This window comes from Ovis canadensis, chromosome 2 (genome assembly GCF_042477335.2).
Source record: "Ovis canadensis isolate MfBH-ARS-UI-01 breed Bighorn chromosome 2, ARS-UI_OviCan_v2, whole genome shotgun sequence".
Taxonomy (NCBI): Eukaryota; Metazoa; Chordata; class Mammalia; order Artiodactyla; family Bovidae; genus Ovis; species Ovis canadensis.
In genome coordinates this window covers 33,712,498-33,836,133 of record NC_091246.1, presented here as the reverse complement: position 1 = coordinate 33,836,133, position 123,636 = coordinate 33,712,498, and the positions used below count along the sequence as shown (strand labels likewise).

The 123,636-nt window shown below is 42.2% G+C and overlaps 2 protein-coding genes across 4 annotated transcripts; one reads left to right on the top strand and one right to left on the bottom strand.

Annotated features, from left to right (window-relative positions):
- Positions 1-2,805: 2,805 nt before the first annotated feature.
- GOLM1 (golgi membrane protein 1) lies at positions 2,806-60,297 on the bottom strand. Of its 3 annotated transcripts, none has more exons than XM_069575800.1 (10): positions 60,043-60,297; positions 48,487-48,636; positions 46,294-46,473; positions 29,074-29,128; positions 25,715-25,817; positions 17,826-17,955; positions 12,640-12,799; positions 11,602-11,871; positions 9,914-10,027; positions 2,806-4,895 (listed from the first exon to the last, which is right to left on the bottom strand). In XM_069575800.1, the coding sequence occupies exons 2-10, from the start codon at positions 48,613-48,615 to the stop codon at positions 4,819-4,821; spliced, it is 1,218 nt and encodes a 405-aa protein (XP_069431901.1). In that variant the 5' UTR covers positions 48,616-48,636; positions 60,043-60,297; the 3' UTR covers positions 2,806-4,818. The 3 variants fall into 3 exon arrangements, with proteins under 3 accessions (XP_069431901.1, XP_069431900.1, XP_069431899.1); XM_069575799.1 differs by lacking the exon at positions 60,043-60,297 and adding an exon at positions 59,420-59,928; XM_069575798.1 differs by lacking the exon at positions 60,043-60,297 and adding an exon at positions 58,896-59,665.
- A 33,861-nt stretch (positions 60,298-94,158) lies between these two features.
- On the top strand, positions 94,159-95,011 carry LOC138931489 (anaphase-promoting complex subunit CDC26). The gene has a single exon (XM_070292283.1). It carries the CDS (start codon positions 94,492-94,494, stop codon positions 94,747-94,749), a length of 258 nt encoding a protein of 85 aa, XP_070148384.1. The 5' UTR covers positions 94,159-94,491; the 3' UTR covers positions 94,750-95,011.
- The last annotated feature ends 28,625 nt before the right edge of the window (positions 95,012-123,636 follow it).

Genomic DNA, 123,636 nt, shown 5'->3' with positions numbered 1-123,636 from the left:
GTTTAGGCCAAACCGTTTAAAAGTGCTTAGCATTTTCAGTTCAGTCGCTCAGTCATATCCAACTCTTTGTGATCCCATGAACCGCAGAACTGCAGCAGGCCAGGCTTCTCTGTCCATCACCATCTCCCGGAGTTTACCCAAACTCATGTCCATCAAGTCGGTGATGCCATCCAATCATCTCATCCTCTGTCGTCGCCTTCTCCTGCCCTCAATCCTTCCCAGCATCAGGGTCTTTTCAAATGAGTCAGCTTTTTGCATCAGGTGGCCAAAATATTAGAGTTTCAGCTTCAACATCAGTCCTTCCAGTGAACATCCAGGACTGATCTCCTTTAGGATGGACTGGTTGGATCTCCTTGCAGTCCAAGGGACTCTCAAGAGTCTTCTCCAACACCACAGTTCAAAAGCATCAATTCTTCGGCACTCAGCTTTCTTTATAGTCCAACTCTCACATCCATACATGACTAGTGGAAAAACCACAGCCCTGACTAGATGGACCTTTGCTGACAAAGTAATGTCTCTGCTTTTTAATATGCTATCTAGGTTGGTCATAGCTTTTCTCCCACAGAGCAAGCATCTTTTAATTTCATGGCTGCAGTCATCATCTGCAGTGATTTTGGAGCCCCCCAAAATAAAGTCTGTCACTGTTCCCACTGTTTCCCCATCTATTTGCCATGAAGTGATGGGACCAGATGCCATGATTTTAGTTTTCTGAATGTTGAGCTTTAAGCCAACTTTTTAGCATTTTCGGTTGTAGTTATTTTTTAATCTTCCCAGCTGTAGTATAAACTTGAGAAAAACGCCTTCATCTTTGTAGAACCTGCTCACTCAGTTAAAAATATAAAAGACGACCTGGAGGCAATCAATTGGAAAACTGAATGAAGGTTAAAATCAAGGCCTCCAGGGCAGTAGGAAGGCTCAATCTGAGACAATGGTGAGAACACAGGACACTAAGAATGCTAGTGGAGTTTTGAAGTAGGAACCTGGAGGTGGTAAGTTGGAGTCTGATAGCCTTGCCCCTAAATGGTTTGCATCAGCTGAAGAAATTGGTTGCATTCACTTAAAGTATAGAATTTTTTCTGTATTCCTCTGCTAACAATGCCTTCTGTTCTTTCCATTTAAAAAGAATGCATCAGCTTTTGGAGGACCACATAAAGTTATTATGCAACACTGAATTTCTAAACTACTGATAAGGTAAAGATGCAGTACCTGCAACCATCTGTGTAGAATTCAAACGTTTTAGGCCAAACCTTTAAGCCAAGCTTAAAGGAAGGTGTGGTGCTTTGTTTTGATCAGAGATTTGTCATCCATTGACTTCCAGAATAACTTTTAAATGAACCCATCTCAAAAAGCCAGAGCAAGGATGTTATAGCAGAATTGGCCTTCACAGGGAAAAAACTGGCAGCTGTAGACTGGTGGTTAAGGTCACAGAACTACTCTTTTAAATGATACTCAAGTGTGAAATAATAATGTGGCCCCTTTTTTGGTGTGAGTTAAGACATTCAGGTGAAGGTTTGAGTTCTGGATAAAGGCAGACATGTTACATTGTACTGGAAGTTCCACTGTCATTTTACTACAACTTTGAGAGAGCCAAATTAGTAAAAGCAAGCTCTAACGTCAGGAGCTGCTCCACAAAGGCTCTGGCTTACTTCTTGAGTTTTCATCCTCATTCTTACGTGTCTATTAACATTCATTCTAAAACTGCATATGTTCACCTAAATCTGTTTATGAAGGTTCTAAAAGGCAAAACTTCAGTTATATGAAAAGTTAGGTTACCTAGGGCTACATCTCTGATCACTCAGTCTTTATTTGAACTCTAGTCAAACTTACCAAGCACCCCTCACAATATTAGAATCTCTGTAGGGATATGAAGTGTAAGCCTGTGTCACTCAGCAGGATTTTTATTTTACTTTAGAACATTTAATTTTATTCTAAGGAGTAAGGATTTTTTTTTTTAAAAAAAAGCAGGTATTTGTCTCAAGGTCTTGGTTTATAAAAGTCATTAAGTTTATATATAGTTTACAGATGAGAATGTTTCAAGTCATGTCTCCTTCCCAGAGATGAGTTTCACAGGCACATCAACAAGCACAGTGCATCTCTTACCTACTTTTGAGTAATCCTTCACTGTGCACATTACCAGAACCTTACAAATCAGTTGTTAAGAACAGTGGCTTAGTTAGTACCCTTAAGAAAGTGTTGCCCTCTGAGCTGAAATAGAACACAAACATTTAAATACACAAGATAAGCCATTTCCCCAACTTTCTAATACTAATTTCAAAATCTAAGATGACAATGTGAAAAAATATTAGTATAACTCAGTTAATGGAAAGTTATTTTCAAACTCATTTCAAAGGCAAGTGTTAGAAGTGGGCTGAGTGTCCTATAAACTATCCTTAATCTACAATCATTAGTGAAGATTACCATTTCTATTAATGATTAATTATTGTTATTAATCATTAATAAAGATTACCTTATAATCTTTTAGGCTAAAATACATAATGAGAATAGACCAGTTCCCCCCTGGACCTTAAAAGACTCTGAAATTACAATTCTCTTCTATAATTACAACCACCAATTACCAAGTAAAACAATTATGCCAGTTATCAACCTAGTTATTTAATGACACCACAGTGACTTAAACAGGGAATGTTTTTTCAAATTCCATCACACAAAGGTATGCTAGGTGCAATGATTAGATGATTCATGAAATCTAATCCAAAGCTGCTATGGCAATCTTCATCTGCAGGAAAAAAGATCAAATTAATAATCACTCCTTGTCTACACACCATTTGAGAATATAGAGGAGGGTGTGAATCAAACAGTTTATTAAAAATTGGACTAGCTGCTGATTTTAGATGAACCCAAAAGACCACATTGTTGGATAATCTATTTGATGCTTATTACACAGGTTTTATTTTTTGAATAAATAGCTGTGGCATCTCTAGATTATTCCTTGGAATAGTTGATCCCAAGGGAAGCCAACAGCAATACAGCATGACTGCTTGAAGAAACACGTGAAGTACACACCTCCCGAACAAACAGCTTTCAGGTGCCTCTGTACAGGGAGATTAAATCATGATTATTTTTTATTTATATCAGCATCTCATTCCACAGAAAGGTTTAATTAATAAGGCAAACGACCATCCTTAATCCACAGTTTACAAGCTGATTCCAGTTTCAACAGCAGATGAAGGGAAAACTGAAAGCAGTTTTTAAACCTGAACAGAGTTTCATTTCTCAGCAACTCCAGGCACACTGATTAAACATGAGATGAACAAAGGCTAATATGCAAGACATCAACCCTAAGATTGACTAAGACTTAGACAGAGGGAGGCTGGACAAGGACCTAGATGAGTATCTTATAAAGCTACTTTCACACCCTTCAGTTGCCTTTTCTGGGTGGAAAGCTATAATCTTAATGATTAGGTAAGAAAATAGCACACAGCATTCAAGTTGGTGATCATAACCTGAATGGAGACCAGGCCCTGCCCTTCAGTGGCAGCAGGGGCACCAGGAGTCCGCAGCTGGCTGCGAGGCAGGCACTCTGGCTGGGCCTGGAGAAGCTTCAGAAGTCCTCCAGGACCCAGTCTCTTCTCTGTTAACCAGGGGGTTATGTCACATGACCTGAAGCCCCTGCATCTCAAGCCCTGTGACAGAATGCTGATTTAATAAGCATCACCACCCACTTAACCCTGTAGGGAGCCTTTCTAAAGGTCACTAATGTGAGTGTGAAGTCTGACAAAAGCCTGTTTATTCACAATGTTAAGAACCAACTCAAACCTGATGTCACTATTAAGCAAATTATGATTAGTCATTTTCAAATTAATTTTGGTTTTTAAATCAGTTTGTGATATGGTCCTTTACCGCAAGGTACATGTGTAAACTGAAAAAGACAACTACTGCATTTTTTTTTTACTTTCTAAACTTTCCACATCTGTATGCTGTGTATCTCCTTCATCATCAAATTTCTCTTCTCTTCTTCTAGCAGTGAAGTAGGCAGTGTCTGCAGCACATCCACCCACAGTGCGGTACTGCCCTCTCTGCCACACGTGCCCAAGGTCAGCCCTGCTTTGGCCCCTGTTGTGTCAAAAGTCTAATCTACACGTGGCTTTTCTTGGTAATGCTTTGCCCACACATACTAAGCAAGGCAAGTATAGATCACAGGTATTCAAATTACAAGTCATTTGAAAGCATTTGGTACATTAATGACAAGGGTTATTGTACAAGGAGCAGTCTTTTAAAAAATCCTCACACAAAACACCTCTGTGTTTAGACTTGGTTAACACCGTTGCTAGTGATGTTTATGTTAACAGTTAGTGCTCTAGGCCACTGATTGTCAGAACCAGAAGTGAGCACGGAAGAATAAACCAAAAATCAATCAGTGCCGACTGCAGGGCTGGCTTCTGTCTCAGCACAGCATGTGGCGAAGAGAATGACTCCAGAGAGACCTGAAGACAAGGAGCTCTGCGAGTATGGGAGTCCGCTTCACAGCAAACGTTACACTTCACAATATGAATCCTGTTGTTGCCGTACTTGAAGGAGAACCTGTGTTCTACTTCTGGTGTTGATCTTCTTATGAAATACCTATTAGCCAACAAATTTCAACAATTTTGACACCTCAATATAAACACTTCAAAAATACCTCTAAAACACTTGTCTCAAAGACAATCTCATTTTCCTACATTGTAAATACAAACTAAAACTCCACAATAATCATCTTTAGATATTTTACTTAGTACATTTCACAGGATTCAATCCCTCGTGACTATTGTAGTGATCTCTGTTCGATTCTGACACACAAGAATGTGATTCCAGTTTGATTCAGAGTGTGTGATTCCTCTTTTCACGCTGATCAAGTAAATTTGTTGCGTCTCCTTTCTGATTTTCAGCGTTAAGAACTAAAAAGGAAAGAAAGAAAAAACAAAATTTTCTAGTATTAAACATTTTGAGAAACCAGCCCAGGCAGGTCCCATTTGACTTAAGTGTCTAGAGAGAGGACTGTCTCCCAGGGTAACATTATAATGTGGAACTTCATTGCTCATCAAGGACAAGATAGCAAAAGAGTCCATATGTACAGCCAACAAGGTACCATGAACTGTGAAATAGTGAAATGGTGTTCTACAAAATGGATGGTATGAAATGTACTCACAGAATTTTTGACATGATCATGACCCTCAGGCGCTGCATCAATCTGTTACTGTACCTCCAACAGGAAGCACACTGCCTCCTAAAAGCCATTTGCAACTTAGGTTAGCTTTGGTGACTCCAAAGCTCTTCCTTTACAGAACTGATGTCGATATGTGGCTTCCACCCTCTTTATCCTATGACACCCAAAGGATGTAAAAAGACACATCACAAATATAACCTAAACCCAAGATCCTCATTTACAACTACTGTACATCTTAATGATTTTATTAAATAAATGACTGTCTTAAGTTCTCTAATAAAGTTGGAACTAATGCCTTTTTCTTCTAATTTCCCTGGAGAAAAGCAGGGTCTGAAACCATCTTGATGACATAATTTTAAAATGACATTTCTTCAACTTAAAATTCTTCCTTAAAAGAGCTGACAGAACCATTTCTCTACTTCGCTTACCTCCTCAATTTGTTTAAAAGCCTTAGCAGGTACAAGGTCAAATACTTAGACAAACACCTGGGTGTAAAGCATGAAAAATCCCAAGGCTTCATTGCACAGTCACACATCTAACTTGTATTTGCTTAATTTTCTGACTCCTAACATGTTCATCTTTTGCATTAAAAATAATTAGCTGAAGAGTCTATGAAAATAATTTAAAAATGAACTTAAGACTTTAAATTTTAGAAATCCCAAGCAATTTTGCCAATTGTAATAAGTGACATGCTGGATAAAATACGAAAGATTTTTTAAGGATGCACTGCTGAATCAAACTCAACTTTCTACCAAACAATTGGCCAAAACACTTAAAAAATTATCAGTGCTATAAGTGATAAAGACAGGGTTCCAGGTTAAAAGACACTAAAGAGATATGATGATAAATGTATGATCCTGGATTAGATCTTGAATCAGAAAGGGGTTATTAGTTGGACAATTCAAGAAATCTGAATAATGTCTATAGATAATAGCATTATGTGAATATTGAATGTCTTCATTTTGATAACTACTGTGGTTACATAAGATGTTAACACTTGGGGTACCTGGATGAAGGTTTGTGGAATTTCTTACTAGTTTTGTTTAAATTATTTCAAAATGAAAAGTGAAAAAAAAATTAATAAAACATTGAAATGCATTGCCTATGAACAACACTAACAGGAAGATCAAAAATGAAGTGGAAATATTAACAACTGAAGGTAATAAGCATCAATGCCAGCTTTTGTCCTGAGGACCTCTGCTGAAGCCTGAAGACCCCAAGCTCCCGTCACAGCTTCAAAAGGCCTTAAGCATGAGGGCTCCCCTCAAGGTGGGGAGTGAAGAAAAGGATGCCCATATAAACGTGAACCCTAAAGTTTCACATCCTTGACTTAAAGGCAACAGAAAATAAACCTGCGATGAAAAGTCTCGTGTGGACTAGAGCATTCTTAACCACATGAGATGATCGTGCATGTGTATAATTCAAACTCTCATTTTTCCATGTGATCCCAAAAAACCCTAAAGGTGACAACCTACTTTATTAAAGGAGTTTTGAATTTGCAGTACCCTCCTTGAGACTGGCAGAGGCAAACAACCTTCTCTCTGTAACTCAGTCCTCAAAGACTTCCCACAGATAAAGTTCCAAGGAAAGTAGTAGCTCACAGTTAAGAACCACAAAACACACAAGGAAACAAGGTACCGTGAGGACAATCTGCAGAAACAATGAAACACTACAAGTTTTCAGATAGTACAACTAGAAGACAAGGCATATGAAATAATGTTGACAGAGAAATAAAGGATGTTTGAAAACATGAGCAAGGAATAAGGACCCATAAAGAATGGCCAAGTAAAAAGTTTAGAAATTAAAAATAAAACAGAGCAAAGAAGGCATAAATGAAAGAAAATTTTTGAATTGGAAGATATTTCTGAGGAAATTATTCTCAACACAGATCAGAGAAGCAGAAATGCAAAATATGAAAAAGAGGATACAAGACACGAATAGATTGAAAAGATCTAATACACTTCTAATCTGAATTCAAGGAGGAGCCAAAAAGGAAAGAAGCATTACTCAAAGGATGTTGGCTTGAATTTTCCAGAGAAAGTAGACTGGCTAGATTAAAAAAAAAAAAAAAGCTGCTATACTTAGAACAATGTGGTACACTGGGAATCAAGAGAGAAACCAATAGAACAGAAATAGAAAATCTGAAAATCAGAACCAAGTACATATGAAAATCCAGTGTTTGATGATAGTAGCACCTCAAATCACTGACTATAAGATGGTGATTTGAGATGGTGATTTGAGATGGTGTTGGGCCAACTGCAAACACCTTTGGAAAAAGAAAACTGGACCCATATCTCATGCCCATACACTTGAAAACATTTAAAGTGAGTCAAATGAATTAAGAGATGTAAGTGTAAGTTATCAAAGTAGAAGATTCCGGAAAGATGGCAGAAACAGTGGCATAGTTTTTGAACCTCTCAGAGTCCTTACATAAGGCAACTACTAAATTTAAAAACTCAAAAACTAGAGACCATTTACAGACAAACTAGCTGAGCGGGAGTCCTGCAGACCCCAAAATACAAGCAGTCAAAAATAATCCATGGACAGCAAGCCATACACTCGCAGTGTCTGGAAAGAAAACAGAGGGAAGCAATGGAGCCTCTGATGGACCTGAGAACAACAGAAACCCTACCAACCAACAGGTTACAGCAGAAAGCACCTGGGCCAGTGGGAGAGCTGCAGCTGGAAGGGGCAGTCTCTGCTACTCCCACAGCAGGTGACCACGGTGTGCCTATGGAAGACGAAGGAGCTGGTGGAGGCCCATGAAACACACTGGCAGCGACTCCTCTTTGGGTGGTTCTCAGGTAAAGCCCCTCACAGAGAAAAGGCACTGTGTGGAGTGAAGCAGTGGCTAAGCAGGACAAGAGACAAAGGAACCAATGGTTCAGAAAGAAGTGGGGAAAACCTCATTGGCCAAAGAAGGTGGGATGATGTGAACTTCAAAAAAGATTATAAATGCAACTGAATGAAACCCATCAAAAAGGTTTAAAAGTTTATATTTTCAAATGGTCACCTTCAAAAAGTCAAAGGAAATAATTCCTTATTGTGAAAACTGGTAAAGAAAAAGAAGCATTTATCCTGCCTATGAACAATACCATGACTTGTCTGTTTACAAAATATTTCAACTAACAAATGAAATAGGAATGGCTGAATTAAAATACCACCTCCAGATATCAGCTGGTGATCTGCATGAAATAGGGAGGAAAGAAGAACACACTAAACCAAACCATGAACAGAACCATGAAATACACAATCAACACTCTCCAGACTGTGGTCAAACAGCAATGGCTGGCTGGATGAATGGATGGAAGGAAGGAAGGGAGACAAGACTTGTAAATTGAAACTTAAACACATATCAAATATAAGAAAATGGGCAAGACTAAACTATGGCATCCAGGGATGCCCACTTGGGTGATAAACCCATAAAGAAATTCAAGAAAATGCTGAATGGAAAGGTGAGGACAGGTATTTCAGTACAGGGAGGGAAAGTGCTAGGACAGGAAGGGCAACAAAGAAGGAACTTCCTGAAGCCAAGTTCTGTTTCTTGAATCAGGAAGGCAGGGTGCAGTTAAAAAATGTTTAACTTCTAACAACTCATTTGTTTTGTGTGCTTTCCTCAATCTGATTTACTTCATAAAACCAGAAGAAAAATCTGAAAGTATACTGAACAACAACAAAAAAAAAATGTGTGAATTCAACTCTAAATGAGAAAACTGTGACTCCATATCTATAGGCAAAAAAAGACATAAAAATGTTTAAACCTTTCACATGGCAAAAAACCATAATCAAAATCAAGATAAACTGCTAGGTAGTATTGGCAACCAACATCACAGATAAAGGCCAACCACCCCAGCATATAAAGAACTCTTAAAAACTGAGAAAGAAACACCAAGAGTATGATGGAAAAATGAACTTTAAGAAAGGAAACCTTGAGTCTACAGTGAAACTAAAACAAGGGAGAGAGAGTACGTGTGCTTGTGTGTGTGTGTAAATGTATACACATTGGGGGTGAGGGAGTCCTTAAAGAATGACAGCTTATCACTGTGTGGAATGACCATCCAGACCACGGTTTTCAATGGACAGCAAAGTCAACCATTGCACAGCATCCCCCTCTGTAAGACATGTTAGTTACACAGGGAAAGTGGACCTTTGCAGCAGAGAGACCTCATGGGTACCACCTTAACCAAGGATCAGCCTGCCATCCCGTGCCTCCTGGTGTGAAGCTAGAAGAACATAACTGCAGCTATTAAAAAAAAAAAAAAAAAGTTCAACCAGAATCCAATCACAAGGAGATGAATCCAGAATCTGAGCATCCCACAGGCCTAGACTCATCAAAAGTTCAAAATAACAGTAATACAAAGTAACTCAGAGTGCTACTATAAAAACTTGCCTGTGTACACATCACAGCATTTCGACTAGTGCTGTGAAATGATCATGCGGTGACCTACCATTTTGAAGGGAAATTCCTAAACTTCACTGAAGCATATCCGCACTGACCCCTGAGGGACTGATGCTCATGTTCATGTATGCAGACTTTCTGAAAGGTCCTCGTTATGGCCTCCTGAAACTGTCACCTCTCTCCACTGCCGCTACACTCCAAGACTTCGGGAGAAAACAATCTTCTAATTAGGGATTACTTACAACATTATTGTTGGGATTCAGTACACAGTCATACCAAAAGTGAAGGGCCACAAATCAGACACGAAAGGTGACCCCCTCCGCCCAACCACCACCACCACTGTTAATTACCATTTCTGCTTTTGTCATTCCCTGCAAGGGCTGCCTGCTTGTCTGCTTCAGATTCTGCCTCATTCTCATCCATGTTGTAGTCATCATCAGCTCCCAGTTTCTGCTGATTTCTCCCTGAAAAATGAGCACAGAGCCACAAAACATAGCTACATCATTTCTCTTTCAATGCCATGGGAACACCAGAGTCCGGGTGCTAGGGTCATCCCAACCCTGGTTTAACAATCAGCTCTTTCTGCTTCCTCTCAGGAAATGACAGGGACTCATGTGCTTGCTCCCAGTGCAAAGACCATGCAGGATTTCTCTACTTATGTATGCCCCACTCCAACTTTGAATCTATTTAAAATATGGCCCTAAATAAAGAGCTTCATTCCAGGCTGGAATCAGGGTAACTAGTTCACGAAACGAAATTCCAGTTTTTTAAAGAGATAATCAACTCAACGTTAAAGGAAGGCATCACTGTTTGGAAACAGGTTTCTGGTTAATGGAGGTATCTGCTTAAAATGATTCACTGCCCTGAGAGAAGGAAATGGAGTAGCTATTGTGAGTCAAAGGGTAAAATTTTTCCATCAAACATACAGAATTAGCTCATTTATCACTGCGTTCATCCCCAGAGAGAAGAGCCACCAGAAAAGATCAGGACAGGATGCAATCAAGAGACATACTCAGAGGGTTACTGTAAACATTTCATATCTGTATAAACAAGATCTTTTGTTTAAAAAGCATGTCTGGAAAAGTCAGCTCTAGTTCTATATCCCTGCACTAACTGCCTGAAGAGGAAACAAAGCCCAGGCCTGTGTGCCATGTGGCTTTATCCTAATAATCAGACCATTACAGCTGACCTTGAACAAGGTGTGACATATAGGCCCCCACAGTAGCTCAGGCCTTCTGGCAGCTGTTAAACCCTGTGACCAACTGCTGAGTGAGCTGAAACTTGAGTGCCACTCTGATCAGCCCCCCAGAGTGTCATTTTTTTCTTTTTCCCTCCCCAATTATTTAACAGAAAACTTGTAAGAACATACTCTTCAGAAAATCGGGGTAACTTCTGCCAGTAAGTACTATCCCCACCTTCTATCACTTTATCAGGCTCAGCACACAGGTGTCTTCTAAGCGCCCCTGGCTTAGCTAGGATTAAAATGTTTTCCATCTTTCAGGGACCAAGATACATCCCAGAATATTCTGCTCATCTCAGTTTCCCACACTTTTCTTTAAAAAAGAGAAGTCAACCAAACCAGAAAGGTGAGATTCCCACGTCACTTTTCTGCAACGCTCAAACAAGCATGACCCTCCATCTATCCGATCCTTCCATCTGTCCTTCCTTCCTCCTTCGGTTCACCAGGCACTGCCAGTGACATGGCAGGAGGAGATGGAATGACAAGGAAAATGTGTGGGCTCTGCCTGCCAGGAGACCTATGTGGACTCTATGCTCAGCTCCCATCCAAGGTCTTCCACCTGGAAAGCCCTCTAGGCTCCCTGTGAAAATGATTTCTACAAGTTCCAAGTGCTAGGAGTGCCTGGCCGTTCTGTCTTGCCTCCTGCCTGACAATGGAACCAAACAAACAGAACGAACTACCAAATGGTACTCTGCTGGTTGGTCATCTTCATGGGTGTCCGTTCTGCACCAGGAAGGACATGGGGGGGGCTAGTGCCTGATGCAGAGGAGTGGGCAGTCCAGGGAGCCTCTCACCCACCTTCCTCGTCGGCATCCTGCCTCTCCTCCTGTCCGTCACGGACGACAAGCTGGTCCCGTTCAGGGCCCTCCACCTCTTGATTCTCCTGGCTGGCCAGCAGGGCAGCTGGGACCTGTGGGATTTGGCCCAGCTCTCCAGGTTCTCCATTGCCTTTTCCACCCACTTGTCTGTCTCCTTCCACCGCCTGTTCTTGGCCTGGCTCCTTCGGCAGTGCCAGGCTGTCCCTCTGAAGCTCCTCCTCGCTGACGACTTGAATTTCCTTGGCTTCCTCTGTGCATAGGACACAGTTTGCTGTGACCTCACCATACAAAACAGAAATCCTCAGACCACTCAATTCCCAGAGCCTTCCCAAGGACTGTGGATGGACAGGGTAGCTGATCATGTATGCCGTGGCCTACCAGATGGCATCACTGACTTAATGGACTTGAGTTTGAGCAAACTCTAGGAGATGGTGAAAGACAGAGAAGCCTGTTGTGTAACAGTCCATGGGGTTGCAAAGAATTGGACAAAACTGAGCAACTTAACAGCAGCAGACTCCAAGCCACTCTGTGCCTGGAGTATATCTTCAGAACCACAAGAAAGAGGAAATAGTGTAGAAAACAAATCCAGACCACGTCATCTGGATTGAGTGCATCCTGCAAGTGGAGGAGGCTGTATTGCCAGGCTTATCTGATCACCCTACTTGGGACCCAGAACCTGGGAGCCAGTGACAGCCACCCAGGACTCAGCCACGTCCCCTTAACTAAGCAGTCCCACCACTGTCCTCAATAAAGGCACACCTAGACCTTCCTTTACCAAGCTGCCAAAGAACGAGGAAGTTTACAAGGGTGAGACGTCAGGAAGGCAGATAAAAGCCCTGTGGCCTTGAGTCCAGGTGCCCAGAGAGATAACTCACTGCCACCTGCAGCCTGACTACTGGGCTCCCCACAAGCAGTGAGCTCTGCATATTTGTATGGACTTGGGGGGCAGGAAGTTGCTGCTGTGTTTTTGTTGGCACAGGGCCCTGAAGACAGAATGTCACTGGCAAGCTTCACTTACCTTTCTCACCTTGTCTCTTCAAATCGAAAGCCACCTCGGAGCTAGGGGCTGGTGTCTGGGGCTCACTGTGGCTGGGCATGTTTCCTCTTGCTTCCGGCACCTCTGCCTGGGGTGGGCCTGCCTCCTGCGGCCTGGGCTGGGGCTCACTGGGGGCTCGGGGCTAAAACAGGAACACAGGTGGTCAGGGCAGCGGCTCTATGACCATGAACCTTCAACAACCCTGAGCAATGCAATGGACCACTGCAACCTTCTGATGAACAAGCACATGGAAACCCTGACTAATGCCATACCCTACCCTGGTAGTGCCCTATCACTTGGCATAAAGCAGAGATCTGAGCCTGGGCCCATATCTCCCAGAAAAAACACTTTCAATATTGGATTAACAGATAGGCAGAAGGTCAACAAGGAAAGAGAAGGCTTGAATATGACAAACCACCCAAGCAGACATCTATAGAGACCCAACCCAACAAGAGCAAAACACACACAAATGTGTATTCTTCTCAAGTGCATGTGGACTGCTCTCCAGGACAGACAGATGCTAGACCACAAAACGAACCTCAACAAACGTTAAATGACTGAACTCATACAATGTACGGTCACCAATCACAATGGAATGAAATTATAAATCAGCAACAGAATGAAGTTTTTTGAGAAATTCACAAATATTTGGAAACTAGACAACACACTCCTAAATAACCAGTGGGTCAAAGAAATCACAAGGAAAACTAGAAAATACCTTGAGAAAAATTAAAATGAAAACACAACACACCAAACTTCTAGAAGGCAACTAAAGCAGTGCTTAAAGGGAAATTTTCAGGCCTTTCTCAAGAAAAAAGACATCTCAAATCAGTAACCTAATCTCCCACCTTAAGACATTTGAAAAGAGAAGAAAAAACTAAACCTAAAGCAAGGAAGGATATAGTAAAGATTAGAACAGGAATTAATGACATATGTAAAAGAAAAACAACAAAGAAAATGAACAAAACCAAAAGTTAGTTCTTGAAAGACGAACAAATTTGACAAGCTTTAGCTAGATTAATTAAAAATAATTTCAAATTACTAACATCAAAATGAGGATAACACTACCAACCCTTACGCAAATTAAAAAATTGTATTATAAGGAAATACCAAGAACTGTTTGCCAACAAGTTTGATAACTTAGCTAAAACAGACAAGTTCCTAGGAAGACACATACTACCAAAACTCATTCAAGAAGTAGAAAATCTGAGCAGATTGTAACAAGAGACTGAAGTACTAATTTACAATTTTCCCCCTAAAAAAGCCCAGTTTCAAATGGCTCCCATGGTAAATTCTACCAAGCATTTAATACTAAGTCTTCCCAAACTCTTCCAAAAACAGAATAGAAAGGAATACTCCCCAACTCATTCTATGAGCCCAATAATGACCCTGATACCTAAGCCTGACAAGACATTACAAGAAAATAAAACTGTAGACCTAATATGAACAAAGACCCCCAAATCATCAACAAAATAATAGTAAATTAAATCATGTGACACACAAAAGGATTATACACCATGGCCAAGTAGGATTTTCCCCATCAATGCCAAGGTTTAACATCAAAAGTCAATTAATATAATACTATGTCAACAGTGTAAAGGATAAAAAACACAATCATCCTAGTAGATGCAGAAAAAATACTGGCAAAATTCAACAGCTTTTCTTCATAAAAGCACTCAAAAAATTATGAATGGAGGGGAGCTTCCTCAACTTGATAATGTGCATCTATGAAAAATACATAGGCATACCATGAATATATCACAGGTTCAGTGAGGCAAATATCACAATAAAGTGAGTCACACCAATTTCCTGGTATCCCAGCACATATGAAAGCTATGTTTACACTATTCTGTAGTCTATCAGGGATACAGCACCATGTTCAAAAACTGTACTACCTTAACTAAAAAATACTTTACTTTCTAAAAATACCAAAAATTATAAGAGTAACATCAAGAGCCCTGGTCATAGATTCCTATAACAAATATAATAATGATGAAAAAGTCTGAAATATTTTAAGAATTACCAAAAAGTGACAAAGAGACATGAAGTGAGCAAATGCTGTTGGAAAAAAATGAAGCCAATATATCTGCTCAACACATGGTTGCCACAATCCTTCAATATGTAAAAAACACAAACATCTGTGAAGCACAATAAAATGCGGTATGCTTACACAGCTAACACCAGACTTAAGAGTGAAAGAGTTAAAAGCTTTCCCCCTATGATCAAAAAGAAGACAAGGATGTCTATCCTCACCACTTACATTTAACATTATACTGGAGGTTCTAGCTAGGGCTGCTGCTGCTAAGTCATTTCAGTCATGTCCGACTCTGTGCAACCCCTAAGACGGCAGCCCACCAGGCTCCCCCGTCCCTGGGATTCTCCAGGCAAGAACACTGGAGTGGGTTGCCATTTCCTTCTCCAATGCATGAAAGTAAAAAGTGAAAGTGAAGTTGCTCAGTCGTGTCCAACTCTTAGCGATCCCATGGACTGAAGCCTACCAGGCTCCTCCATCCATGGGATTTTCCAGGCAAGAGTACTGGAGTGGGGTGCCATTGCCTTCTCCGCTAGCTAGGGCTATTAGGTGATAAAAAGAAACATCCAGATTGGAAAAGAAGATGCAAAACTACCTCTATTTTTAGATGACATAATCTTGTATTCAGAAAATCCTAAGGAATCACCAAAAAATGCTACTTGAACTAATAAACAAGTTCAGAAAGGCTGATAGATACAAGATCAATATAAAAAATGAATTATCCACTCACTAGCAATAAATAGTTGAAAATGACATTAAGAAAACAATTCCATTTATAACAGCATCAAAAATACTTAGAAATAAATTGAACAAAAGAAGTGCAAGAACTCTGAAAACTACAAAACATAATTGAAAAGATTTTTAAAGGACTTAAAGAAATGGAAAGAAGTCCCACATTCACACATCAGAAGACAGGATGTTAAAATGGCAACACTTCCCAAAGGGACTTACAGACTATAATCTCTGTCCAAATCCCACCTGGTTTGAAGACACTGACAAGCAGATCCAAAAATTCACATAAAAAGTTATCCAGTGCAGAACAGCCAAAAATCTTGAACAAAGTTGGAGCAGTCAAAGCTGCTGATTTCAAAGTTTATTACAAAAATACAGTAATCCAGACTGTGTAGTGTGGACATAAGGATAGAAAAAGAGATCAAAGAAACAGACGGAGAGTCCAAAAACAGACCCTCATCTTTACAGTAAACTGATTTTTCTGACAAGGATGCCAAGGCAACTCAGTGAGGAAAAGAATTGTTTTTTGGTGTGTTTTTTTTTTTCCAACAAATGGTGTTGAGACAACTGGATATCCACATGCAAAATAATAAAGTTGAACCACTACCTCACATCATATGCAAAATTAACTCAATATGAATCACAGGACTAAACAGAAGAACTAAATGCTAAGAACTTTACAAGTCTCAGGAGAAAAAGCAGGAATAACTCTTCATGATGCTAGGTTAGGCAAAGCAGTTTTAGATATGACACCCAGAGAACAAACAGCAAAAGAAACAGGTAAACTAGAAGTTACTAAAATTAGTAACTTCTCTACTTCACTGAACACCATCAAGAAAGCGAAATGATGACTCACAGAATGGGGAAAAATATTGGCAAATCATCACCTAATATCTCTATATGAATAGATAAAGAACTCTAACAACTCAATAATAAAAATAACTCAATTTCAAAATGGACAAAGGATACGATTTACAATTTCTCCAAAGAGAAATTACAAACAGCCAACAAAGCATAACGAAAAGATACTCAGTATCATCAACGATTGAGAAATGCAAGTCAAAGCCACAATGAGATAGCACTGCACACCTACTAAGATGGTTATAATGAAAAAGACAAATGTAACAACAAGAGCTGGCAAGGATGTGGAAAAACTGGTACCCTCCATGGGGTCGCTAAGAGTCGGACACGACTGAGAGGCTTCACTTTCACTTTTCACTTTCACGCACTGGAGAAGGCAATGGCAACCCACTCCAATGTTCTTGCCTGGAGAATCCCAGGGACGCGGGAGCTTGGTGAGCTGCTGTCTCTGGGGTCGCACAGAGTCGGACACGACTAAAGCGACTTAGCAGCAGCAGCAGCAGCATAAACTGTTGGTAGGAATGTAGAAGGGCATAATTACTTTCCGAAACAGTATGGCAGTTTCTCAATACACTGCGGAGAGTTACCACACGATCCAACAATTTCACTCGGGGTATATACCTAAAAGTAACGAAAGCCTATGTTCACACAAAAATGTGTGCATGGGCATTCACAGCAGCATTATTCACAGTAGCCAAAAAGTGGAAATAACCCAAATGCCCATCAACTGACAAATAAAGAAACAAAATACAGTACAGTCATACAATGGAATATTATTCAGCCATATAAAGTACTCATACATGCTACAACACGGATGAATCCTGAAGGCTATATGAAAGTAACTGATAAATGTTATTGTCCGCCATAAATAAATGTCATATATAAATGTCCAGATAAGGCAAATCTATAAGACAGAAAATAGATCACAGCTCATCTAAGCCTCCAGGAACAGGAAGTAAAAGGGGAGTGAACTAATGGGTATAGGATTTCTTTTGGGAGTTATGAAAAGGTTCTAAAATTGACTGTGATGATGACTCCATCACAGTGTGATGATGATGACTTCCCATTTGTGAATATACTAAAACCACTGAACTGTAAATATTACATAGGTGACTCTATGGTAGGTGAAATATATCTCAATAAAATGGCTACATTTAAAACAAAGATCCCCCAGAAGGCTTTGAGCAGCACTTCCATAGGCTGTGCTTACACAGGAGGCAGCCTGACAGCATGGCTCAGATCAGCTCTATCACTGACCAGGTGCGCTGACCTTGGGACAGTATTTGACCACCTCCATGGGCCTCAGCGCCCTCAAAACAGGAAAACAAAAATAACCCTCTCCCAGGGTGGCTGTGAGCTTTAAATGAAGCAATCTCCATACAGCCTGGAGCACAGCATACTCAGTCAGAGACCCTACGCCCTGGGACCAGGCTGTTGTGTCTCGGAACCAGAGCAAACTAGACAGCAGATAAAGGAACAGGATGCCTGAAGAGAAGGCAGGAAGACTTCTGGAAGATTCCTGGCAGAAAAAGCCCAGGATTACCTGCTGGCTTTGGTCCTTCTGTTCATTTAGATCACGCGAAGGTATGGCCTCATTTCCCTTCCTGGTGACTTCTTCTATTCTCTCTTCACACTGCTCCTTCACCTCTTTCATCTGACTGATGCACTGGTTCCTGTGAAGGCAGAAGAAAGCAAAAGAAAAGGACAGCTGTTCAGAGACACTATTTAAGTTTGGCCCTGCTGTGACGGTGAAATCCAGTTCCCAGACAGACACAGCTCATCTCTTTCTTGCTTCCTGCACTTCATCTGAAAAAGACACTGAGGCAGAGCAACAGTATGTTTCAGTTATTAAATGACATGAAAACTGGAGTCAACTGAAACTTCCAAACAATATGTCATATTGTTCTAAAATAAATGAACTTAACTGGTTAAAAAAAGTCTTTTTAATATACTCTGTGGCATAATAAAAAACATGTGATCTTTGTCCCCAACTATCAGCACAGAGCTCCTGCAACCCTTGGAATTTCCTGAGTAATAGTGTCTTCTGCTATACATGAGCCCCTGCACACCATACCTGAATTTATACTAAGGAGCTGACTTACTGAGAGGAGCCTACACAGCTTCAGGATGGGGGCTGATAGCCACGGGAGCCAACTGTATAACGAGAGGGTTGGAGCTTACAGCCCCATTTTCTAGGATGGAGGGAGAGACTGGAGATTGAGTTCAATCATATGGCCATTCAACCAGTCATGCCTATGTAATAAAACCTCAGATAAGCACCCTAGATGATAAGGCTTGGCAAGCTTCCCATTTGGTGAACATCTCTGTGAACCAGTAAGGAGGCAACCCGACTGTAACAGAAGCTCCTGCCTAACCCCTACTTCCACCCTAGGCCTTACCTCATGAGTCCCTACCACTCAGTGCTTGCTAAGTTGTATCCTTTATAATAAAACTGCAATTGTAAACACAGAGCTTTCCTGAGCTCTAGCGAGTTATTGATCCTGAGGGGGTTGTGGGAAGCCCTGAATCTGTAGCTAGCCAGGCAAAAAGTGCACGTGGCCTGGGGCCACAAGAACTACGGCCAGCATCCAAAGGAGGGGCAGTCTTGCGGGACTGAGCCCCGTAACATGGGGTTTGTGCTAACTCTTGATGGTGTCAAAACTGAATTGGATTTCCGTTTGGGGAAGACAGAATAGAAGTATTTTTCACTATTCCTCCACTAAGCACAGCTAGAACTCTGGACATTATATATTCAACAAACAGAAGACGACTCTGAAAGATGGAGTGATGAAGGCAGACTGGTTAGGGACCTCAGGATCTAGAACAACACAGTGGTGTACCTGGAGAGTACATGGAAAGTCTGCATTTCCACCCCACTCTGACACTAACAAGGTTCCCCTCCCTCTCCCCAGACAGTGGTGTCATGTTAGTAAAGAGCCAGGCTTTCACCACCAACTGCTTAGAGGTGTCAAAGATCATTCATCATATCAAGAACCAGGAAGATCTTAAATTGAATGAAGAGAGACAACCAACAGATACCAAACCAATATACCAGAGAAGTTGAAATGATCTGACAAAGATTTTAAAGCAGTCACTTCATTAGAAATGTTTCAATGAGTAATTAAAACATGCTTGGAACAAATGAAAAATTTAAGTTTCATCAAAGAAATAGAAAGTTTCAGCAAAGAAGAGAAGATATAAAGAAGAACCAAATGGAAACTTAATGCAATAATTAGAATTTTAAAACTCAGAGTAGGTAAAGAACCAATGAACTGGAAGATACAATAACAGACGTCACCTAATCTAAACACAGAGAGGAAACAGACTTAGGGAAGAAAAAGGACAAAGCTTCGTGGACCTACACGACAATTACAAAGGACCTAACATTCACGTCATCAGATCTGTGTAAAAGGTCTTCTCAGCAGGTCCACATAACTAGTCACTTTCACACTGGTCCTCAAGATACTACTCTTAACTTGCTACCCTCCATGACTAAATGATACTATCTGCCCTGCCCAGGTCACTCTGAGCTTGCCAGGTTCTTTCTCTCCTAAATTATCTCATCTTCCTTCTCAGCTCCTTATTGCTTAGGATTCAATTCTAAATAGCCTCTCCTAAGAAGTCTTTTTTGGAGGAGTAACAGATAAGCACTGATGAAAATGATCTAGGTTAAAAAAACAATATTTAAAGAGACAGGCACCTTCAAAGTTAGTAAGTTAGCTTCAGGTCTGGCTAGGTGAAACAAAAAGGCCAAAAGATAGCACTTTATATTTTCCTCACATAAAAGTAGATCAGGGTTAGTATGGCAGCTTGGAGTCATTACAAATTCAGGTTTCTATTTCAGTTTTAAAATCCTAGCAGTGGTTTCTATCCCCCATGATTACCTCATGACCCAGGACGGCTACAAGTAGTCCAGCCATCTTGTGTGAAGCCCAGGCAACAGGAAGGAAGGAGGAGAAAAGGCAAACAAAAGGGATGTGAACTGACCTATCCTCAGATTCAGAAGTTTCCCTGTAAGTCCCACCCCACAATCTCCTTTCCCCACTGGCCAGAATTTAATCACCTGGCCATACCCAACTGCAAGGAGGGACTAGAAATGTAGTATTTTTCTGGTATAAAGATAAATGGATGGATAAGTACTGACCAGTCTTTGCCACTGAGAGCTTCAGAATGTTTTGAGTTACAAAACATTGATAAAATAATTGAAGAGTGTCCCAGGTTAAGAACACAGCCAATTACATACTATTATGTTAATTTACATGGATTAGAGTTGAAGACAGCAGTACAAATTTATGTTTAATTTAAATATAGATAGACACATACAGAAGTATTTACCAATATATAACACAAGTTAGTATACATATACATATATCTCTCTGCTCCATCATCTGAGAGGCCCTAGTAGCAATGATAGCCCAGTTGCAAAAAGCACACCCAGTATCCAGATCTTGGTTTCTGAAACACCATTCTCCAATGAAGAGAAGAAGGACTCCCTGGAGAAATGGTTGACTGGATGACTCTAGGACTGGGGCAAGAAATATAGCAAAATGAGTCTGAAGCATCTTTTGGTGCCAGATTATAAAAAAGTAATTTAAAAGAGGGGTGGAAAGACAAACCCACAATATCACAAATATGTCAACTGGATAAAGGAACTAACTGAAAAAATTCCCAATGGCCAAAGCTGGAAAACTTTAAGAAAAATAAATAAATTAGTATTGGATTATAACCTAAAGTATAAAATAAACGTCCACTAATCCATACTGATATCAATCATTAGACAAACAAGAAGAGTCACAGCTCCTGTGCAGGAAAATTCCAGACAACTTCATGCAGACACTCCATCCTTAGGGAAGTGGAGCATAATTTCCCAATCTTTAAGCATAGTGAATTTCTTCCAAAGATTACAGCATAAAAGGAGAAAAAACAGAGTAAATTTACAATGGAAAAAACCTGATAAACATAATCTCAATCAGATGCTCAACAGTGGTAAGTCATACGGATGCACGTACCCCTGATGTGAAGCCGTGAGAATGGCATCTCACCTCTGTGGCCTTCCCCGCAAAAATGGGTTGCCCCTGTTTCACCATGAGAAAAACATGAGATACATCCCAACTGAAGGGCATTCTACAAAATACCTGGACAGCACTCCTCAAAACTATCAAGATCATAAAAAAATAAGTAAAGCCTGATGAAACATGATAAATACAGCATGATTACCACACTCTCTGCCTGGCATATAAGAAAAAACCTATAATGAGCCATGCCGTGATCTGTGTGCCTTATTATTAGTGAATCTCAGTTTTCATGTTGACATGTTAGACTCCTTTTGTATTGTGTAAATCCAGGAAGTAATTATATAAGCTTGGATTAAAACAACTATGCAACTTGTTAAGTTGTACAAGACTTGTGGACTTTGCTAATTTAATAATGCCACTTGTAAAGTTAGGTTACCCCTAATTAAACAAATAAATTCTCGAAAGTTAAAAAAAAGTAAAGCCTGAGAAACTATCACAGCCAAGAGAAGCCTAGGGAAATATAATGCATCCCTGGAACAGGAAGAGGGCAAAACTAGGGAAAAACTGAAGAAACACTGAGTAGAGATGGACTTCAAGATAAAAATAAGGCATATATATTGGGTAATCAATCCTGACAGGTACTTCATACTAACACAAAATATGAACAACAGGAACCTGGTGTGGGTTGTACAGGAACTTCCTGTACTGTCTCTACAATAAGACTGTAAATCTAAAGTTGTTCAAAAATTTTAAATTTATTTTTAAAAATTAAAAATTGGAGAACATCCGACTGGTGTCAGAAAGTTATTACTGGGACATATAATCTAATTCAGCCTGAACTCTCAATTAGATGTTTCAAGATATCACTTCAGCTTCCTGCCTAGAATTTATTTTATGAATATTTCAAAGTGTCAGAGCTATGAAGTAATTGAATTACCCACTTGTACAAATAAGAAAGCCAGAAATAACCAATGTAGGTGAGGGTGTGGAGAAAAGGGAACCCTTGTACCCTATTGGAGAAGGACATGGCAACCCACTCCAGTATTCTTGCCTGGAGAATCCCATGGACAAGGAGCCTGGTGGGCTACAGTCCACGGGGTCACAAAGAGTCAGATATGACTGAGTGACTAACACTAGTACCCTATTGGTGAGAATATAAATTGGTACAACCACTACGGAAAATAGTAGGGTGGTTTCTCAAAAAACTAAAAAGAGAACTACCATATGACCAATTTTACAGAAAAAAACAAAACCATTAATTCAAAAAGACACATGCATCCCAATGCTCACAGCAGCATTATTTACAATTGCTAAGATATGGAAGCAACCTGCCACTGCTGCTAAGTCGCTTCAGTCGTATCCGACTCTGTGCGACCCCAGAGATGGCAGCCCACCAGGCTCCCCCATCCCCGGGATTCTCCAGGCAAGAACACTGGAATGGGTTGCCATTTCCTTCTCTAATGCGTGAAAGTGAAAAGTGAAAGTGAAGTCGCTCAGTCGTGTCCGACTCCTAGCGACCCCACGGACTCCAGCCTACCAGGTTCCTCCATCCATGGGATTTGCCAGGCAAGAGTACTGGAGTGGGGTGCCATTGCCTTCTCCGATGGAAGCAACCTAAGAGTCCTAATAGATGAATAGATAAAAAGTGAGATACATATATGTGTGGGTGCACACACACAGGAATACTACTCAGTAATTTTTAAAAAATGAAATTTTATCATCTTCAGCATATGGATGGACCTGGAGGGCATTATGCTAACTGAAATAAGTCAGAGAAAGACAAATACTGTATGATACCACTTCTATGTTGAATCTAAAAAATACAACAGGCTACTGAATATAACAAAAAGAAGCAGACTCACAGATATAAACTAGTTACCAGTGGGGAGAGGCAAAGGCAGAGGGGAAATCTAGGAGAAACACAGTGGAGAGAGAGAGGTATAAACTATTGAGTATAGATAGGTATATATCGTACAACACAGGGAATCTAGCCATTATTTTGTAATAACTATAAGAGGAAACAGTACTGGGTTATAATCCAGTTCTACAATTATAAAAATTGTGTAACTTTTTAAATTTAAAATTATTCCCAGTATAAAAATACAGAAAATACCAAAGAGAGAGATAAGAATGTGAGGGTTCCAGGAGTAGTCTTGTTATACATTTGTTTGGAGCTTCAGACAGAGAAGCAAGGGAGAATGGGGTCAGAAAGCACTGTAAGACAGAATGGCTGGAAATTATTCAGAATTGATAAAAAAGAACAAAAGATCTCAACAGACTTGAAAAAATAAATATTTCCCCAAAAAAGAAACAGCAATTAAATAAATACATACACACACACATACATACAAATAAGGAAGCTAGGTGATCAGACCAACATTGACCAGGGTCACAGAGACAGAATGAGGTAAGGCTGAACCCAGAAACCAGACTGAGCAGGGCTCTCTCTATCCCCTGGCTGCCTCTCTAGAGCTGCAGGTATTTCAGAGCCAAGTGTAACTGTACTCAACCTCTAACTCTTGTAACAACCCTTTAGTTCAAAGGACTTAACTGGGTCTCAGAGTACCGCACATAGAAGGGCATCAGAACTGCAGAAAAAAAAGGGAAGACAGAGCATCTGACCTTGGACAGCAATATAGAGATCAAGGAAAGACCTGGTGAAACCTTCATGGAAATAAAATTCTCATGAATATGCAAGCCATAGGAGGTGGACACATGCACAGTAGCCTAAACAGAACAAATAAAAAGAAGTCTGTGCAAGGAAAGAACAAAATGTGTGCAATTCACTGTGATCAAACAACTTCCCAGAAGCTCAGGATGGGCAATGAGCAGGTGCACAGCCATTTCCAAACTGGTAAATCTACAAAAGGGAAATACTGTTTTCACCTGCTCTCAGCCCTTCCAAAATCAAGTACAAAGAGCCTTGCACAAGATCACGGCATCCGGTCCCATCACTTCATGGCAAACAGAAGGGGAAAACACAGAAGCAGTGTTGGGCTTCCAAAATCACTGAGGACGGTGGCTACAGCCATGAAATTAAAAAATGCTTGCTCCTCGGAAGGAAAGCTATGACAAACCTAGACAATGTATTAAAAAGATAAACATCACTTTGCCGACAAAGGTCTGTATAGTCAAAGCTATGGCCATGCATGGATGTAAGAGTCAGACCACTGAAGGAGGTTGAGCACCGAAGAACTGATGCTTTCAAATCGTGGTGCTGGAGAAGACTCTAGAGAGCTCCCTGGACTGCACAGAGAGCAAACCAGTCAGTCCTAAAGGAAAACAACCCTGAATATTCATTGGAAGTTCTGTTACTGAAGCTGAAGCTCTAATACTTTGGCCACGTAATGCGACGAGCTGACTCTAGAAAAGACCCTGATGCTAGGAAAGATTAAAGGCAAAAGGAGAAAGGAGCAGCAGAGGATGAGATGGTTGGATAGTATCACTAACTCAATGGACGTGAATTGGAGCAAACTCTGGGAGATAGCGGAGGACAGAGGAGCCTAGAATGCTACAGTCCATGAGGTCACAAAGAATCAGACACAACTTAGCGAACTGAACAATAACAACACATCAAAGAACAAAGAGGGCTGGGGTCATGGGCAGCTGGTTGCCTCTGAATCCCAAATTTCCTGTGTCTGGGATATATACTTTCTATGAAGGAAAAGGGAGAGAAAAATAATGAGACTACAACTTTATTCTCTACCCTCTAAATTGGGTTTTACTATCTTACTAAGGGGTTTAGCCGAACTTTTTAAATGTTTATTGTTTTGACCACAAAAGTACTCTGATATGCATAAGTATAGAGTTTTTGTATGCTACTAAAGTCATTAGCTTAAAACAGACTGTCCTAACTATATGCTGGCGATCTAATGTACAGCATGGTGACTACAGTTAATAATAATGCATTTTATACTTGCAATTTGCTAGATCTTAAGTGTTCTCACCATACACATAGAGGATTATGGATGATTTTGAGTATCATTTCACAATGTATAGGTATATCAAAATATCATGCTTTTATGTATTAAATACATGCAATGATTATTTGTCAATCCTAACTCAATAAAGTTAAAAAAAAAAAACCTCCATTCTCACTGCAAAAATTTGGAAAGTGACTTAAAAGCCTCAAGAAAACAAAATGTCCATAATGCCAATGCCGAGTGATAAATTACATGAATATTATACCAAACTCCTTAAAGTCAATGACTTTGACTTAGGTCACATCTGAGCACTTTTGGAACACATTTTTAAAGGCTTTCGATTACTGATTTAACTAGTACACCTGCACTTTACAGAGTTCTCAGTTATGTATTTTACAGTACATGGAGTTAGTCATTTCCTGCTAAGGAGAAGTGCCCTCTTGTACGATGGCTAACAGCCCCTGAGCGGCGCAACTTGATGCGGACAAACTTACAGGTCGTAGGAGAACTTCCTCTCCAGGTTGGTCTGGTTCTTCTGAAACTGGAGGACCTCCTGTTGCAGCCTGCCATAATTCTTCTGCAGGGCCTTTAACTGGTCTAAACCAAGAGGAGCACACGAAATGACTGGGGTCGCCGGCATGGCCATCCTGAGCACAGCAGACACACCAACACCCACCATGGGAACACAAGGGGCCGGGGCACCAAGAGAGCAAGGAGGGGAAAAAGGAAGCAATGAGGCCAGGGCCCCACCCCAGGAACCTCCCCACCCTGATCTGGGAAGCAGCCCAGAAGGTGTGTGATCCTATAGGAGCCAGGACCCTGATTCCTTCCCACACGTTTCTCCTAAATGTCCTTTTGACCTCCAACCCTTACAATGCATCAGGAGGTCCTACTGCCTGTTTCCCTCCTAGACATCATACACCCTGAACTGCTCACAATGCTGCTCTCAGCAGCTCCATATCCTTCAGTCTGGAAAATCGATTTTGACATCTGGTCAGCAGCCTCTCCTACGTAATCCCTCCACCCCCCATCCTCAGCCACAGGCTACCTGCCAGTATCCTTCTCATGTTATTTTGCTCACAGCCCAGTTATTCTCTGAGGCCCCCTGTGCACTCAGTCTCCCGACCCTCCTGTTTGGGAAACAACAGCTTTCTTTGAGGAAATCCATCAGCCCCATGGCTGCAGCCCTGGCTCGTAAAAGCTCTGCAGAAAAAGCAGCAGCTCACTGACCAACAACCAAGCTGGGGGCAGAAGGAAAAAGTGCCACAAAGGTGACACCAGAATGGGCTGAGGGCAGCGACGAGGGCCTGGGACACAGCCCTGGACAGACACCTGAGCTTCCCCAAGGTCTGTCACCACAGCTCTAGACCTGCAAGGCTCTTGGGGCAGTGCGGAGAGGGGAGACGCGTGTGCTGGCGGGAGTGGTTTAAAATTTTTAAAAAGTGAAAGACACCCTGAACTCCTGATACACACTGCAACATGGATCCACCTCAAAAGCGTTTATTTATACGACATGCGTGAAAAGACAAAACTACGGGGGAGTAGAGAATGTTTCACTGGGTGCCTGAGGCTGAACTGAGGGTGGTGGGGAGGAATTCCTGGAGTGGGACATGAGCTGCGTCTTGACTTTATGTCAAAATACACTGAAAGGTACACTACAAAGGGTGAACTTTATTGTGTATAAATTATACTTCAATAAACTTAACCTAAAAAAAAATTTTCGTAGCAAACCAAACCCAGGATGAGGGAATACTTACTCAGCAATAAAAAAGGAATGGACTATTTACTGCAGCCCCAACAGCATGGATGAATTTCAAGATAATTATGCTGAGTGAAAGGTTCACAAAAAAAGGTGTATGCCATCTGATATATACAAAATCATAAAAATTACAGACTAATCTAGAGGGACAGAAAGCAGATCAGACAGAGCCTCAGGAGGACTATCAAGGGGCACAAAGAAGCTTCTTGGGGTGATAGACATGTTCACTGTGTTGATACTGTGGCGGTTTCCTGAAGAGCCACTCATGTCAAAACTGGTGGGACTGCACTTTAAACATGTGCAGGGGACTTCCCTGGTGGTCCAGCGGTTAAGAATCCACCTTCCAATGCAGGGGACGCAGGTTCGATCTCTAGTCGAGGAACTAAGATACCACATGCCACGAGGCAACTAAGTCCATGTGCCATAACTGAAGAAACCTTGCAGGCTATAACAAAGACCCAGTGCAGCCAGAATAATTAAATATGTGTAGTTTATTTTGTGTAAATCACACCTGATTAAAGCTGTTTAAAATGCTAAGTGTAAGAAAGGCTGCAGGCTGTATGCCATACTTGAGGACAGACCTGAGGTCATCACCTCTGAGAAACCCTGGCAGTCAACTAACCCATTTAACTTAGTGTAACTCTGCGTTTCCCCTATTAATATTCTTAGAAGCTGGTTTGGAATTAGAATTCTAGACCAGCACTGCTGTAAAGGACTATAATATAAGCCACACAAATCATTTAAAATTCCCTAGAACCACATTTTTAAAAAGCAAATAAAACCAGGTGAAATTAATTTTAATAATATATTTCATTAAACCCAACAGATCCAAAATATGATCATGGCAACATAGAATTAATGTAAAAAGAATAAAACATTTTATACTCTTTTTTTAGTACTATGTCTTTGAAACCTATGTGTATTTTACAGTTATAGCACATCTCAATTCAGATGTTAAAGAGGAATTGGGACTTCTTGATCTGAATTTAGATTTCATAATATATACAGTTAAAATAATACTGGTATAAGTGAGTTGTCCCAAAGATACTTAAGCTTCCCAATAGCTGAGACAAGTATCAGTTTTAATTTTAAATTGCAGAAAAGTAAAAATTAAAACTCTAGTTCTTCTGTCCCATGAGCCACATCACAAATGTTTACTGCCCAAACGAGTCCCACATAGTGGGTCTCAGGGCTACTATTCTGAAGCCCAGTTCCAGATTGACCTTCCCATCTTAGAAGTGGAAACTGAGGCTGAAGGCAGAGTTTCCTAACTAGGGGCACAGGCGAGACCAGGGTCAGGTCAAGGATGACAGGACCCAGTGCTCCCTTCACCAGGTAGGAAGGTTGCAGTGGACCCTCTGGCCCCTCTGGCCATACCGCACAGAGGGGCTCATCCCATCTCCACCTTCTCCCCTGCTGTGGAAGGGCCCAAAGAAGAACAAACTGGCTGCCAGACTGAGTGAGAGCAGCAGAGATATGCAATTAAATTGGGCTGTATCACTTTTATATAAATTTCATGAAGAAAATCTGAATTCAGGATGACCCAATGAAAAGAGAGCATACGTATATCATATATACATAATATGTATTAATATAAAACAGATGACACATGTATCATATATATATTTCTTAATGTATCAAAAATAAGAATCTGAAATCTTCTCATAATAGCTTGCAATGTATTCAGTAACACTGTAAAAAGGTAAAGAGATACAGTTGGCAAAAAGAATAAAGAACAAAGATTACTCAATTGCTCCAACACTACCCATCATCAGGGCTTCCCTGGCGGCTCAGTCGGTGAAGAATGTGCCTGTGATGGAGGAGAGCTGGGTTCGATCCCTAGGTCAGCAAAATCCCCTAGAGAAGGGAATGGCTACCCACTCCAGTATTCTTGCCTGTAGAATCCCATGGACACAGGGGCCTGGCGGGCTACAGTCCACGGCGTTGCAAAGAGTTAGACATGATTAAGCAACTAACACTTTCACTTTCTACCCATCATCATATTTCAATAAGAGACCCCAGAATAGGATGGAGGAAAGGTGGGTTCTTCCTAACAAACCTGACATCTGGTGTAAAGTGGGGAGTGGAACTCACCTTGCAAGGTTCTGATGAGCCTCTCGCCTGTGGTGATGTTATTCACTAAAACGGCCTGCAAAGAAGATAAACACAAAATGAAACACTGACAACTGACAACTTAGAAGAGCCCTGACAAGACGTGACTGTGGGAGAAAGGCTGGGGGGTAGCCCCTGCCCCACCCCCCTAGTATGAACCTGGATGCCTGGGGAGGAGCAGTATCGGTGTCCCAGCACCAGCCTGCAGCCCAGGCAAGGGCGGGCGGCTCCTCTGGCTGTCTCCACTCCATGCCCGCAGAAACAGCAACCCCACAGTAACTGTGGTCTTCCTCTGGGGGAATCCAGGTCCAGTCCGTCTCAACCAGAAGTTAAAACTGGCTGGGGCAGGGTGTTTGGCAACCGCTCCACCTGCCTGATAGTCAAAGCTGTGGTTTTTCCAGTGGTCATGTATGGATGCGAGAGTTGGACCATAAAGGAGGCTAAGTGATGAGGAACTGACGCTTTTGAACTGTGGTGTTGGAGAAGACTCTTGACAGTCCCTGGACTGCAAGGACATGAAACCAGTCAATCCTAAGGGAAATCAACCCTGAATACTCATTGGAAGGACTGATGCCTGAAGCTTCAATACTTTGGCCACCTGATATGAAGAGCCAACTCACTGGAAAAGACTCTGATGCTGGGAAAGACTGAAGGCAAAAGGAGAAGAAGGCAGCAGAGGATGAGATAGCATCACTAACTCAAAGGACATGAACTGAGCCAACCCCAGGAGACAGTGAAGGACAGGCAGGCCCGTGCTACAGTCCATGAGACTGCAAAGAATTGGACACGACTGAGCAACTGAGCCACCACCACCACCCGTGAAGCCTCCTGATCCTTTCTAACTTCCAGCATTCCTCCTTCCATCCAGACTGCAAGCTCAGGGCACGGAGGGGGTCACCCCCAGCTAGCTACATAACGTTGGGAATGCCCACAACAGAGGACAAAGAAGCAACGGAGGCCTCAGGAAAACAATGAAAAACACAAAAAAGTAAGAAACGTGAGTGTGGGGCTCAGTGTAACCGGCAGTCTGTACATTGGCACAGAGTCACCACCAGGTGCCAGGTGGCCCCAGGGTGTGCCTCACCCGCAGCCCTGTGACCCTCACACAGCTGTGTGAGGAGGCAAAACACAATCCCACTGAGGGGGACAGGAAACTGAGGCACATGTGGCTTTAGAGACTCGATGTCACGTGGTCTTCTCAACAGCAAACAGGCAGAGCCCAAGTCCTAGCCTGGCAGGCCTGCCCCAGAGATGAAGCTCCTCCTCACTGCCTGCCTGCCAAACCGGGATCTGACCCCAGCAGGACTGCAATCCAGGGACAAACGGGGATCCGAACCCCAGCAGGACAGTGACCTAGTGACTGCACCCGGTGCTGTACCCTCAAGGAGAGGTGACATCAAACACCAGTCTGCATCACACAGGTGAGTGACGTTCTGTACACAGAGCTAAGTACTGGGCCACAGCATGCAAGTTTCTTACTGTGTCATAATCAACAAAGTTTGTCGACTGGCTGTTCTGCCCCATTCCTGGGTAAAGGAGGACAACGATGCCCTCCCAGCCCCGTTCTGTGCTTCCATTTCCTGTTGGATCTCTCTGTCCAGCCCTCAGTCTTTCTTTGTCCTGGACTGGGCTTTCTAGAGGAAGGTGTTTATGAATACAGGGATACACACCTAGAAACAAAATCTGGCCAAACGACTCTGGTGTTTATTTCAGGAGGTCTGGCACAACAGGAAACAAGTCACAGTGATACCATCTGTACAATTAATCTCTCAGGGAGGGGATATCACAACCATAGCCCATGACCTTCCATGTGGGCCAGCTCATAGCTCCTGCTACTCTCAGAGGCTTGCACATGTTCTATTAAAATGGCAAAAGATGGCCCCAAGACCCAGCAGTCCCACTTCAGGATATATACTCGGAAGAACACAAAGCAGGATCTTGAAAAGATATCTGCATCCATGTTCACAGCAACACCACTCACAAGTCACGAACTGAAGCAACGTAGGATCCCTCAGTGGATAAATGGATAACAGAAATGCAACATATACAAACAATGGAACAGTACACAGCCTTTAAAAAGAAAGACTGTCACATGCTACAACATGCACGAACCTTTGAGGACACGCTAAGCCCGTGACTAAGTACAGACACTGTGGAGAACAGCATGGAAATTTCTTTAGAAACTAGAAACAGAAATACCGTACCACCTAGCAATCCCATTCATGGGCATGTAGCTGGAGAAAACTATACTTCAAAAAGATACATGCACTCCATTACACACTGCAGCACTATCTACCTTACCAGGACATGGAAGCAACCTAAATGTCTATCAACAGAGGAATGGATAAAAAGGCTGTGATACATGTACACAATGTAATATCACTCAGCAAGAAAAGAGAACAAAGTAATGCCATTTGCAGCAATCTGGATGGACCTAGAGACTGATATTGAGTGAAGTAAATCAGACAAAGAAAGACAAATATCATACGATATGGCTTATACGTAGAATCTAAAAAAAGAGGTGCTGTTTTTCAGTGGCTGAGTCATGCCTGACTCCTTGTGACCCAATGGACAGCAGCACACCAGGACCCCCTTCTCCCAGTTCTTCACTATCACCCAGAGTTTGCTCAGATTCATGTCCATCACGTCAGTGACGCTATCCAACCATTTCATTCTCGGCCACCCCTTTTCCATTTGCCTTCAATCTTTCTGAGCATCAGGGTCTTTTCCAATGAGTCAGCTCTTCACATCAGGTGGCCAAAAGCATGGGGAGGGATAAACTGGGAGACTGGGACTGACATATACACACTACTATATATAAAACAGATAATAAGAACCTGCGCTACAGCCTAGGAACTCCACTCAATACTCTGTAATGGCTTATGTGGAAAAAAATCTTTAAAAAAGAGTGGATATATGTGTATGTATAACTGATTCACATTACTGTACACCTAAAACTAACACAATATCATAATTGTTAAAACAATTTTTTAAAGAAAAAAACAAAAATGTGGCACATACATACAATGGAATAGTAAACTACACAGCCTTTAAAAAGAATGTTACATGTCACAATTTAGGTGAACCTTGAGGACATCATGCTAAGCTAATCAAAAAAGGGCAAGCACTGTATGATTCTATCTATATGCACAGTGTCTAAAGCAGACAAAATCATCAAAACATAAAGCAGAAAGGTGGCTGCCAAGGGCAAGGGGTGGGGAAGGTTGGACAGACTAGTGTTTAATGGGCATAGACTCTTAGCACTGCAAGATGAAGAAGTTCCAAATATTTCCTGCACAACAATGTGAATATATTTAACACAGCTGAACTGCACCCTTAAATCTCTACCTTGCATAGGTAACAAACCACCTTCCCTCTGAATATCAGTGATGAAAGAGGACAGAGAAAGAAAAGGGGCACTTAAATGATTATATACTGATAATCTCAAAAGCCAACCTCCTGGGCAAATCATTTCTACAGCAATTACGGCAATCTGACTTGTCCCTTCTCCACTCATTACCCTTCAGTTCAGTTCAGTCGCTCAGTCGTGTCCGACTCTTTGCGACCCCATGAATTGCCACATACTAGGCCTCCCTGTCCATCACCAACTCCCAGAGTTCACCCAAAATTCATGTCCATCGAGTCAGTGATGCCATCCAGCCATCTCATCTTCTGTTGTCCCTTTCTTCTCCTGCCCTCAATCCCTCCCAGCATCAGCGTCTTTTCCAATGAGTCAACTCTTCGCATAAGGTAGCCAAACTATTGGAGTTTCAGCTTTAGCATCAGTCCTTCCAATGAATACCCAGGACTGATCTCCTTTAGGATGGACTGGTTGGATCTCCTTGCAGTCCAAGGGACTCTCAAGAGCCTTCTCCAACACCACAGTTCAAAAGCATCAATTCTTTGGCGCTCAGCTTTCTTCACACTCCAATTCTCACATCCATACATGACCACTGGAAAAACCATAGCCTTGACTAGACAGACCTTTGCTGGCAAAGTAATGTCTCTGCTTTTTAATATGTTATCTAGGTTAGTCATAACTTTCCTTCCAAGGAGTAGGCGTCTTTTAATTTCATGGCTGCAATCACCATCTGCAGTGATTTTGGAGCCCCCCAAAATAAAGTCTTACACTGTTTCCACTGTTTCCCATCTATTTCCCATGAAGTGATGGGACCAGATGCCATGATCTTCATTTTCTGAATGTTGAGCTTTAAGCCAACTTTGTCACTCTCCTCTTTCACTTTCATCAAGAGGCTTTTTAGTTCCTCTTCACTTTCTGTCATAAGGGTGGTGTCATCTGCATATCTGAGGTTATTGATATTTCTCCCGGCAATCTTGATTCCAGCTGTGCTTCTTCCAGCCCAGCATTTCTCATGATGTACTCTGCATAGAAGTTAAATAAGCAGGGTGACAATATACAGCCTTGACGTACTCCTTTTCCTATTTGGAACCAGTCTGTTGTTCCATGTCCAGTTCTAACTGTTGCTTCCTGACCTGCATAGAGGTTTCTCAAGAGGCAGGTCAGGTGGTCTGGTATGCCCATCTCTTTCAGAATTTTCCACAGTTTATTGTGATCCACACAATCAAAGGCTTTGGCATAGTCAATAAAGCAGAAATAGATGCTTTTCTGGAACTCGCTTGCTTTTTCCATGATCCAGCGGATGTTGGCAATTCGATCTCTGGTTCCTCTGCCTTTTCTAAAACCAGCTTGAACATCTGGAAGTTCATGGTTCACGTATTGCTGAAGTTCCATCCAAAAAAAAAAGTCCTTATTAGAGTTTGCAACTGCCTGAGGGTTTAGGAATTGCTGCAACTTGATATATCTCAAGATATTTCTGTCTCCTGTGTGACTTTATTCTTCCAAAGAAAATATATTTTAGTTATCTCCCCCAACCTACTTCCTGATGCATGGAAAAACAGTCTCCATTTAAGTCAATGAGAAAAGGATCATAAAGCTCCACTGAGAGCTTTATGTATGCAGTTTTATATTTACTGAAGATCTTGTTGAATAATTTTCAGGAAAACTATGAAAATGCTTTTAGTTTTATGAGGGGTTCAAAATAAAGGGAAAAAAATCACCAGCATTAAACAAAATTATGTTTAAATTAATTACATATTGCACCCTAAACAGCCCAGATGATTTTCGCATTTTGGTAAAGAGTGACTTTAGGGGAGCTGGACTTCCCGGTCTGTGTGACCTGTTTCTTGGGAATTCTTAGCAGCAGACAAGGAGGCAGTAAGTGCCACCAAAATTCAATTAGACACTAGCTCAGAAGGCCTTGGAATGAATCGCCCATAAATGAACGTATCATAGCCATTCTATTCCAGAAACAAGTATAACTGATCAACCTATTTCTCCATTAGATTCCTAAGAAAATAACCTCAACATTCCATAGTAAATTTTCAAAGCAATAAATCTACAACAGCTTACCATGTTCTGAAAACGTGAAACACACAGACAAGGATGGTGACAAGTTAAAGAATCAAACAGAAGGAAAATAACAAGCATTGACAAGGATGTGGAGAAACTGGAAACCTCCCAGCCAGTTGATGAGAGTGTAAAATGGTGAAGTCGCTGCAGAAAACAATTTGGCAGCTCCTCAAAAAGCTAAACAGGGGCTTCCCCAGTGGCTCAGCGGTAAAGAACCCACCTGCAATGCAGGAGACTTGGCAAGAGATGCGAGTATGATCTCTGGGTTGGAAAGATCCCCTGAAGAAGGGAATGGCTACCCGCTCCAGTATTCTTGCCTGGAGAATCCCATGGACAGAGGAGCCTGGTGGGCTTCAGTCCATGGGGTCACAAAGAGTCAGACACGACTGAGCACAGCACACAGCTGCAACTAGAGATAAGCCTGCACAACAATGAAGATACGGCACAGACAAAAATAAATAAATAAAATTAGGGGAGAAAAAAGCTAAATAGTTATTATACAACCCAGAAATTCTACTCCTAGGTATATGACCCATGGAGTCCGTCCATGGAATTCTCCAGGCAAGAATACTATAGTGGGTTGCCATTCCCTTCTCCAGCGGATCTTCCTGACTCGGGGATTGAACCTGGGTCTCCTGCATTGCAGGCAGATTCTTTACCACCATCTGAGCTACCAGGGAAGCCCAGGTATATACCCAAGAGAACTGAAAAGACATGTCTACACAAAAATTGTCCACAAATGTTCACAGCAGAATTGTTCTTAACAGCCAAAAAAGTGGCAACAACCCAAATGTCCAAGTGATGAATTAATAAATAAAAGTGGTCTATCCATATAACAGAATATTATTCACTCATAAAAAGAAATGAAGGAACTTCCCTAGTGGGCCAGTGGCTAAAGACGTGCACTCTCAATGCAGGGGGCCTGGGTTCACTGCCTGGTCAGGGCACTGGATCCCACACGCCGCAAGTAAAGATCCTGCAAGACACAACTAAGACCCGGCGCAGCCAAGTAAATAAACAAAGAGGTAGTTTTAAAAGAAAGAAAGAAGTACTGACACGCTATAAAATGTTATATGCCCAGAATAGGCACACCCATAGAGGAAAAGGTAAATGAGCGGTTACTGGGGAGCTGGAAAGAGGAGGGAGGAAGGGCTGGGGAGTAACAGTCCACAGGCCCACATTCCTGCTTGGAGTGATGAAAACGTTCTACAATTAGAGAGTTTGCACAACACTAGTATGCTTGCACAACACCGTGCGTATACGAAAAACCACTGACCTGTACACGTTAAAATGACTAAAAGGTGTATGCTTTATGTTATGTGAATCTATCCCATTTAAAAGAAATAGATGAAACTGAATATTAACATTTAATCTAAATATAGACAAAATGTCATTTCAAAATGTAATCAACATAACAGTATTAATGAGATATTTTACTTTTTTTCTTTTACTCTAACACATTTTTACACTTAAAGTGCATCTCACTTGGGTCTTCTCAGTTCTCAGCAGCCACCTGTCCATGGAGACAGCACAGTCCCTGAGCAGTAAGAGGGGAGGAGAGAGCAACAGCATCAGGTAAGTGCCAGTTGAAGTAAAGTCGCTCAGTCGTGTCCGACTCTTTGCGACCCCATGGACTATCAGGCTCCTCCGTCCATGGGATCTTCCAGGCAAGAGTGCTGGAGTGGATTGCCATTTCCTTCTCCAGGGGATCTTCCCGACCCAGGACTGGAACCTGGGTCTCCCACACTGCAGGCAGACACTTTACCGTCTGAGTTATTTATTTCCAGCATCTTGATAGGATTACACCCTCACGCCAGCACCATTCACTACCACAACAGACAGCTGCCGCCCAGACGCTTCAAGCTTATGGTGCTTGTGGGCCACACGCTGGTCCTCTGAACACGCATGTCCTCAGAGGAACCACGACACAAGCAGCGAGGTGGCATGTCCAGTCCGAAACCCTACAGCTGGCGTAAGCCACTGCTGTGATTTAAAGTATCATGTGCAGAGATGTGAACACTGGCTGAATATCTGATACTAAGAAATTACTGGGAGTTTTGGTTAGGGTAGTTACGAGAAAGAGATGAGCGCGCATTTTAGAGATACACATTGAAACAAGAATGATTCAAACAGCATGAGGTGCAGTCACTGAATCTTGATGTTGGACACTGACAACCCATTAGATCACTCTCTCTACTTTTTCATGTTTAAACTTTCTATGATTAGTCTACACACACACTAAGATTAATCACTAAGTTGTGTCCAGCTCTTTGGGACCCCGTGGACTGTTGCAGGTCAGGCTTCCCTGTTCTTCACTATTTCCCATATTTGCTCAAACTCATGTCTACTGAGTCAGTGATACTATCTAACCATCTCATCCTCTGCCGCCCCCTTCTCCTGCCTACAATCTTTCCTAGCATCAGGGTCTTTTCCAATGAGTCTGTTCTTCTCATCAGGTGGCCAAAGTACTGGAATTTCAGCTTCAGCATCAGCCCTTCTTGTGGCACTGCCAATAACTAAAACTGAAAAGCAAAGTTAACAACAAATCCTTTTTCAAACTTTTTAAGTACAAGGCTGGTTTTAGTGGAAAAGAAAGATGAGTTAGATGATGGTGAGATGAAATTAACTTTTTTTTTTTTTTTTGGCCACGCCTCACAGCTTGCAGGATCTCAGTTCTCTGACCAGGGACTGAACCCAGGCCATCACAGTGAAAGCTCCTAGTCCTAACTACTGGACCATCAGAGAATCCTGGAACTTTCATTTTCTGAGTGGAATCTAGAGAGGTTCAAGGCCTTTTAACGGTATAGATACTTCCTGTTTGTTACTTCTTACCTGTGGCCCTCTGTATCCAAGGGTGCCACACCTGCAGCTGGTTGAACCCTGGACGTGAGGGCTAGCTGCGTGCAGCCACTCGACACATCGAGCCTGAGCACTGAGGAGGCTGCATCCACAGGGCGTGTGGGCCCCAAACCCCCGTGGACCCCCCAGGGACAAATCAAATTTCACTCCCCCAACTGAGTTGTCTCATCATGATATATACAGCTCCGCCAACAATTCATCAGCTATCATAAGGGTTTCTGAGGCACTTAAAGGGATAAAAGAGAAGAACAAGAAAGAAATAAGTAGAGAGATTGAGAGCAACAGAAAGAAAATGGGGGAGGGTGGTAATTTTTTTGAAGAAAATAAAAAGATGTGCAAGGAGATGGAAGGTTCTGTGGATTCTGGTTTCAGGTATGCTACAAATCTGCTCTATCTGTGGCCGCCTCACGTAACTTCTCCTGGCCCCAGCTTCCACAGCTGGAACCTACCAGAAGGACCTGTGACACTTCATGGGGGCACACCATGCACACATGAAGGTGGGGCAACTCTTTACTTTACAGGGTCTCCACATGGCAGCATGTTCAGCAGCCCTGCTCCCCCCGCCCCTCCCCAAACTGGCAGCACCCTCACCCCTGCAGTGTGCTTTCCCCAACCAAAAAGAGCCCTGCCCCCTACATTTCCCAATGGCCCAGGGTAGAGGCCAGAGGGTTCACGAGTGAAGCCATTCTTCTCTGCAGAAAAAATCCTCCACAGCCAGGCCTATATGAAAAGGGAGTGACTCAGCCTACCCGGACCCCACCTCTCCACCACAAGCCTCTGCCGAAAACCACAGCCCAGAGAGGCTAAATGACAGCAGGCAGGAAGCAAGCACCAGCAGGAGGATGCACTTCCCCATGAGTGAGGCATGAAGAGAAGCTGCCCAGAGAAACTGCTGACTAACTAAGGGAGAAAGATACTCATCCTCAGCTCAGGCACATCCAGAGGAGGCAGGGCCACTGAAAAGCAGGCTGTCTTCCCGCCCAGGGACCACTGAAGGACCCCAGGTCTCAGCACACCCAATCCACCTGCGCAACGTGGGGTCTGCACACCGCTGCCCTGGCTCCCCCATCAGTGGGGAGAAGGCCAGGCAGGGCCCCCGAAAAAAGACATGAGGGAGACAGGGAGAGGTGTGCAGGGGCAGGTGGGCAGCAGAAGGCGGCTGAGTCCAGACCACAGGGAGGAGCTGAGAGACAGATGGGCACAAGCGTTGAAGTCAAGACCTACTCTTGGGAGTTTAAGAGACCCAGGACACTACACAGTAGGAGAACTTGGGTTATTCAAGGTCCTAAATGGTTTAAGGGCACATGAGTAAGAGATAAGTGAGTGTACATGTGTGCAAGTGGGAGAAGTGGTATAAGAACGTGAGTGTGCTGAGTGAAATAAGCCAGACACCAAGGCACAAACACTGTGAGATCCTGCTGAGTGGGCGCTGTGAGCAGTTGAGTCCACAGATACAGAAGGCAGGACCACAGACGCCACACCGGGCGGGGGGACACAGAGGCCCAGCTTCACACGGACAGAACTTCCAGTGGGAAGATGAGAAAGCTCTGGAGTGGGCTGGTGGTGACAGTCGCATAATAATGTGAATGTACTTGATGCCAATGAACTGCACACTGAAAAATCATTAAAATGATTGTTTTTATATTAAGTACATGGCAACCCACTCCAGTGTCTTTCCTGGGAAATCCCATGGACAGAGGAGCCTGGCAGGCTGCAGCTCACAGGGGTCCAAAGAGTTGGACAAGACTGAGCAATGAACACTTTCACTTTTTCTTTCAAAGCAGGACAAATGGCGAGACTTCTTGACATTTGTTGCCTCCTTTTCAAGAGACAGAATCTTCCATAGGAAGCAACTCATAAGAAACCATCGCTGCTATGATTGAAGGGAGAAGCCCTCTCCTCAGGTCCAAACACCACAAAGGAATAGGAGGCACACGGCCTGGGGCTCTCAACCACCCAACGAAAACCTCTACTATGCATCACTTACATCTGTACAAAGAAAACAGTATTTCACTGGGTGCTTGTGTGAGGATTACCTGTACCCAGACAAATGTGGTGGTTTAAAAACAACCCCTCAAGCTCCTGACATTGCCCCCCAGAATGAAGTCTAACTTCTACCCCTTCCGCCTGGTCTGGCCTTAGTGACTTGCTCCTAACGAATGTACAGGAAGTGACCCTGCACACTTCTGAGGCCTGGCCAGTGAAAGGTGTAGGGGGTTGATTAGCGTAACCCCGAAGTTATGTCCACCCAGAACATGGCAATGAACCTGTTAACAACCTCATTTAGAATCAGGGTCTGAACAGATGTAAGTTAATTGTAATAATGTCGGGGGGAGCAGGGGCAGTGGGTGGGGGGTGGGCCCCAAATCAGAATGACTAAAGAGAAGAGGTGAAGAGACATAGACACAGAGGGAAGAGGCAGAGACTGGAGTAGCGTGTCTGCAGGTCAAGAGATGCCAAAATCTGCCAGCAAACACAAGAAGCTACGAGTGCCAAGGCTCATAGAGCCTTCGAGGGAGCATGGCCCTGCTGACACCCTGATTTTGGACCTGGAGCCTCCAGGACAATGAAGGAATAAATTTTCATTTTAAGGCATCCAGTTCATGGTATTTGTCTTGGCAGCTCTGGGAAACTCCTGCAAAAGATTATAGCTTCCTCCCCTTCATTGTTGGGATCCTCACCCTGGGAGCCCAGCCTCCATGCTTCAAGGAAGTCCCCAGCCATGTGGAAAGTCATGTGTAGGTGCCGTGACCTCACAAGACCCCTCTGAAGTCTCAGTTCCCTGACCGCGACCCACAAGTTAAGGAATGTTCAGGCGACTCCACCCCAAGCCTTCAAAGCACCCCGGATGTGGAGTGTGGAGTAGAACAAGCTGTTCCCTCTAGGCCCTCCCAAAGTGCAGGTCGTGTACAAAATAAATGTCTGTCATGGTTTTAAACCACTGTGTCTGGGGGCAATTTGTTATCCAACAATAAGTACAGAACAACACATATACATATAATCATGTTCACCTGACTCAAAAACAGATCTTCAAAACATGGTCCCTTATGCCAATCAGATGTCAAGCATTCTACAAAGGTCCCTTCAGCAAGTATTTATGAAGAATCCTCTTTTCTAGAAGTACACCCCTGCCTTCCTTCCTAGGGGAAGGTCACCTCAACATCCCTAAGATAACAAGGCAGAGTAAGCCAAGAGTTCCTGCATCCCTTTAAACTGTGTGCAAAAACTAGGAGTGTTCAAACACATTCACCGTTTAAAGAGGCCACCTTATCTACAATTTTCATGGCACATTACATTAATAAATTTTGAACACAATCATAATTTATAAATGTTACAAATAGATGGGGAAACAGTGGAAATGGTGACAAACTTTATTTTGGGGGGCTTCAAAATCATTGCAGATGGTGACTGCAGCCAAGAAATAAAAAGATACTCCTTGGAAGAAAAGTTATGACCAACCTAGACAGCATGTTAAAAAGCAGAGACATTATTTTGCCAACAAAGGTCCATCTAGTCAAGGCTGTGGTTTTTCCAGTAGTCATATATGGATGTGAGAGCTGGACTATAAAGAAGGCTGAGTGCCAAAGAATCGATGCTTTTGAACTGTGGTGTTGGAGAAGACTCTTGAGATCCCCTAGGACTGTAAGGAAATCCAACCAGTCCATCCTAAAGGAAATCAGTTTTGAATATTCATTGGAAGGACTGATGTTGAAGCTGAAACTCCAATACTTGGCCACCTGATGTGAAGAACTGACTCATGTGAAGAGACCCTATGCTGATAAAGAATGAAGGCAGAAAGAGAAGGGATAACAGAGGATGAGATAGTTGGATGGCATCATCAACTCAATGGACATGAGTCTGAGTAGGCTCCAGGAGTTGGTGATGGACAGGGAGGCTTGGCATGCTGTAGTCCATGGGGTCGCAAAAAGTCGGACACAACTGAGCTACTGAACTGAACTGAACTGAAAGTGTAGTATTTTTTTAAAGGTTCTCAGTGGTTAATTGCCAAATGATGGAATTACAGGTGATTTTTATTTTTATATTTTCATAATTGTCTTTTTAAATATTTTTTATATTTTCATAATTTTTATATTTTCATAATTCCCAACCCAGGGATTGAACCCTGGTCTCCTGCACTGCAGGCAGGTTCTTCACTGCTAAGCCACCAGGGAAACCTAATTGTCTATAATAAAAATATTTTGATAATAAAAAAAAGACAACTTCTTTGAAAGTTACTGCAGGCTGACATATACAATCATTTCTTGTTTTAAAACAAAGCTGAATATTCCTACTAATAATATACAACTCAGGAAATGAGCTTCTACCCAGTTATATAAATACTCATGAACTTGGGTAATTGCATTTGTGCAATCAAACTGAATTAACCACACCTATTCACGCAACAGGAATGCAGAACGGAAAGAAAATGAAAACAACAATCCAATCTCAAAGGATCAGCTGAAGTCTCATTGGAAGTATTTACTATCAACCAATCAGAGTCGGTGGGATTTGGTTCAAATCATCAAGGCAGAGAACCTGACTGACCAGCCGCAGCCCTGGGAATGGGCACACTTCACTGACCCAGGCTTCTCCCTGCTTCCAATAGCCTATGGCTCATGAAAATGGAACAAGCCAGGAAAGCACAGAAGGAAAAAGTAACAGGACCACACCGGTGAGCAAGGTGGAAACATAATAAAAATGTAATAACACCATCCAGCAATTCAGCTTTTAAGTTTACCTCTAAAACTCTTTTGACTCACAATGACAAATTTGATACAGTGCAAACATTCACATATGTATTATCTTTAATATATACACTGACACAATGGTTTCACCAAAGAATATAAAACAATATAATAATACTCTAATATTTTAAAAATTTTTATGTGGGTCATAACCAGCTAATTATTACTCCCAGCTCATTAATGGGGCCCCAAACTGTAGTCAGAAACGTACTGCAAGCTTAGAGAAACTCACACGTGTCAAGGGAGCCCTGCAGAAGCAGCTAGTTCTCTGCAACAGCCAACACTAGAAACAACCAATGGGCCCAGTGCAGAGGGTAGGTAAGCTGTGGTACATTTATACAAAGAAATAGGGCACAGTGGTGATAATGGATGAACTAGATCTATATACCAGTAGCCCCTTCATGGATCACAGCCATGTCACACTGAAGGCACTTGCATAACTCAATGAAGCCATGAACCACGCCATGCAGGGCCACCAAGATGGACAGGCTACAGTGGAGAGTTCTGACAAAACGTGGTCCACTGGAGGAGGGAATGGCAAACCACTCCAGCGTTCCTGTTTCAAGAACTCCATGAATAGTATGAGAAGGCAAAAAGATAAGACACCGGAAGATGAGCCCCCCAGGTCAGAAGGTATCCAGTATGCTACTGGGGCAGAGTGGAGAGCAACTGCTGATAGCTCCAGAAAGAATGAAGTGGCTGGGCCAAAGTGGAAATGATATTCAGTTGTGGATGTGTCTGGGGGTGAAAGTCAAGACTGAAGCTGTAAAGAACAACACTGCATAGGAACCTGGAATGTTAGGTCCATGAAACAAGGTAAATTGGACATGGTCAAGCAAGAGACAGCAAGAGTGAACATTGACATCTTACGGATCAGTGAACTAAAATGGATGGGAACAGGCGAATGTAATTCAATTGACCATTATTATCTATGAGTGTGGGTAAGAATCCCTTAGAAGAAATGGAGTAGCCCTCATAATCAATAAAAGAGTCTGAAATGCAGTACTTGAGTACAATCTCAAAAATGACAGAATGATCTCAGTTCATTTCCAAAGCAAACCATTCAACATCACAGTAATCCAAATCTATGCCCCAACCATTAATGCAAAAGAAGCTGAAGCTGACTGCTTCCATGAAGACCTACAAGACCTCTTGGAACTAACACACACACACACAAAAAACATGTCCCTTTCATCACAGGAGATTGGAATGCAAAAATAGAAGAGATACCTGGAATAACAAGCAAGTTTGGCATGGAATACAAAATGAAGCAGGGCAAAGACTAACAGAGTTTTGCCAAGAGAACATACTGGTCATAGCAAACATGCTCTTTCAACAACAAAAGAGATGACACTACACGTGGATATCACCAAAATCAGATTGATTATATTCTTTGCAGCCAAAGATGGAGAAGCTCTATAAAGTAAGCAAAAACAAGACCTGGAGCTGACTGTGGCTCATATCATGAGCTCCTTATTGCAAAGTTCAGACTTAAATTGAACAAAGAAGGGAAAGCCACTAGACCTTTCAGGTATGACCTAAAGCAAATTCTTTATAATTATACAATGTAAATGACAAATTGATCCAAGGTATTAGATCTGGTAGACAGAGTGCTTGAGGAACTATGGATGGAAGTTTGTTAACACTGTACAGGAGGTCGTGACCAAAATCATCCCAAAGGAAAAGAAAAGCAAGAAGGCAAAGTGGTTGTCTAAGGAGGCTTTACAAATAGCTGAGGAAAGAAGACAAGTGAGAAGCAAGGGAGAAAGGCAAAGATATACCCAACTGAATACAGAGTTTCAGAGAACAGCAAGGAGAGATAAGAAGGCCTTCTTAAATGAACAATGAATAGAGGAAATCAACAGAATGGAAAGACCAGAGATTTCTTAAAAAAAAAAACAGCGATATCAAGGAAACATGTCATACAAGGATGTGCACAATAAAAGGCAGAAACAGTAAGGATCTAACAAAAGCAGAAGAGAGTAAGAAGTGGCAAGAATACACAGAAGAACTATACAAAAAAAAGTCTTAAGGACCCAGATAACCACAATGGTGAGGTCACTCACCTACAGCTAGACATACTAGAGTGTGGACCTTAGGAAGCATTGCTATCAATAAAGCTAGTAGAGGTCACAGAATTCCAACTGAGTTTTTAAAATCCTAAAAGATGCCATTGTATGAAAGTGCTGCACTCAATATGCCAGCAAATTTGGAAGACTCAGCAGTGGCCACAGGACTGGAAAAGGTCAGTTTTCGTTCCAATCCCAAAGAAGGGCAATGCTAAAGAATGTTCAAAAAGAAAAAAAAAAAAAAAAAATATATATATATATAAAGGCCAGAGGCTCAGAGTAAAAGGTAATTCTTCCTAAGGAAAAAAAAGTCAGATTTTCAGGTAGTAACAGATACACACAGGGGTGGAGAGGCAGGCAGAGAGACACACAAAACATTCTTTTTCCTCCCTCCCTGTAGAAGGGAAACCTTGCTCTGGCTGGTTTGGTCAGAACTGACAAACCACTAAAGCAGCACGGTCCTTCCCACCTCACCTGGTGCAGTCCAGACCTGATGGGGCAAAATGTTGGTCTCTGCCGGGTCCCCTTTCCCAGTACAACACTCGCCAGGGCCCATCAACACGTCTCCTTCCTACCCCAGCAGAGGCCTGGCTATCAGAGACCACTCCACACACCCTGAAAAATCCCATGTGGAGCTTCTGCCAACTTCATCCCTTAAGAATAAACCCTATTTCCTCCCAAAATGTACTTCAAGAGGTTAAGCATGTGAGAAATAGCAAGGTCCTATTCTACGCAGCTGAAGAGGATTTCGGGAGCACACACAATGTCACCCACATATGAGAAAAATGAGGCAGAACCTTCCTCCAACAGCATAAAAACTGGAACAAGTCAAAGAAACAGACATTTGTGACTATGAGAACGTACTCTTCAGATTTTTTTTTAAAAAGTATTTCTCACCCTTCAAACCAGTCACATAGGAAAAGTCTGAGGCCCTGTCTAGAAATGATTCATTATCTGGTAACTAGCAGGACTTTATATAGATTTGGCTCATGCTAATCCATGTGCCTCTCTCTGTGAAATGCTTGATTTACTGGAAGGCAGTCATATTTTGAGATGCATTATCTTGAAAGCGGACTTGATTTTAGTAGAAACTAGTAGCCAAGTCTTCAAGGAAATAAATGGTCATGAGTCTGATGCACTTTAGAAAAGAAGATATTAGTAACTCATACCATTACACAGTTTAATAAACAGGAAAGTGGAGTCACACAGTCCCTAGCAAGCCAGAAAAAGCAAGACACACAAAGCTGCTCTCATTAGCAGAAGTCCCTTCTAAAATCTGTGCAAGATCTAGTATTTTTTAAGCATAAAACCCAGCACTTTCGGGTCCCCTGCTTTCTCTGTGCGTATTTAGTAGGAGGTCTGCCTCTCCTCTCCATGTGGGATCCTCACGGTCACAATGCTACCCCTTTGTGAGATACAAGCATCCAGCTCACACCTGGCACAGAGGAGGCACCGAACGCAAATTTGTAGAAAGTAAGAAAACAAGGTTAACAGGAGGATGAACCTGATGCTTAGACACTTCTTTGGCATTTCTCCCTTTTATCACCACTTCAAAAGGTTTTCCAACAAGCTCACCCAGGGACTCCTGGCAAGATGGGGAAACGCCCAAAGCTTGAGCAAGAGGCTCATTCCACATCTGAACAGCCATCTTCTTTCACATGCAGTTTTTTTGCCCTTCCCGTCTGTTCCGTGTTTCCAATTCCAGCTCATCCTTGAACACTCTACTTAATTTCACTTCTCATTGGTGACCCCTCTCCACCCCAGTCAATAGAATTCACTCCTTCCGAGGGCTTCCCTGGTGACTCAGTGGTAAAGAACCCGCCTGCCAATGCAGGAGACCTGGGTTCCATCCCTGGGTCAGGAAGATCCCCTGGAGAAGGAATTGGCAACTCACAGCAGTATTCTTGCCTGGTAAATCTCATGGACAGAGGAGCCTGGCAGGCTACAGTCCATGGGGTCACCAAGAGTCAGACGTGACTAAGTGACTAAACAACAACCCACATAAACACACAGCTGCTTATCCTCCCATTCAGGAGAGTTCAACAGGGTATAAATGGCATTTAGAACAGAATTAAGAGGAAAGTCAAGCGGGTCTTGCCTTTTCGTCCTGGTACAACTTGTTGACGCTCTCCATCTGAAAGTTGTGGCTGGACTGGATTTTGTCCAGCTGCTCCCGCTGCTTTTCCAGCTCCCCCTGGAACTCATTCTTCTTCATCTCCACGGCCCCTCGTTCCGCAGCCGCCCTGCGGACCCTGCCTTCCAGCTCCACAATCCGTGTCTGCAAGGATACCGCAGCATAAGGACCATGTGAAGCTATCCTCAAACCAGACCACCACGTTCCCTCCGCAAGACCACACCACAGCCTCCAGCCGGGGTCAAATGTGTTCACACTGTGTCCATTCACACATGGTGTGTCCCCAGGGCTTGATCTTCTAGGTGAGTGGTGTAGATGCTCCCACAGGCTATTCTAGAGGCTATTCACTTCTCTGAGCATCTGTGTGTCTACTGTGCGTCTCCATGGAAACACCATCACACCCCTCACAGGGACTTTGCCAGGCTTGACTGAGGCAGGTATAGGCACACCTCATTTTATTGAGCTTCACAGGTATCGTATTTTTTAAAAATTGAAGGTATGTGGAAATCCTGCAAGGAGCAAGTGCGTCAGCACCATTTTTTCCAACAGCATTTGCTCACTCCATATCTCTGTATCACATTTTGGTAATTCTCATAATATTTCAAATTTTCATATTAGTATATTTGTTGTGATGACCTGAGATCATGATCTTTGAAGTTACTAAGGTTCCCTGAATGCTTAGATGATCAGCATTTTTTAGCACTATTTTTAAGTTAAGGTATGTACCTTTTTTTTTTAGATATAACACTACTGAACACTTAATAGAGTACAGTATAGCATAAATATAACCTTTTATGCACTGATAAAACAAAAACTCAAATGACTTGTTTATTGCACTACTTGCTTTATTGTAGCAGTCTGGAACTGAATCTGTGATATGGCCAAGGTCTGCCTGTACATAAAATGCTTTATGCTTTACCTGGTGTGAGCTGGCGCTCAAATATTTAGTTCCTTTTCCTCACTAACACAGCACTTAAATGCTCTTTATAAGACACAATTTCTGAAACAGATTGAGTTCTGTGGACAACAAAACCCCATCTGCCCAGAAAACAGGGGTCCAGGGGAAACTCAGACAAAAGCACTACAACTGTGTGGGGCAAGCACCAAGAGGAGTTCAGAAACACTCCTAAGGGATGGGTTTCCTGAGGACTCAAGCCCTGCCACCAGAAAGACTGGGCTGGAGTCCCAGTTCCCCTCATCCTTTCTCTGTGAAATGGGGTGGGGAACAAGATCCTAAACTGCCAGAGTACAAAAGAAGGTAATGTATGCAATGTACCCTTAAAGAAACATTATTCTGATACCTGTTAAAATAATACGGAAAACTTGATTCAAGGCTGCTGCAACAGGGGTCATGACTATTGCAGTTGAGAGAGAAACTGTTCTCAATTCTGAGTACTGCAGAGACAGCTGAGGATTTATAGCCAAAGAGCAGAGAGAAGGGGCTGGTAAAGTATTAAGAGGGTAGGGGAAGTCTTGCTAAAGGCAAGCCCATCAAAGATAATGCATGAGGAGCTTGCTTGGGCATCAGGGGTGGGGGAATGAGTTAGCAGGATTCTCTGCTGAGCCTGGGCTGGGTAGGCCAAAAGCAGGATGGGGGCCCGGACTGAGGCCTTGTCAAGAAGGGGGCTCCTCAAAGCCTGACTAAACTATGGTCAAGGAGAGTCCTGGCCGTCGCTCAGTACTGCTGGCCCATGACAGGTGGCAATGAATAGGAAAGATAAAGTTATTACTATCAGTAAATGATGCTGGTGAAGACTGGTACCTCTAAACATATTTCTCACACCCACTCTCCAAATACAATGCCCACACCACTCAGGTACTGGATGTGGACTGGAGGACCAGAGTGGGCTATGGGCAGGGTACTTAAGCTGTTTTCCCAGAACCAGCCCCAAAGGCCTGACTAAAAATTGTTCACTTACAGGAAGGGCAGACAGGCATGTCCTGGCAGCAAGCCTAAGAAGTCACAAGGGGGTCCTCTCCCACCCAAGAGCAGGGCTGGTGTGGAGCCAAGGCCTGAGGCTTGGTGTTGGGCCCTGCAGAACATGCATTACTGTGCACAAAGCCTTAGGTGCTGAAAAACCACGAACTCCTCAGAATCCAGCACCCAGCAGCTCTAAATACTCTGTGACATCCACACAAACAGGACCAAGAGAACACCTGGAGATCCACGCTCCGGGAGCTGGCGATCCAGTAGTTGAAGCCCAGGACAATGATACAGGCCACCAAGGCAGCCAGCACGAGCGGTGGTGACTTCATGCTCCGACGTCCGTTTCCCAGTCCCATCATCTCAAGGGCCGGGTTGAGAACCTGCCGAATAAGAACAGACACACAGGCCTCAGTACCAGGACTGCCATGCCTTAGACATGCCACATCCATCATCACAAGCAACAGGAAGGTGGCCTGCTCTGAAGCACAGGCTGGTGTTTTCTCCTTGAAACACGGAGCTGTTGGCAGAGAGGGCTGTACAAAGCACACCCGGAGCAGGTGATGTGTGCCCTGGGTAGTGTGGCTAGACCCCTGGGACAGGCCTGTGGGAGTGGGCACTGTCATAGAAACCCATCACACACCAGCTCAACACCGCGGGCAGGTAATAATTTCTCTTATGCCTCAGTTTTCCCATCTGAAAAAATGGGGATAACTATAGTTTCTACTTCCCAATACAATCTGAGAAATCACCAACTCTGTAAGCAGTAATAGCAATTATTAGTGCTTCTACATCACATTAGAATAACTAGAATGACTCCAGGGACTTGCCTGGTTGTCCAATGGGTAGGACTTCACCTTCCAATGCAAAGGGTGAAGGTTCAATCCCTGGTCAGGGAGCTAGGATCTCACATGCCTGACCACCAAAAAAACCAAGACATGGAAGAGAAGCAAAAGACTTTGAAAATAGTCCACATCAAAAAATCTTTTAAAAATGAAAGAAAGACTCCATTTCTCATTATTCCCCAAAGAAGTCTTTTTGATCTGATTCCTACCAAGGGGAGGGTTTTCTATCCTTTGATAAAATCGTCAGTGACACCCAATTACGATATTCCCTGAGCCAAGCAGGAAAGCCTCCTGGAAGCATGTGAAGCCAGGACCAGAAGTGCCCCCAACTGCCTCAGAAAGAGGCATTGGCCCAGCTTCCTTTGAACACTGTTCTCTCCCTTCTGAGCCCGTATCTGTGCAGCACACTCAAGTCAGGGGACTTCAAGGGCTGCAGGGAGCATCAAACTTCTTGAAAGAAGCAGAAATACAGCTGACAGGAAGGAGCCATGTTTTTGTTCCTGGGCTTCAATCCCAGTCTGGCTGGATCCCAGCCTTGCTCCAGCAAGGGTAAGGTTAGTGAACTGTTCCAAATGGCTCTCGCTGAGCCCGATCAACAGGACCTTATCAGAAGGAAGGCAATGCACACAGTACATGTAATAAACGGTCTCCCTCACAACAGATATGCTTTTATGCCAGGTGAGGCCAGCAATGGAGGACGGGGAGGAGGAGGTGAGGGCGGAAGGGGAGAAGGAAACGGGGGAGGAGGGGAAGAGACACCACCAGGGACTCAGCTTTGAGGTGAAGTTCCTGCAGGTGAGGACACAGGAGAGTTGAGAGCCAGCTCTCCCCCAGTGGTACCTGTAGCTGAGTTGTGTCCCTGGAAGACATCCTCTCTCGGTAGGTACTGGTGTGGGAGCTGAGAAGGGGATGTAACAGCAATCTAGTGGAAATCACCTAAAACAAAGCACCCCCAGAATTCCCAAGCATAGAACTGAGGGCTGAGTCCAGCCTCCACTGACTGGTGCCTTCTTCACCAGCTTCTGGTCTCTTGGGACAAAAGAGGAAAAAAAGTTTTAAATTTAACTGTCAGTTGCTATCAGCTAGCACTGTAAGTACTAACAGAGAGTGATGCTCAGAAATACTGAAGTTCCGTAAAATTCTATGTATCTGCTGAAAATGTGTCTCCACTGCTTTATCATGTTTTGTTCATGAAACAGTCTTTCTTTAAAAATATATAAGATTACTAATACAATTGGGGAGAAAAATCACACACAGTGAAGTACAAAATTAAAAGTCTTCCTCTTCCTACTCCACTGGCTGTTTCTTCTATTCCAGCTGCTCTTAACTCTCAAAAGGCATCAAAATAACCTGGGACATTTCTTAAACTACCAACAAGTAGGCCAACTCCTCCTTTCTCTATGAAATCTTTTGCCTGTAATTTTTGGCTACTGTTGGTGTTTTCAAAATAATCTAATCTCATCACTCTTTCATTGTTTCTAGATTTTGCTTGTATTTTGAAAGACATTTCCTACTCTAAGTTTAGATATACACTTACCCATATCTCCTCTCAACATACCTATGGGTTTCATATTTATATTTAAATATTTCATCCATTTGGAATTTTTTTGACCTAAGAAGTAAGGAAATACAAAGAAAACTTTCTTTTTTTTGGAATGGCCAGCCAGTTCTCTAGCACTCTCTTATGCAATAATCTATAACTCAGTTCTCTGAAAGGCCATCTTTGTCAAATGCTTAAACCCTTAACAATACACTTTTAGATGGGATCCTCATTTCATCTTTTGTTATACCTGCAGATGTGAGTCAGGATGGTGTACTGTAAGTTTGAAAACAACGTAACTCAATTCTCACTTCAAGGAAGTTACAGATAATCATTTAACATTCTGCTTCCTTTAGCCAGTCAAAAAGTTTAGTGAACAGCTGCGACAGAACAGGTTGCCGTGCTACCAACAGGAAGCCAGGGCAGCATTAAGAGAACAAACTCAGAACCCAGTGGCCAGAGTCAGACTTGGCTCCACCTCTTAAGCACCACAGAACCCTGGACTGTCTTCCTCAGAGGGCTTAAATGAGGAATATAGACCAGAAAAGATAAGAGAAGTGCCTGGAACCACAATTGACACATAGTTTCAATGGCTCAGGGAATGCTGACTCTCATATTAGAGGCTTCCCTGGTGACACAGACAGTGAAGAATCTGCCTATAATGCGGGAGACCTGGGTTTGATCCCTGAGTCAGGAAGATCCTCTGGAGAAGGGAATGGCACCCCCACTCCAGTATTCTTGCCTGGAGAATCTCATGGACAGAAGAGCCTGGGGGGCTACCATCCATGCGGTTGCAAAGAGTCAGACATGACTGAGCAACTAACACTAATCATTAACAGAGATGGAAAGATGAATAACAAATCATTTCCAGATCTGGCCTTTTCTGCACTTTATAAGAAAAAGGTGATGAACATCTTCTCTCCTCAGTTGTTCTACTTTATAGGAACCAGCTCCTCCGTCAACTCTGCTCTCCACTGAAGCAGCAGTCACTGCCATCACTGGGCTGACTCACAGATGCTGCTGCAGCAGCAGACATCCTAGACTAGGACCCTAGTATGCAAGAGAGAGGTTCCAGGAAGCTGAGTACAGTCTCAGAGGCCCCTCACCTGACCCAGCACTTGGCAGGTCAGTCGGTGTGCAGCCGCCCAGAGGGCGCAATAAGGAGAGCCCTGGGCTCCCAATGGACAGAGGGCTGCCCAGGTAAGCAGATGACCATGATGGAGAAAGGGCCAACAGTGACCCTTCGTCCTGTAACGTGCCTCACCCAGGACTTCCAGGATTGCAGAAACACTGCTGCCCAAGATGAAGGGAGTCATGGCCGGGAAAATGCCAAAGCCTGATGAAGACTAAGGGCAGGCACTCAAAGGCAGGGTTGTCAAATGTTTCAAACACTCTACTCTCCTCCACTTTGGAAATTACACAGACTGGCGGTGATGGAAGTGGGTCGGAGACAGTCTATGTCAGACAGATTAACAGTCATAATTTAGGCTTCACAATGTGTTTTGTCTTATATTTGATTATAGTTACTTGACATGCTGAAAAAGATTAACCTAAATAGGACACGACTGAGCGACTGAACTGAACTGAACTAAAATCAACTAAACGCTGTGAAATTCCAGGTGTATCTGCATTAAATGTTTCTTGGCAAGTTGGAAGAGTCATTTTTTAAAAAATGACTGGCTTAGTTAATTTAGGCAATTCAATCTACTGGTTAAAATTATTGTTGCCTTTTAAGCAAAAATTTTTACAAGAGAACAGAGACTTTTTTTGTTTTAAGAAAAAGCATAAGAAAATGGGCAACTGGTTAAATACATGAGCCCTTTGAACTTCCTAGTTAAATAATCTTTCCATTTCCTCATTTTCACATAGAGGTTTTTAATCAATAAGCAAATACACAAGCAATCAAATCAGATTGACTTGTTTAACCAATGTCATCACTGCAGGAACAACTCAGCTTCTCCAAACAATATGGGAGCTGTACCTTTATTCCTTCTCAGAAGAAATGGCCTTACCAGGTGGGCGGAGGGCCTGAGCCGGAAGTGCCCTCAACGCAGCCGGAAGTGACCTGAATGGAGTTCGGAAGCCACCTCAGTGAGCAAACAGATCGCAGGATGTCCCACTTAGCGCTGAGGTCTCAGGAATTGGTCACCAACATTTTTTTGGAGGGTTCAAAGATACTCCACCCCACCCCAAGAATGTCTCCAAGGCAGGAGTGAGCATACTGAGGCCTAGAGCCATTAGCAGCCCATTGTGTAAATAAGGTTTTGGTGAACACAGCCACGCCCAGCCCTTGAAGTACTGCCCACAGCTGCTTTCTGCCTACCAGGCAGAGTTGAACAATCAACACGAGGATTTACTCAAAGGGTTAGAATGAAGACTGAAGCAGTTAGATGTATTATTATCTGGCCCCTCTGGGGAAGTCTGTAAACTCCTGTTTAAACTATTAGGGTTAAATGACAAGTCCACTGAATTCTCCTTTTAAATTCTTAAATTCTTTTAAAAACTTACTAGGAAGTATACAATTCTCCTACTCCCACTTTCCCAACCCTCAATTTTCCCCCAATTCTAGAACCTAACAGTTTAGAAAGAAAAACCTTTAACAGCATGGTAACTACAATAATACCATATCACATATCATAAAGTTGTAAGAGAGCAGATCTTAAAAATTCATCACAAGAAAAAAAAATTGTAACTATGTGCAAATTATTAGATTTATAATAGATTTATTGTGGCGAGCATTTTGCAAAGTATACAAATAATGATCTTTACGCTGTATACCTGAAACTAATATGTGATGTCAATTATGCTCAATAAAATGTTTTAAAAAGAAAAAATGTCAAAATTCATGTGTATATTTAGTGCTATGGAGTGAAAATACCAAAGAGTGAGACGGATGAGTGGAAATGAATGAGAAACAATTCCATTGTGTTTCTTCCAGCACTTGACTTTCTGCAGAAGGGCCAACTCCCCTGTGGACGCCACAGCTACACGATAGCAAGTGTTCCCAAATTCCTCCTCTTGTTTGGGAGTCGGCAAGCTGCAGCTTCAGGGCAGAATCCTGCCAGCCACCTGTCTTTGTACACTGTCTAAAAGCTCAGGTTTCAAGCTTTTTAATTGAAAAAAAAAAAAAAAGAATAAAATTTCATGACACTAGAAGTACATGGAATTAAAATTTCATTGACATAAATAAAGGTCTGTTGGGACACAGCCATGACCATTCATTTACATATTGTCATGACTGTCAGGCTATGAGAATTGTGTAGCTGTGACACAACCCACTGGGCTTGCAGAACCTAAAATACCACCTGACTCTTCACAGAAAACATTTGCCAACACTTGCTGTAGTTCAACAGTTCTTAAAGTATGGTCCCTGGACCAGCAGCATCAGCATCACATGATTATCAAGTTCTCCAGGTGATGCTGATACAGGTCAAGATTGAGAACTGTGCTCTCCAGAGCTCACTGGACAGGTCTCACAAGTGCCTCTTGATCTGGTCACACTCAATTATTTTTAAGAAGCAGAAAGGCATGTTGGAAAGGGTGCGTTATTTATCTTTGGGGAAACATTTCTATACTGTTTAAACATTTCCGTACTGTTTAAAGGTTGAGTTTGGATTCCCCAAACTTCCTTGGCTTTTGGCTACAGTCCACCAGGCCCTTCTGTCCACAGGATTCTCCAGGCAAGAATACTGGAGTGGGTTGCCATTTCCTCCTCCAGGGGAGATCTTCCCAACCCAGGAATAGAACTTGGATCTCCTACATTGCAGGCAGATTTTTTACTGTCTGAGCCACCAAGGAAGCCCCAGTCAGAATGAAGTGATCACTATTTCCAGAGCAACATGGCTTCTACAGGACCCTCCCTCACTGATATAGAAAACAGAGAGGAAAGATAAGGTATCATCTACCTGCTGCATAGATATAAATGATGGAGAGCATTTTGATGGGGTAGACCCTCCAGTTCTGGCAGCACTGAAATCAGAGAAATAGCTTAGAAAAAAATTTTTTTCTAAAATCATTAGTATATTAAAATTTTGTCCAAGAATTCACCAAGGCAATTCTTTTAAAAACTAGTAATAGCAAATGAGCCATCTTGAAATTCCAGCCCAGCTGAGCCTCAGAAGACTGCAGTCCAGTCAACTCACAGAACCAGAAGCAATAACTAAACAATGGTTTTAAGCTTGCAACTGATCTGTTATGGAGCAACAGATGATCAAAACATAAACTGTTACATGAAAAAAGTTGTAAAATAGTAATGTTCATATCCCATTTTTGTTGAAAATTTTTAAAAATATACTCAATAAATCAATCGTCATGAAGTTGCTCAGTCGTGTCTGACTCTTTGTGACCCCATGGACTGTAGCCCACCAGGCTCCTCCATCCATGGAATTTTCTAGGTAAGAGTACTGGAGTGGGTTGCCATTTTACATTTCTCTATAATAGAAAATATACAGCAAGTGCTTATAAGGAAAGATATTTACAAGTTGGAGCAAGAGAGGAGGAGGTAGAGAGGAACAGAAAGACTTCATTTTTTGCTTTATATCATCTTTTTTTCCCTCAAGGAGCCTATCTTTAATGCAAAAGCCAAACAGTAACAATAAAAAATTAAGATGTTAGGAAGATATACAATGGTAACATTAGCAAGTTTTGAAGTTATATTTCTAGCATTCCCAGATGAAATCACAGTATTTTACAGCTTCCTCTAAAACAAAACAATGATACCATATGTATGCATTCTGAAGCAGAAAAACAAACTGAACTCATTCAAATACATTCCCAGCTCTCTTCTGTGCTGGCCCCCACCACTGGGGGCACTAAGAAAACCCAGGTTCCTGTCTTGAGCCTGGGCAGAAAACTGAGAGGAAACACACGGCAGCCCATTTCTGAGCTGGCGACGCGGTGGTTCCTCATCTCCTCCCAGCCTCCTGGGCTCCCCTGTAAAGGCTTATCCCTGTCTTCCAAAGCCAGTGTGGAAATTAAATGAGAGCACTTACTTGTCACCAAGCAAATACTAACTGAAAAGAACTACTGTGGTATTAACCCTTTAAAGTCTCAGTTTACTCATTAAAAAAAAAAAAAAATGGGGAGTGTGATCCATTATACCTGCATTCACAGGGTTCTTCTGAGAATCAGATGAAAGAATTACCTGAGACTAAAGTGAGAGAAACAGCTGTCTACCAGCAGGGCTTATGCAGCCCAGAAGGTATAAAAGACGCTCCACCTGGGCTGGGGGAAAAATCCTAGAAGTTACATTTATTTTTGTCCAAAAAGTAGAATAGCAACTATGTTTAGTAATGTAAATATTATACCAACAAGTTAAATATATTATGTGTACACTAATTACTTTACACTGTGTTACACTATACTAATTATATTACCATGAAATACTAACAGTGCTAATAAAAGCAGGAACTGACTGCACCCTCACAAAGTCCCTTTGTCAAGGGTCACCTGTCACCAGCCCTCTGAGGTATCCTTTGACTGGGCAAGCACACAATGAGATAGATGCACAAATTAAAACGAAACTAACCCTCACAGAGGATATGAAGCTTTAAGGTCCCCATAAAAAGCACAGATAGTAATAAACGCAAGCGCAGGTGAACACAAGCCGGGGGTTAAGAATGCACTTCCCACCCTGAGTCAGCTTCATCTGAGCGACATCACAACAACGATGATATACTCAGATCTAACAAGATCCAAACCAAAAAACACCCTCGAAATTAAAGGAGTATTTGAAAGAGGGTTTTACCTCCACAATGAATCCAGCCCTAAGTGTATACTGGATCTTGAGCTACAACATCAGCTCATTTATTAATTTATAATTTATAATATAATTATATAATTTATAATTATTAATTAATTTATAATTAAGTAACAAACACACATACAGAGGAGTACTAAAAACTGGTCTTAATTGAGATACAACTGACATTATGCTGTACTGGTTTTAGATGTTAATTTTTATTTTTTTTTTACTAACAAGAATGAGCAATAAAGCTTGGAAACCACAGCAAACTATCTCATTATACAGTATTTTTACATATGTGTTCTTCCTGTCACGCACTAGTTCATCATCAAAATCTTAGTGAGAGGAAGTTTTATTAATGCAGTCTTGAAAGAGAATAAGATCACAATGTAAAAATCTGAGAGGGCGTGCATTTTCTTTCCTGAAAGTGGGGGACAATTTCTTTGTGAAGCAAAGAAAAGCTCTCTGGGAATTTTGGAAATAATCCTTAAACTTCAAGCCAAGACTCTCTTTCAATGTAATTTCATCAGTAACTTGAAAAAGTCTAGAAAGCAGCCACACTCTAAGACCATCCTAGGGGAGCAAGTGGAATGCCACTCACAGTTTGTTAAGGTGAAAGCCCCCATGGTGCAGCAGGCAAAGAATCTACCCGTCAGGAGATCCCCTGGAGGAGAACACAACAACCCTCTGCAGTATTCTTGGAGTGGACAGAGGAGCCTGGTGGGCTACAAAGAGTCAGACCGAGCGACTAAGCACAAGGGCATATCAAGACTATTCCTTCTACTTTTGTGAAGTTTTAGAAAATAATGCTAACCAAGTTTTTCTTTTAAACAAAAAGAAAAATGATCTTTTTCTTATCCCAATTTCCCATTTCAAGTCACTAAAAAAGAAATCAATCTTTTCTAAGACAACTTATTTTTTTCCCTGTGGCTCAGATGGTAAAGAATCTGCCTGCAATGCAGGAGACCCGGGTTCGATTCCTGGGTCGGGAAGATCCCCTGGAGAAGGAAATGGCAATCCATTCCAGCACTCTTGCCTGGAAAATCCCATGGACGGAGGAGCCTGGTGGGCTACAGTCCATGGAGTCACAAAGAGTTGGACAGGACAGAGCGACTTCACTTTCACTTTCAAAGCCTCAGGCACAGGGCCTCTTCTCCAGTCCCCGCCTCCCCTCACAGCCCCTCCGGGACTGTTTAAAAGCAGGGCCCCACTACCTCATGTTCCCTTCCACTACACTGCCAGTGATGGGATCCTACTCGCTGCCCAGAATGGTGAGTTGAAAGAGACACCCCACCTTCCAACTCTTCCCACACATGCAGTTTCCCCAGGCTCTGCCTGGCTATCCTTTGTGCTTCGGATGCAGAAAGCTGGCCTGCAACGTTCACAGGATCAGCAGTTCCCTCCTGGCTGGAGGAAGGTAGCCACATAAATGGACTGAAGCTGGCCCTGGGTCAACCATTCTCATTGCTGTTTCAGCCCCACCCCTGGAAAAAACAATATACATGCAAAATCTTTTCATTCCCCCATCAATAACTGGACCAGCAATTAGAAAACAAATGGCACCCTTATTTTCTAACAGCAATATTCCCAAATGCTGACCTCCACTCCTCACCCCCAGCATTCCTGCCTCTCATTCTTGGTCTTTCACTTTCGAGCAAAACCAATGGGGAGAAAAGGTGACATCTTCACAGGAGAAGAAAATATGTCTTGAAGGGTTGTTTTCTTTAAACATCCTAAGAATTCAATGTCTTTTCACCACTGACTCCTTAGAAATTGAGTTCTGACCTAAAAATCGCAAGTCTTAGCAAGCTATTCGTTTCTAGTTACAAATAAACTTATTCTTCACAGTAGCCTGCCCTTAGCTTAATCTTCTCTAACATAGGGAGGAGGAGCTATGGATGGATGCTCTAGGAGACCCACAAGTACCAACAAGGGATTCAACTTCTCAGGCCCCATGCTACAAAAAAAATTCAGAAATACTAAAACTGCCCAAATTTGAGTCAATCTCGGGGCCAGGAGCCAAACAGAGTCACTCTAAACCTGTTAAATATGTAATCAGGCTACTGGACTATTTTACTCTGCCCCTAGGAATGTCCCTCAATATTTGCATTATTTAGGGCAATTGGACCTTGGAGACCACAAACCAGGAAACTCAAAGCCGTGAAAGTCACACAAGTTTGGTTTTGCAGATTCGGGAATGGGATATCTCAAGCATCACCACGACTTGCCGAATGCAATGATTCTAAAATTCCGCTAAAACGAACGCTCATCGAAACAGGTATTTTGCCTATTTTGTTTTACCGAAAGACAGTCATTAAAATATTAAATAAGATGTGACATATAAAGAGGATGTAAACCCAGGAGACTATTTTTACAGGAGAACAGAAGTTTTGTGGATCCTCCACGCCGCCAAAGGTGGGAAATACAGGTACAGAAGGAACCCGGAGCATCCCTGAGACGGGATTCGGAAGAGCTCTGGCAGCTCGCGGACCGAAGACCCGGTGTCAAGCTCACCTGCCAGGACGACACTGCTGCCAACGTGGGCACCGCGGCGGCGGCTCGGGGCGGAGGGGGAAAGAGACGAGCGGCGCGGCCAGCCAGCCCTCCCCGCGTGCCAATCACGCCCGCACCGCTGCCACTAGCGCCACTTCGGGGATGCTCGCTTTTGACTCTGGGTGCCGACGCGCGTGACACAGCTAAGAACAAAAAGAAAGGCCCTGCATCGCCCCAGACCGGCCTCCTCCGGTCTGTTTCCACAGTCCCGAACTCTCAGCAACGGAGCGGAGCCTGGGAGGCGGAACCCGGCGGGTCGGGGCGGCCCCGGGAAGGAGGCTCCAGCGCGGGGAGGTGCGGGGCCGGCCTCGTGCCCGCTCCGGTAAAAGGCTGCGGGCCGGGCGCCAGCCGGGGGAGGGCGGGTGTTTCCGGGGCCCGGCGCGGGGTCCTTGGGCGCGGGCCCGGGGCCGTGGAGGGACAAGGAGAGAGAAGGGGGCCGGGGCGACCGGGGGGAGAGCCGCCAGGCACGCGCGCCGCCTGCTCACCTCCTGCCGCGGCTCCGGCGGTCGCTCGGCGCTGCCGGGGCCCGGCTCCCCACTCGCCCGGGCAGCTCTCCCGCCGCCGCCGGCCTCGTGCTCCCGTCCGCCCGGGGCAGCGTCCAGCGCCGCCGCGTTCGCGGCCTCCGCAGCGGCGAGTCCCCGCCTCTGGCCAGCGCCCGCGGCGCGCGGAGGAGGCGGCCTCGGGAGCGCGAGGAGGCGAGGCCGGGACCGCGCCCGGACTCTCGGCCCCGCAGTGCGCGCGCCCTGGCCCGCGGCCGCGGAGCGGCGGGAGCTGGAAAAGCCTGGTCGCGCCCCCTCTCAACCTCCTCCCCAGCTCCTCGCCGGCATCTCCCGGCGCGCCTTCGGGACTGGGCTCCGACAGACCCGCAGAGCGGTCTCGATGCTTTTAAAGGAGGTGAGAAGCGGCGGCGGAGAGAAGGGCCCCGGGAGACCGCCCTGCCCCCCTACCCCCCGCAACGTCCCCCACCTCCGGCCCGGAGGAATTTTCCGGAACCCAGAGCCGACCACACCCATCGTCACACTCCTAGTCTTGCTCACGTAGTCCCGGCCGAAACTGCCCAGGATAGAGGGGCCAAGGAAAAACAGGTATTTAGGGAATATTTACTCACAAATTTGTCCTTTTTCTTCCACCAGCCCTTCCCAGGTGGGCTTGATCTCCCTACAGCTATTATCTCTCAGCGCTCATTTTTTGGGACACTCCAACTGTGGGCAGCAGAGAAAATCCGAAGGCTCTTGGGCGCTGCCCAAACGAGATCCTCTAGGACTTTCTCAGTATGGAGCCTGGAAATCTGAATTTTAAACAGCACCCAGGTGACCTTCTGGCACACGGAAGTTTGAGAAGCACTGTTGAGCCACACCTACCTGAGAAGATGCCGAAAAACTAGTGACGCGTAGAATAACCATATGAGAAATGGAATATTTCCTGCCATATCAGGAAATAAGACTCATTGCCATCAGCGGTTGCAGCCTGACAACGTGAGCCTGTATTCTAAGGGAACACAGGAAGAATACCAGCAGACTTCGCTTGCTCCCTACAGTGAGCCCAGGGGAACTTGGGATGTGAAAACACAGATCCCATAGCTGAGATGTATATAGAAGAAATTATTTCAGTGAGCTGAGACTCTTGCATTGTCTCATTCACAGAAAAGCACAAACTTTCTTAACTTGGGATATCTGCTTTCTTTAACAATAATCTGATGTTCCAACTAGCTGCCCTTTGTTGCAGAACTTCTATAGAACCTGGCTCTTCCTCTCACCTTCTCACAGCAGTTGTCTCAGAGTCACTGTCTCCCGGACTTGAACTCCCCGAATTCCCACCAAATAAAACATAACTCTCAACTTTTAGGTTGTGAATATATTTTAAGTTGGCCTGTACTAGGAAATTATAAAGCAATGATTCTTAACCCTGGTAGCATTAGCCAGACGTTCAAATTATCTGGGAGATTTTAAAGTATTTAGATACCAGGGTCCCACCTCTAGAGTTCTGAGTCTGAATGTTAGTATTTTTGTTTTAAAGGTTGAACACGTGGCCAGAATTGAGAACAATTTTCCTAGAATCATCTCTTTTTGAACCTACCTAGCTCTAGTATCTGAGAAAAGAACCCCCTGGCTCATCCCTCCCAAACCCCAACTGCAGAAGACAAATGGGGACACACACAAACTCCTGAAGGAACTCTCACAGTCAAAACTGGTTTCAACCAGAACAGACGCCTTCAAAAATTTAAGGTTTCCTACTACCACCTGAGCGTGAATCTCCTTAAGGGCAGTTAGGAGAGGTTTTATGAGTCAAAACCTGAGTCATGAGCTGACAATAATAGCCCCTTTAGAGTGATATTCTAGTATATTCCAAAATGATGTTTCCATTGCCCATTGTTAGACTGCCACCTGGTCAAACTAAGTGTTCAAAACCTGTGTGTATGTGTTGACCATCAGCTCTGGCTTGTCCTTGGTCTTGACTTGCAACTCCTGCCTCTGATCCCCTACCAACCTTCAGTGACCATAGTCAGGGTTTTAGAACAGGCGCAGTGTCTTCCCTTATTGCTCATTTTGGCTCTCCTAGTAACACTTTGCCTTCTTAGACTGTGAGCCATAACTTCCATCTCATTTGCCTCTAAGTATGTTCCCATTAGTGTCTGTGATTTATCAACGGCTAATTAGTCAGTGACTAAGCCAGTGATTCTTAAACACTTTATAGAAGAGGTCCATATGTCTAGGTACTAGGGAAGCTGGCTAAATTAACTACATCTTTACTGAGAGGGAATCATCCTTTCCAAGTTTCATGGGGATCTTTATGGCAAAATTTGGAATTAGAGTAGTTCTTAAAGTTCTTTTAAAATGCAGTATTTATATATGCAGTGTTGTATATGTGAATTTGGATTTACATTGCTTATAAAGTGCTCTATTTCCTCAAGCCTTCTCATCCAGAATGTTTAACCTAATCAGTTGCTCGCCCTAAAAATTCAAGTGGATAGATTGATTTGATTAAAGAAGGGCTTCCCTGGTAGCTCAGATGGTAAAGAATCTGCCTGCAATACAGGAGACCGGGGTTTGATCTCCAAGTCAGGAAGATCCCCTGGAGAAGGGAATGGCAACCCACTCCAGTATTCTTGCCTGTAGAATCCCATGGACAGACCTTGAGGTCACAAAGAGTCAGACACAAGTAAGCAACTAACACTTTCACTTTCAATGATTAAATAATGTGCAAGGGGCTGTTGTGGTTGGTTGTAGTGCACCTGTGTGTTGTCTGTTTAGTTTTCTTTCCTTCGCTAGCTAACAGCACACTATGTTCATACAGGAACCTACCTCCTACTCTCCAAGGGATACAGCCTTAGTTGGACTGTCAAAGTGATGTCCTCTCTAGCTCAAGGAATAGACCATTGTATCAGTTTTCTATTTGCTACCCTAGCAAATTATCACAAAACTAGAGGGCTTCTCTGGTGGCTCAGAGGTAAAGAATCTGCCTGCTAATGCAGGAGATGCAAGTTTGACACCTGGGTCAGGAAGATCTCCTGGAAAAGGAAATGACAACCCACTCCAGTATTCTTGTCTGGGAAATCCCTGGGACAAAGGAGGCTGACAGGCTACAATCCATGGGGTTGAAAAGAGTTAGACACTATTTCAGAACAACTAAGTTGTTAACAACAACAATAGAGTTAAGATGACAAAGTTCTGTTGATTAAAAATCTCACTGAGCTAAAACCAAGATGTTGGAGGGGCTGTGTTCCTTTCTAGAGACTCTTAGGAAAATCAATTGCATTGCTTTTTCCGGCTTTTAGAGATTGCTTGCATTCCCAGTGCGTAAACCCCTTCTTTCATTTTACAAGCAAGCAGTCTTCAAAATTGGTAACATCTTTCTAATCCTGCTTCCATAGCACATCTCTCAGATGCAGCTGGGAAGCTTTCTTTGCTTCTAAGAACGCTTGTGATTGCATGGGTCCCACCCAAATAATCCAAAATAATGTCTGTGGCTCAGACTCTTAATTTAATCACATCTGCAAATTCTCTTCTGCCATTTAAGGTAACATTTACAGGTTTCAGGGATTAAGACGTGAACATCTTGAGAGGCCTTTATTCTGTCTGCTACAGACCCCTATCCTCAGCTGATTCATTGCACTCTATTCCTGGGATAAAGCAATGACCCAAAGACGAAAAAGGATCCGTGTGCACGTATGTCAGTGATGGTACCCATCATTTTTGGCATGCAGATCAGCGGGGCTGGTTCCTATGCTCCTCAAAAGCTGACTTTTCAGTTTATCCTGCAATTCTGAGGCTTTCCCCATACCTAGAACTTGCTAGAAAGAAATGTAGTACATAACAGAACAACAGTGTAGAATCATTTTCAGAGTTCTTGGTCACAAACAATAGAAAGAGCCTTTGTAAATCTTAAGGAAAAGGAGTTGATTGGACAAAGGTCAGGGTCTCAGGGCATCAACAGTGAGAATCAGTGAAATCATAAAAATTGATTTTCAATCAGTTTGGAAACCCTGAATGCTGCAGAGGGCTAAGCAGCAGAAATCACTGAAAAAGTGACACAGCAGATAGAGTGAGTTTGGTATATATGCCACACTGCAGCATCTGTAGGAAATACGCCCTCCAACTCACCCCACTTGTTTGCAACATTGCTCAAGACACAAAGTGTCCAGAGGGAGCTTCCAGTTAGAGGGATTTGGTTCTATGTCCATTTACCAGGCTAACTGGGACAACTCTGGTTTCTGTAGCTGGACGTGGCCACTAATTCCACAAAAGGAAATTGAGGTAATGCCTAAAAAAGAGCATTCTGGCAAACAATCAGCAAATGTCCCCCACAAATATCCTAAGAGAAATTCAAAGAGCTGTGGAGCAAGCAGAATTCATGTCAGTCTAGGAAAATCAGGAAAGACTAAACAGAAAATTGGTGTAGGACAGGCTGTCCAACAGAAATAGATTTCAAACCACATATATAATTTAAAATTTTCTAGTAGCTGCATCTTTGGGGTCGCAGAGACTGAACTGAACTGAACGGGACATTTTACACCCAATAAAACGTTTAACAGAAAATGAATACACCACTTCAGTTTTTTAATTTTTATTTATTTATTTTTGACTGCTCTGGGTCTTCGTTGCTGCCTGCCATTTTCTCATTGTGGTGGCTTCTCTTGTTGTAGAGGGCCAGCTCTAGTGCATGGGTTCTGTGTCCGTGGCACGCAGGATCTTCCCAGAGCAAGGATCATCCCATGTCCCCTGCGTTGGCAGATGGATTCTTAACCACCGGTCCATCAGGGAAGTCCACTTTTTTTTTTAAAAAATTTCAGTATAAAAGGAAACATAAGTCAGTTTCTCCTCGGCACCAGCCACATTTCAAATGCTCAATAGCTACATGTGGCTAGTGGCTACAACATTAGACATGGAAGGTGTAGAAGGATGATGTATCCACTTGGATCTTATCTAGAGAGAGAAAAAGTACACAGTAATTTAAACAGGGTAAATTTAAACATAAAGATTCTTTAACATAGCATCACAAGGGTCTGGCAGGTAAAAAGCAAAGAAAACTATAAATAATGTAGGAATGGGTCTTCCCTGGTGGTCAATGGTTAAGAGACCACCTTGCAGTGCAGAGGACACTGGTTCAATCCCTGGTCCGGGATGATTCCGCATGCAGCAGAGCAACTAGGCCCACGCGCCGCAACTACTGAAGCTTACTCGCCTAGAACCTTGCTCTGTGCAACGAGAAGCCACGCCAACGAGAAGTCCACACCTGACATCAAAGAATAGCCCTGGCAGCCACAACTAGAGAAAGCCCATGTGCAGCAACAAAGACTCACCACAGCAAAGAAATAAAAATCTAACTAAATAAATAAACCTTTTAAAAAAGAATATAGGAATGGAAGGTATTCTAAGCAGCTGTTATCTTCTGCTCTCAGATCTGCCTGTCTCTCCACCAACCACATGAATAAGACTGAGACCTCTGTGGAGAGGGCTGTGGCTCCCTAAGTGGCAGAAAAATTGCTGTGTTGTCAGTAGAATTTGCTGAAAATCTGCCCTCCAGAACCTTCTAGAAATCACCTTCTAAGCTGCCCAGGAAAGCTGTTCATGGGTTGGTTTCTCACTGGAGGTGCTCTCTTACAAAACTGCTCCGGGTGCCCAGGGAAGCTGCAGTTGCTTGGTACTTGTGCTGCAGAGGCTGGGTGCTGCAGGAGACTGGCACAGGCCTGGAAGGGTGGAGAAACACCATTGTCCAGCATAACGACAAGATTCAGAAAAGAGTGAAGCAGAACAATGGGATTAGTTCAGGTAGGGGAGTCATTGCAGATGGGAGGGCAGGATAGAAATGTAAGATAGAAAGGTAGACCCAGGGGTTCTACCTTAGATGCAACAAGCCATTCTATACAATATTGTAATTTTTCCCAACTACCAGTCTGGTCACATCACTCCTCCCTTTAATAACTGCCCATGGCTTTTCCTGGCTTATATAAATCTTAGCGTTCTAGGCTATGTGCCCAAATTTTCTCAAACCAAGCCAGGCCACTATCCTGCGCTCCCCATAGACCAGCTCCCCATAGACTTTGCAATTCTGCCTAGAAGGTCCCCCTTCCCTTTCTTACAACTCAGCCTGAAAGTCCCAGTCAGAACCAACTCTCCTAGTACCCACCACATTCTGCCCACCCCACAGTTGTCCTGTCCGTAAAGTTCCTGATGGAAGGGACTCTCCTCTGTTAGCGTGGTCTCTTCCCCAGCACTTACACAGTGGGTGCTAGATGAGTACTCCAGACTGACCGCAAGCTCCTATGAGTAGCACAGGGCCCAGGACATTGGAAGCACTCTCCAAATACAGAATAGAATAGAATAGGAAGTCCTTGTTATAAGCCTCTTGCTGTGTTTGCATTTTAGCATCCATTTTTTCCTTCTTCAGGTATCTAGTTCTCACAGACTTTTCAATCCTAAATGCCTGTAGTAAACTGAAAATCCAAAGATGTATTTCAGTGTCCTAACCCCAATAATCTGTGAATATTGCTTGATATGGCAAAAGATGTGATTAAATAAAGATCTTGAAAGGAGGAGGTTATTCTGAATTTTCCATTTGGGCCTGAAATGCCCAACTGGCATTTCAGGACAAGTGTCCTTATAAGACAATGGCACCCCACTCCAGTACTCTTTCCTGGAAAATCCCATGGACAGAGGAGCCTGGTAGGCTGCAGTCCATGGGGTCAGGTCACTGAGGGTCAGACACGACTGAGCGACTTCACTTTCACTTTTCACTTTCACACATTGGAGAAGGAAATGGCAACCCACTCCGGTGTTCTTGCCTGGAGAATCCCAGGGACGGGGGAGCCTGGTGGGCTGCCGTCTATGGGGTCGCACAGAGTCGGACACGACTGAAGCGACTTAGTAACAGTAGTAGTCGTCCTTATAAGGGAAAAGCCGAGGGTGTTTGGACAGAAGAGGGAAAGAAGCTGGAGAAGGACAGAAACTGGAACGATGTGGCCACAAGCCGAGGAGTGCCTGGAGCCACCAGAAGCTGGAAGAGGTAAGCAATGGGTTCTCCCCTAGAGTCTTTGGAGAGAGCATGACCTTACCTTCACGACCAAATCAGAATAAAATTCCTGTTGTTTGAAGCCAACCAGTTTTGGTACTTTGTTATGGCAGCCCCCAGGAATTAATACAATGTCCAATTCCACGGGTCATAGTGACTGCTTCATTGATGGGCACAAGATCCAATCAATTCAATGAAACTGTGTTATAGGACATTTGCTGGAGCTACTGGAAAACAGAAGGCTTTTTTCCACAAAGGCAACCCATACTAGGAAAAGATAAGCCTAGAGCTGCTTGCAGAGTTGGACACTACTGAAGTGCCTTAGCATGCATGCAGGCATTGGAGAAGGAAATGGCAACCCACTCCAGTATTCTTGCCTCGAGAATCCCAGGGAGAGAGGAACCTGGTGGGCTGCCATCTATGAGGTCACACAGAGTCAGACACGACTGAAGCGACTTAGCAGCAGCAGAGCTGCTTGGGGCCCCCACGTGGAGACACCTGCCTAATATGTTGAAAAAGACAGAGGCAGAGTCTAGCGTTGATGATATCATTTGATCTTCTGGACCCAGCCATAGCTTATGCCAGTCCTATCCCTGGACTTTTCAGTTACATCAGCCAATTAATTCCCCATTTGACTTAGCCAGTATGAGCTGGATTCCTGTCACAAGCAGCCTAAAGCATTCTGATTCACAGAGTTTTTGTTACCTGGGTAAGGTTGTCAGAGATATATGAACTGTAGATAAACAATAGATAGGTTTTTAGTATAAGTGTGTCCTATATACTGAATGGGTATGATACCGTGCACATATATATTTGTTATTTAACTGAAACTTAATTTAACTTGGCATCCTGCGTTTTTGGTTTGGGGGTGGTTTATCTTTTATAAAAGTTTGGCAATCTTATGTTGGCAGAAGGGCTTTTATTGATCATCTGAAACGTCTGAAAGGCCAGCTTACTATCATACAAAGGAAGGTAGGGATAATCTTTATTCTAAGTGTGTTGTGCTTAGTCACTCAATTCTGTCCATCTCTATGTGACCCCCAGAGAAGGCAATGGCACCCCACTCTGGTACTCTTGCCTGGAAAATCCCATGGATGGAGGAGCCAGTAGGCTGCAGTCCATGGGGTTGCAAAGAGTTGGACACAACTGAGCGACTTCACTTTCACTTTTCACTTTCATGCATTGGAGAAGGAAATAGCAACCCACTCCAGTGTTCTTGCCTGGAGAATCCCAGGAACAGGGGAGACTGGTGGGCTGCCTTCTATGGGGTCGCACAGAGTCAGACACGACTGAAGTGACTTAGCAGCAGCAGCAGCAGCTATGTGACCCCATGGACTGTAGCCCGACAAGCTACTCTGCCCATGGGGATTCTCCAGGCAAGATTACTGGAGTGGGTTGCTATGTCCTCCTCCAGGGGATCTTCCCAACCCAGGGATCAAACCCAAGTCTCCTGCATTGCAGGCAGATTCTTTACTGTTTGAGCCACCAGGGAAGCAGATGTCTCTTTTTGAGTAATTGTCTTCAGCCTCCTATATTGACTGGAGCTGTAAAAGACTGTGATTATAGCCTCATATTATCAAGAACCTGAATATGATTTGAAGTAGAGAAGGAAACATCAGTTTTTAATAGCCTGGGCAATACTGAGCAAAGTCGTGGATAAATTGCTGAATGGGCTGAGAGCCCTACGACATACTCTAAAGCTGATGCGCTTCCAGGGCCGCTTTTATGGTTTCCTCTGCTTGGTGTGATGTACCTGTGAGGACGTGGCCCAAACGCAAAGGATTATGGGAGACCCAGCTGGAGGGGCAGAGGAGGGGGCCAGACAATGCCCACTGAGCAGAGGAGAAGAAAAGTGCCCAAGCTAAGGGTATACTGATGTCTGGAGGCCAGCCTGAAGGCATGAAGTCTGGCATATATAAAACAGCACCCTAGCCCAGGATATATGGGAATGGTGCTGTGTGTTTTTGGCACCAAGACGCAGTGTTCAAGAAAAGGAGGGTCTTCTGCTTCACTAATGCTAGCATGTCTTTTGTTCTCAAAAGCGTTTTCAAAAGACTTCTGAGGTAGATCTGTCCTCTAACCTTGAGATGTATGTCTAGAGTGAGAAACTGACAGTTTGTTTTAACTTTGCAGCAATGGTAAGAATATTCAAAAACTTACACGCTTGAGAAGTTACCTGGCTCAATAACTCATCCACTATTGCTTATTTTTCAATGATGTTTGAGAAAGGAGGATATTTCTTGAAAATACAGTTTGAAATGTCAATTATATTTCAGTGATTTCTGCTTTAAAAAAAATGTAATTTACTTATTTGGCTGTGCCAGGTCTTAGTTGTGGCACATGGGATCTTTAATCTTTGTTGAGGCATACGGGATCTAGCTCCCCAACCAGGCATCAAACCCAGGCCCCATGCATTGGGAGCATGGAATCTTAGCCAGGGAAGTCACTCTGACTTTTGTTTTGTGTGAATTCTTCTTTGCATACAAGTATGTGCTTGAGCAGGGTTTTCCAGGTGGCACTAGTGGTAAAAAACCTGCCTGCCAGCACAGGACATGTAAGGGATGTGGGTTTGATCCCTGGGTCAGAAAGATCCTCTGGAGGAGGGCATGGCAACCCACTCCAGTATTCTTGCCTGGAGAATCCCCATGGACAGAGAAGCCTGGAGGGCTCCAGTCCATGGGGTCGCAAAGAGACAACTGAAGCAACTTAGCACAGCACACACATGTGCTTAAGCACTAGAGAAGACAATACATGCATCCAGTCCTGCTGTCTTCAGTTCAGTTCCGTTCAGTCGCTCAGTCGTGTCCAACTCTTTGCGACCCCATGAATCGCATCATGCCAGGCCTCCCTGCCTATGACCAACTCCCGGAGTTTACCCAAACTCATGTCCATCGAGTCAGTGATGCCATCCAGCCATCTCATCCTCTGTTGTCCTCTTCTCCTCTTGCCCCCAATCCTTCCCAGCATCAGAGTCTTTTCCAATGAGTCAGCTCTACGCATCAGGTGGCCAAAGTATTGGAGTTTCAGCTTTAGCATCAGTCCTTCCAATGAACACCCTGGACTGATCTCCTTTAGGATGGACTGGTTGGATCTCCTTGCAGTCCAAGGGACTCTCAAGAGTCTTCTCCAACACCACAGTTCAAAAGCATCAATTCTTTGGCGCTCAGCTTTCTTCACAGTCCAACTCTCACATCCATACGTGACCACTGGAAAAACCATAGCCTTGACTAGACAGACCTTAGTTGGCAAAGTAAGGTCTCTGCTTTTGAATATGCTATCTAGGTTGGTCATAACTTTCCTTCCAAGGAGTAAGCATCTTTTAATTTCATGGCTGCAATCACCATCTGCAGTGCTTTTGGAGCCCCAAAAAATAAAGTCTGCCACTGTTTCCACTGTTTCCTCATCTATTTCCCATGAAGTGATGGGACCAGATGCCATGATCTTCGTTTTCTGAATGTTGAGCTTTAAGCTAAATTTTTCAATCTCCTCTTTCACTTTCATCAAGAGGCTTTTTAGTTCCTCTTCACTTTTTGCCATAAGGGTAGTGTCATCTGCATATCTGAGGTTATTGATATTTCTCCCGGCAATCTTGATTCCAGCTTGTGCTTCTTCCAGCCCAGTATTTCTCATGATGTACTCTGTATATAAGTTAAATAAGCAGAGTGACAATATACAGCCTTGATGTACTCCTTTTCCTATTTGGAACCAGTCTGTTGTTCCATGTCCAGTTCTAACTGTTGCTTCCTGACCTGCATAGAGGTTTCTCAAGAGGCAGGTCAGGTGGTCTGGTGGAATACCAGACCACCTGCTGTCTTAGTTTTGTTTATATCCCCACTGACTTACCGCCTTACCAAATCTGTCCAAGTTCTCCACACCCAGCAAGATCTCACAACTTGTGTTAAGAACCACTTTATTTCCGCTAGGGTGACATAGTGAGGTCACACCCTTGTGGTTATGGGAGAGGTCCTGGGCAGTGCATGCACTCCATGGGTGAGACTTCAAATTGTAGTTTGAGGGCTCTTGCTTATAATCTCAGGCCACAAACTGACATCATCATCACTTTGTGTGCAAAAAGGCAGCTCTGGTTTTTCTTTAACATTTTTACAACAGTATTTATTTTATCTTGCAATTCATAGGATTTCATTAAACCCCAGACAGCTGGCCAGGTCTCCAGGGGCTCAAGAATTCCAAGACCCACTCACTCCTTCTCTTATCTAAAGTGCTGCCTGATGAGCTGTGCTCAAGGGCAAGCATGGAATCCAGGCAGTGTCCAGGCAGATCACAAGTAAGATCAGAGGACTGCTCTGCTGCTTCTGAAGCCTGAACAGGACTTCTTCCGTTTTAATTTCCCTCACAGTGGGTCAGTCTCCTTGGTCTGGAGCAGTGGTTCTCAGCTCTTCATCACCAAGGGCATCTTCTTCCACTGTCAGTTTTGGTGGTACTAGTTCAGTACACAGTACCTCCAGAGAAACCACATGATGCGAATCAAAAAGTGAGGAAACTGGGAGCCAAAGAAAAGGAGGAAAATGCATTGTGTGCCAAGGGACTATGACTGGAAGTAGAGAAAGATAGAAATCCAAAAAGCTAAATTATATGGTCCGTTGTGTATATTTACACCACATGTATTTTATCCATTCATCTATTGATAGCCATTTATGTTCCTCTCATATTTTGGCTATTGTGAAAAAGGCTGCAATGAACATAAGGGTACATATATATTTTTGAACTAGTATTTTTGTTTTATTTGGAAAAATACTCAGAATTGCTGAATCATACTGCTTTTCATACTGACCACCAATTTACATTTGCAGCAACAGTGCACGAATGTTCCCTTTTCTCTACATCCTTACCAACATTTGTTACTTGTGGTCTTTTTGAAAATAACCATTCTGTGAAGTGGGCTTCCCAGGAGGATCAGTGGTAAAGAATCCACCTACCAATGCAGGAGATGCAGAGATGTGGGTTCAATCTCTGGGTCGGAAAGATCCCCAGGAGGAGGAAATGACAACCCACTCCAGTATTCTTGCCTGAACAGTCCCGTGGACAGAGGAGCCTGGTGGGCTACAGTCCATGGGGTTGCAAAGAGTTGGACATGAATGAGCGACTGAGATTGAATGCATGCATTCTGAGAAGTATGAGGTAATATCTCATTGTGGTTTTGATCTGGATTTCCCTGATCATGAATAATGTTGAACATCTTTTCATGTGCCTTTTGACCATCTGGGGAAATGTCTATTCAAATTATCTATTTTTTAATCACGTTGTTTGTTCTTTCTGAAGTTGAGTTATATGAAGTCTTGTATCTTTTGGATATTAACACCTTATCAGATGTATCATTTGCAAGTATCTTCTCCCATTCAGTAGCAGCCTTTCCATTTTGTTAACAGTTTCCTTTGCACTTCCCTGGTGGCTCAGAGGTTAAAGCGTCTGCCTGCAATGCAGGAGACCTGGGTTCGATCCCTGGGTCAGGAAGATCTCCTGGAGAAGGAAATGGCAACCCACTCCAGTATTCTTGCCTGGAGAATCCCATGGACAGAGGAGCCTGGTGGGCTAAGTCCACGGGGTCGCAGAGTCGGACACGACTGAGCAACTTCACTTTCACTTTGATATGCAAAAGTTTTTTAGTTTGATGTAGTGCCATTTTATTTTTGATTTGTTTTTCTTACTTGAGACATATCCCCCAAAAATGTTGCTCAGACTAATGTCAAAAAGCATACTACCTATGTTTTATTCTAATTTTATGGTTTTGGGTCTTATAGTCAAGTCTTTAATCCAGCTTAAGTTTATTTCTGTACATCATGTGAGAAAGTATTCCAGTTTGATTCTTCTGCATGTAATTGTCCAGTTTTCCCAGCACCATTTATTGAAAAGAGTGTTTTTCCCCATTGGTTAATCTTGCCTCCTTTACTGTAGAGTAATTGACCATGTAAGTGTGGGTTCATTTTGGGGTTCTTTATTGATCTATGTGTCTGTTTTTGTGCCAATGCCTTGCTTTTTTGATTACTATAGTTTTGTAGTATAGCTTGAAATCAGATAGAATACCTCCAGCTTTTTCTTCTTCCTGAAGAATTTTTTTGCTTATTCAGGCTCAGGACCACAAAATTTTCAGTAGATACACTTAAAAATTATTGATGACCCCGAAGAATTTTCCATCATATGAGTTCTGCTATCAATATTATAGAAATTTTAAAAATTATTATTTAAAAACAATAAATTCATTACGTGTTAATATAAATAATAATATACAACCCACTCTGTGTGCAGTGTCACCTGGCATTCTTCACACGACGTTGTGGGAAATGAGCTTCAGAGGACCAGCTTGAATGTTGATACCTCTGCTGACTGTTCTATCTGTGGCTTACCAACTGTCATTTGTCTCTGCCTGAGGAGTCGCCTGTTTTCTGGGAGCATCTGTAACACCATGGCATGCTAACTTATACCCTTCCAAGAAGAGAAAAACAGCTCCTCATAGTTACTGACATAACCTCTACCTGAGACTCAGCGTGGTGTTTTGGTCACTGTCGTATTTGACTCTTTTGTGACACCGTCAACTGTAGCCTGCCAGGTTCTTCTGTCCGTGGGATTTCCCAGGCAAGAATACTGGAGTGGATTGCCATTTCCCTCTCCAGGGGATCTTCCTGACCCAATGATTGAAGCCATGTCTCCCTCATTGGCAGGACCAAGCAATCAGGGAAGCCCGAGACTCAGCATACTTTCTGTTTTACTGTGGCAATAGACTTCACTATATTCACAGTGCCCATGACTTTGTAACCAAGAGAAAATACAGATACTTTGACAACATATCATAATTGTATCAAATGTCTCTAAATAAATTTATGCATGACAACCCTTTGAAATCAAAGTACTTGATCTTGTTGATGCATTAAACAAGCACATATATTACTATATCATTTGTTATATATATTACTACACATTTGTTTTATAATGTATTAACAACTATATTTTAATATGATTGCCTGTTTTTTTCATTTTACTTTCATGCATTTAACATTTTTATTCTGAGAATGGGTCCATAGGCTCCCAATTTAGACACTGCGTTTATTGCCTGAGACTCTGTATAGCATAGGAAAACCAGAAATAAAAAACATTTCAATTATGTGTTTTCAATTTGAATTTCCCAAGCCCCAGCACTGCGATGAAATGGAAGGATGCATGCTTGTTGAAAGAGATTTGGAAGAAATGCCTTGAAAGAAGTAAAGCCTTTTAACCTGAACCTAGAAGGGAGCCTCAGTGTTGGGGGGAGGGGTTTGGACACACGGGTTGAGATTGATGAAGTCTGGATGGGGGTACAGGATCTGAAGGGTGGATTGTACCTCCAGAGGCCATCAGCTTTTTCTTGACATCCAGGAGGCCTCCTGGGGTCTTCTTCAGGCCCGCAGCCCACATGCTCTCCATCTGAGTGATCCTCAGAACTGCCTCACTTCAGGCTACCTTCTCAGAGACTGGCTGGGGCCCCCTTCCTCCACAGCCAGAAGCCCCCCCACCAAATTGTGTTCAGTTCCCAACAACCCACTTCTCCCTCTTTTGGCAGCCCAGGATGCAAGCCTGTGAGTTGTAGGGTGGAGCTAAGCCCTGAGAGGGATGGTGCACTGTGGAACAGAAGATCTCTTGACCTCTATTTTGGGTCATCCCTATTTGAGTGAGGTGAAACAGAACCATCTTGAGATTTCCCTCTGGGTTAGAGAAAAACCATCATTCACAAGAGAGGAAAGAGGTGTGGAGGTGAGTAGTACTTTTTCCAAGAGTTACTATCTCCCTGTTTTTCAAGTCTATGAGCTGGGAAATGCAGAGTTGCCGTTTTAGCCAGCCTGGCGTGCCTGTGACCCAGATCCGAGGTGGTGTGCAAGCACGTGATCTCCCTGCTTTGTTGGTGCTAATTTCAGCAGTGTGCTCCTATTGCTATGATAATGAGCTAGGGAAGCTTCGCAAGCTGGCCAAGAAGAGCAAACTTCATAAGCGAAAGGATAAATCGGGGCTGTGCTATGCTCAGTCACTCAATGCATCTTACTCTGTGAATCCATGGACTGTAGCTCTTCAGGCTCCTCTGTCCATGGGGTTTCCTAGGCAAGAATATTGGAGTGGGTTGCCATTTCCTCCTCCAGGGGATGTTCCCTCCCCAGAGATCGAACTCAAGTCTCTTGCGTCTCCTGCATTGGCACTGTGCCACCTGGGTAGCAAATCAGGGCTACAGTTTGACATTTGGGAAGGAGTAGAGTCAAGAGCGACTTCTCTTTCCCTTTTCACTTTCATGGATTGGAGAAGGAAATGGTAACCCACTCCAGTGTCCTTGCCTGGAGAATTCCAGGGACGGGGGAGCCTGGTGGGCTGCCGTCTCTGGGGTCAAACAGAGTCAGGCATGACTGAAGCGACTTAGCAGCAGCAGCAGCAGAGTCAAGAGACATGAAAGTTTGAAATAATGATGGGAGAAATACAGCAATGGGGCCAGCTTAACCCAGGGAAGGAGAAGGCACATTTTAGAAGGCTCGGAAATAACTTGTCCTAGACCCAGCTGTCTCCCTGAAAAAGCCTAACTGTTCCAGACATGTAACTTTGCACTGTTTGTACTGTATCTCCTTGTGTGTTTACTTGGTCCTCTCTCTAATGTGTATGTATTTATTTTTTGCTTTGTTTTTGTTTCTTTGTTTGCACCATGTAGCAAGCAGAATCCTAGTTCCCTGAACAGTGATCGAACTAGTAGTGCCTCATGTAGTGGAAGACACGGAGTCCCAACCATTGGACCATCAAGGAAGTTTCATATATATGTGAAAGTGAAAGTGTTAGTTGCTCAGTCATGTCCAATTCTTTGCCACCCGTGCACTGTAACCCACCAGGCACCTCTGTCCATGGAATTCTCCAGGCAAGAATATTGGAGTGGGTTGCCATTCCTTTCTCCAGGGAATCTTCCCAACCAAGTGATTGAACCCGGGTCTCCTGCATTGCAGGCAGATTATTTAATGTCTGAGTCATGTGTTTTTAAGTAAACTCACCAGAGATTAAAAAAAAATACATATATCAAGACAGTAAGATGTGAAAATTGAGTTTTTTAAAAAGATCTTTTTCTTTTCCACCACCAGAAAAGAGTATCATTCACATAAGGATGGAGCAGCAAAAAGGTACACATATGGCAAAGAAGAAAGTGGAGGAGACAGTGAAGGGGGGGGGGCAGTTGCTGAAGATGGGCTTGCGAATTGCCTGAGATTCCAGGACTAGTGATAAAGGAAAAAAATCACTGAGAACACTGACAGCACCAAATGCTGACAAGGATGTGAAGCAATAGGAACTCTCAGTCATTGCTGGAGGGAATGCAAAATGCAACAACCACTTGGAAGACAGTTTGGTGGTTTCTTACAAAACAGTATATCCTTCCCATAGGATCCAGCCATCATGCTCCTTGGTATTTACTAAGAGAATTTTAAAACTTATGATCACACAAGACTTGCACATGAATATTTACAGAAACTTTGTTCGTAATTGCTAAAACTTGGCAGCAACCAAGATGTCCTTCCATCGTGAAATACTGAGTGGACAAGGAATTTCCTGGTGGTTCAGTGGTTAGGGGGTCTGTGTTTACACTGCAGAGGGCACAGGTTCTATCCCTGGTGGGGGAACTAACATCCCACATGCTAAACAAAAAGAAAGAAAATAGTAAGTAGATAAATAAACAATGGTACATCCAGACAGTGTAATATTATTCAGCACTAAAAAGTAATGAGCTAAACAAAAAGAAAGAAAATAGTAAGTAGATAAATAAACAATGGTACATCCAGACAGTGTAATATTATTCAGCACTAAAAAGTAATGAGCTATCACGCCATGGAAAGATATGAAGGAAGCTTAAATGCCTATTACTAAATGAAATAAGCCAGTCTAAAAAAGGTTACATACTGTATGATTCCAACTGTGTGACATTCTGTGCAGCTATGGAGACAGTAAAAAAAAAATCAGTGGTTGACAGGGATTGGGTCTGGGATAGGATTAATAGGTGGGAAACACAGGATTTTTAGGGTAGTGAAAATATTCTGTAATGGTGGATACATGTCATTACACATTAAAAAAAAAAAACCCATGGGATGTATAATACCTAGAGTGAACCCTAAGGTAAACTATGGACTTCAGACATAATGTATCAATATAGCTGCAGCAGTTGTAACAAATGTATCACACTTATGGGGCTTCAGTTCAGTTCAGTTCAGTCCAGTCGCTCAGTGGTGTCTGACTTTTTGCAACCCCATGAATCGCAGCACTCCAGGCCTCCCTGTCCATCACCAACTCCTGGAGTTCACTCAGACTCACGTCCATTGAGTCACTGATGCCATCCAGCCATCTCATCCTCTGCCATCCCCTTCTCCTCCTGACCCCAATCCCTCCCAGCATCAGGGTCTTTTCCAATGAGTCAACTTTTCACATGAGGTGGCAAAAGTACTGGAGTTTCAGCTTCAGCATCATTCCCTCCAAAGAAATCTCAGGGCTGATCTCCTTCAGAATGGACTGGTTGGATCTCCTTGCAGTCCAAGGGACTCTCAACAGTCTTCTCCAACACTGCAGTTCAAAAGCATCAATTCTTTGGCGCTCAGCTTTCTTCACAGTCCAACTCTCACATCCATACATGACCACTGGAAAAACCATAGCCTTGACTAGACACTTAACAGCCCCATAGTCTTCCCATAGAGGAGACTATGCATGGGTTGGGGGTGGGGGTGAGGAGGAAACATATGGGAAACTTTGCTGTTGTTTAGTCGCTAAATTGTGACCCCATGGGCTGTAGCCCACCAGGCTCATCTGTCCATGGAATTTTCCAGTCAAGAATATTGGAGTGAGTTGTCCTTTCCTTCTCCAGGGGATCATCCCAACCTGGGGATGGAACCCACATCTCCTGCATTGGCAGGTGGATTCTTCACCACTAAGCCACCAGGGAAGCTCCCACATGAAACTTTACCTTCTTCTCAATTTTACTGTGAACCTAATTCTACTCTTTAAAACAAATTCTTAAAAAATGATTTAAAAATGGTAGATTGTATTCTTACAGTTAAAATGTTGCTTAATCATGCTTCATCTTGTAGAAATTATTAATACACATGTGTATTAGTTTGTGAGCACTGCTGTAACAAAGTATGACAGACCAGGTGGCTTAAACAACAGAAGTGTATTTTGGAGGCTGGAAGTCTGAGCTCAAGTGTCAGCAAGGTCGGTTTCCCTGGAAGACCCTCCTCGGCTTACGGATGCTGTCGTCTCCCTGTGTCTTCCCTCTGTACCCTGACCTAATCTCCTGAGTTTATAAGGACACCAGTGATCCTGGATTAGGACCCACCCAATAACCTGATTTTCATCACCACTTTCAAGATTGTCTTCAAATACAGTCACATTCTGAGGTGCTTGGCAGGAGGACTTCAACAGAATGAATTCTGAGAGGATACAGTTCAGACCATAGCATGTTAGGGTTAGGGTTAGCAGTTTTCTCACTCACCTAAAGCCAGACATCCTGGAATGTGAAGTCAAGTGGGCCTTAGACAGCATCACTACGAACAAAGTTAGTGGAGGTGATGGAATTCCAGTTGAGCTATTTCAAATCCTGAAAGATGATGCTGTGAAAGTGCTGAACTCAATATGCCAGCAAATTTGGAAAACTCAGCAGTGGCCACAGGACTGGAAAAGGTCAGTTTTCATTCCAATCCCTAAGAAAGGCAATGCCAAAGAATGCTCAAACTACCGCAGAATTGCACTCATCTCACACGCTAGTAAAGTAATGCTCAAAATTCTGCAAGCCAGGCTTTAGCAATACGTGAACCGTGAACTTCCTGATGTTCAAGCTGGTTTTAGAAAAGGCAGAGGAACCAGAGATCAAATTGCCAACATCCGCTGGATCATGGAAAAAGCAAGAGAGTTCCAGAAAAATATCTATTTCTGCTTTCTTGACTATGCCAAAGCCTTTGACTGTATGGATCACAATAAACTGTGGAAAATTCTGAAAGAGTTGGGAATACCAGACCATCTGACCTGCCTCTTGAGAAACCTCTATGCAGGTCAGGAAGCAACAGTTAGAACTTGACATGGAAAAACAGACTGGTTCCAAATAGGAAAAAGAGTATGTCAAGGCGGTGTACTGTCACCCTGCTTATTTAACTTCTATGCAGAGTACATCATGAGAAACGCTGGGCTGGAAGAAGCACAAGCTGGAATCAAGATTGCCAGGAGAAATATCAATAACCTCAGATATGCAGATGACACCACTCTTATGGCAGAAAGTGAAGAGGAACTAAAAAGCCTCTTGATGAAAGTGAAAGAGGAGAGTGAAAAAGTTGGCTTAAAGCTCAGCATTCAGAAAACTAAGATCATGGCATCTGGTCCCATCACTTCATGGGAAATAGATGGGGAAACAGTGGAAAGAGTGGCAAACTTTAATTTTGGGGGGCTCCAAAATCACTGCAGATGGTGACTGCAGCCATGAAATTAAAAGACGCTTACTCATTGGAAGAAAAGTTATGACCAACCTGGATAGCATACTGAAAAGCAGAGACATTACTTAGACGACTAAGGTCCATCTAGTCAAGGCTATGGTTTTTCCAGTGGTCATGTATGGATGTGAAAGTTGGATTGTGAAGAAAGCTGAGCGCCAAAGTATTGATGCTTTTGAACTGTGGTGTTAGAGAAGACTGTTGAGAGTCCCTTGGACTGAAAGGAGATCCAACCAGTCCATTCTGAAGGAGATCAGCCCTGGGATTTCTTTGGAGGGAATGATGTTGAGGCTGAAACTCCAGTACTTTGGCCACCTCATGCGAAAAGTTGACTCATTGGAAAAGACTTTGATGCTGGGAGGGATTGGGGGCAGGAGGAGAAGGGGGATGAGGATGAGATGGCTGGATAACGTCACTGACTCAATGGATGTGAGTCTGAGTGAACTCCAGAAGTTGGTGATGGACAGGGAGGCCTGGCGTGCTGGGATTCATGGGGTCGCAAAGAGTCAGACATGACTGAGCAACTGGACTGAACTGAACTGAACTGAACTGAAGCAGTTTTCTAAAAACGGTTGTGGCAACACATAGAATTAAATAGACACAATTCCTTCACTTCATACTAAAATAAGGAGTTGCTAGCTCTGCTCTTTTAAATAAATAGCAAAATTTTGAAAAGAACACAGACCTAGAAATCTGATAAATACCAGCATAAACATCTGTGACAATAGCTAACAATTCCCAGTGATTACTATCTGTCATTCAGTTCAATTCAGTTGCTCAGTCGTGTCCGATTGTTTGCGACCCCATGAACCGCAGCACGCCAGGCCTCCCTGTCCATTAGCAACTTGCAGTCTCCATCCAAACCCATGTCCATTGTGTTGGTGATGCCATCCAACCATCTCATCCTCTGTCGTCCCCTTCTCCTCCTGCCCTCAATCTTTCTCAGCATCAGGGTCTTTTCAAATGAGTCAGCTCTTCGCATCAGGTAGCCAAAGTATTGGAGTTTCAGCTTCAACATCAGTCCTTCCAATGAACACCCAGGACTGATCTCCTTTAGGATGGACTTTTTGGATCTCCTTGCAGTCATACCTTGAGTTAAATTCTTATTTACTCCCTGCAACAATTCCATGAAATTGATACTATTGTTATTCTATGTTACAAATGAGTGTAGGCTTGGAAGTGAAGTGACTGGCTCCAATCACAAAAATGGGAGCGGGAGGTTGAACCCCAGGTACTCCAGGCTCCAGGAGCCAGGCTAGTGGCCATTGTACATTTCTGCATGTGGTTCAACTCTGACAGTGCTCCAGGTTCACAGACACCAGCAAGAGCCTTTCTGACCAAAGTCTCTTGGCGATCCGAAAGCATGAATTCAGGTCAGGTCTGTGCTTCCTAATACAAGCCTGGACCACCATTCCACAGCATGGTATTCTTTTTGTGAGGTAGAAATGAAGCTTTGGTAGATCAATTTCTTGTGTGGAACATTTCTGTACAGTGAAATGCACAGACGGTTCCTGGGTTGACAAAAGCATTGAACTATGTAACCACAAACCCTATTAAGATATAGAATATTACCGTCAGGACTTCCCTGGTTGTCCAGTGGTTAAGAATCCACCTTCCAATGCAGGGCACAGAGGTTTGATCCCTGATTGGGGAACTAAGGTCCCACGTGCCGCAGGACAACTAAGCTGGCATGCTGTCTGTAGCCTGTGCATCACAACTACAGAGCCTGTGTGCCACAACTAAAGAGGAACCCGTGTGTCACAATGAATAACCCGAGCTCTGCAACTAAGACGACACAGCCAAATAAACAACAAAAAAAGGTATAGTACTCTCAAAAATAAATACATAAATAAAGTTCTCCATAACTAAACACTGACCATTCTCCCCACCAAAAGAAAGAAAGGCGTAGAATATTACTGCCACAGAAATTTCCCTCGCAGAACCCCTGCCCATAGCAGTCAGGGAACCACAGCTCTTACTTTTTTTGCAGTTGGGTTTTCCCCCCTCACCCAGGGGCCTTTAAGTCATTTGTCAATATCATCAAAATCCTTCAAAGTTTAGTGGTGCTGGGGATTGAGGAAAAAAGATAGAGATAGAAAACTACACTTCTTAGTATGTGCGCGTGTTTTTTTTTAATCTATAGAAGCTGATTATTCTGAGTACTTAAACTAGCTTTACATAGAACCAAAGAGTCACCCCCAAGAAAATGACTAAAAAGGGCAAAGTCAGCCACCATTAATTATCAGCCCTCTCCAAAACACCACCAGCCAGTGCAGGCTCTAGCCTTGCCCAGGACAGCCAGCAGCTCGCCCCGCCTGTCTCCTTCATCAGGAGTAGCTTCTTACTCCCTGTAGGCTTGTGGTGGTAAGGAAAGAGTTACGGAGTCCAGTCTTTAAAAATATTGATTTCATGGCTACACTTATGCCTAGAAAATCTAGATTCTAAATGAGAATCCTAGGTCACTACTCTATGCTTTGAGAAATGCCACCTTGGGAATGAAGGAGATGAAGTATGATGCAATTTTGACAACACTCTAGTCTGAGAGAATCTTCCATCCTGCCCCCTCACCGCCTCCCCCACCCCACACACACAGAGTCGAGGGGTGTGTTAGTTTCCTGAGGCTTCCCTTACAAATGACCACAAACTGGGTGACTTTTAAAAAAACAGAAACAGAGACTTACTTGGTGGTCCAGTGGTTACGAATCCACCTTCCAATGTAGGGGACACTGGTTCGATCCCTGGTCAGAGAACTAAGATCCCACATGCTGGAACTAAGACCCAACACAGCCAAAAATAAACAAGCAACTGTTAAAAAGACTAATACAACAAGCAAGAACATACTGTCTCACAGTTCTGGAAGGCAGAGGTCTAAATTCAGGTTGTGGGCAGGGCTATGCTTTCTCTGAAGACTCTAAAAGAGGATCCTTTCTGCCTCTTCTAGCTTCTGCTGGCTATTGGGAATCCTTGGTGTTCTTTGTCTTATAGCCACACTACATCAAATCTCTGTCTCCATCTTCACGTGGCTTTCTTCTTCTCTATAGGGATGCCAGTGGGTGGATCTAGGGCCCAGCCTAAGCCAGTATGACCTCATGTTAACTTATGTCTTCGTTACATCGGCAAAGACCCTATTTCCAAATAAAGTCACATTCACAAGAATTGGAGGTTAGGACTTGAACATATTTTTTGGGGGGACACAGTTCAACCCATTACAGGTTCTATCCCCTGCTACTCAAAGTATGATCCTCAGACCAGCAGCACTGGTCTCAATTAGGAACTGCTGGGAATGCAGAATCTTGGGCTCTACCCAAGACCTACTCAATCAGAAACTGCATTTTTAGCAAGATGTTCAGGTAATCAGTCTTCACACCAAAGTTTAAGAAGTGCTGTATTACAGGTCCAAATAGTTTGAAGTAAAAAAGTACAGATGTTCCTTTCACATCTAACCCTGGGAAATAAGGGTATGTTTTCCTTGAAATTCCCAGCTAGGTTCCATTTATCTAGTTGGAATCATCTCTTTAACTCCACAGCAATACACTCTTGAGAATTTGCTCTGTGGTTTGTTTTGCAGATGGCAGAGGCTAATTTTTGTCCTCTGTTATCTAGTCTCTTCCTTCCAGCAACCTGGAATTTCAGTGGGACTTGTGACCACTCTGAAAATACTCTACATTTTCCCAACTTCCCTGGAAGCAAAGCCTGCCCATGTGGCTCACCTATAGCCACTATAATGTAAGAAGAAGTGCTTTATACAGTTCCTGGGACACATTCTCAAAAAGAGAGGATATATAATTTCTTTCCTCTTTCCTCCATCCAAATGAAGCAAAATAAAGGAGATAAATATCAAAGTAGGAATCAGTGATATGGAAACAAAACAATAGACAAAATTAATGGAAATCTGATTTTTGAGCAAATTGAAAACATTGACAAACTTCTAGACAGACTGATCAAGTAAAGAAGAAAAGATGCAAATTATTAATGCCAGGAATGAGATGAGTGACAGCTACAGATGTTAAAAGGATAACAAGGGAATAATATAAATAATGCCAGTAAATTCAGCAACTTGGGTGAAATGGACAAATTCCTAAGGGATATCAACTCTAGACATAGCCCTGACTCACTGAAGAAGAGCATACATAGCCAGAGTAACCAAATATTTATTGAAAAAATTAAATTTGTAATTAAAAACCATCTCATAAATAAAACTTCAAGCTGCTATGGTCTGAATGTTTGTGTCCCTCCAACACTTGTATGTTGAAGCCTAGCCCCTGAGGTGATGATATTAAGAGATGGGGGCCTTTGGGTGATTAGATCATGAGGTGGAGCCCTTACAAGTGGGATTAGTGCCCTTATAAAAGTAGTCTGAGAAAGCTCCCTGGCTTCTTCCACAAGGTGAGGATAAAATGAGAAGTCAGCACTCTGCACCAGGAAGAGGGCCCTCACCTGAACGTGACCGTGAGGGCAACTCAGTCTTGGACTTCCAGACTCCAGAACTATGAGAGAGAAATTTCTGTTGGTTATAAGCCACCTAATCTATGTTATTTTGTTATAGAAGCCTGAACAGACTAAGATACAAGCCCCAGTGGCCTTACTGGTGAATTTTTAAAAAGCCTTTAAAGGAAAAATAATAACAATACTATACAAACTCTTCCCCAAAAATTGAATAGGAAGAATAAGCAATACTTTCTAACTCATTCTACAAGGTCAGCATCACCCTGATCCTGACACCATCAGAGGTAATACAAGAAAATAAAACTGCAGATCAATATCCTTCATGAATGTAGGCACAAAGATTCTAATATTTTAACAAGTTGAATCCAACAATATATTAAAAGGATAATACAACATGACCACGTGGGGTTTATCCCAGAAATCCAGAGTCATTCTTAACATTTGAAAATCAGTTTTTAGTGGTAAAGAAAACTGATTTTACCTGGTGGCTGAGGGTTGAGAATCTGCCTGCCAATGCTGAAGACACGGATTTGATCCCTGATCCAGGAAGATCCCACATGCAGTGGGCCAGCTAAGTCCTCGAGCAGCAGCTACTGAAACCTGAGAACTCCAGAGCCCATTCTCTGCAATAAGAGAAGGCATGACACTGAGAAATCCACACACCACAACCAAAGAGTAGCCCCTGCTCGCTGCATCTGGAAAAAGCCTGTGAGCAGCAACAGGCACCCAGTGCAGCCAAATAAATACATAAATAAATCTTTTAAAAAAAGAAAGTCAGTTATTCTTAATATAATTCACTGTACTAGTTAAAAAGGCAAAAATAAATCATGTGATCACCTCCATAGATGGAGGAAAAGTATTTGACAAGCCCCAATGTTCATTTCTTATAAAAACTCTAAGCAAATTAAGAGTAAAAGGGCACTTTTTCTGTTAAATACAGGGCATCTGCCGAAAACCTGTCTGGTATCAGTAAATGGTGAAAGATTGAATATTTTTCCCCCTAAGATCAGGAATAGGACAGGGATGTCTCACCACTTTTATTTAACGTTGTACTAGGGGTATACAATTGGACAAGAAAAATAAATAAAATGCATCCAGACTAGAAAAGAACAAGAAAAACTGTCTTTATTCCCAAACGTGCGTCTACCAGAGCTTTCCATCAGAAAATCAGAAGGGATTTGAAAAAAGAAGCAAACAAAAAACTACTAGAACCAAGAATTTGGCCACTTCTTAAAAAGTTAAACAGAAATCTACAATATGATCTAGCTATTCTACTCCCAGATATTTAACCCCCTAGAAGGAAGTATTTATCCATACAAAGATTGTGCATAAATGTCCACAGCTGCTTTATTTTGTACTAGCCCCAAACAGGAAACTACCTCCATCAGTGGTTAAATGGATAAGAAAGCATAATATATTTACCTAGTAGAATAATACTCAGCAATAAAAAGGAATGAACTATTGATACACGCCAGATGGATGAATCTTAATTTTTCTGAGTAAAGAAAAACTAGACAAAAAGAGTACTAAATATTGTATGACTCCACATGTATTTTAAAAGTCGACATTTTTAGAATGGAATTGTAGAAAGGTGATCAAAAGGTACAAACTTTCAGTTGCAAGATAAATAATTACCAAGGATATAATGTATAGCACGACTATAGTTAACATTGCTCTGTGATATATAGAAAAGCTTTTGAGAAAGCAAATCTTAAGAGCTTTCATTTCATTAAAGTAAAAAATCTGTTTCTTTTTTGGTTTCTCTTTATTGTAATATATCTATGTGGAATGATGGATGTTAACTAAACTTCAAGTGGTAATCATTTCACAATATATGTTAATGAAACCATTACACTGTACACCTTGATGAAATAAAATCTAGATCTTAAGACAAGACAAAATTATATAAAAATTAAGTATAAAATTCTCTTCAGGTGCTTGCGCCTCCTCCCTCCCTAATGTGCAGGGTGTATCTGTACTTGACATTAACCAGGGAGAGCCTGCTCAACTGTAAAGATCATTTTTTCTTTTTACTTTCTTCAATTCCTTAAAGAACAGTGTTCTTTCCCAGCTCTGTGGAGGATCATGGTGACTTGCTGCTTGTTTTATAGGTGCTTGCCTGGACTATGTATCCTTGGTGATCTTAATATAAAACATCAGAATGTCATTTTTTACTGGAATATAATTGCTTTACAATGTTGTGTTAGTCTCTGCTATACAATGAAGTGAATCAGCAATATGTACATATACATCTCCTCCCTCTGGGGCCTCCTTTCATCCTCAGTTTGTCATTTTGACGTATGATCCTTTGTCTGGAAAATGCACTCAACACCTAATGTTGAACAGGAGGAGCAGTTCTCAGAGCTTTCTGAGACTCTACTTTCCAGGTTATAATCCTCAGTTTGGTTCAAATAAAATTCCATTTCTTCCTCTTAACTTGATAGTTAATTTAATTTTCATCGACAACCTTAAATTTATACAGTGATGTATATCAACTCTAAATCATTAAAACTGGGGATGGTGGAGGGAGTCTAGAAAATGCAGTCTAATTTATGGGCAAAAGCACATCATTGGTCACTTGGGGTTGGAGAGTGGGTGGGGAGGGTCAGGAGGGTCTCTTAAACATTCAGGTGAAAATTAAATTAAATTAAAAAACAAACACTGGAGCGAACTAAGGAAAAGTCCTAGAGGACATTTGCAGATGTGATTAGAGGTAATGCCATTCAAGAAAAAGGTTTGCCTTGAATCCTGACATGTTTATTAAGGAGGATGCTAAAAGCTAAGGAAATTATAGTAATAATAATTATGGGTATGTTTGTTATAAGCAGATAATTTGTAGACAAAGTGGAAAATGAAAAATGAAGTTTCTCCTTCATGAGTTTCTTCCTAAAATAAAATTCTGCCTTATTAAAGTGGAAGCACAGATTTTGGAAAGTAAACTAATAATCTTTGCTTTCTGGCATATGTATCTTCTAGGAGATGCTTAATAAAAACAAGGACTTCCCTGGTGGTCTGTTCTTCCACTGCAGGAGGCATGGGTTTGATTCCTGGTCGGGGAACTAAGATGCCTAAAGCTGTGTAGCATAGCCAAAAATTAAAAAAAATTTTTTTTGATAAATTTTTTAAATTAAAAAAATAGGAAGATAATTCTTATAAATTCCTTGTAATTATAATGCATCTTAATGAAAAATTAGAATTTGAACATTCAAATATTTTAAATATCTATTTCAAAACAGAGATGTGATTAGGCCATCTGTTTCTAATATTGGTGCTTACTGAGGTTGGTTCCTAGTCTCTCACAAATACTGCAGGATAGAGCTTTATCCTTCTTGATGGTCACATTTTAAAGGAAGGGGTCCCTTTGAGAAAGACATTCCTGACTTATAGAAGATACATATACTTCTCAAGGGATGGGAGGAAAGACTTACAATTGCAAGTTTTCTAAAGTAAATACTCTAAGAAAAGGGAGGTCAAGGGGCTCATCAGGAACAAACAGTAAATTTGTTTGGCAGCCTGAGTTTTCCCAAGCAGGAAATTAGAGAGGCTGGGTCAACCCAGGAACACAGCCTCAGGCCACTAGGGCCACGTGAGAGTTTGGTCCTGTCCCTTTGTGTTGGGAATTGGATGGAGTCTTTCATGTTGAGAGTTTTGCAATTCTCAACACCAATGTCAGTTATACACTTTAAATGTGTACAGTGTTTTGTCTGACAATTATACCTCAATACGACTGTCTTAAAAAAGAAAGCACCATTATAAATCAACTCTACTTCAATGAAAAGGAAGGAAAATTAAAAAGTCTCCTTGTTGACTGAGATCTCAGATGGAGAGGAAACCAGAAATTCAGCGTCTTTCTTATTCTTTTTAATTTTAAAAAAATTTTGGCTGCACTGTGTCTTTGTTGCTGTGGCCAGGCTTTCTCTAATTTTGGTGCGTGAGCTTCTTTTTATGGCGGCTTTTCTTATTGTGGTGTATAGGCTCTAGGTGCAGGCTCTAGTAGTTGTGGCACATGAGCTCAATACTTGTGGCACATGGGCCTAGCTGCTTTGAGATATATGGAATCTTCCTGGACCAGGGATTGAACCTGTGACCCCTGCATTGGCAGGTGGTCCCATCCAATGTGCCACCAGGGAAGTCCCAGCTTCTCTCTTGATAAAGAATTTCTTGGCTTTGGGACCAGATGTGACCACAGCATGGTGTGAAACAATATGTTGCTCAGACACAAACTTTTCTAACATTCTCAGAAATAACTTAGTGTCTTTTGAAAAACCAGTAGCCCCAGGATCCAAACCTTGGTTTAAACTGATCTGATGGACAATTTGTTTGTGTGTTTTTTTTTTTTTTTGCTTACCAAAATGCAAAATTTGCAATATTTCCTGATAATTTGCTCTGGAAAGTTAGCATAAACTGTACTTTAAGAAGTGGCATAAATGCTTCTGAATTTTATTTTTTGAATCATTCACGTGAATCACACATTAAATATGTATACAGTGAAAAGTACCCCATGTTGCTCTTCATCCAACCAGCTCCCAACATGCAAGAACATAATAATTGTCATTTGTTTCTTGTATATCCTTCTAGGGTCTTTTACGCACATGCTTTATTCTATTTCATACCATTGATCACTTTGTCTACCATTATGCCAATATCACAATGTTCTAAACAATATAGCTTTATAATATTTCTTGAAATCACATATTGTTAGTTTCTTCTTTACCAGACTTGTTTTGGCCCTTTCAGGATCCTTGCACCGCCATTTGAATTTTAGAATCAATTTAGAATTAGGAAAAAAGCATGCTGCGATTTGGATTGAAATTGCATTGAATAAACACACACAGACAGTCTTGCTTCTCTATAGACTAAATGAAGAATGGTACTCATAAGCATCTTAGAAATTATTTAAAGTTAAATTCAAAAGATAGCAAAAGATAAAACATTCATACTATACCAAACTCCAAATACAGTGAAAAGTATGTCCTATCACAGTCACCCTCAACCAAACTCCTAGTTATACAGCTTTTGTCCCTAAAGGAACTCTGTTACCAGTTTCTTGGGAATGTTTCTGTGTTTATCTTCATCATATTTGTATCTTCTTCATCCTTATTCCCCACCCCTTCAGCACAAATGGGAATGCAGCAAACACACTGTCCTGCTCCCCACTTTTATCGGTGTCCAGTGTGTTCTGGGCTTGTTCCCTGTCAGCACATATGGCTCTGTTCCATTCTTTTTAATGGCTACATAGTCCTGATCTTACAGCTTCAAAGCCATGCATTTATGTGATTCATCCTTCATTTGCTTAGCTCTGGAGTTTGTGACGACACTGGCCAGGTATCAGCTCAGTGTCACTTTTCTATTACGCCACATTTTCTTGTTGACTTGTGGGTCCAAGAGATCATGAATTTACTGAGGGCAAGAACTCCAATCTCCACTGCTGTATCCCCCACCACGGCAATGTCCTGCAAATTGCAGGTACAAAGACAGAGCATGGCACAAGGCTGACATCCAATCAGCATCAGCTCTGCAGAATTGAGCAACAAGTACTCAGCAAGAAGCAACATCCTTTCAATTAGGGAGAAGTTGGTATCTTATGGACAAACTCTGCATACTTGAAAGGCTACTCTGAGGTCTGTGCTAACACCCCCTCTGTTTGGGGATTTATTAACATGGGGTGTGGAAAAATCATTACGGGCAGCCACCAGCAGGGCAGAAAGCCAGCTGTAGTTACTCACGGTCTTTTTAACAATCTAGTCATGATTGTGCTGGGGGTGGGGAGGAGAGAAAACAGGCTTGTGTGAAGCATTTTCTATAGCAGAGCTCAATTGACCTGACACAGAAGACTGGGTCACTTCTCCCCCTGAGCCCCTTCTCGGGGAGTGAGTGCCTTTGTTGGGAGCCACCTGGGCCCCCAAACACTGGCAGTGCCCCTTTGGGCAGAGTGATGGAACAGCTGCTCATTCATAAAGAAAACTGGCTCTTTACATGGCAACCAATGTTAACTTGACTCTGTTGAGATATCTGAGTGGCCTGTGGGTCTCCTGGCCTGGCTACCATCATGCCTGTGGCTTTTAATTGAAACAGACACAACGTGGGTCAGCTTCCCACTGGAGTTGGGACCCTGGAAGCTAAGGAACCTATGAGTGAGGCAAGGTGGTTTTATAAGTCTCTTTTAAAATGAGTTTGAAACTGATACTGTGTGGTTCTATAAGATCTGTGCTGTGTTTAGTTGCTCAGTTCTGTCCAACTCTTTGCAACCCCATAGACAGTAGCCTGCCAGGCTCCTCTGTCCATGAGAATTCTCCAGGCAAGAATGCTGGAGTGGATTGGCATCCTCTCTTCCACAGGATCTTCCCACCCAGGGAGCGAACCCAGGTCTCCAGCATTGCAGGCTGATTCTTTACCAACTGAGCCGCCAAGGAAGCCCAGAAATACTCAAATGGGTAGCCTATCCCTTCTCCAGGGGATCTTCCTGACCCAGGAATTGAACTGCGGTCTCCTGCCTTGCAGGAGGATTCTTTACCAGCTGAGATCTAGCCTGGAGCAAAGAGCTGAGTTCAGTTTGTGACTTATTTTCTTGGTGGTAAACTTTATATGTTGTTTAGCTCTTACCTTTGTTTATTTTATTACTTCATTAAGTAGCTGTCACAAAAACACAGACCATTTCCTTCATATTTGGAGTCTTGTTTTTACTTGATACCTCTAGACACGTGTCCACTTAGAGATAAGAGCTTTGAGAATTATTAAGTATGGACCTTTTTTTTGCCCTTCAAACAACACTGACATATTTCAACATTAGTAATCAGTGAGATTTGGCAATATTCTTTTCAATAGTCATCACAATATCTACAATATTTATAAATTCACAAACGTAAATGGAAGTCACAACAATTTATTGACAGTGTCTTATAAACCACTAATGCATCGTGAATGTAAATCAAATTATTAGCATTTGTGAATAGTACTTGAACTTGTTGAATTTTTCATGATGTTCAACATTCAGCCCCTTACACATAGAGAAGAGCAGTTTTGCTGTAGAAGATTTTGCTCTAGCTGAGGGTTCAGGCTACTAAAGAATTTGTTTAGACCTAGCGGATCCACCTCTTCTTGGTTACTGTTAAAATCCACAAGATTCTGTTTCCTTGATATACTAGACATTTGTCTTGCTAAAGCTCCATCAAGGGGACCCAAGAGAAACTCCCGGGAAATAAAACTACAACTTCTTCATGGTAATGATGAAGACGAGGATGCTTAGAGTGAGGCAGGCATTTGAAGATTGCCCTAGTGTGAAGTTCATGGCAAGGCTGACAATCCACAGCAATTTTATGGAACATGTATGCACTTACATAGTGCTGCGGGCTGAGTTGAGTCCCCCTCCAACTTCATGAAGCTCTAACCCTCAATGAAGGAAGTCAAAAGATACCTGAAGTAACAGGCAAGTTTGGTCTTGGAGTACAAAATGAAGCAGAGAAAAAACTAACAGAGTTTTGCCAAGTTAATGCACTTGTCATAGCAAACACCCTCTTCCAAAAACACAAGAGATAACTCTACACTGAACATTCAGTTCAGTTCAGTTCAGTTACTCAGTTGTGTCCGACTCCTTGTGACCCCATGAATCACAGCACACCAGGCCTCCCTGTCCATCATCAACTCCCAGAGTTCACTCAGACTCAACGTCCATCAAGTCAGTGATGCCATCCAGCCATCTCATCCTCTGTCGTCCCCTTCTCCTCCTGACCCCAATCCCTCCCAGCATCAGAGGATGAGTCATTTTCCAATGAGTCAACTCTTCGCATGAGGTGGCCAAAGTACTGGAGTTTCAGCTTTAGCATCATTCCTTCCAAAGAAATCCCAGGGCTGATCTCCTTCAGAATGGACTGGTTGGATCTCCTTGCAGTCCAAGGGACTCTCAAGAGTCTTCTCCAACACCACAGTTCAAAAGCATCAATTCTTCAGCACTCAGCTTTCTTCACAGTCCAACTCTCACATCTATACATGACTACCGGAAAAACCATAGCCTTGACTAGACATTAGCAGATGGTCAATACCAAAATCAGATTGATTATATCCCCTTGCAGGTGAAAATGGATAAACTCTATACAGACAGCAAAAATAAGACCAGGATATGACTGTGGCTTACATCATGAGCTCCTTATTGCAAAATTCAGACTTAAATTGAAGAAAGTAGGAAAAACCACTAAGCCATTCAGGTATGACCTAAATCAAATTTATGATTATACAGTGGACGTGACATGTAAATTCAAGATATTAGATCTGATAGAGTGCCTGAAGAACTATAGACAGAGGTTTGTAACATTGCATAGAAGGTGGTGATCAAAACCATCTTCAAGAAAAAGAAATGCAAAAAGGCAAAATGATTGTCTGAGGAGGCCTTACAAATAGCTGAGAAAAGCAGAGAAGTGAAATGGCAAAGAAGAAAAGGAAAAATATATCCATCTGAATGCAAAGTTCCGAAGAATAGCAAGGAGAGATAAGAAAGCGTTGTTAAGTGAACAATGCAAAGAAACAGAGGAAAACAACAGAGTGGGAAAGACTAGAGATCTCTTCAAGAAAATTAGAGTTACCAAGGGAACATTTCATGCAAAGATGGGCACAATAAAGGACAGAAATGATATGGACCTAACAGAAGCAGAAGATATTAAAAAGAGGTGGCAAGAATACACAGAAGAACTGTACAAAACAGATCTTCATGACCCAGATAACCACGATGGTGTGTTCACTCACTTAGAGCTGGACATCCTGAAGTGTGAAGTCAAGTGGGTCTTAGGAAGCATCACTATGAGCAAAGCTAGAGGAGGTGATGGAATTCCAGTTGACCTGTTTCAAATCCTACAAGATGATGTTTTTAAAGTGCTGCATTCAATATGCCAGCAAATTTGGAAAACTCAGCAGTGGCCACAGGACTGGAAAAGGTCAGTTTTCCTTCCAATCTCAGAGAAGGGCAATGACAAAGAATGTTCAAATTACCATACAATTGCACTCATTTCACATGTTAGCAAGATAATACTCAAAATCCTTCAAGCTCGGCTTCAACAGTACATGAACTGAGAACTTCCAGATGTTCAAGCTGGTTTAGAAAAGGCAGAGGAACCAGAGATCAAATTGCCAACACCCATTGGGTCATAGAAAAAGAAAGAGTATTCCAGAAGAGCTTCTACTTCTTCACTGACTACACTAAAGCCTCTGCATGGGTCATAACAAACTAGAAAATTCTGTAAGAGATGGGAACACCAGACCAACTTACCTGCCTCCTGAGAAATCTGTATGCAGGTCAAGAAGCAACAGAACCATAAACGGAACAACAGACTGGTTAAAAAATGGGAAAGGAGTATGTCAAGGCTGTATATTGTCACCCTGCTTGTTTAACTCTATGCAGAATACCGCATGTGAAATGCCGGGCTGGATGATCCTCAAGCTGAAATTATGATTGCCGGGAAAAATATCAATGACCTTAGATATGCAGATGACACCACCCAAAAGTGAAAAAGAACTAAAGATGAAGATGAAAAAGGAAAGTGAAAAAACTGGCTTGAAACTCAACATTCCAAAAACTAAGATCATGGCATCTGGTCCCATCACTTCATGGCAAAAAGTGGGGAAGCAATGGAAACAGTGACAGACTTTATTTTCTTGGGCTCCAAAATCACTGCAGATGCTGACTGCAGCCATGAGATTAAAAGACGCTTGCTCCTTGGAAGAAAAGCTATGACAAACCCAGACAGTGTATTAAAATCAGAGACATCATTTTGCCAACAAAGGCCCATATAGTCAAAGCTATGGTTTTTCTAATAGTCATATACTGTTGATGTATATGTGAGATCTGTACATGTGAGAGGATGTGCGAGCTGGATCATAAAGAATGCTGAGTGCTGAAGAATTTTTTAAACTGTGGTGCTGCAGAAGACTCTTGGGAGTCCCTTGGACTGCAAGGGGATCAAAACAGTCAATCCTAAAGGAAATCAACCCTGAATATTCATTGGAAGGACTGATGCTGAAGCTGAAGCTCCAGTACTTTGACCACCTGATGTGAAGAGCTGACTCATTGAAAAGACCCTGATACTGGGCAAGATTGAGGGCAACAGGAGAAGGGGGCGACAGAGGATGAAATGATTGTATGGCATCACTGACTCAATGGACATGAGTTTGAGCAGTCTCAGGGAGATAGTGAAGGACAGGGAAGCCTGGTGCAAAGAGTCAGACACGGCTGAGCGACTAACCTCAATACAGACATATCTCCAAAGAAGAAATACAAACAGCCAAAAAATGCATGAAAATATGCTCAACATCATCAAACATCAGAGACACGCAAATCAAAACCACACTGACATGTCACCTAATACCCGATAGTAGAATAGTTATTATTAAAACAAAATGAAACAAAATAACAGGTGTTAATGGGAGGTGATAAAATTGCAACACTTGCACACTGTTGATGGGAATATAAAATGGTATAGCTGTTACAGAAAACAGTAGGAGTTTCAGCACAAAACTAAAAATAGCACTGCCATATGATCCAGCAATCCCACTCCTGGGTATATAGCCAAAGGAATTGGAAGCAGGGTGCACTCATATTCAGAGCAGCTCTATTCACAACAGCCAAGACATAGAAGCAAACCAAGGGTTCATCCATGGATGAATAGATGGACAAAGTGCAGTATGTACCTGCAATGAAGTATTAATCAGCCTCAAAAAGGAAGAAATCTTGGCACATGCTATAAGATAGATGAGCTTTTAGGACATGATGCTAGGTGAAATAAGCCAATCATGAAAAGACTGGTAGTAGGAGGGAGTCTGGTCGAGTTGAGAGATGTGATCTGTAGAGCCTCAGAGAGAAGCACGCGGAGGCCAAGGTTCTGCGAAGAGAGAAACTCAGAGGCAGTGTGGGAAGTGTAGTCCAGTTGGCTTAGCCGATGATTCAGGGTGGGCGCCGAGGTTCCGGAAAGGGACTGAACAGGCCTGAAAAGAGACTGTGACTATGCCTTTTAACTCAGTAGCTGGAGCACAGGAACTGTTGGTTGAATGAATAACCCGTCCATTGAAGACCTATTTAGACCTTGAGGATAACCCTGTGAACTGCTAAGAGTTTACTGGATCTGCCCTTTAGTGTTGATTTCATTATGCTGCGACGAAAACCAACCCGCCTGGAGCTGAAACTTGATGATATTGAGGAGTTTGAGAGCATTCGAAAGGACCTGGAGACACGTAAAAAACAAAAGGAAGATGTGGACATTGTAGGAGGCAGTGATGGAGAAGGTGCCATTGGACTCAGCGGTGATCCCAAGAGCCGGGAACAAATGATTAATGATCGAATTGGTTATAAACCCCAACCAAAGCCCAACAATCGTTCATCTCAATTTGGAAATTTTGAGTTTTAGAAGTGGATTTTCTTGTGTGCCAGAGCCCTGGAATGGAGTACAATGATGGTAGAAACACAAACAAGATTTAGAGAATGGAGTGCTCGAAGTCAGGCAGAATATTTTACCTCCTGCAGAGAAATACTTCTGCATGAGATTATGGATGCTTAACTTTCACTCTGAAATTCAAACTCTGTTTTGTCTCTGGAAAATTTGACTCGATAAAACTTGTCTGATTTTTGTTTTTAAAAATAAATATATTTTTGGGAAAAAAAAAAGAAAAGACGAATACTGTACAGTTCCACTTTTTTGAATCTAAAGAAGTCATATTCAAAGAAACAAAGTACAATGGTGAATATCTGGCTCGGGGAAGGGGAAAGAGGAGTTGCTGTTTACTTGGTACAAGATTTCAGTTACAGAAAATGAGAAAGTTTTGGAGATCTGTTTTACAACAACATGAATATGCACTTAACACTACTGAACTGAACAGTTTAAAATGGTTAGGAGGGTACACTTTATGTATGTGTTTACCACAATAAAAAATATACTTATTCCTGAATTGATGAGTATAAGAACAGCTACCAAGGTATTGTGCAAAGCACTCAGTGTACAGAATCTCATTTAAGATTCTGTAGTTTCTGTGTGGGAGGTAATAATAACCCTACTTGCTGAGGGTTTTATATAGATTGGAGTTATTGATTTTTTTATTTGTGTCAACTCCTCTAACCCTCACCACAAAACTAGGAGGTTGTAACTTTCATTTTGCAAAGGAGGAAACGAAGTGCAGGGAAACTGAGTCACTCAGCCAAGGACACACAGATGATAAATGGCTGAGCAAGGGTTTGGGTTCAGGCTTTTCCTGTTATTTAATCCCTTTCATAGTTAACATGCTCAGGGGATCTCCCTGACACAGGGATTGAACCCGTGTCTCCTGCGTCTCTTGCCCTGCAGGTGACTTCTTTACACACTGAGCCATCGGGGAAGTGCGAAAGAGAGGTGTCATAATTTGGCCAACGTCATTTAGTCGTAGTGAGAGCTCTGGGATTCAAATCCAGGATTTTAAACCCAAAGCAGTTCACAATCACATTGGTGTTTGTTTTTAACCAGTTGGTCACATTTTGGTGTTTCTTAAGAGAAAAAATTTGACAAAATATGCATTCTTAAGAAGCTGTTAGGGTGCATATAGAGAGATGTTTGGTTTAGTTGGTTTTTTTTTCCAGGCTTTGAGTTTGCGCATTAATTTTTATTCCTTTTTCTTCCAATGGTGAATATACCTTATGCTTGCTATAAAAGGTTCAGTCAGTACTGGAGTCTGTGGAATGAGATTTCTAGCTGTCTTGCACACTCCTCCAAATGCCAGTTTTCAAGGGAAATCACATGAACTCTTGTTTCAGATATTCTCTCAATTTTCTATGTATGTAACTAGAATAGGTTTAAATTTTAAGTTTGTGGTTTTAAGGCTTTTAATTTTTAGTTTGACAGAGAATTAAAACAAAAAACAAAAAGTAAATATTAATCCACTACAGCACAGCTTTAAACAATTTTAAAATGTTATACTTCAAAGTCTTCTTTCTTTCCAAGCAACACTTTGCCCTCAAGGTAACTGTTCTTTAAATTCTGTGTACTTTATTCCTAAATTTTACTCACATGTATAGTGTCATTTATATGTTTATTTCTATATCATCTAATCAGAAAAATTTATATTGATGAAATATAAGTATGTTATATATTTTTATCTTCAACTTACATTTTGCACTTTGTATATTATATAGATATTTTTTAGGTTGGTATCTTTAGACTGAATTTTTTTAATAAAACTACTTTAAAATAAATCCAGAATATCAAGTTATTTTGCCCCTAATACACTTCAATATGCATCTTAAAATTTTAAAGCATTTTTCTATTAAAAAGCACTTCTAACAAAATAAGTGATAATTCCTTGATATCAGGTAATGTCCACTCTATATTTAAATTTTGTTAATTGCATAAAAAATCAGGGATTACATTAAAAATGTATTTTTATGTTCGATTGAGTTAGGATCCAAACAAGGTCCACATGTAACATTTGGTGGTTATATTTCTGAATCTGTAGCAACTAACTCACCCCCACCCTTTTTTAATACAAGCTTTTGTCCCACAGAATTTTCTATGACTTATCTGTTTTTTCAGGGTGTCAACTTTTATTCCACCCTTGTATTTCCTCAGCACTGAAAGCTGTATTTAAAAAGTGATTGGGTTCAGGTTCAATGTTTAAGGTATGAATAGTTCATAGTTGATGCTATGACATCATAATTCCATCCCAACAAAAACACAGTAGTATTCCACTCTTAGTGATGCTAAGATTGACCAATGGCCCCAGGAGCTGAACAGATTTGAAGATATAAACTCTTTGTTCTTCTCTGACCCTCAAGTCTTGGGTTTCCTTCTGGCTTCCTGAGCATTGAATCCATGATTGTTGAAAGGCTCAGAGAGATAACAGGTCTTTCTGAATTTCAAAAACCATCTCTTGAAATAGCAAGAACCAAGACTTGGTTGACTCAGATCACTTTAGCCATTGAGAGGATTTGGAAGGAATACCATGTGAAGCCAGGCTCACCTGGCAAGAATGGGGAAAGCCTTTTTGATGAGGGAAGGAGTGAGTGGATGGCTGTGTGTTGGTGGAGGTGAGTAGGAGGGGATGGGATGAAGTTGAGGAACAACAGACTGGTTCCAAATAGGAAAAGGAGTACGTCAAGGCTGTATATTGTCACCCTGCTTATTTAACTTCTATGCAGAGTACATCATGAGAAACTCTGGACTAGAAGAAACACAAGCTGGAATCAAGATTGCCGGAAGAAATATCAATAACCTCAGATATGCAGATGACACCACCCTTATGGCAGAAAGTGAAGAGGAACTCAAAAGCCTCTTGATGAAAGTGAAAGTGGAGAGTGAAAAAGTTGGCTTAAAGCTCAACATTCAGAAAACGAAGATCATGGCCTCTGGTCCCATCACTTCATGGGAAATAGATGGGGAAACAGTGGAAAGAGTGTCAGACTTTATTTTTTGGGGCTCCAAAATCACTGCAGGAGGTGATTGCAGCCATGAAATTAAAAGACGCTTACTCCTTGGAAGAAAAGTTATGACCAACCTAGATAGTATATTCAAAAGCAGAGACATTACTTTGCCGACTAAGGTCCGTCTAGTCAAGGCTATGGTTTTTCCAGTGGTCATGTATGGATGTGAGAGTTGGACTGTGAAGAAGGCTTAGCGCTGAAGAATTGATGCTTTTGAACTGTGGTGTTGGAGAAGACTCTTGAGAGTCCCTTGGACTGCAAGGAGATCCAACCAGTCCATTCTGAAGGAGATCAGCCTTGGGATTTCTTTGGAAGGAATGATGTTAAAGCTGAAACTCCAATACTTTGGCCACCTCATGGGAAGAGTTGACTCACTGGAAAAGACTCTGATGCTGGGAGGGATTGGAGGCAGGAGGAGAAGGGGATGACAGAGGATGAGATGGCTGGATGGCATCACTGACTCGGTGGACGTGAGTCTGAGTGAATTCTGGGAGTTGGTGATGGACAGGGAGGCCTGGCGTGCTGCGATTCATGGGGTCGCAAAGAGACTGAGTGACTGAACTGAACTGAAACCTTTGCCTTGGGGCTCTGCTTTCTGGGAAATTCAAGTATGATATTTGTCAGAGGATATGCATTCTAAAAATTGGTGCCATTTTACACAAGTCTTGAGTGAGCATGATGAAATATTTCTGTCAATCAGATAAATATAAATAATCTCATGAATTAATTTTCCTTTTTTTGTAATGAAAAATTTGAGTATCTTTGTATATGTTTTTTGATCACTTTTATTTAGACCTTTGGTCCTTTGCCCATTTTCCTATGGGACTGTTTGTTCTTGTTTAATGATTTATGAACACTCTTTATATTAAGGAAATTAGGAAATTAGACTGTCATATATGTTGCAAATACATTTTCTCGACTTGCATTTTTTTCCTCAGCTCTGCAAAAGGTTTTAATTTTCACTTACTCACACCTATCAAGTGTTTTATTTACTTGCTGAAGTCTTAAAAAGATCTTCTCTCCAAGATTATAAACATATCCTTAATGTTTATTTTTATCCCTTTTGGGGTTTTAGGTTTTACACTTGAATCATTGATACATCTCAGTAGGATGTGATGCATTCTCTGATTTTATCTAATGAAGTACACAAAGTCCAAAATGTTTAAAAAAAAAAAACTCTGCCTCAAGGTAACTCACTGTTCTGTGTATAAATGAATTTCTGGCCTGCAGTATCAAAAAAAATGTAAAAAAATCAGTGACCCTTTTCTTGAAAATTTATTATAAAGTAACATCTTTTTAAATTTTTTTATTTATGTGTTTATTTTTGGCTACACTGGGTCTTCATTGCTGTATCAGGGCTTCTCTAGTATTGGCAAGCAGGGGCTACCTTTCAGTGAGGTGTGCAGGCTTTTCATAGTGGCAGTTTCTCTCATGGTGTGGCAGAAACTCTAGGTCCTGGGCTCAGCAGTCCTGGCGCACAGACTTGGTTGCTCTGCAACATGTGGGATCTTCCCGGACTAGGGATTGAAAGTATGTCCCCTGCACTGGCAGGCAGATTCTTAACCACTGGATCACCAGGGAAGTCCTAAAGTAGCACTTTTTTTAAAAATGAAAAGGTATTTGCATGAACACTTTTCTATACACTTTACAATATAAAAAATTGAAAACAAACCATGTCTAATAATAATTATTCATGTTGTTTTAACTTGAAATATTTCCTTTAAAATTTTAATTGTCAAAACTATATAAAAATATGAAAACTACATATGCCTTATTGTAAAGAAAACACGATATTGTTGTGTTTGTCCAAAGACTGTTGTTGTTTAGTCGCTAAGTCATGTCCAACTCTTTGTGACCCCATATACTGCAGCCCACCTGGCTCCTCTGTCCATGGAATTTCCCTGGCAAGAATACTGGAGTGGATTGCCATTTCTTTCTCCAAGGGAATCTTCCAGACCCAGGGACTGAACCCATGGTTCCTGCACTGGTAAGAGGATTCTTTACCCCTGAGCCACTAGGGAAGCCCTATCCAATTATTAGACTGCATATATAAAGTAACATGGAAAAATGAAAATGAGCAGAAAGTTTTCTTAAAAGGGTTTTTCTCCTGTTTTTGATTCACATTATTGTTATAATGTTTATTGATATAATAAAAATTTTAAAATCTCATATTTCTAATATTATAGATATCTGTAAACCATAACTGGATAAAAAGTTAAAAATGCTTTTTGGGTGACTGAGAAAAAAATTAGAGATCACCACAATGAGATCTTAGCTTAGAAAAAAAAAAAGACAATGATGGTAGGGCTATTTGAGGCAAACAAAGTCACAATGATTTTAAGCAGAATAAAATAAAAATACTAAATATTTTAAAATCTCATAAATGTAGAATAAAACAACAAAGTTGCCACTGTGTGTGTGTGCTTGGTTGTGCCTGACTCCCTGGACTGTAGCCTGCCATGCTCCTCTGTCTGTGGGATTTTCCAGGCAAAAATACTGGACTGGGTTACCCTTCAGGGGATCTTCCTGACCCAGGGATCAAACTGGCATCTCTTGCGTCTCCTGCACTGGCAAGCGGATTTTTTACCACTGAGCCATCTGGGAATCCTGAAGTCATCACTACCTGTATTCAATCTGGAAAATAGCCACAGAGATAGTGAACAAATATTGTAGAGTTTATGTTACTGTCCTTAACTGGGAAACTTAGGAGCCATGGATTTTGATAGCATAAAAGTCATGGCTTTTTTTTCCTGTACAAGCCAATAGATATTTTTTTACAGTCTCCAAAAGAAACTTAATGAGTTGTTTTATTCTGGTCTTAATAGATTGTTTTTTGGTAACAGTTTTAAGTTTACAGGAAAATGGAGTGTTAACTACAGAGAGTTCCTATAAACCTCCCCATTCCCAGTTCCTTATCATTAATGTCTTGTGTTCATGTGGTACATTTGTTGTAATTGCTGTGCCAGAATTGATACAGTATTATCAACTAAAGTTCACTGGTGACTTTGGAGTTCATTTCTGGTGTTCTATAGTCCTTGAGTTTTGACAAATGCATAGTGACATGTATCCACTGTCATATCATTCAGAGTAGTTTCACTGCCCTAAAAATCCTCCATGCTCTACCAATTCATTCCTCTCTCCCAACCCCAAAGTCAGTCTGCCTGCCTGTAATTCTCTCTCTTGATGTGTCCATGACCCAGGTTTGGCCACATAGACAAGGAAATCCCACCTGAGGGGGGCAAGATAATGAGACAGAAGGATACTGGGTTTCTAAATGACTACACGAGAAAAGCTGTCCCACTAACCAGGTTCACTCACTGTGGGACAATTATGTAAGAGAGGAATACACCTCTCTCCTTGAGACATTGAACTTGGGATCTTTCTTGGCACAAAGAGCCAAGCTGGTCTGAACAATACAAGATATTCATATATTTTTTGTTGTTGCTGTTTAATTGCTAAGTCATTTCCAACTAATTGTGACCTATGAACTGCAGCATGCCAGGCTTCCCTGTCCTTCAGTATCTCCTAGAGTTTGCTCAAACTCATGTCCATTGAATTGGTGAAGCCAACTAACCATCTAATCCTGTCATCCCCTTCTTCTCCTGCTTTCAATCTTTCCCAGCCTTAGGGTCTTTTCCAACGAGTCAGATTTACCTTAGGTGACCAAAATGTTGGAGCTTCAGGTTCAGCATCAGTCCTTCCAATGAATATTCAGGGTTGATTTCCTTTAAGATTGACTGATTTGATCTCCTTGCTCTCCAAGGGACTCTCAAGAGTCTTCTCCAGTACCACAATTCAAAAGCATCAATTCTTCAGCACTCAGCCTTCTTTATGGTTCAACTCAGATCCATATATGACTACTGGACAAATCATAGCTTTGGCTATACAGACTTTGTTGGCAAATTGGTGTCTCTGCTTTTTGATATGCTGTCTAGGTTTGTTATAGCTTTTTTCCCCAAGGAGCAAGAGTCTTTTAATTTCGGTTGTAGTCACTGTCCACAATGATTTTGGAGCCCAAGAAAGGAAAATCTGTTATTGCTTCCACTTTTTCCCCATCTATTTGCCATGAAGTGATGGGAATGGATGCCATGATCTTAGTGTTTTGAATGTTCAGTTTTTCACTCTTCTCTTTTGCCCCCATCAAGAGGCTCTTTAGTTCCTCTTTGTTTTCTGACATTAGAGTGCTATCATCTGCATATCTGAGGTTCTTGATATTTGTCCTGGCAATCTGGATTCCAGCTTGTGATTCATCCAGCCCAGCATCTTGCATGATGTACTCTTGTATATAAGTTAAATAATACATATTCATATGATGTATAAATATGTTATATATATATATATGTCCTGCATTGTGCTCCAACAACACAAGAGAAGACTCTACACATGGACTTCACCAGATGCCCAACACCAAAAACAGATTGATTATATTCTTTGCAGCCAAAGATGGAGAAGTCCTATACAGTCAACCAGAACAAGACTGGGAGCTGACTATGGCTCAGATCATGAACCCTTATTGCCAAATTCAGACTTAAATTGAAGAAAGTAGGGGAAACCACTAGACCATTCAGGTACAGAGGTGACAAAGAAATTTAAGGGACTAGATCTGATTGATAGAGTGCCTGATGAACTATGGATGGAGGTTTGTGACATTGTACAGGAGACAGAGATCAAGACCATCCCCATGGAAAAGAAATGCAAAAAAGCAAAATGGCTGTCTGAGGAGGCCTTACAAATAGTTGTGAAAAGAAGAGAAATGAAAAGCACAGAAGAAAAGGAAAGATATACCCATTTGAATAAAGAGTTCCAAAAAACAGCAAGCAGAGGTAAGAAAGCCTTCCTCAGTGATCAGTGCAAAGAAATAGAGGAAAATAATACGATGGGAAAGACTAGAGATCTCTTCAAGAAAATTAGAGATACCAAGGGAACATTTCATGCAAAGATGGGCTCAATAAAGGACAGAAATAGCATAGACCTAAGAGAAGCAGAAGATATTAAGAAGAGGTGGCAAGAATACACAAGAACCGTACAAAAAAGATCTTCATGACCTAGATAATCATGATGGTGTGATCACTCACCTAGAACCAGACATCCTGGAACGTGAAGTCAAGTGGGCCTTAGGAAACATCACTACGAACAAAGCTAGTGGAGGTGATGGAATTCCAGTTGAGATGTTTCAAATCCTGAAAGATGATGCTGTGAGAGTGCTGAACTCAATATGCCAGCAAATTTGGAAAACTCAGCAGTGGCCACAGGGCTGGAAAAGGTCAGTTTTCATTCCATTACCTATAAAGGCAACGTCAAAGAATGCTCAAACTACCACACAATTGCAGTCATCTCACATGCTAGTAAAGTAATGTTTAAAATTCTCCAAGCCAGTCTTCAACAATATGTGAACCGTGGACTTCCAGATGTTCAAGCTGGTTTTAGAAAAGGCAGGAGAATCAGAGGTCAAATTGCCAACATCCACTGGATCATGGAAAAAGCAAGAGAGTTCCAGAAAAACATCTATTTCTGCTTTATTGACTATACCAAAGCCTTTGACTGTGTGGATCACAATAAACTGTGGAAAATTCTGAAAGAGTTGGGAATACCAGACCACCTGACCTGCCTCTTGAGAAACCTATATGCAGGTCAGGAAGCAGCAGTTAGAACTGGACATGGAACAATAGACTGGTTCCAAATAGGAAAAGGAGTACATCAAGGCTGTATATTATCACCTTGATTATTTAACTTATATGCAGAGTACATCATGAGAAATGCTGGGCTGGAAAAAGCACAAGCTAGAATCAGGATTGCCAGGAGAAATATCAATAACCTCAGTTATGCAGATGACAGCACCCTTATGGTAGAAACTGAAGAAGGACTAAAGAGCCTCTTGATGAAAGTGAAAGAGGAGAGTGAAAAAGTTGGCTTACAGCTCAACATTCAGAAAACTAAGATCATGGCATCTGGTCCCATCACTTCATGGCAAATAGATGGGGAAACAGTGGAAACAGTGGCTGACTTTATTTTGGGGGGCTCCAAAATCACTGCAGATGGTGATTGCAACCATGAAATTAAAAGACTCTTACTCTTTGGCAAGAAAGTTATGACCAACCTAGATAGCATATTAAAAAGCAGAGACATTACTTTGCCAACAAAGGTCCATCTAGTCAAGGTTATGATTTTTCCAGTGGCCATGTATGGATGTGAGAGTTGGACTATAAAGAAAATGAGCACCGAAGAATTGATGCTTTTGAACTGTGGCATTGGAGAAGACTCTTTAGAGTCTCTTAGACTACTAAGAGATCCAACCAGTCCATCCTAAAGATCAGTCCTGAATGTTCATTGGAGGGACTGATGTTGAAGGTGAAACTCCAATACTTTGACCACCTGATATGAAGAGCTGACTCATTTGAAAAGATCCTGATGCTGGGCAAGATTGAAGGTTGGAGGAGAAGGGGACAACAGAGGCTGAGATAGTTGGATGGCAACACAGACTTGATGGTTGAGTTTGGGTAAACTCCAGGAGTTGGTGGTGATGGACAGGGAGGCTGGGTGTGCTGCAATCCATAGGGTTGCAAAGAGTTGGACATGACTGTGCAACTGAACTGAACTGATATTATGTGTATAGCTCACCTATATTGTGTGTGTATGCGTGGGTCTCACCTTCTGTTTACTTTACCAGTTCATTAAAGAAAAATATTTTAATACCAGAGATGATTATTTATCTCAGGATGATATTTATCTCAGAAAAAAACTGTCATTTTTCCTCCATGAGAACTCATGTCCTTATTTTTCCCATTTTGCAGATGATGAACAAATGATCTGTGATGGATCAACTTCAGAACATGCATTGTTCTTTGGGAATCACTATTCTTCATTATGGAGATCATATGATCTGATTTCACTGTACACAGAGGGCACACAACAACTAGCAAAAATGGATCATCTAAGAGGGGGAGCAGAATACATTATCCCTAAATATGGCACTGAATTGGCATGTGGATTATTTTGGGCTGAAGGCAATCTTGACCTAAAGAACTCAAGAAACACTTTTACCTCTCTCTTAATGACTTGAAAGTTACCGAGGCCAAGTTCATATTGCTCCCTATAGGAGAGGTCAATCAATCAGGAAATTAGATGTTAGGACAAGGAATAGTGACTTTACTCAGAAAGCCTGCAGACAGAGAAGATGGTGGACTAATGTCCCAAAGAACCATCTTGCCCAGGTTTGCATGCGAATTTCTTTTATAGAGCAAAGAAGGGGTTCAGTTCAGCTCAGTTCAGTCACTCAGTCATGTCCGACTCTTCGTGACCCCACGAATCGCAGCACGCCAGGCCTCCCTGTCCATCACCAACTCCCAGAGTTCACCCAAACTCAAGGAGGTAAAGTAAAAAAGGCAATAAGTTGTTGCAAATAGTTCCTGATTCTGGGCAGACTTCAGAGGGGATGTGTTAATTTTTTCATGCCTGCAGCCATTCTCAGGTGGGCCTGGTCAGGATATTTCGTATAAGCTAAACAGTTATTATAGCTTAAGCTCAGGCATGAGAGCCGGGTTCACACAGATGGGCCATTATGTATACATTAAGCCGTAGCAGCATCCCTTTAGTGATTAACTTGTAGCAAAAGCAATAGAATACCAAGGTTAAAGTAAAAGAAAGAGATCCAATATGGGGTCAGATTTGTTCTTCCCTATTACACATTTAGATAGGGAGCCTCCTTCTTAACTCAAGAGGAAGTACTCTTACCAGAGATAATTGTCATCTGAAAAACCTGTCTGTATGCAGAGAGAACATCTAATTAACAAACGTCAGCTCTACTTTTTGTTCTGTGAATGACCCTCTTTCCCTTTGAAGCCCCAGACCCCTGTCCCATCCTCTAGCTCAAGATGGCATATAAGCCCCAACTTGCCCTTGGGCCTAATATTCTCATGGAACTCCCAAATCTATGTAATCAAGTTGGTTTTTCTCCTATTAATATGTCCTATGTCAATTTAGCTAATAGGCCAGTCAAAAGAACCTAGAAGAGTAAAGGAAAAGTTTTCCTTCCCTGCATCTGGACAATCTATAATAAACCTTTTGGGGAGTGACAGACAGAAAAATCTTTAAGCTAAATCATGCATTCATCCATTCATTAAACAATCATGAATGGAATACCTTCACTGTGTTAGGAAATGTTTTTTGTTGGGGGTCACAGAGAAGAAAAAGGGATGCTTTTTGCCTTCAAGGAGCTCACATTCTCATGATTTACAATACAGCATGATGAGTACCAAAAGACAGGTTTTAAGAATTTCAGAGGTGTCGACTCAGCGTGGGAGGAGGAAATCGTAAGAACAGGTGACACCTGAATTTTGAAAGTAGGTGAACAAAGTTGTCCTTCCCAGGTAGCTCACTGGTAAAGAATTCACCTGCGAATACAGTAGCCGTGGGTTTGACCCCTGAATTGGAACGATCCCATGGAGAAGAAAAAGACAAGGCACCTCAGTATTCTTGCCTGCGAAATCCCATGGACAGAGGAGCCTGGCAGGTTACAGTCCATGGGGTCACAAAAACGTCGGACATGACTTAGGACTAAACAGCGACAACAAACAAGGTTTGGGGCTGCTGTGGAAGGCACAGGGGCCATCCAAAGACACACAGGTGGGCAGAAAAGAACCAACCTGTGTATTACATGTGGGAATAATAATCCCTACTGGGAATTCATAAATAGCCTCTATGGAGACACATGCTCATATTAGTGAGATTTTGAATAATTGAAAAGAAATAGGGACTTCCCTGGTGGTCCTGTGGTTTAAACACAGAGCTTTTACTACTGAATGTCTGGGTTTAGTCCCTGGTTGTCAAACTAAGATCCTGCAAGCCATGTGGCATGGGCAAAAAAATTTTTTTAAAAGAAGAAAAGGAAATGGAGGTATGGGTTTTTTCCTTGCTGCTGTATATTCTGATAGTTATTAAACTGCATATACTTAAGTAGGATCAGTCCTGCAAAACTAGGCATTGTCTCCCACAATCAAGGCATAATGAGCTGAATGATTTCTTCAGCATAAAACCACTTTTCTCCCAAACACAAAAGACACACTAAACTAAACGAGCTCAATAAAAAGATCTCACTGGGGAATTTTCTCAGATTTGTTTTACAGATGGTGATGGTTACTTCTGCAAGCCAAACGTTTAAAATTATTTTTAAAAGAATCTTGTCCTGAGTCACACAGTGTATCTTCGAATAGAGGTTTCATAATCATATTCCTTGAATATGGATATGAACAAAATTCATATTCAAGTGAGCCCTGATGCATAGCAGAAAATCAGACAAACATTCATCTAAATAACTAATGTTAGGACCTGACTGGGAATCTGTAGCATCAATTTGGCTTTTACCCAATAGAAATGGGAAAGCCTTCAAGTGAGCATTTATCTTTCTGAAAACTGTAATCTTTAGAAAGATAACAATGTCCTTTATTGTTATAAAGAATGATCCTATCCTTTTGGACTCGATCGTGTCTCTCCTACACGAATGTTTCCCATATTCACAAGTTCAGTCCATGTTTGGAATGATGTACACACTTGGCTGCTTCCTCACCAGGCCAAAACCTGAGCCCCAAAGCCCCTAGGGGTGGGGAGCAATGTGATTGCAGGTGGTTGGCTAGAATCAAGGCAGAAACAATGTCTGTGTTTGTCAGCAATTGCTGGGGAACAAGAGACAGATGACCATTTGAGCTAGCTCAGAGACAAGGGTATAACTGGAAAGGATTCACCATACATTCTCCCAGACCCCCAGGAGCTCTAACCACACGGGAGAGAAGTCCATTCACACATACTCTTCCACTTCTCTTTTACCCAGCTCTGCTGCATCTCCTCCTGAGTTTTATAGCCGGTTTAATTCACATACCACAAAATTCATCCTTTTAAAGGATGCTCAGTCATGTCCGATTGTTGGTGTCCCCATGGACTATAGCCACAAGGGAGGTCCAAACCAATACATATATGAAGTGAAAGTCTCTTCCCTTGTGGCTCAGCTGGTAAAGATCCACCTGCAATGCAGGAGACCTGGGTTTGATCCCTGGGTTGGAAAGATCCCCTGAAGAAGGGAAAGGCTACCCACTCCAGTATTCTGGCCTGGAGAATTCCATGGACTGTATAGTCCTTGGGGTTGCAAACAGTCGGACATGACTTAGTGACTTTCACTTTCAAAGGATGCTATTTGTTAGGGTTCCCTGCTGGCTCAGGTGGGTAAAGAATCTCCCTGCAATGTGGGAGACCCAGATTCAGTCCCTGAGTGGAGAAGATACCCTGGAGAAGGGAATGGCAACCCACTCCAGTATTCTCGCCTGGAGAATCCCATGGACAGAGGAGCCTGGTGGGCTCCATTCCATGGGGTTGCAAAGAGTCAGACACAACTGAGCAACTACACTACTACTACAGTTTGTTTCTTTAGTATATTTCAGACTTTCACAACCGTAACTACTAATTTCAGAACGTTTCATTAATCCGAAAATAAACCCATACTCATTAGCATTCACCTCTTATTCCCTTCTTCCCCTCAGCCCCTGGAAACCATGAATTGCCATACTTTCTGAATGTCTCTATGGATTTGCCTATTCTGGATACTTAATATAAATGAGATCATATTCTGTGTCACTTTTTACTAATATGATCGGTTTCTTTCACTTAGCATGTTTTCAAAGTTCATCCATGTTGTAACATCTGTACTTTGTCCTTTTTGTGGCTGGAGAATATTCCTTTGTATGGATATTCCACAATTTATTTATCCATTCACCAACTGATGGGCCTTCCCCCCGCCACCTGTTGGTTATTATGAATAATGCTTCTATGAACATTTGTGTACAAGTTTTTAAGTCAACATATGTTTTAATTTCTTTCGGTATAAACCTAGGAGTGGAATTGTTGGGCCATATGATAACTTGATGTTTAACTTTTTGAGGAACTTCTAAATTGTTTTCTAAAGTGGCTGCACCATGTTATGTTCCTGTCAATAGTGTTGGAGGGTTTCTATTTCTCCATATTCTTGTAAGCACTTCTCGTTGTCTGTCTTTTATATTTTAACCTCATTGTGGTTTGTTTTTATTTGCATTAACCTAGTGACTAGTATTGGCCAATTGGGTATATTCTTTGGAGAACTATCTATTCATATTCTTTATTTTTTCAATTGAGTTATTTGACTTTTTATTTTGTTGTTGTTCAGTCAGTAAGTCATGCCTGACTCTTTGTGACCCCATGGACTGTAACACACCAGGCTTTCTGTCCTTCACTATCTCTTGGAGTTTGCTCAAACTCATGTCCATTGAGTCAGCGATGCCATCCAGCCATCTCATCCTCTGTCACCCCCTTCTCCTCCTGCCATCAATCTTTCCCAGCCGTTGTAAAATTTCTTTATATATGTCCTAGAGACACATCTTTTATCAGATAGATACAGGCTTTGCAAACACTTGCCTTCATCCTATAGATTACAGGTCATTTAAAAAATTTGACCTTAATGATAACCTTTGAAGTACAAAAAGTTTTTCTGATGTCCAATTTATCTGGTTTTTGTGGTTTATTTTTCATTTGGGCTTTTGGTATCATATCTGAGAAACCACTATGTGAACCAAGGTCATTCAGATTTACTCATACATTTTCTTTGTATGATTTTAGTTCTTATATGTAATTCCATGATCCATTTTGAGTTAGTTTTTGTATATGATGTGAGGTAGAGTCCCAACTTCATTCTTTTTCCATATGGATATCCGGATGTCTCAGCATCATTTGTTGAAATGATTTCCCCACTGAATTGTCTTGGCACTCTTGTAGAAAATTCATTGAACATAATATGAATCTGAACTGCAATTCTATTCAGTTCATTCATTTATATATTCTTATGCCAGCATTACCCTGTCTTTTTTACTCTTGTTTTTAGTAAATTTTGAAATTGGGGAGTGCACTTTCTCCAACTTTGCTATTTTTAAGATTGTTTAGGCTATTGTGGGGCCCTTGCAATAGCATATAAATTTTAGAATTAGCTTTCAATTTCTGCAAAGAAGGCAGCTAGAATTTTGTTAAGGATGGTGTTGAAGTTCTGTATCAATTTGGGAATATTATTTTCTTAATAATATTGCCTTCCAATTTATAAACATGGACTATCTTTTTTTATTTTGGTCTTCTTTGTTTCCTTTCAATAAATATTTTATGGCTTTCAGTATATGTCTTGCAGTTTTTTATTAAATTTATTACTGAGTATTTTATTCTTTTTGATGCTGTTGTAAGTGGAATTTCATTTCCAGATTGTTCATCTTAGTGTATGGTATGCAATTGATTTTTGTATATCATTCTCGTATCTTGCTACCTTGTTAAACTTGTCTATTAATTTTAATGGTGTTTGAGGATTCCTTGGGATTTTCCATATATAAGATCTTGTCTTCTGCGAATAAGGATATTTTTTTCTCTTTTTTTCCCCAATCTGAATGTCTCTTATTTCTTTTCCTTGCCTAATTGTCCTGGCTAGAACCTCCATTACAATACTGAATAAAAGTGGCAAGAACAGACATCTTTGTCATTCCTGATATCAGGGGGAAGTGTTTCCATCTTTCATCATTAAGGATGGTATTAGCTATGGGCTTCTTCTTCTTCTTTTTTTTTTTTTTAATGTGGGCTGTCCTCTGCTCCTTCATGATTTCAGCTCATTTTTGTGTTCTATAGTACCAACCTGGCCCTGAATTTGCCTGATCTTTCAGCTGAAGGCCTTGTCATCTTCTATTTCTATTTCTCTCCAATTCTAGGAAAAACAAACAAACAAACAAATCTAATTGACTCAGCCAGGTCTAGGGGTTGGTTTCTTTCTGGTCAAGTGTCTGCTATGGTCCAAACTGCTGGGGTTAGGTAGAGGGCTGGGGCAGGCAGCACACACATGGCCCCTGAGGCCCACATCTAGGAAGATGAATTTGTCACAGTTTTCTAATGACTAAATAATCTCAAGGACCCTCAATTCAATAAAACTATATTTTCCTCTTATTTGAGGAGGAAATGTGCTTATAGTTTGTGATTTATTTTTTTGATCTCTTGTGCAAAAAATCATTGCTCACGTAGAATCACAGAATAATGCTCCATGTTCTCGTTTTTCATCTCTACATATAACCTATACAATTATTGCAATTTTGAGCAAGATTCTAATAGAAGTTTTCAGAGAGTTTAAAAAAACTAATTCTAAAGTTTATATGGAAGATGTCAGAATAGGGAAATCATTATAGGAAGAGCTAAAGTAATTTTGAAGATGAAGAATAGTAAACTAAGATCTATGTATAATTTGTGTACATACAACATTAGAAACATCTTAAATGGGATTGGGACTGCTTAAAAAATTATGAAACATCAAGAATTATGAAATAACATGAAGTTATGACAAAGAAACAGCTCTGCCGATATGGAATAGTCTCTAGATGCTAACAATGAGTGATATGTGATGTATGAATTTGTGGCAGACAAAGCATTTAAGCCATTAAATGACATCAGATGACATAATATTTGCATATTCCTCACTGCTGAGAACACAGAGTTCTAAAAGGCTTGATTCAAGTTCTCTGCTCCCATTGGAGGTGCAAAGGTACAGGCCACGTCTTTTTACCAAAAATAGTCAGAAGGCAGGGAATGACTTTGAACATGTGTGAGAACTGAATGTGATTAGGCTTACATGTGGCAAAGATTCCTCTGGCTGACATGTGGACAACAGATTAGAGGGGATTACAAAAAGAAATGATACAAGGAAAGCAATCACAGTAATCCAGAAGAAAGAGAAATGGTGACTAGCAATATGGAAGTGCTGGGGCCTGGCTGCTCACTACTGGGAAGCCAATAGCTGAGGAGCTAGGTTGGAGGAAAGGAAACTTTGCTTTATTTCAGAGGCTGGCACCTGGTGGGAGAAGAGGACTCATGTCTGATGGCCAATTCCACACTGACAATCAGTGGGCAAGAATTTTTAAAGGGGAGTCCAGGGGCATAGCGGAGAAGGCAATGGCATCCCACTCCAGCACTCTTGCCTGGAAAATCCCATGGACAGAGGAGCCTGGTGGGCTGCAGTCCATGCGGTCGCTAAGAGTCAGACATGACTGAGTGATTTCACTTTCAGTTTTCACTTTCATGCACTGGAGAAGGAAATGGCAACCCACTCCAGTGTTCTTGCCTGGAGAATCCCAGGGATGGGGGAGCCTGGTGGGCTGCCGTCTATGGGGTTGCACAGCCACAACTGAAGCGACTTAGCATCAGCAGCAGCAGCAGCAGGGGCATATAGACAGAGCGAGGCCGTGCAGAAGTAGCAGTCAGCTCTGACAGTCATCTTGAATTGGTCGATGCTGGTCTGACCAGCATCATCTTGATGGTCCTGAGTACAGTTAATCTTCGGTTCCATGGTTGGTTTGTTTCCATTTCTTTGAGGCCAGTTCTTGGAATTGTGATAGCTTATGCCATGGCTACAGTCTGGTTATCATGTATTTAACTTTTTCCATCTGGTAGGGGTTTCAGTATCTATAAGACAGCTCACAGGATATGGCTTAGAATATTATCTATAGCCTTTGAGAAGGAACCAAAGGTCCTTGACTTTAATGACTAAACAACTATGATTTGGTCTTGTTGGACTGTTTTCCTTTGCTTCTGCATTTCCTCACTTCTCTGATTAAATTTATTCTTTGACCAAAGTTTTCCTATGGACCAAAGGCAAGGGGAGGAAATTGGAAGGAAGGACCATAGGTCCTACTCTGTTTCAGAGGTGCTGATAAAGATGGAAAGAAATGGATGGATTTGAAAAATATTTATGAGTAAAACAGGAAGGACCTGGTGGTAGATACTGGGGAGTGGGGAGCATGAGGAACATCAGAGTGACTCCCGGGTATTTTCAGACATGTTTCTGCCTTCAAAGAATTTCCAGTAATTAAACCAATGCAATAACAGCTGAAATTAGCCTCCTTTGGGGCTTTTTTTTTAGTGGGTGACTGCTGATCTCTCCTGTCTTCACTGGGCCAGCCCCTTGCATCCTTGGCACCCCATCTTGATCTTTGAGTCTGCATCAGCACCTGGCTCAATGCTTGGCACGTGGCCATCAACATAGCCTTGTGGAATGAGTGCCACTGATCACGGCACTTGCCAAATGTTTAGAACCTTGTAACCTATTTGTCAAATAGAGTGGATTCAACACTGGAAGAATTGAATCAATTACTCTTTTTAAAAGAGGATCAATAAAAGGATAAGCAGTTAGATGTGAGATGTGGTATAATAACTGATGGACTGATTGAGATACAAACAAGTTTAATTCAAAAGAACATAGCCAACATCATTGTAAGGACTAAAGTTTGCTGCTCCTGTTCCTTATAACTGTGGTGCCCCTGCTAGGAACACTCTCCTTCCTGGGTCCTCAAACATTTGGAAAATGTCCATTGACTTTTTAGAGATGAGGCTTCATTTCCAGGCAGCATCTCATGATCCATCCAAATCAGGAGAACTTCAGTGATGGCATTCACACTGGCTGCACCTGTATGCACCCAGCTGTCCCCTCTAAGGACAGGGACCTGGTTTGGTTCATTTTGTCCCCTAGAATCCATTAGAATCCTCTCTCAACTAGTCTAAAATTCTCTTGTGATCAAAGTGATTATCATCCTTATAAATCATTATGATTATAAGGATCATAAGATAAGGAAATGAACAAGCAAGAATGATCACTAAATTATGGTTAAATAAGCAATAGAAAATATTAATTAGTCAAATGTTACCAAGGACCACAAAAAACAGTTTATTCAAGTTAGGGGCAGCATGGTTTAGAAAGAAAGAGTACTGAAATTTGGATTCAGAATTCCACTGCTGACACTTGATTTTTCTCACTGCAGGAGTTTTGATTTCTCATCTACTGAGAGTCCCTTGGACTGCAAGGAGATCCAACCAGTCCATTCTAAAGGAGATCAGTCTGGGTGTTCTTTGGAAGGAGTGATGCTTAAGTTGAAACTTCAGTACTTTGGCTACCTCATGAGAAGAGTTGACTCATTGGAAAAGACTCTGATGCTGGGAGGGATTGGGGGCAGGAGGAGAAGGGGACAACAGAGGATGAGATGGCGGGATGGCATCACTGACTCGATGGACATGAGTTTGAGTGAACTCTAGGAGTTGGTGATAGACAGGGAGGCATGGTGTGCTGCAATTCATGGGGTCGCAAAAAGTCAGACACGACTGAGCGACTGAACTGAACTGAACTGAACTGAACTGAACTGAAAGGTCTGGCATCGACATTCTAGGACTCAGCGAACTAAAATGGGCTGGAATGGGTGACTTTAACTCAGATGACCATTATATCTACTACTGCGGGCAGGATCAACAGAAGAGTCCAAAATGCAGTACTTGGATGCAATCTCAAAAACAACAGAATGATCTTGGTTTGTTTCCAAGGCAAACCATTTGATATCACAGTAATACAAGCCTATGCCCCGACCAGTAATGCTGAAGAAGCTGAACTTGAATGGTTCTATGAAGACCTCCAAGATCTTTTAGAACTAACACCCCCAAAAGATGTCCTTCTCATTATAGGGGACTGCAATGTAAAAGTAGGAAGTCAAGAAACACCTGGACTAACAGGCAAATTTGGCCTTGGAGTACGGAATGAAGCAGGGTAAAGACTAGTAGAGTTTTGTCAAGAAAACGCACTGGTCATAGCAAACACCCTCTTCCAACAACACAAGAAAAGCTCTACACATGGACATCACCAGATGGTCAACACTGAAATCAGATTGATTATATTCTTTGCAGCTAAAGAAGGAGAAGCTCTATACAGTCGGCAAAAACAAGACCGGGAGCTGACTGTGGCTCAGATCATGAACTCCTTATTGCCAAATTCAGACTTAAATTGAAGAAAGTAGGAAAAACCACTAGACCACTCAGGCATGACCTAAATCAAATTCGTTATGATTATATAGTGGAAGTGAGAAATAGATTTAAGGGTCTAAATCTAATAGACAGAGTGCCTGATGAACTATGGACAGAGGTTCATGACATTGTACAGGAGACAGGGATCAAGACCATCCCCATGGAAAAGAAATGCAAAAAAGCAAAATGCTGGTCTGAGGAGGCCTTACAAATGCTGTGAAAAGAGAAGAAGTGAGAAGCAAAGGAGAAAAGGAAAGATATAAGGACCTGAATGCAGAGTTTCAAAGAATAGCAAGAAGAGATAAGAGAGCCTTCTTCAGCAATCAATGCAGAGAAATAGAGGAAAACAACAGGATGGGAAAGACTAGAGATCTCTTCAAGAAAATTAGAGACACCAAGGGAACATTTCATGCAAAGATGTGCTCAATAAAGGACAGAAATGGTACGGACCTTGCAGAAGATATTAAGAGGTGGCAAGAATACACAGAAGAACTGTACAAAAAAGATCTTCACAACCCAGATAATCACAATGGTGTGATCCCTCACCTAGAGCCAGACATCCTGGAATGTGAAGTCAAGTGGGCCTTAGGAAACATCATTATGAACAAAGTTAGTGGAGGTGATGGAATTCCAGTTGAGCTATTTCAAATCCTGGAAGATGATGCTGTGAAAGTGCTGCACTCAATATGCCAGCAATTTGGAAAACTCAGCAGTGGCCACAGGACTGGAAAAGGTCCGTTTTCATTCCAATCCCAAAGAAAGGCAATGCCAAAGAATGCTCAAACTACCGCACAATTGCACTCATATCACATGTTAGTAAGTAATGCTCAAAATTCTCCAAGCCAGGCTTCAGTAATATGTGAACCGTGAACTTCCATATGTTCAAGCTGGTTTTAGAAAAGGCAGAGGAACCAGAGATCAAATTGCCAACATCTGCTGGATCATCAAAAAACCAAGAGAGTTCCAGAAAAACATCTATTTCTGCTTTACTGACCATGCCAAAGCCTTTGACTGTGTAGATCACAATAAAGTGTGGGAAATTCTGAAAGAGGTGGGAATACCAGACCACCTGACCTGTCTCTTGAGAAATCTGTATGCAGGTCAGGAAGCAACAGTTAGAACTGGACATGGAAGAACAGACTGGTTCCAAATAGGAAAAAGGAGTACATCAAGGCTATATATTGTCACCCTGCTTATTTAAGTTCTATGCAGAGTACATCATGAGAAACGCTGGACTGGAAGAAACACAAGCTGGAATCAAGATTGCCAGGAGAAATATTAATAACCTCAGATATGAAGATGACACCACCCTTATAGCAGAAAGTGAGGAGGAACTAAAAAGCCTCTTGATGAAAGTGAAAGAAGAGAGTGAAAAAGTTGGCTTAAAGCTCAACATTCAGAAAACAAAGATCATGGCATCTGGTCCCATCACTTCATGGGAAATAGATGGGGAAACAGTGGAAAGAGTATCAGACTTTATTTTGGGGGGCTCCAAAATCACTGCAGATGGTGATTGCAGCCATGAAATTAAAAGATGATTACTTCTTGGAAGGAAAGTTATGACCAACCTAGATAGCATATTGAAAAGCAGAGACATTATTTTGCCAGCAAAGGTCCGTCTAGTCAAGGCTATGGTTTCTCCAGTGGTCATGTATGGATGTGAGAGTCAGACTGTGAAGAAAGCTGAGCGCTAAAGAATTGATGCTGTTGAACTGTGGTGCTGGGGAAGAATCTTGTGAGTCCCTTGGACTGCAAGGATATCCAGCCAGTCCATCCTAAGGGAGATCAGCCCTGGGTGTTCTTTGGAAGGAATGATGCTAAAGGTGAAACTCCAGTACTTTGGCCATGTCATGCGAAGAGCTGACTCATTGGAAAAGACTCTGATGTGGGAGGGACTGGGGGCAGGAGGAGAAGGGGACAACAGAGGATGAGATGGCTGGGTGGCGTCACTGACTCGATGGACATGAGTTTGGGGAAACTCCGGTTTGGGTGATGAACAAGGAGGCCTGGCTTGCTGCGATTCATGGGGTCGCAAACAGTCGGACATGACTGAGTGACTGAACTGAACTGAACTGAAAGGTCTGGGGAGGGAGTTGTGCCACATCTGTCAGGTTCTTTCTAATTCCAAAAAGTCAGCATAGGACGTTGCATGTTGGGAGGTGTGAGTCCTCATTCTATTCATCCATAAAGATTATAGCCAAGGAATTCCCTGGTAGTCCAGGGTTAGGACTGTGTGTTTCCACTCCAGGAGGCATGGGTTTGATCCCTGGTCTGGAAACTAAGATTTCGTATGCCATGTACAACAGCCAAGAAAAAAAAAGATTATAGCCAGACACTGTGCCAAGCCTGGCAGTAAAATGATGACTAAGAGTATTTTGTCCTTTCTGCTCACAGCCCAGTGGAGCATGTGGGCAGTGAAGAGAGAAGACCTCCCTGTGGTACCTCCAGGGGACACGTGGAGTCTATGCCTTGTGGGACTCCATGTTCCTCCTTTCTGGTTTTGCCCCTGGCCTTTGTGCCTTGCACAGAGCAGTGTTCTTGAAAGAGTTGTTCGTGAGTAAATGAAGAAGTGAACTGTCAAGATGGAAATATTCTGGAAGCAGGAACGAGGGGTCCCTGACACAGTCTGGGCCCAGGAGCTGAGGTGGAAGAGAGGTGAAAAAAGGCTTTCCAGGGGTATTAATAAGTAGGATTAGCTGGTGAAATGTGTGTGGGGTGAAGCTTGCAGGCAGAGGAGATGGTGGAAGCCAGGTGGAGACAGCTGGTGGAGGGGTCCAGTGGCCAGCAGGTAATGTGAGAGGCAGGGATGCAAGAAGTGGGAAAAAAGAGAGGCCTCAGGTTCCACTTGAGACCCAAGACTTCCTCCAGTAGGTGAAGGTTTCAACCCCGAGCAAGAGATAGATTTGCTCTCCAAATAGCCCACCCTTTCCCCACCTTGTGGCGTGTGGATGTGATGTAGACAGGACAGGGCTGGAAGGCTGTCCCTAGGAGGCTGTACCAGGGAAAGTGAATATTATGGGATCAGAAAAATTAGGGTAGAGGTCAGAGAAGTATTTCAAAGGTGAAATGGACTGGAGTTGTATTATGTGGATGTGGAGAGTGAGGGAGAGCGGTTTTAGAGTCCCCACCAAGAACTGTACAAGAAAGATCTTCATGATCCAGATAATCACGATGGTGTGATCACTCACCTAGAGCCAGACATCCTGGAATGTGAAGTCGAGTGGGCCTTAGGAAGCATCACTACAAACAAAGCTAGTGGAGGTGATGGAATTCCTATTGAGCTATTTCAAATCCTGAAAGATGATGCTGTGAAAGTGCTGCACTCAATATGCCAGCAAATTTGGAAAACTCAGCAGTGGCCACAGGACTGGAAAAGGTCAGTTTTCATTCCAATCCCAAACAAAGGCAATGCCAAAGAATGCTCAAACTACCGCACAAGTGCACTCGTCTCACACACTAGTAAAGTAATGCTCAAAATTCTCCAAGCTAGGCTTCAGTAATATGTGAACATGAACTTCCTGATGTTCAAGCTGGTTTTAGAAAAGGCAGAGGAACCAGAGATCAAATTGCCAACATCTGTTGGACAATGGAAAAAGCAAGAGAGTTCCAGAAAAATATCTACTTCTGCTTTATTGACTATGCCAAATCCTTTGACTGTGTGGATCACAATAAACTGTGGAAAATTCTTCAAGAGATGGGAATAGCAGACCACCTGACCTGCCTCTTGAGAAACTTATATTCAAGTCAGGAAGCAACAGTTAGAACTGGACATGGAGCAACAGACTGGTTCCAAATAGGAAAAGGAGTATGTCAAGGCTGTATATTGTCACCCTGCTTACTCCAGTGTTCTTGCCTGGAGAATCCCAGGGACGGCAGAGCCTGGTGGGCTGCCGTCTATGGGGTCGCACAGAGTTGGACATGACTGACGCGACTTATAAGTAGTAGTAGTAGTAGAGTACACCATGAGAAACGCTGGGCTGGAAGAAGCACAAGCTAGAAGCAAAATTGCCAGGAAAAATATCAATAACCTCAGATATGCAGATGACACCACCCTTATGGCAAAAAGTGAAGAGGAACTAAAAAGCCTCTTGATGAAAGTGAAAGAGGAGAGTGAAAGAAGTTGGCTTAAAGCTCAACATTCAGAAAATGAAGATCATGGCATCTGGTCCCATCACTTCATGGGAAATAGATGGGGAAACAGTGGAAACAGTGGCAGACTTTATTTTTGGGGGCTCCAAAATCACTGCAGATGGTGACTGCAGCCATGAAATTAAAAGACGCTTACTCCTTGGAAGGAAAGTTATGACCAACCTAGATAGCATATTCAAAAGAAGAGACATTACTTTGCCAGCAAAGGTCCATCTAGCCAAGGCTATGGTTTTTCCAGTGGTCATGTATGGATGTGAGAGTTGGACCATAAAGAAAGCTGAGCACCAAAGAATCGATGCTTTTGAACTGTGATGTTGGAGAAGACTCTTGTGAGTCCCTTGGACTGCAAGGAGATCCAACCAGTCCATTCTAAAGGAGATTGGTCCTGGGTGTTCTTTGGAAGGAATGATGCTAAAGCTGAAACTCCAGTACTTTGGCCTCCTCATGTGAAGAGCTGACTCATTGGAAAAGACTCTGATGCCGGGAGGGATTGGGGGCAGGAGGAGAAGGGGACGACAGAGGATGAGATGGCTGGATGGCATCACCGACTCTATGGACATAAGTTTGGGTGAACTCCGGGAGGTGGTGATGGACAGGGAGGCCTGGTGTGCTGCAGTTCATGGGGTTGCAAATAGTTGGACATGAGTAAGTAACTGAACTGAACTGAACAGGTAAGTTGGGGTGAATTTGACAGGGTAGTATTTTGCAGATAAAATCCAGACCCAGAGAAACTGGAGGACTCCCCGAGGGTAAGTTGAGGAACGAGCAGACTGCACGTATCTTGTACCTGACATAGCCTCTCTTTTCCTACAAGGTGAGAGCTCGCTGGTGCCCTTAACTAGAGTCTTGGTAGTTTTTGCTTTATCCTGCATTTTGCGAGCTGGAGTGGAAAGCATTTCAGTTTTCCTTTCTCTTTCCAAGATGAGTTCCTTGGCATGACATCCAAATGAGATTGTTTTCAGGGCCTCCTCACTGATTGGGTCCCCAAGCTTTCTTGTTATGCTCCCAACTTAACCTGGGATTCTGGGAAACAGGAAGTCCTGGGAAAGAAGTCTGGCTTTTGGGAGCAAGATATTCTAGGAAGATATGTAAAGTTACTTCTTGGGAGACTCCTGATGGGAGTTGGGTCGTGGAACTTATCTTCTTAGAGTGGGTGGAATAGCTAAGCTGCCCCAGTTATGCACTGGCTGTTGCTACTGCTGCTAATTCTCTTCAGTCGTGTCTGACTCTGTGCGACCCCATAGACGGCAGCCCACCAGGCTCCCCCGTCCCTGGGATTCTCCAGGCAAGAACACTGGAGTGGGTTGCCATTTCTTTCTCCAATGCATGAAAGTGAAAACTGAAAGTGAAGTCGCTCAGCCATGTCCGACTCTTCGCGACCCCATGGAGCCTACCAGGCTCCTCTGTCCATGGGATTTTCCAGGCAAGAGTACTGGAGTGGGTTGCCATTGCCTTCTCCAGTCACGCAATGGGCCAGTTCTCAACTCAAATTTAGGTTCTTATCATCAGCCACTAGGCGGCAATAGCATGCAGGGAAATGGATCCAACTTCCAACCTTCAGATTATTCATTTCACAGATGTGGAAACTAAGCATGTTTTTAAAAACGTTAAAGTTGAACGAGCTTGTTTGGAGAAGAGACATTCACAGCATCATGAAATCATTAAAGCATAAGCTCAATATGTTTTAAAAGATCTATTTTTTAAAAAACATTATTTACTTATAATATCAAAGATAAATCAGTGAGACAATATTAAACATACGAGATTAATAGCATGAATGCTTCCAATATTCTGATCATTAATTTTTTATTTGTTGGGATTCATATTTCTGTACTATTATAAAGAATATAAATGGACAGTTAAAATGTATCTATTTAAATACCTGAATATATTTTATGGAAAAATAGATTGTTAGCAGTTCCTTAATGCTCTTTTTCCTCTATACATCTGGTTGAAGATGGCTACTGGAACTTCTTGATTTATTGCTGTTCTGGTCAACAGAATCACGCAGACTGAACTGGAATGTCAGCCCAGCATGGAACCTCTGGTGGAGGAAACCTGACTGGCTTCTTACGAACCAGGTGCCCACCCTCAGTCCAAACACCTGAACCCAGGGCTCTGGTGCAAATATGGCTGCAATGAGAGGGTTGATGGGAGCCGAGCAAATATCTGCAATTGGGTCATCATGGATATACATTTATATTTATTTAACCAGTTTCCTACTAAAGATTGATTTTAACTTTCTGGTTTTGTTCAGCAGCAGTCATTCTATTATCACGTTGTCTTTGTTATTCTTCCTAAAATTCTGTTGAAAAACATTCTTGGAAGTAAGATTTCTGGGATAACAAGAATTTTCATTCTTTTGCTTTTAAAACTTTCGCTTGGAAAGAATTTCAAACTTACATAAAAGTTGCATGAATAAAAAGGAAAAAGGAAAAGTTGCAGGTATAAGACGAATATGAAGAACACTTGTATACTCTTCATTCACATGCACCTAATGTTAACATTTTACTCTTAAATATTCAGTGTATATTTTCTAAGAATGCAGAGACTCTCTTATATAAAACTACAGTAAACTTACCTTAGGTAAAATACTTTCACTGAATCTCTTGCCTACATTCCAGTCTCAGATATTAACTCGCTTGTTGACTCGCTTATTGCGTCAATAACTCAGATGTTGACTTACTTATGCCTATAAAGTTTTAAAAGCATTTTCTCCAGTACAGGATATGTGTTCAGATGACGCATTATATTTAGTTGCCATATCTCCTTAGCGTCCTTTAATCTGAAACATATCCATAGTCTTTCTGCGTATTTATGACCTTAATATTTCAAAAGAATAGAGGTTCTCCTAACCCTTTAAGAGAGCAACATGCTTCTCATGGATCTGTTTGGTGTTTCTTCATGATTAGATTCAAATTATGCATTCTCGTGTCCTTTTCAGGGCATCACGTCTGGAGGCACACCATGTCCCTCTGTCCTTCACTGTGATGTTAATTTTGATCGTCTGGTGAAAGTCTTCTCTTATCTCTCCATTGTGTAGTGACTACTACTATTTTCCCTTGGAATTACTGAGCAAGTTGTGTGGAGACATTCAAATATCCAGCTCCTCATCACAATTTCTCCCTTAATGTAGCATTAATATGATTCTTACCCAAACCAGTCATTATAATGATGGCTACCGAATGATAATTCAACACCAGCACTATGTCCCCATTTTTCAGTTGGCAACCAGCATTCCACTGTAAGGAAGAGCTCCATTTTTTGTCATTTGTTAATAATTGATACAGATTCCTCAGTTTCTATTTTTCCCCCTAATGGTTTGTGATTCATTACTGTACTCAATTATTTTAGTGCTCAGGTTGTCCCTGACTTGGCCAGTGGAACCTGCTTTGAGTAGGCTGCCTCCATCATTTTTTAGGGTGCTTTCCTACTTTCTGGCATGATAAGATATTCCAGACTCATCATGTATCCATCCATCCACCATACCCCAGACCTGGAATTGGTTATTTTGCCAAGGAGCCCTGCTTCTTTATTTTGTTTGTATTATAGAATGATATCTGAGTGCTAGGTATGCTCACTGATACTGGGATGTTTTTATTGCTTGGCTCTACAAGAGTCAGAACCAGGAAATATATGCATGTATGGTATATACACATATAATATACATGCAAACATACTTACCTATATGACTGTACACATGGGCAAGTGTCATGCATATACATATACGGTCAGCTCTCCCTATTTTCCATAGTTATGTTCTATAAAGTTGCCACAAACACTGAATTAGAAAATACTAAACCATTGCTAAGAGGGCAAATACAGGGCTGTGCTAAGTTGTGCTTAGTCACTCAGTTGTGTCCAACTCTTTGCAACCCCACGGACTGTAGCCCATCAGGCTCCTCTGTCCATGGGGATTTTCCAGGCAAGAATACTGGAGTGGCTTGCCATACCCTCCTCCAAGGGATTTTCCCAACCCAGGGTCGAACCCAGGCAAATTCTTTACTGTCTGAGCTACCAGTGACTACGGCTTGTTGAAACTGCACCAAGAGCCTAACCACATGGTTCAGATGACAGTATCCACAATAGGTGAACTCTACCTGTGCAAAGTATAAAATCGGCTGCTGCTTGTTCAATCTGCAGCGACTCTGAAAATGACAAACATGCCCTGTTTCATGATCGATCCCCTTTTAGAACCAGCCTGGTATGCATCTGTTTTCCAGGCCACATGCACTGACGCTGTGTAGTTGCGTTCCCGCAAGCCTCTGGTCACATTTTTGTCCACTGATCAATACATAACTTTTTTTAATATGTGTTTATTTAAAGACACCTTATTTAGTATATATTGTTGATTCATTGACATTGAATTCATGGCCAATAGCATTATATTTCCATGCCTCAACTAGGTTTGTCTTATAAATATATTTCTCCATAAATCACGTCACAGCTTCCTTGCGCTTAGGAACATTAAACAGCTCTTCAGCACTGGGTCAGGAAGATCCTCTGGAGAAGGCAATGGCACCCCACTCCAGTACTCTTGCCTGGAAAATCCCATGGACGGAGGAGCCTGATGGGCTTCAGTCCACAGGGTTGCAAAGAGTCGGACATGACTGAGCGACTTCACTTTCTTTCACTTTCACTTTCAGCACTACACTTGGGAGCCATGTTAACAGCAACAGCACCAACAGAAAGCATCAAAAATGGGCAAGATGTGGCACTGAATAGACTGCAAAACGGGCATTTGCTTACAGAAGGAGAGCCGCAACAAGAACAAGCATGAGAGCACTGCCTTGTTCTTCCTCAGCTGGGAATGTGAGTGTCCGGTGACTCA

What these genes read in the sequence shown, in the direction of transcription:
- LOC138931489 (XM_070292283.1), top strand. Translation starts at nt 94,492, where the DNA reads ATGCTGCGACGAAAACCAACCCGCCTGGAGCTGAAACTTGATGATATT.
- GOLM1 (XM_069575800.1), bottom strand. Translation starts at nt 48,615, where the DNA reads ATGATGGGACTGGGAAACGGACGTCGGAGCATGAAGTCACCACCGCTC. An exon ending in AGTTGTACCAGGACGAAAAG is followed by an intron (nt 29,129 to 46,293) that starts GCAAGACCCGCT and finishes TCTTCTTTGCAG; the next exon opens with GCCGTTTTAGTGAATAACAT. An exon ending in AGGAAGTTCTCCTACGACCT is followed by an intron (nt 17,956 to 25,714) that starts GTAAGTTTGTCC and finishes CTGCCTTCACAG; the next exon opens with GAACCAGTGCATCAGTCAGA.